Source organism: Aythya fuligula, chromosome 2 (assembly GCF_009819795.1).
Source record: "Aythya fuligula isolate bAytFul2 chromosome 2, bAytFul2.pri, whole genome shotgun sequence".
NCBI classification, from domain to species: Eukaryota; Metazoa; Chordata; class Aves; order Anseriformes; family Anatidae; genus Aythya; species Aythya fuligula.
In genome coordinates, this window is record NC_045560.1 from 66,305,006 (window position 1) to 66,445,527 (window position 140,522).

The following is a 140,522-nucleotide window of genomic DNA, read 5'->3' on the forward strand; positions in this document are numbered from 1 at the left end:
GCTGAAGGTCTGGGCCTAAGCAGATGTTTATGTTCAGTGGCGCTAAATCCAGTTGTAAGCAAGTTACTCATAGTACCTCAGGGCTAAATGATGGATCCAATGCTGTTCAGCATCTTCATTAATGATCTGGAAAATGCAGCAGAGCCTGCAGATGCTACAAAAATGAGAGGAGTGACTGACAGACCAGGTAAGTGTCCTGCCATTCAGAGGGATCTGGACAGGCTAGAGAAATGGGCAGAAAGGAAACTCATGATATTCTCCAAGAAAAAGAACAAAGTCATGCACCTGGGGAGGAACAACCCCATGTAGCATTACATGCTGGGAGCCCACTAGATGGAAAGAAGCTCTGCAATGAAAGCCCTTGGCATCCTGGTTGATATCAAGTTAACCACAAGATGTACCCTTTCATCAAAAGCGGCCATTATTATTCTGGGCTGCATTCAGGATAGCTTTGCTAGGAGATCAGGAGAGGTGATCCTTCCTCTCTATTCAGCTTTGGTGAAGCTACAGCTGAAGTACCATTCTGGGCTCCTCAGTACAGGAGATATACAGACTTGCTAGAGTGATTCTAGCACAGAGCCACAAAGATAATTAGGGGAGGTTGAGGTTCCCAGGTTGAGGAGAAGATGTCTCAGGCGGGTGGTTGTGGTCTTAGCAATGTGTATAAATACCTAATGAACAGAGTGAAGAGGGAGACAGATTCTTCTAATTTGTGCCCATTGACTGGACAATATATGATTGGGAGTGCAGTTATCCTGACAACCATGTCACAGGGGCATGTTAATGGCAATACTGAATCTAGGCCCAACTTCAAGCTTTCCTTCTGCAGTTCTGAAGGTGTTTCAAATACAACAAAAGTTACTTTCTGGGAGAGAAAAAAAAAAAAAAAAGGGAAAAAAAAAAAAAGAGGCAACCAGGCAACCTCTGGTCTTCCAGCTTTCTGGAAAAGGAAAGCTAGGCCTTAGGACCCTGACTCTCCCCTTTTCAGCCTGTGTGGTTTGTAGACTAAAGGGACATTGATTGAAGAAGGCGACTATGTTAAGGATATTGTATTCAGAGATATTTGGGGGAGTGGGTGTAAAGAAGAGCTTAAATACAATAACAAAACTTTCTATAATAGTGCAAATGTAAATTCTGAGATAAAATCATGTCACTTGGACAGTAAAACAAAGAGCAAAGATCTATGCAATCCCACAAGAGTCTGTGTCCACTCACCAACATTTAACATTATTTATGGGAGACGTTTTCATCTCTGTAGAAGGTTAATTCATGTAGCACTCATTCCCTTAAAAAAAAAAAAAAAAAAAAAAAAAAAAAAAAAAAAAAAAAAAAAGTAGTGATGTTTCTATTACATACAGTACCTCAGTTCTGGTTATGCATCAGATCAGGTTCCTATCCAATAGGTCGCCTACTCAGGCTTTATACAACTTGCATTGTGGAGTCACAGAAAGCATTTTGACTTGTAGAGAGAACACTGAATCCCAATTCCATAATTCAGATACTGCTTTTGTCCACACATTATCTTTGGCCTGAGTGCTTATTCTTGCAGCTTATTTTTTAGTGGTAAAAACAAAAACAACAACAACAAAAAAACTCCTGCCAGCTGTGTATATTTTACCAAAAACAAAAACCACTTTTGTGAACATATTTGTTATCAAAGTCTAGTTGGAAGTCAGTAACTAGTGGTATACTAGTCAATACTGAGTCCCAGTATTGACTGAGTCCTCTTCAACTTCTTCATTAGTAATCTGAATGATAGGACAGGCTCCTCCAGAACTTTGCAAGGTGACTGGGAGGAATGGCTAGTGCTCCATACTGCCATCTGGAGGGACATCCGATAGGCTGGAGAAATGGGCTGATGAGTCTCACGCACTTCAATGAAAAGTGCAAAGTCCTGCAACTGGGGAGGAACAACCCCAGGCTGATGGCCAACCCAGCTGGAAAACAGATTGGCAGAAAAGAACCTGGATGTCCTGGTGGACACCAAATTCAATACGAGTCAGCAAAGTGCTGCTGCTTGAAAAAACTGCAGGAGTAATCTGCACTGCATTAGCACATATTGATAGCTAGGTGAGGGAAGAGATCCTTCCCCTCTACTCAGTCCTGGTGAAGGTACACCTAGAGTACTTTCTCCTGTTCTAGGCTACCCAGTACAAGACATGGACCTACTGGAGAGAGTACAATGAAGGACCACAAAGATCATGAAACCACTGGAGCATCGCTTCTGTGAGGAAAGACTGAGAGACCCAGAGCTATTCAGCCAGGAGAAAAGGCGGCTGAAAGGAGAATTTTGCCAATGTATTTGAATACCTTAAGGGAGGGTAAAAACAGGATAGAACCAGGCTCTTTTTAGCAGTGCCCAGTGACAGGACAAGAGGCAATGGGCACAGACTGAAACATGGGAAGTTCCCTCTGAACACCAGGAGGCACTCGTACAGGTTGCCAAAAGAAGTTGTGGAGTCTCCCTCCTCTGATCTACTCAAAAGCAATCTGGACATAGTCCTGAACAAGCAGTTCTAGGTGTCCCTGGCTGGACCAGATGACTTCCAGAGGTCCCTTGCAACATATACCATCTTGTGATTTTGTGATAAGACTTAGGAATTTTTCTCAATAGAGCATGTAATGGGAGATCATGTAATTTCTCATGTCATTTCTGGCAGGGGTGCAGTTCGTGCCAGATCATGTAATTTCTCATATATATATATATATATAAACACAATACATATACATACATACATACATACACACACACACACACCACTGTAAACCTGATTAGATGTATTCAGTTATCCAAATGCTGAAGAGGCACTGCCAGGCATTTTATGATGTGTACTTGAAGAAAAGCTTGGCTAGTTTTTGTTTTGTTTTTTAAACGTACTCCTCTCAAGAATTAATTTTTATGAAAATGTGATAGAAATCATCTACTTGTAAAATGTGGTCCTATTGGCTTCAAAAGATGTTATTAGCTGAATTCATATTCTCCTTATTTTTTGCTATATTTTTAAATGACACAAGCCAGGAATCAGACTGGTGGCATAGGTTACTTCTAGTAACATAACAGTGAACAACAGATGGTGTTTGAAAGATAACAAATTATTAATAATTAAAAATAAAACATTTCTCACAAACCTGAATCTCCATTACTATTTAAAGCCTACCATACATTAACATTTGCATTTCATTTGACTTTCCAAAAACATCCCACAAATTGTTTTATATCAAATCTATTGTCTGAGTAAAACAACAACAACAAAGAAATCCTCCCCCACCAAACATGCCTTTTGGAACATGTTTACTATATACTCAAATACAATCATTTCCCTCAGAGATGAGAATATATTTATCACAAGTTACTGATATGACCTCTAACTGTTCTCCTCCCACCCATTCTAGCTGTTGTGATGCCAACTTTTTTTTGTCCAACACAATATATGCACTCTGTAGAAGTCAAAGAGCTTGCAGACCTTTTGAATTTTAACAGATAAATAGTGCTATTAGCCAGCAAACATTCTATGCTACCAAAACTTTTGACATCATGATGAATTACAAAAATAAGATATTTATACCAAAGAATTACTTAGGTAAGATACTTTGATAAATCAGATGAATATCTTATCAGTCTTAGCGTTTCCTTTCAGTATTAAGTTGAGACACCAGAAAAATGCACTGGCACTGTGTGTGACGAATATGCTGCAGATCTGCACTCAGAGAACCGTAGGTATCAAAACTTCGGCAATCAAGAGTTCACAAAATAACTGATGAAGACAGAAAAGGCTTTACAGACAACGTTGATTTTGAGAGTTCTGTTTTCTGACTCTCACTTTTTATTTCTAACCTTTAAGTAGAACATTGTTCCCTTGAATATTGTGCCAACCTGACTGGGGGAGGGGCAAAAAAGAATTGATTATGTCTTTGATTCAATTCAGATGGTAGTCCACAAATGACTCATGGCAACAGAAAGAGCATGCTACTAATCCATAAAGGGGAAAACGCCATCATAATTCCTTACACAAGCATCGTAACAAAAGTCCTTTAAGTTGTAATAAATTGAACATAACATTAAGTGTTATGTTCAAACAGAAAACACGTATCCCTAAGGAGCAGGATGGCAGAAGGGGTGGAAGAGCCATCTCAGAGGGAGATCAAGAGGGAATGGAAACAGTCCCAACCACAAACATCCTGGTTTGAGTGAACAAACCTTCCTAAATAACAACTTTATCAAGGCTTTGACTTCAGCTACCTGATAAATTTCCTCAGTGGCTCTCACAGTTGATTTTGATTACAACTGTATTTTGCATCATGAAATACACTTTTTAAAACAGCACAAAAATTCAGACCAGAAGCTCCTAGTATTTCAGACTTATGAAAGATGAGGAATCAAATTCTCACCATGTATATTTGCAAACAAAATGTGTTTTTGTATTAATATTTACAAACCATTTTAAATCTGTAGCATTTGTCCAGCTTGCAGATACCAGTGGTACAACCCCTCCAATGCATCAGTACTGAATTCTAAAGGTTTTACTTTAAAACTAGTGAAAAACCACTTCTCATCAGGTATTTTTTTCATCCAAGCAAATATTGAATTATGAGTATTATATTTTCTTCAGTTTTAAGACACAAGGGATCACAAAAACATCCACCTTTTTTAGATCCAGGGTAGAATTAATGTTGTGCTCATTTTCACGCAGCTGCAAGTATTGTTACTCTCATATCAAGTATTCTCTAGGGTAATGAAACATGAAACAAGAATTTTCAAATATGGGGAAACAGAAACCACTTCCACAGATTATTATGATTAGAAAATGGGAAATGTTAATAATTATCACAATTCATTCAGCTTCATCACTGCTGAAATAAACTTTAACATCCTCAAAGAGAAATATTTAAGACCTGAACAGAAACTGGTACATGATTCAAGGGGAAACATTTTGTGATTGTTGTCATGATGATCGCTGTTTAGTTTCTATAAAACACAAATTCCGTAACACATTACTTACTGTTTTTCAACCAAGATTCAGCATATATGGCAACTTCATACAGGAGTCCTCACATGAAAGAGGACAAAATTGAGGTTTCTGCCATGTACAAAAACTTTATGATAACATAATACAATTAAAAAACAATATTCATACATACATATATATATATATTTATATATATATAAAACATAAAACTGATCAGTTAGTAGTAGCATTTGAGGTTTCTGGAGACTGAAGAAATTCATAAGGATCGTGAACCATGTCTTGTTGTTCTCCAACACTCAGATGAGAAGGACTTCCTGAAGCAAATGGGGAAAAAAAAAATCTAAACCTTTAGAAGTACAGAAAAATGACATAAACAAATAGCATGGTTATTTAGTATGTTGCCTTCAGTCTTTTAAAGCAACACAGACATTTAGATGACACTTAAAAAGGGAGATTTTAAAAAGAAACCACAAGATTCTTTAGTAATTTAGATTCTTTTTGAAAAAGCAATTATTATTATTACTTTGAGTTGAAGAATTACACAAGATGTTATTTGGATATACTAAATTACATTGCATACTTGCTTAAAAGTGACACCAAATTGTTGTGTGTTACCCTATCATCTCATCATTACATTATTCAGTTGACAATGGAAGGCTATTGCAAAATCCTACCTGTGACTTGTTGCATGTAGATATGCCACAGTTATGTAAATTTATATTGTGTAATAAACATAACTGTATAACATATTCATTAGTATTTCCTAAGAGCATAAAATGCAAGGGCATATTGTCATCTGCCAGTCAGCATATTTCATATAGTGTGTTTATGTGGCTAGGTTTTGGTAGCTGTGCAAAAAAAGTGGTGCAAAAGCTGTAGGAGAAAGGAGTGAGAAAAATGTGAAAAAAAAACTATTCAGAAATCAAGATCTGTGAAGAAGCAGAGGGAGGAGGTGCTCCAGGCATTGGAGCAGAGATTCCTCTGTAGCCTAAGGAGATGATAATGGTGAACCAGACCCTCTGCAGGCCATGGAGGACCCAACAACACAGCAGGTGAATATGCCCTGAAGAAAGTTGCAGTCTGTGAAGATCCCACGGAAGAGCACCTTCCTGTCAGGAGCTGCAGCCCTGCCAGAAAACCTGCTCCAGCATGAAACTGCGGCCCATGGAGGATTCCTGGAAAAGACCCACACTGGAGCAGTTCTTGAAGAACCGCAGTCCATGAGAGGGACCCATGTCTGAGCAGTTTCTGAAAGACTATCTCATGGGAGGGACTCTGCACTGAAGACGGGTAAGAGAGTTGAGGAGAAAGGAGCATCAGAGTCATGGACTGACCACAGCCCCCATTCCCCATACCCCTACGCCGTTCTGCAGGGATGAGGAAAAACTGGTGGTGAAGCTGACCCTGAAGAAGAGGGAAAGGGAGGTTTCATTTTATTTCTCACTATTCTACTCTTTTATTAATTGGAAATAAATTAAATTACCCTTCCTCAATTGAGTCAACTGTTTCGCCTGTTATTGTAATTACTGAGTGATTTCCCTGTCCGTATCTTGACGAATGTGTTTCTTTCATCATAGTTTTCTCCTCATCCTGCTCAGGAAGGAGAAAGAGACAAGTTTGGTAGGTAGCTGGCAACCAGCCAAGGTTAAGCCACCACACTTCATAATTATTTCCATCATGCTTAGTATAAGTCTAAAATAAGTAACTACAACTAATGTGCTTAATTCTACAGACCAGAACTATGTCTTCTCAGTTGCCTTTGCCATGTGTATTAAAAAAAAAAAAAGAAAAAAGTTACCCTGCAGTCTGCACGCTTTATTTTATCAGAGTAGTTTCATGATAAAGACCTATGTAAATTAAAAGGCAAGTTTTAACTAGTTTAAATTATAATAGAAATACTGTAACTTCTATGACACAGTTAACTTTACCAAGATGATGCTGGTCTCTTTCAGAGGTATTGGAGAGAGAACTCAAATTGGATGAAGGCCGAGATCCCACTCTGTCAGCTTGAGCCTCATGAAGGTCCTGCAGCAGCTTAGTTGTTTCATCCAGGTGTAAAGGGTTATCATCATGGTCAAGTTCCTTCTTCACTTTCCCTAAGGGCCATCAGTTACCAACCAAAAACCTGTAATTAGCATACGTGGACTGACTCATGAATTACTAAGTCATTGTAAATAAATTCTAAAGTAAGCTAATGCAAGTGTTCTCCATTACACAAATACCTGAATATTGCATTTTCCTCTGTACTTCTAAAAGGCATCAGCTGCAGTTTTCAGTTTCAAGACATACATGTTGAAATGCTTTTGGAGATATTGGAGGGTGAAGGAAAGAACCACGGGAAATTGAAGTGATTCTTAGTATTTAAACAGCTCTAAGAGTTAAATTTGTCTTTGTGATCTGTTAAACTCCAGACAGGAAATAATAGATCTAGTATGCTCCAAAGGAAGGGAAGCCAGTACGATAACTTAAACATTTAACCTAAAATACAGTTAAAGTAGAACATGATTCAAGGAAGTGAAGAAATCCCCATCACAGAAAGTTTGAAGGATGGTATCTTCTCCAGTTGCACTCATTTTACAGGACGCCAAAGAAAACTATGATGAAGAAAACATGCTGTTCATCTGAAGACTTAAAAAATAAAGTCTCTCTTCTCTTTGGACTGTCTTCAACACAGACCTTGCCTAACATTGCAAGAATTATGTGAAATAGAATACGTCAATCTCTCTCCAGAAACTACTTACTCAAGAAGTTTAATTATTTTAATTATTTAAAGAAAGACTAAAGCAGCAGCTTTCAATGCAGCAGGAGATTCATAGCGAAATGGACACCACCAAACATTACCTATAAAACAGGTATTTATTTGTGTTTCTGAAGTGCAGTAGTATTAGTGTGTGACAATATAATCCGAGCTTATTATTGCTTTTCAAAGACTACTGCAGATCTGTAGCCTTTATCTTTCAATCCCCTTTCTTATGATTTGTAATAGGTAGTTTAACATCTTTCACATACTGCAAAAGTTATCTCTGATTACATTCTTGAAGACATTTGGCCACCTCAGTAGCTTGCAGAAATGGGAACATTATTTGTAGTAGCATTTAAAGTACGATGCCTATGCCATATGCGGATTTGACATCATATCCTAATACTTTATACAGTCACCTTATTTGAAGCTAAAGTCTTTCCAACACCTGGAGGGTTTTTTTGTTTGTTTGTTTGTTTGTGGACATTCCAAGTAGTGATATTTTGAGCCTTGTATATTTACTTACCTGTTTCTGAAGTTATTTCAAAAGACAGCATCTGAAGCAATAACCTTTCTGAGCCAAAGCTCCACATTAATTCCTAATACTTGGTTACTATGTACACATAAACCACAGGTAAAGCTATCAAAATGTGGAGGTACAAATACTTTGTTTCCTTCAGTGGTACAAGAAAAGTCACCTTTGCTAGCACATGAATGTCTCAAAGGAAAAACAGACTAAGGTTTCATTTATGTTGTACCAGCCCTAGGCTTTTAGCTACATTAACTGTAGATTTATTACTACTTTTAGAGCACTTTTTCTTCTTAGCAAATCCAGCTGTTATTTTGCCTAAATGGCACAACTAAACCATAACAGATGGCTTATATTTAATTACTTACCTAATGAACTTAACATGGAAATATCAAGAGATACATCTGAATATGGTTTCATAGAGAGAAAGTCCAAGTCAGAAGTGTTACCATCTCCAGCAGATTCTCCAACCTAATTAAAAAAACAAAACAAAACAAAAAAAAAACAAACAAACATGAAAAAGGCTAACAGTAATGATAAGTTTCATAACAACTAAGAGTTTAAGATTAATCCATACTCTCAGAAGCATGCACTATCAACACTTGAAACTGGAACTTCTATAACCATCTTGGCAAACTTTCACGTCACAAGCCAAATGTACCACCAGGACAGGCCCTGTCCAATGAATCACACCTCACAAAAGGTCCAGAAAGCAACCTCCAAGGCAGCTCAAATATCTTACATCTCAACATCAAGGACCGTTGAAACTAATATTATCAGATCATCTCAAACTGAATTTCTTGCCAAATTCATCCCTGTCCCACAAAAGAACACCGGGGGAACCACTCCCTCACAAACAACTCCCAGAACCCCTTTTCCCTCAATGCAACACTGGATGTACTGAAAATTTTATTAACTAATACAATCTGTAAGGTATGCCTCTCTATTCTAGACAGTATCAGCTGGAGCTGGACACTCCATGCTTTTGGATAATGAAACAGAGTCTGCATTTTGTTTCAACTGCAAGACTTCTATTTGCTATTACATGGCAAAAAGCAAGAGATCGAAGTAAGAAACTCATTAAGCTTCAAAATACATTTCAACAGAATTCTTCGAGGTTGCCTGGTCCAGCAGGAGGAATAGGACATGCAGGTATATATACAACCTGGTATTTCCTTTTTGTATTTCTAGAAAAGATAACATAGTAGTTTTATGAATTAACCTAGCCAGTCACCTTCTAGATAAATAAAAACCCTTCCATAAAACTTAAGTTTCACTAGTCCTTATAATGTAATCTATATCATTTAAATGTGAATTGCCACGGAATATGGTACATATCTTATGTTGTCACAAATAATTTGCAAGATAAAATTACAGAATCACAGAATTGTCTAGGTTGGAAGAGACCTCAAGATCATCGAGTCCAACCTCTGACCTAACACTAACAAGTCCTCCACTAAACCATATCCCGAAGTTCAACATCTAAACATCTTTTAAAGACCTCCAGGGATGGTGACTCCACTACTTCCCTGGGCAGCCTGTTCCAATGCCTAACTACCCTCTTGGTAAAGTTCTTCCTAATATCCGACCTAAAATACCCCTGGCACAACTTTAGCCTGTTCCCCCTCGTCCTGTCACCAGGCATGTGGAGAATAGACCAACCCCCACCTCACTACAGCCTCCTTTTATGTACTTATAGAGAGCTATTAGTACCACTGAAAATACATTAGCACCACTTAAAGAAATATTTATTGATTAGTAGCTGTTATAGCCTAGGATATGCTTTATTTTCCCCTACTTTCCAACTTACATTTTCAATAGATTGGGCAAAATTGATAAATACTGCTTTTTTTCCAGTTTAATGGCAGGTTGAATCTCAAACATTCATCATCAGCCGATCAACTATCTTTCAGATTCCTAAGTGATCTTTCTGACATTGGGATTTAGCTACGTGTACTGTGTTTGTTTAATTAACAAGGGAATAGAGAAAAATTGGACTAACACACTAACTAAAGTAAACAGTGTCAGATAATCCTTTTTAAGTACTGAACTTATTCTAGATACTGAAATTTTAAACCTCTACCTCAGAGCATGCACGTTCTTCCACTGAAGCACAATGAATGTACTCTGTACTCCCCATTTTCTACAAACCATTTTACCATGATCTGTTTGGAAGAATCTGGGCAGGTATTACGCAACTTGTGTTCTTCTTTTATGAGAACTGGCAGAACCTAAAAAAAAAAAAAAAAAAAACAAATCACTTTAGATCTTAGCATTTTACAGGTTATACTTATGTTTCCTAAGAATATTCCTAGCTTGTGTAATTGACTGGTTTACCACAATCAGATCCTAAAACAACACAGAACGCTGTCTTGTTTTGTGATGTTTGGATAGATCCACTAAAAGAAATTAATAAATAAAGATTAGCCCTTCTCTAATGGATGACCACACACATTCACGTGAACAATTTAGAACTAGCCAGGATTCTAACAGACCATTTTTTCTCACAATACAAAAAAGGGTCATAGAAGGGCTTGAATTGGAAGGGACCCTAAAGATCACCTAGTTCCAAGCCCCCTGCAGGAATGCCACCCACTAGATCAGGTTGCCCAGGGCCTCATCTAACCTGTTCTTGAATACCTCCAAGGATGGGGCATCCACAACTTCTATGGGCAACATGTTCCAGTGCCTTGGCACCCACTGAGTGAAATAAATGGAGTGTTATATTACACAGAATAGATGAACATTAAATAAATTTGAATGTTCACAGCCCAGACAATATCATGTTCTCTACTTCAAAGACCAAGACATTTTTTTCAATTAAAAAAAGGCATCAGTATAACTTACTTTAACTTCATCCAGTGGTTTTATCGGGATGTTTCGTCTCTGGAGAGAAACAGCAAGAATAACTTTTATTCAACATAAGACAAAAGCTTCTCTTTTGTACAACTTCAAGCATATTCAAATTTCTAGCTTTATTTTGTGTGAGAATCAAGTATTTCAAGTATCTGTAATGAAATTACAGCATAACTTTTATTGTTTTGACATATTTTAGTATTATGCATTTTAACCAATCCTTGAGTCCCCTTACGCTATTTCTTCTATCTGTTAACTTCATATTCAAGTGCAGCATTTTAGTCATTACTTCAGTAACTTCTGATTCCAGATCACTTAATACTGCGCTTTCAGAGATAGTCATTATATGTAGCAGCACAAAATACTCAAGCATAAAATACCATGGCATGTTGCTATTGAAACACATTTAATTGCACAAAACCTCCTCATTTTCACAACACAACTGGACAGTATTTCTTAGTGTGAAGAGCCACTGACCACTTGTTTGAACTTTCTTAACAGAAAATTTATTCTTTCAATATTCATACAACAAGGTAGCAAAAATGGTAAGGTGTGTGTTTTATTTTACAGCAAAGTTGCATACTTTGTATACACACATTTCCACAAGTAGAAGAATATTTAAAATATTATTTTAGAAGACTTTTTTTGAACTAATACTTTACATTTTTTTTCCTGCTAGGGAGGTTTCATATACAAACTTTTTTTCCAGTCTGTACTGAAAAAAAAATACCCAGAAAATGCTGATGGGTGTTCCGTATTTTTCATTATATTTTCTCCTTGTACCCCCAAATTAACCACCCTATCCTATATTCTAAGGTTACAAAGGTTTACCATAATTTTATTTTCACCATGTCAGGAAGTTTGAATATCTTCCACCTCTCCTCCCCTTCTCCATTCTTTACTTGTAGAATCAAAGTGTCATCATTTTAACCAGCAGGCATTTATTTCAAAATAAGAGTGGTTTTATGAGTGAAGATAAGATGAAACAAGATTCTGCAATTTCTTGTAGTTTATTTTGTCTTAGACTAGCATTCCTACTAACATCCCCAAATGCAAGTATTTCCACTGGTATTATACACGCATCTGAGAAAATTTCCTCTTCAGTTTTAGTATGGATCTTTACAGTAAAGTGCTTTTGGAAAAAAGCTAAAAGTTTTTATTTTAGACATACTATGCGAATTTAAAAGTTAGCACTGTTAGGTAATAGGTATCAGTACAGTGGTATTAATACATTCTCCAATACTTCAAATTATTAACCCTTCCACAAAGAACACATTTTGTATGTAAATGAAAAAAATAAATCCTTAAAACAACCTTTGCATTACAACTCAGAAGCAGAAACTTAAGTCATGACATTGTGTGACAGGCTGCACACAGCCTCAGTTTGTTGGTCTCCCCCCCAACACTATGCTGCCCTGCTCGCTCCCTTCTGCAGTCACCTGGTGAACCACACTGGAGAACTGATCTAGCTGAGGAAAAGGTAGAGGAAGATTACTTCTCTACTGATTAATTCAGTTAGTAATTTGGTTCACCACGTGGTTCTATGAACATCTGAGCCTGCACTGCTTAAATTGACACTGGAAAACAATGCCACTCAAAGAATATTAAAAAACAGATACAGGCCCATCCTTGTTTTCATGAACCCGTGACATTTCTGTGCATCAAGGACACACCTGCTTTAGCTGATAAACGGTTTTGGAATGATCTCCATTAGTGATCTGGTCCAGAAGATCATCTACTATTTTCTTGCTGTAATTTCCAGCATCCTTCACAAATTCTTGTAAGCTAGTAGGAATGGAGATACATCATTACAGAAAATGTTTACTTTCATAAAAGGTAACTTGTAAGTTTTTCCTCAACCTATGGTGCATTACACATACATTTTCCTTCTTCTTTTACTCAATCATGCTTCTTTAGAAAAGCAATTCAGGCATTCAAGTTTGTTTGTTGTTTTTTTTTAAACCCACTCAATACCAATAATATTTCAAGAGAAAATTTGCTAGTAATTATGAAAAACAAATTTAGATATTTATGTCCTTCCTTTAAAAAAGAAACAGCAACAGCAGCAAAAAATCTAAGAAAACAAAACAAACTTCAGATTAATTCTCTCCCTCCAAGGCTGACAATTTAATGAAAAGTGGCATTTTCCTTTTCAGGGAGCTCTGACTGTTTTGAAACTCCCCGGAGAGAAAAAAAAAAAATATGTAATTTGTTTTTAAAATTCATTGAAATCTACTACTTATATATCCAAAACCAGTTACTCCTGGGTATAAAGCAAATGGCCAAATAACTAGCAAGCAATAACATCCTGTGGTCAAAGACCCATAACAACAAGATCTGGAACAGTCTTAAAATAAATGTGCAAATTACAAAATAAGTAAAAAATACTAGATCACCCCCCCCCCCAAAAAAAAAAAAAAAAAAAGATAACAGCTAGAAGAGGAAGAGGATTTGGAGGCTCACAGATGACATTTAGTCCAAAATGCTTTTAGTCATAAAATTGCGCTGAAATGTTAGACATCTTAGTAAGGAAGTGTTTACCTTAAGGCACACTGTATCCCAGTTTCATCACCATATGCTGTGTATAGGAGTTCCATTTCGTCTGATTTCAAATCATGAAAAACAGAGTTGTTTTGCATGGAAAGGGCTGTACTAGCACTGGTAAGAAAGGTAACTAGACAGGTAGAAATAAGAGATGACAAATGATTAATGCAAGTATAAGAGATTACTTGAAAAGGAGATCATCTTTTTCCTGAAACGTACAGGAAAGTGTATTGCAGTGCTTTTTTCTTCCAACAGAAATCAACTGCAATATCCAAAGGAAACTCTACAAATAATTTTAACCAAATGAACAAATGCACGTATTACCACTAAAAAATAAAAAAGTTAACTGAGTCCCTCTCTTTCCCCTAATACCAGCAACCCCAATTTTACCCAATTTTATATTCCTGCACTTCAAAAGAGCAAAGTCACTGAAAAAATATTGAAGTTTTTCTTCAGCAATTTTTTTCAATCAAGATTTACCCAGGCAATTTAAAAAAACAACACTTGCATGGTTTATGTGACACTAGAGTGCTAAAAAAACAGTGAGTTAGGAACTATTAGAAATGTCAGTAGTGGAAAAAAATGCACATTTGAGTTGATCAGTGCTCTTGTTTGTGAAATTCTTGCCATATGATACAACAAAGCAAATGGCCAAAAGTTTCTTTCTCAGCTCTAAATGCTGTTGCTCAGGAAGAAAATATTTTCCTCCACAGAAAATGGTGTACCTTAATAAAAAAGCTTCTATCATACTTTCATTAATCAATAATCTCCTAAGTAAGTTATGTTTAAATATGCAAAAAAGTCATTATAATTAAAACTGCATTCCGCTGCAAATGGAATAATTATATATTATACAAATATCTGAGTGAACTTTTCCCTCAAAGACAGGTATAATCTGAAATTATCTTTTATCTAGGAATTGCTCAACTAAACCATCACAAAGTCAGAACATTCTTTGGAACTTACCTTTGTTTCTTCGTTCATCTTTAAAGCCCAGTGTAGTGAAGCCAGGTAATAATTTGCTTGACAGTGAACTCAGATCCACTGGGTGAGTCTCTTCCTCTAACAATTTGATTAAAAAGAAGATAATTTTTTATTATTTTTTTTAAATCTCATGTTTAAAACTTACTTATGGTGAACATTTAGCTGTTGCTATTTTAAAAAGTTGTAGTTACTGTAAAAGCAAAATTATCATTTAAGATTTATGTTTTTATTAAACATACATAAAATAATTTAGGTTCTCCATTTAAATTTCAGATACGTGCAAAATATGTTTTTATCTCCTACTTAACTAAGTAAGTCAGAGATCTTGTTATTTTACTTGTAAAGCATACAGCACCATCTGAAGTTCTTTTGCCAGCTGATTCATAAGCATCCTACATCCAGATTTTATGAAAGCAATAAAAACAACATACAAAATAAGAGCAACTATGAATCAGTAGTTTGCCTATAGAAACCAAAATAATATAAAAAACCTTGCTAACGTTACTACCACTATGGCTACAGCAATATTCTTTTTTCTAAGGTTCTGAGAACTGCTTAATTAAAATGGCTAAAATAATTTGAAATATGTTTTCATGATAAATAAATAAATAAAACAAAACCAACTAATTTGTATTTAGGACCCTTCCAGTTACTTTAAAATCTCACTGACTATGTTATGAAATCAAGCAGTAATTATACTCAGTTACTGAATAACAGAAAGCAAATTTATCACTAGAACCGTAGTAGGATAGAAAAAAAATAAACTACAATAAAAATTCATATTATAGTATTAGCTGTAAATTCAGTGTAACTACTATTAACTCTACAATCAAGAAAGACTATGGAACATAAAAACATCAGGAAGCAGTACAGTACTTTATAGTACACAATGAACATTTGCTCTCCAAAAATTACCATCACTACCTAAATTTTCAGTAGCATGATTTCAGAGGTATTAATCCCATTCATTTTATTTGTTCAGAAATTCGTGCATGATGGCAGCCAAAATGCTCAATTTCATTCCAGAACAATTTAATCCCAAATGAAAAAGAATGCAGACAGTAAAGGAAATACAGGTTTGCATCTCCTTATCAAAAAATCAACTGAAATGTGACTACCCAAAAGGGTTCATGCATTCCTGATACAGGTAAGATGTAAATCAATTCCAATCTCAAAATGTACAGAGAAAGGAGTACTAAAATCAACATGACATGTGGCAGCATGAGTACTATGCTATGTCATTCATTACAAACTTTGAAGACTTCTTTTTAGTTTTGAGCTCAAAATACAGAGAGGAAAGTGTAAGATAATATAAATAATTTGTGGTAGTAACACAAACAAAAAGCATAGAAAAGATTAAGGAACTACAGAAAAAATTAGCAAAACTTAATTAACTTAAAACAGAAATTAAACCAGTATTTTAGAACAGAAATGCATATACTGAATCATCTTTTTCCTGTTTTGAATCTGTGCATAGCACATTCGTGTACCAGTATAGTTCTTTCATTCACATTTTGTCTATTAAATGTTAATAGTCTAGCTACTTGGAGCAAAAGCCTGTCATGCAAGTTCTCTGTAAAGTTGTATCAACATATAATTGCTTATAAGGAGACATTATTTTACCTCACTATTAGCATCATTAAAACAGAGCATCTGAAAACCTGACAGGTAAAGAGAAACATCTCTTATTTAGTACCTCCAAAGTAAGCTGCTGGGGAAAACTGTTATGGGAGTACAAATTTACTAAAAACAAACAAACAAAAAAACAACAACAAAAGAAACAAACAAAAAACCAATTCATCTGTACTGCACAGGATCTGTACATACATTTAAGATTACAAAATCTACTACATCATTCAATATTAGAAAGGTTTGCTTAGAAGATTACAGCATTTACCTTCTGCTTCTGGATCAGATGAATTTACTACACTAAATAATAAAGTTCCATCTCCTCTTTTTTTTAGATAACCAATCTGTAAATACAACCACAAAGACATAGACGTGATCATTCAAAACAGCCCAAACTCAAAGGAGATGCCTGTTTACAGAGAAAATTTTAAGAAGCATTTTTAGCTGTATTCGGATCCTGTGAACTAGTGTTTTATGTGCAGTCTACTTTACTTCTTATTTTCTAATCTAGACTGAAATACTTCTTTATGCATCTCACCCGCAACTTTCTCTAATTAAAGAAGTACTATCATGACCACACTATCCAATTCCTAAAAAGGAAGAAGCGCTGTGACAGGCCTATCAGGGCACACATGTGATGGTAGGAAGACAGAAAGAGATCTAGCTGAAAGATGATAGAACACACTGACCCGTAAACATCACAGGTCAGTGAGATCACAGGTCTGTTTGTTGCCACATATGAGGCAACAAACTAAGCGTGAACCATGCAAAAAGTATTGTAACTTCTCAGTGAAGACAAAAAGAAATGTATATTCTACTTAAATATTTCCAATTAAGTTTAACAATATACCTCTGCTGTTGTTTTTTTTTTGTTTATTTTTATTTTTGCTTCCTCTAAAAAGCTGAAAACTCTGTCTGTACACAATGCCAAAGCTAATGAAGGAATTTAAGAAAAAAGAAGCAACAATGCTGGAGGTATGAACAAGAATAATACCTTCAAGTGACGGCAAAAGTTAACAACAGGTGAACTTCAAGTATGTGTCCGTGTTGCCTACTGCCGTCTGCAGTGTGTTGTCTAGCTGATCAACAGCCCAGATATAAAGAGCTGCATACCTTCCTTGAACAGCACTGGCTTGCTCTCTTCAAAGGTGACTGCTTCATGAAAGGCATTTTTGGTAATGGTAGCAAGTAGCAGAAGATTGACATTGCTGTGGGTTTTTTTTTTTTTTTTTTTTTTTTTTTTTAAAAAATATTTATTTATTTTTAACAAAGAAGAACCACTCTTACTTTAGAGGTTTCCAAATAGCCTTCAATCCTAGTGAGTCTTCTTCCTAGCTTCAGAAATACACCAAAGAAGCTAAACTTTCTCCCACTGTTCTATGATGCTTCTCTTCCTAATCCAGCTGAGCCTAAAGTGACTACAGTCAAGAGCCGTGGTTCAAGAAATACATTTAAGTTGGAAAACACATTACTATCACTAATGCTTCAATGCAAGTGTTTCTTCTACAACAGTAGTTAAAAGATCAGGTTGAAAATGCAGGATTTAGCAACATCCTGAATTTTTTTTTTTTTTTTTTGATCACAGTGGTCACTACTGTATGTGACAATGAGAAATCTGGTCAAAGTATAATGGTGTTAATAAGACTCCACATGATGCAATGGAGACAAGGTAACATATATATCTCAACACAGACATGTAGGGAATGCCTTCAGCATTCACTCCAAACCCTAGCAGGAAGTAACAAACAAAACCACACAGCTAAGAAAAATATAGAAAAAATAAGAAAAATATACAGATCGTGCTGAAGAAAATGTACTGAGCTTTTCCTATTAGTTCCTGGAATAGCATAAAAAAATCAAATACTTTGAATGGTAACAGCATCATGTCCAAGATGATCAAGCTTGTGGTAAGCACTGTCCAAAATTCCCACCCAGACAACCCACTGCTATTTCCTCCTGGTCACTGAAGGATGTCTGTATTTTGTAATCACACAAGAATGTGTGATAGTTGACAGCCACTACCGGTAAGTACAAGACTAGAAGAGGTTCCAGACTTCTCACTGAAAACAGCAAGTTCATACTTAAATACTTCTTAACTCTGTTAGGATCAGGGAGGAATCTTAATAAACCTTTAACCTATGCCAAAGTCTGTTCCTTCTGATGTTGCAGCATTAAGAGTGCCATGTTATTTTAATCACTTTCAATACTACAGGTTGCAATTAAGGAAACCAGATCAAAGGCTGACCAATGTTCACTGCTTTCTGCAGGTAAATTTTTAAAGACGTTCAAAGCATTATACAACTTGAGATCCATTTAGGACACCCTAAAATGGGCTTCAGTGGGAATTAAGTGATAGACAAATCACACGTGGCATACGTTACCCTTCCTAGATGCTACAGTCTCACCGCAGCACTAAAGCCTATTTTCCAAGATGCAACAATGCAATTAGGCACATCATGGAATTGTGAAGTTGGTCATGAAATAGACCTTGCTGTTGGGAAGATATCGATTGATCCTATCCCGAGCCTCATCTGCTGCATGTTCCACTAGTGCCAGGACGTGTTCTTCAGCAGTGCTGTCTGTCAGGCTGCACGCATTTCCCTCAGGTTCAAATATGCAACTAAAGAAAGAAAAGAGTAGTAGTTGTAGAAATTAAAAGATAAAACAAAGGGCTAAAATTCTGAGTTTGCTAAACAGATTAGTCCCACTCCATTCCCAGTGAGAGTCTACTTTAGCATTTCTGTAGAATTATAATCATACTACGAAACTGAAGTTTTTCAGCAGAAGCTAGCTTATTAACTGTTTCTATACCTTGATGGAAATAAAGGAAGAACTTCAAGACAGAAATTGGGATTATTTTTTTTTTTTATATTACTACAAGGTGAATGTTATATGCATCCCTGGTGTTCCACATAGACAAATATGCTATTACCACAAATGCCAAACAGAACGATGCAGGAAAGAAATTACGTGATGAGGGAATGGACAATCTGCAATTCTGTGGGGAAAATATACAAACAAACAAAAAAACCCCAACATACTGCAATTATGAGGATTATGTCATGTAGTTCCCAGAAAGAATAGGACATTGCTCCCAGTCAAACAGAGATTCCTTTTAACTCCTACGTTTGTCAATAACGACAATCTGTGTTCATATTCAGTCACACCATTCCTGTTTATCTTTTAGTAGATCACTCTTCATTACAGCACTAGACAATAAAACGTAACAAATAAGCACACCTCAAATGGAAAAGGACATAGTATCTTCACTATTACATAAAAATAGAGAAAGGCAATATTGCACGAGGGAATGCAAAAGTACCAGAAAGATGTGGCAGTCTTCATTAAATATATAAGTAAACCTCTGCACATCAAAATCTTTTAGGGTATTACGTAGAGATTACACACTAAGGGCCAAACACCTTAGGTACTAGGTAAGTGAATGTAGAGCACCTATACACAAGATCCATTTCCTTGTGCCGGGTTACCTTCTTCTATTTGCTTAGCTAAGATTTTTCTTTCTGTATAGAGATTCAGATCCAATACACAGAAAGCTTTGCTATTAAAGACGGTGAAAAGATCATAGGGTCATGAGAAAAATGTGTTAAAGCTTTTTGTTCCGTTGAAACTTAAGGAAATGGTGCATACAGCAGGAAACTCCTCGAAAACAGATACTTTCTATCACTCTACAGAATGCATAATGGACAAGAATTTTAAGTGAATGTTCAGCAGGTACACTGGACAAAATTTTCAAAAAAAGCTTAGATATTAAGATAATCAAGTCACTTTCTAAACTACAGCACAGAAGTCTAAACTAACACATTTTGAAAACATCGATTTCAGCTCTTTGAGCTGTGAATTGTGAAGGCAAAAATATCTCCTCTTATGTCTGATTCACTACCCAAAGTTCTTATTGTACATCAAAAAGAATATTTATCACACTGATGCCAAAATACAATTGGTTTAAAGGTCAAATTAATTAGCAGAGATATAGTTCAGAGTACTAAAATTACATAAACACTGAAAAGAACAGGAAAGTAAATTTATAGCAAAACTGATCCCAAAGAAACTGGAAAGCAGTATACAATTCAGTCATGTATTTCACATATTCTTGACTATGTGATTGCACATTAAGGTTGATTTTAAAGACAAAGCAGTACAGTGTTGCTTGGCAGTCTCAATTTCCTTTTCTGTTAGTTCTCTTTGAAGACAAGCACACAAAAAGTGGCAAAATACAAATGTACTTCTATAAGGTAGTTTACTGAAGAACTAATCAGAAAAGGAAACCTATTGTTCTGGGTATCATACAAACCAAATAATGGTATAAAAAAAAAAAAAAATCTGTAGGAGGTCCCATTTTACAGAAAGGTACATTCAATTAATTCCTGTATGTAATCTATTAAACACAATACGCTTTGATCATTGCCTGTTATACAGCAGCAGGTGTGTTTCTGTATGCTGACCTCAGAATAGCCCCAGAATTACTCAGTTTAAAAATATTTTGAGAGATACATATTACCGTCTCCTATTGCCACAAAATACTTTTATTCCCTCAGATATTAAATAGAATTACAAAAATGTTCTTGTTACACTAAACATGTAACTGTTTAGAACTCTAGAACTTCTTTTTAACAAAAATGTGAGAGCATCGAGTTGAAATAAGAAACTACTTTTTTTCCTCTGGATGTCTGAGAGAGACGACTGCAGGACATATCTCCATAATCAAATTATTTGTTACATAATTAGCAGTGCTCTGTTACAGTTTGTAGATTCCATCAACTGGAATTTAATTGACAAATTGAATAAAAATCAATCTCTAAAAGCTCTGCAATCTATCCTAGGACATCTACATAAGATGACATTCATCTGATGAACGGTAAGATGATAATTTCCTTCTAAATCAGGGTTTCTGGTACAATCTCCTCATAAAATAGAAAATAAAAACCTATTAAATTTGTCCAAAATTAGGTTTTAGCAGTAAAGACATGATTTTGTGACAAGGAGATACCTGTTGCTAGAAGACAGCTATTTACACTACCAATGTATTTTACAAAGAAGCTTAGTAAGATTTCACTGGGAAGAGGTTATCATCTGCTGTAGAAATAGTCTTCTGTACACCTGTATCCTGCCAGAAAAAAACTAAAATAAAATCATTTTTAAATAAAAATCATTTACTGATCTGGTCCACTTTCCCTCTCACAAAGCTACTGTTTAGATTTTGATACACACCAACACTTTTTTCTTTTTAAAATAAACACAGTGATTTTCCATCAAATTTGACATATACCACAAGATCAAATTAAAAAAAATCAAAGTTATGACAAAACATGAAAGATTTGTGTCTATGTTAAAAACCCTACTTATTTACTGCAGATGTAAAGAAGGATAAAATATTAATATATACACATTAACTGTAAGCTAGTGTTCAAAAGAATATGCAATAACTCTTTGAGTTGCTTGTTTCAAGTTGGAATATACAGGATTATTAAACTACCTCTAAGAAATAATAAATAAATTAAATTGCTCATTTATCCCATGGACCACAAGGAAAAAGGACACAAGGAATCTGTTCTCAATTCTTTGCTGCTGTCTGATACTACAAAAACTGCAACAAACCAGTAAGCATGCCCGTTAAAACCTTTACCTAATAACTTCTTTATTTTGCTTTTTAGATTTCTTGGTAGTCTCTACTTGTACAGGAACAACTTCAGGGACAGGTTCCTCAACTGATGCGTCTTCATCACCCAAAAGAGCTGCCTGCTGAGAAAAATCCATGTCCTGCATGAACGACATGCTGCGCTTCAAAGCTAACAGCCGTTCCTAGAATCAGAAAGGACAGAGCAGCAGGGACTTAACCTTTCCCTCATAGCCAAGATGCTATGATAATGGGATGGGATGGGAATGGCCATGGCCTTATTTTGTTCTTAATGCCTCGTTTCCAATGGTGATGCAACATGATTTGGTCATGGTAGCATGGCATCAGAATTTCTGCAGCCCAACTATCAAGAGGGAAACAAACAAAAACCCATGCATGTGCAAAGGCAGCTGCCTATTTTACACAATTCTTACCATAACAGACCTGCAACACAAACGTTCACACACACACACACACAAAAAGGAGCTCAGAAAAATAATTCAATTTTACAGACTAAAAACTGCATTTTAATAAAAAAAAAAATGCGTGGATTTGCACATGCAGATCTGTGAAATACCTGAAACCTCCCATACACCCACCACCTTTAAAAAAGAAAGGCAGAAATAAAACTTAAATAATATCTTATTTTCAAAGTTGAACCCATAAGCAATGTTTTATAGTTGGACTTGAGGCACTTCCACTGACGCTTGTGGAATAAGCTCCTACAGACTTCAGTGGTGCAGATGAGGCTGATAAATAAAGGTGTATTTATAATACAAATGCTGTCAAGCCTCTAAATATAGCAGCATAAATAGGTACTGCTATAATTAATGGCAGATGGATGAAATAACAACACTTATTAATTATGTTTTTTTTTTTTTTTTTTTTTTTTTTTAGAATGATTAATAAACCAACAACCCCGAAACAAAGTATTTCTGCTTTGTTTTTAATAGGTCTCTTACTTTGCTCATCATCTTAAAGCCTGTGTGTAGTATCTTCTTGGCTAGCTTGTAGTAAACAGTATCTGGTCTGTTGTACGTCATTGCATTATCACACATAAGTTTAAAATCTGCCTGTAGAATGCAAAAAGAAAAGCTGTTAAAATTTCAAACTCCTTTGTTAAATGACTGGAAGTTACCATTTCATCAAGGCAGCTCTGTCAAAAACTTTAACCACAATAACATTCTAGCACCAAAAGCAGAAGACTCATGGAAAGCCAAAAGGGAAGACTAAATTGTAAATGTTTTTCTCTTTTCCCTTACTCAGAATGCTCAGATTTGTCTGGAATTGTTTTTCTTTGTGTATAAACAACTTTTGCCTATACATCAAATGTAATGTTTCCTCCAAATAAATATGTATCAAACGGACAAAATGTAAAAGAACTACTATTTGTCAATTCACTCATAGGAAATCTAAGCCATGTTTTACTCACTTTGCTGGATTTTTCTAAGGAAGGAAAAAAAAAAAAAAAAGAAAAACAAGCCAATGTTCACAGCCAAGGCTATTATTTTCTAGAGTGGTATTGATGTAACAACACTGAAGGCAGCTGATGGAATTAAATGAACTGCTTAAATAAAACTTTCCTCCCAAGAGCTGACATCATGAAAAAAAATAAATAATCAAACTGTACTGTCTGTAAAACAACAATGCATTCAATAAAGTATTACAGCAATGCCGATACCCAACATCGCTAAGAGAAGTTGCCAATAACTCTGCCACACAAGTTCTGCCAAAACACCATTCCAAATGAAGTTACATGGAAAACTATATGCAAATACACAGCTGCTATTGTATCTAACACAAAATGCTTTAGTATCTCCAGTTTTCTTGCAGATGTTTAAATTACCATTTATTCAACCTAACCCAATTGAAAAAGAAAAAGAAAAAGAAATAGGAGAGAGAGAAGAAGAGAGAGAGAGAAGGATCAGCTACAGGTTCCTTAAAGCAACTTAATACTTTGTAATATTCTTACTCATGTTTACATCTAGAAGCATGAATTCTATGTAACTTCAGAATACGTACTTGGTTTCCGCCGTAATTTGCAGTAGACTGTAGTAGAATAGGAAACTAGGAAATAGAGAACTTCCACAGTGATAAATAAAACAACAAACCCAGTCTAATACAAAGAATATACTGAGTTCTGAACATATGCATGATAAAATAATTTAAGAAAGGCCTCTAAAGTTAATCTTCAATTTCTCCCTGAAGCATTCTGAAATAACTAAATCTCTACCAATTCACCTTGAATTCAGTGACTGATTTGTATTCGTTTGCTGCAATTTTTTCCTTCATAGTACCAAAATCCATGGGGTGCTTTATTATCATGGAATATCCAGGAGCAATAGCATCCGTGACTGGAAAAGCAAAAAAACCATGAGGATCTTTCCTAAAAGGGAAAAACAAAACAAAACACTTTTAGCTTTATATAAGCAAACAAAATGGCCCTTGTTTCTATACTATGTTAATGGCATAAAATGGGCAGTCTTTTTAAAAATGACTGAAAACACTCTCCCAAAACAGATAAATACTTGAAAAGGTCCCTGATGCAGGAGAAAATTTTGATTATGCATGTGCAGACTTTCTGAAAGAGATTCATCTAGTTCTTGAATTATGTAATTATTTCTTGTATGCCTTCTCTATTTACATTCCAAATGGGTCTTTTGGCTTCACTATGTGAAGAGGCTTCACCTCTTTCAATCTTCTTGTTCATAAGATCCTCTAAAAATAACTGCAGTGCTTACAGTTTTACGTTAGTTCTAAATTCAGCTTCTTGCTATATAATTAAAAAAAGCAAAATCAAAGATTTTTTTAAATTTTCTTTTCAAAATACGAGCTATAGGGTTAACATAAGAAAAAAAAACATGCAAACAATAAAATAAAAAGCTCTAAATCAGAAGATTATCAAGCAAGCAATATGTCAAAAACATATTTGCTCTGGCATCTGTCAGAGGACGTAGAATAAAACACAACTTCTTAAGAACAGTTCCATCTTTAAGCTATTACAATTCAGAACTGTTTTTTTTTATTCCCTAAATTCTGTCCTCAGTATTTACTAAATCTTCAGTTGCAACACACCCTACACCCAAAACATATCATGCTTAACCCCAGGCATTGCTGGTAACAATATTCAGCAACTAATCTTTAAAAATTAACAAGTCTGATGCAGTTGCAAGTTACCAAACATATTACAGCTACTACAGTCATTTAGGCATTATTTGCAAACAGAAAACCAAGATAAGTTTTAAAGTAACACGTATGTGCTAGGCACTGTCAATATAACTAGAGATACAATATACTTAGTACCTTTGAAGCTGGCGAAGGAAGTGTTCTAGTAATTGCTGGATTGGTGTGCTCTCATTTTCAGCTGCAGTTTGAGATGGAAACATGGATAAGTGCAATGAAATAGAGAATACAATAATAAAAAAAAAGCCAGACAAAATTGTAATTACAAGTGCAACTTGTTCTGGTTTAGAGATAAACGAGATACATCACATCAGATAATCTATTTATAAGCATACAGTAGTGATTTATTCATCTTTATTACTTAATCAGTTTTAAACATAATAAATTAAAAACTAGTAGATATTAAATTAGATGCAAAAATGCTAAGTCTATTTATTAGTTTTAAGAAATTTTATTAAGTGAACATAAGGTGTTACCTGTTTTTACAGAAAAGAAAAAAGAAAAAAGAAACTTTGCTGCTCAAGCAGTGCACTTGGGAAATCCACATTCTGATGTTTTACCAGTAAAATTTTAATAGCTCCTTTGCCATAACACCAATGCAATTAGCACATCTGAGATTCAGTCTAATATTTCAGTCAAAAAGAAGAGTGACACACAGATGCAGACTTTCAGGAAAGATAGGTATAGATTAAGATACTACCTAATGTACAGATTAAATGATAAATGCTACAAATGTTAGCTACCTGGTCCATGTATATGCTTAAGAGAGACTGGCTCTCTTGTGAAGTTTGAAAAATTAAAGAAGCATCCAGAAATCTAGAATTACAGCTCCAACTCTTCATCATGAAAATGGAGAAACATTTCCCTTCTTAACCAAAACAGCTAAGACAATTTATATGCTTTCACATATGTCTTTTTATGTCTTTTATATGCTTTTCACATATGTCTTTTTCCGAGCAGATGAAAAGAGAACCCTAGTTAACGTAGGTGGCAGCTTCTAGCCTGACAGCTTTTCAAGACTCGAGACTATCCAGAGACATAAAGCTTTGATCAGAAAGTATCAGTAACCCCTATCAGGGCACCTTTACATTTGATGGACAAACTCCTAATTTAATATTAGAAGTCATTATAAGTAGTCATAATTGTAATAGCCATAATTAAAAATTCCTCAACAAATGGCTTGACCTGTTAACGGGCAGTGTTTTCAAAATAATACATTCCTAGACATAACATTTACTACTAAGTTCCAATTCAAGGCAGATATGTACTAAGATCATGATATACCTGAACATTCTTTCTAAGAAAAAGCTTCCACTGAAAAGTGTTGAAAACCCGAAGGGATTAAACATGCAGAAATTACCATATGCAACTGATATAAATGTTGGCCAGTGATGAGACTTAAATAAAACTGGTATGGAGTTGTAGGGACTATGGTCTTTAGAGACATCCTATCACAACTTATCTGCCATACTTTTGATGAAAAAAGTAATACTCAAAACTTAAATACTTATATACTTACATACTATATTAATATACTTTGATGCTTAAAACTCCACACAGACTATAAAAAAAAAGACTGTAACAACAGCTAAACAGTCTACAAGATTTTTCTCTTGAACTGAGCAAAGCTTAATTTCAGACATTATGACCATTGCTCTGCAAACCCCAAGGAAATGCTAAGGGGGAGGAATTGTGGAACACAATGACACTTTATTCCACTTAAGTAACAGGAGCCTGAAACAGATGTCTTCAGCATGTTCAATCTATGAAAGCATACCTACTAAAATGCAGCAGCATCAAGAGGAATATTGATTTTTCAGACAGTGTTTTCAACATTCAGAAGTTTCTGTTAAGTCTCTAGAGTTCAGAAAATTCTCATGGAAATTTTACATGCTGGTACCTTGGCAAAGGCTTGATTACTCTGTCGGCATTTTTAAAAGCACTCAAGATGATTTAAGTTTTCACACTGCTCACCTGGCTGATTTCTGCATGCTCTTACAGGACGATCTGGAGGAGGTTCAACCTCCACTTTTTTTCCAGGATCAAAGTCATCAGTTTCTCCTTCAGTGTCACACTGTTCTTTCTCCCTTTTTCTCTTTTTCTCTTCCTAGTACAGAAGGAAGAAAACAGGTCTTAGAACATACTTGGAATGTGCTATTCTACACACAAGAAGATAAAGACAGTATTTTTTCATTTGGAATATTCAAGGTATATCTGACCCGTAGCATGTAATAATACTGTTTGAACAATAGCGTCACTTCCACTGCCTCTTGTCAATTTTTATTTCTCTGATTATGCAATAGTGTTTACCTTTTTCCTCTTTGTATTTAATGCACTACTGTTCTCTCATTAGTTCCTAAAAAGAATGTTAAATTCTGAAGCTATTTCCATGCAAAACTGCTTGTTAATACCCACATCAGAGAGTAAACAACGCTAATTGCTGATTCAGTAAAGAACAGTCTGCACATCTGTGCGTGTTTTGTTGCTTGATGCATTAAACAGGAATCAATAAAATAGGCAATAATTCAGTAACAGTACAAAAGAGCCAAAAGAAATGCTCTGGCAGGGGTGGCAATTGCTGATCTCTTCCTGAGCTTCAAAGCAAAGACATGCTCGAGTCATTCTTACAGTAACTACTCATGTTTGCAATAGAAAAGCATACTTTGATTAACCTTGTTTAGACTACAGTGTTATTACTGATCTACCATTAGTTTCTTTTGTATGCACCAGTAATGAAGTTCTGGAGAAAAGAAAAAAAACCAAACAACAAAGCAAACAAACAAAAAAAACACATACACACCAAAAACACACACCCGAGAAAAAGCACAATGCCCTTGCATTAAACATGGTTCTTTTGGTACATTTCAACTCCCAGACCTACACGTAACTGAAACATTTGAAAACATTTCTACAAGTTACGTTTTCCTCTCTCTGTGCTGTGTTCAAGAGCTTCTGAACAATCCTACAAAATACATCACCTTCAAGTAAACCGAGCCCAACAAATCAATTTGAAAAACACTTTTGCCATAAACAAACACAAAGGAGTACAGAAAAACTGTCAGATGAGAACACGATGACAGCATAGAACTCGGAAAGCAAAGAGGTCAAAGTACGATTAGTACACAAAATCAGTATTATTAAAACAAAACTGTAGTGTCAGTGCCTTCTTGCCAATTTCAGGCTCACTCCTCAACATGAATCGTGTCCTTAGACATCACTAAGGCGATCACAATTTCTACTAACAAAGCCCCAAAGCCACAAATGCAGAAGTTATTCTGAAGAAGAGATGGTAAGACTATTGTATTACAGTACTCAACAGAGCACATTTTAAAAAGCTGTTTTGAGTAAACATAAGTTTCAATGTCCAATATCTTGTAACGTCTTAGGGACAGAAGTTCATTCTGGATTTATTTGAAAGAACAAAAATACCCTCTTCAAAGGGTAGCAAAGCATGTTTCTGACCTGGGTGAAACATGAAACATCAGATTTAAGAACAGAAATAATTATATCTAGAGACAAAACAAATGGATAGGAGAAAAAGCAGTTGAATAATGTAAAATCTTGTTTCTTTTAACAAGTCATCACATAGATATTACTCTTCCAAATGGAAGACATGCACAAAGTCCCATACAGGGGTTTTCTACAGTTGTGAAGTGTGAACATTTTTTGATTTGCTCTTGGTTGAAGAAGTTTCCAAACAATGACCTTCCTACAATACCAATTAAAAAAAAAAAAAAAAAAAGAAAAAGAGAAGTGTTTCTGTACACTGAACCAGATTTTACATCTGATAAGCAAGCATGTCTGAATCCAGGTATATATGAATTCTAGAAGTAACACCTTACCTTTCTCTTTCTTCTTTCTTCATCATCAAGATGCTTTTCCTTTTCTTTCTCAGACTTTTTTTTCTTTTTTTTCTTCTTCTCTTTATGCCGTTCTCGCTCATGATCTGATCTGTCATCATAGTAACTAGAATCATGCCCTGACCCAGAAAGTTCAGTCACTTCACTGCCTCCAACTTTAAGTACCAGTTTTAAAGGTTTTTCCAAAGGCTTGTCCACGTAATCTAAAAAAAAAAAAAAAAAAAAAATCTTATTAGGGATGCTTCTTCTGGAAGTGCTGTTTACAAGAATCTGCTCTGGTTTGAAAAAGCATGCAATACGTTCAGAGATAAATGCAATTGCAAAGGCTAGTGAATCCACGTTAAGCAGCTGCTGTTCATACATTTAATATCCTGACTTCCAAAAACTCAGAAAATACAAGGAACTAGCTCCTTGGCTCTCCATAAAAATATCATAGATACAAGTGTAGTTCTGGCATCCTACTATAAGTGCAAGTGTTAGTGCTTGCAAAACACAAACTGTTTCGAAGCCACAACCAACAGTAACAGTAATTATTTCACTGATTTTTTTTCCTGACAACATTTGAACTGTTTGCTAGAAGCATTTCTTGTATCTGCTAAATGACTAATTTTTCAACACGTCCTCCCACGGAGTAGAACCTCAATTGCTGCACGAGATTCCCAAATACATCTAGAAATGTTCCTTGAGTTGCACAGCACGACAAACGCTTGTCAGAACAAGGTGAAAACTCGTATCACTCGAACACTGATATAGTAACGAAAATCCCTCAACAAGAGCCGTGCAAACCACGAAGACACCCGGGCTCAAACACACCGTGACACTTCACGCCAGTGTACCAGCGCCTGCTCTGTGTCCTCAGCTCGTCTCCCGAGCCGCCATCTGCTTCAGCCCTGTCTCTCCCGCCGAGGGGAGTCCCTGCTCTCAGGGAAACGCTCCACTCAGCACTGCCGTTCCTCCACGCCCAGCGGCTCACCCCCGGAGCGCTCGCCCACGCAAACGAAGGCTTCTCCGCTGCGACCCAGCCCACGAAGGGATGCCGAACCCTGCCGACAGCCACGGGGACAGAGACACGTCCTCGAGCACAAGGGGGCGCCCCCCTCTCTCGACCGCTCCCCCTCGCCCCCCCGAATTCTTACCGCTGTACGTGGTGGCAGAGGCCGAGCGCCATTCCGCCTTCTCCGCCTTGTGCTTCTTGTGCTTCTTTCCCATAGCAGAGCCGACCCCACCAACCGCAGGTTCCTTTCTGCCCGGAAGCACTCGAGGCGGAAGGGTTCTCCCCCTCCCCTTTCTGCGAAGGAAGATCCCGGTCAAGGGGAAGGAGGCGGAGCTCTTCTCGCTAGCCCGCCGTTTTGGAAAAAGGCGGTAGTGGTGGCCTGGCGTGTCGGGTTTTCTTCTTCTTTGAGTACGCTGCTCTGTTGCTCTTTGTGTGGCAGAAGCGCAGCCCTCGCAGCGGCCTGCTCACGGAGAGGCTAGAGAAGCTGCTTAGTCCCCTTGCTCCTCTTGCGACCTCGTATTCCCTGCCTGCAGGGCACCGTTTTCGGGGTCCCGCCTGACGTGAGGTGATTTCCTTTCCCCGCTTGTAACGCTAGCCAAGGGAGGAGCAGGAGCCTGCGCCCGCGACGTGTCTTATGTCCCCTGGCCGGTACCGGCATCTGCCGAAAGACGGAGGGAGGTGCTGGTGACTGTGGGTGCTGGGGGATGCGTGGTTGAGGCACGGTGTTCCTGTGCGAGGAAGGGCTGCTGGTGCCGCTGGTCATATAATGGTCACTAAAAGTCTGCTTTTTGTGCTTGTTGCTTTTCCTTAGGAGTGAGAAGGATGGACGAAACTGCTGGGGATCTGAAACAAGAGCTCCCAAACACGTGCGATAACATTCAAATACACGTGGAAGTTCATCAAAATTCAATCAGGTCTCTCTTGCCCTTTAGTCTCTGGCAACCTATAGTGAATTTTTAGTTTGAATCAGTAGTGGAAAAAGCCTGTGCACATAAAAACAGTAAAAGAAACATTGAAATGGAATGAACTATGTTGGAAAGGATCTCTGAAATTGTCTTTCCAGCTTACTGCTAAAGGCAGGGCCAATTAGATCAGATTATACAGGGACTTGGTTAATCATGTTTTGAGGTTACACAGTCTCTCTTGACATCTGGTCCAGTGTTTGACCCACCTCCCTCATGCTGGGAAGAATGTTTTCTTGTCTGATTAGAACTTTGCTTGCTGCAGCTTGTGTCTGTTGCCTTTTGTCATTGTGCTGTGCACCTACAAGAGTCTTGGTTTGTGTTCCCTTTACACAATCATGAGTTTCCCCACAGCTGAGATAGCTGGAGGTTGAACAAACCCGTTTCTCTCAGCTTTTCTTTGTGTATCGTGTGATAAAGTCTTACAGTTGTTTTGGTGGCCATCATTTGGACTTGCTCCAGAATATATCTCTTTTACGAGTAGACCCCAAAACTAGACGCTGTATCTAGATGCGGTCTCACAGACAGATGATGAGAAGGAAAGAATCTCTTCCCTTAATATTTAGTCTGCACTCTTGGTAGCACAACCTTTAAAATAAGGTTGGCCTTCTTTGTGGCAGGTGTTTACCACTGACTCACTACCAACTTGTTGCCCCCTAGTGCCTACATGTCTTTTGTGCAAAGCTGCTTTTCATCTCTTTAGCCTCTGTTCTGTACTGCTGTCTGGGTGATAGATACAGAGGCAGAATTTCACATATATTTTTGGTGAACTTCAAGAGGTTCGTGCCAAACCATTATGTCAGCCTGCAGAAGTCTCTATCTGAATGGCAGCCTTGATCTCTTGCATATTGATAGTCCTTCCTGCTCTGGTGTCACCCATAAACTTGTTTCAGCTGCATTCTATCCTGTTGTCCAGGGTGTTATCAAAGATGTGAAAACAGTGTTGGTCCTAATTCCCTCGCCCCCTTCCTGCCTCACATACTTACTTGCAGCTTCTCTTGGACTACTGATTGTTCCGAGCAGGACAGTCCAACCACCTTGTTATCCATTCATCCTCTCCTTATCTTACTAATTTGGCTATCAGGATACTATGGGTGAGTATGTTGAAGGCCTTGTAAAGATCAAGGTATACAATATCCACTATCATCAGGCTTGAAAAGACAAGATATTGCATTGAAGCTGCAAACTTAACATCCTTCTGGAATCTTAAGATGCTATGCCTTTTCCCTTAGTTTTACTGGAGTTCTTCATATAGCACCCAGAGTTGTCCTTAGAAGTGAAAGCATAACTGAGTTTCCAAGCTAACTAAGCTCAGTCTAGTAGCTTGGCTATGAGTTTCACTATTATTCCTAATGATACACAGTCAGTGTAACTGATTTCTGTTCTCGAAAGCTTTTAGTTTTGTCATTCCAGGTCCCTTGATATGATTGCAAGCAGATCAAATACTCTTCCCTTGCGTGTGCCTTTTAATGCAAAGGTATCAAGCTCGTTGCTTGTGCAAACAAACTGAATCTGATAATTTGTTTCTGTTATAGTGGTGGGTGTTTGTTTTTAAATGGAGGCTGTTTTCTGTGTAGGCTTAGTTTATTAAATAAACTAATAAATAAAGCATTGTGATATTAGTTGCCTTATAAATGTCAGTGTCATAAATAATGCTGTTTCTTTCTTATTAGCACGGCAAAGAAAGAAGATATCAGAATGAGTGTCCTAAAACTGTTGAACAGGCATAACATCGTGTTTGGTGATTACAAGTGGACAGAGTTTGATGATGGCTTCCTTAACAGCAATGTGCAGTCTGTGTCGATTGTGGATACAGAGCTGAAGCTAAAAGAAAGACAGGTATTTACAATCAAGAATGTACAGCCTTGTTCGTAGGTATATGAAATAGTAGGTAGACTTGTGATTGTCTAAGCAAGGTCATATTCCATAAGCAAGGTCTGTAGGAAGAATATCTTTTACTAGACCAACAGGTATAAATGGGAAAAAGTAGCTATGTTTTTTGGTTTACACCCCATAGTAGGAAGAAACAATAGGCTTCAAAGCTGAATGCCAGCTGAGTACTGTGAATTTATGTTCTAATTCACTTTGAAGTGAGAAATATCATAGAATTGTGGAATCATAGAATGTTTTGGGTCGTAAGCAGCCCTTAACGATCACCTGGTTCCAATCCTTCTGCCATGGGCAGGGACATCTTCTAGACCAGGCTTCTCAAAGACCTATCCAGCCTGACCTTTAATACTTCCCAGGCTGAAATATCCACAGCTTCCCTGGGCAACCTGTTTCAGTGCCTCACCACCCTCTGAGTAAAGAATTTCTTCTTAGTTTAAAGCTGTTATTCCTTGTCCTAACGCTACACCCCCTGATAAAGAATCCTTCTCTAGCTTTCCTATAAGACACTCTTAGGTACTGGAAGGCTGGAAGGCCATTATAAGGTCTCCCTGGAGCCTTCTCTTCTCCAGGCTGAACAAACCCAACATCTTCAGCCTGTCTTCATAGCAGAGGTGCTCCAGCCCTCATCATCCTTATGACCCTCTGGACTGTCTTGAACAAGTCCATGTCCTTATGGTGAACACAGTATGAACTCAGCTGAACACAGTAATATGATTTATTAAAAGTCTTTTTATATCTATTCTAGCCTATCGACTTGAGCAAAAGCAGTCTTTCCATTCACATTTTTCATCTGAATGAAGAAGGGCCAAGCTCTGAAAACCTGGAAGAAGATAATGAAGATATTGTTGCAGCTAACCACTGGGTGCTACCTGCAGGTACCCACCCATCTGATAATTCTGGAAGGTCCAGAGAAATTACAATGAAATAAAATCTTGGAAAGGCTAAAAGTGTTTATAGGGCTACCATTTAAAGGTATTATGTGTATCGGCTGTAGTAACTTTTTCCTTTGTGGGTGGAGCCAATAAATATGGCCTTTCTTTTTTTATGGTTTTGACTGAGCTACAGGTGGTTCCACAAAATGTCAATTCTGCAATATTTGTGGTTGGAAGTCACTGATCTTGTGAAATAAATCCTGAAAACATATAGTCAAAATCACAAGCATGCAAATCTTTAACCCTATGGGCAGCATTCCAAACTTTCATTTGTATACCTGCAAGAAACTCCTAATTTTAAATACTGGCTTTCCAAAGCCCACTACAGGCTTCCAGCCTCCAAGACAGTGATGCTCTTAATTTTTCAGACTTCAATGTCTGTACAAAAGCTTTACTGGAAACGCAACAGAACAGGCACAGGAATGGAAGTGACTTTGAACTTGATTCTTTCCAGGTGTCTGATTCTTTCATCTATTGCTTTTCTTTTTTTTCTTTTTTTTTTTTTCCCCTGTGAAAATTGATGTTTGAAGTAATTTTAGTGTGCTTTCTATGTGCCTGTATTGAAAACCATGTAGTCTGGGGAAAAAAACTGAGCTTTTAAACAAATAATACTATCTTGAATTTCTTTTGAGAACTTAATACAACTGTTCATAAAGTTACATACTATCAACCTATTGCAATGAAAATCACAAGTTTTTGTTTAGATATGTAGTTGATAGATATACTGTTGGTGCTACTGTCAGCAACTGTTATTGTGTTTTCAGTAAACTTGCAGATTATTTTTCTCTGTCCCTAAAGAAAATAATTTTCCTAGAGAGGGAAACGTGAAGCTTACTTCACATGTACGAAGTATGCTTTTCCCCTAGATAGGAACAAAGAAGCTGAAGAGATTTAGAGTCCTCGAAGTGTTTTCTGGAAAGAAGAATAAGGCCTTCCGCTGCAACAAAGCATGGCCTGCCTTTTAGTGCTGCCTAATGCTTGGGCAAGTTGCCTTCTGTATCCGGAAAGAGAAGTACAAGTGTAAGCTTGAGTTCGAGGAGTGATTCTGTGACATTTCTTGCTCCTTTTATGTTGTAGATAGCCAAAGTATTAAGAACGTTTCTCTTTGGGAAGAATTCTGTCTGGTACTTTGACATAATTCTCATATTATTGTGGTTTATAATTCATCACAGTCTTTTTTTTTTTTTGCTTTCTTCTGTTGTAAGGTAAGAAAACAAATGCTGCTGTAAGAAGAAAACAAATTTCTAGCTAATTGCTAGAAATGATTAATACCCCAAAATCACAACTAATTTTTTATACGTTATTCAACTATGTGCTTCTTTATTTTCTTCCTTTACATGCTCATGTAAAATACATAAATAAATAGCTGAGTATAACTTTGGGAGTAAAACCTTCTCCCAGCCCAACTTTTTGCAGCTCTTTAACTTGGGAAAATACAGCCAGCTACCTCTCCAGTTCAGGATGGAAATAAATATTTGAATAGACAAAATGAAATACTGATTTTTTTCTTTCTTGTCAAGGTTTTATAGAAAACTGATAGAAGGTTGAAGAAGAATAATTTCCACTCATGATTATTCAAGGAACTACAGTATTCAAGGAACTACAAGTTAAAGTTGTCTGTTAAAAAGTAGAGTTTGCTTTTTGAGAAAAATCATACATATATTTTTTTCCATATACTTTCGTTGTTCTCATAGCTCTGTTCTTGATCCTTAATTTTAGTTGAGAATAATTTGAAAACTGCTTTGCACTGCAATGATAGATTACAAGTTCTCGGATTGATTTACCTTAAACGGATGTGTAATGTATTGCTTCCACAGCTGAATTTCATGGCCTTTGGGAAAGTCTTATATATGACACTGAAGTAAAATCACATGTAAGTAGAAAATTAATAACAATTAAAATTGCTTGAGGAGAAATAAGAGTTTAAGTGTAGACTGTTTGAAGTTGTTACATCCTTTGGAAAAGTTATTTGGAAATAACAAACTTGAGAAAGATTTCTTATGTCTGCATATTACAGTTCTACATTATGAAGGGTAGTGTAGTGTTAGCCATTTTGCAAAGCTTTACATTGTTGTCAAAAATTTCTGTGTAATTTTTGGTACTTCCGTGCTTTTCTGATGTATCCTTAACAAAGGAAGATGGAACTGATGTTTTGAGACTAAATATCATATCTCAAGAGGTGTATGAGTAGGTATGACTGTGAAGTCTGCTTTGCAAAAAAAAAAATTCTCAGTTTCCATGTTAAAAGCTTCAGTGAAGGCCATTCCACAAATTAGAATTAACTTCTTCAGATATGTTAGCTTATTTAAAACAAAACAAAACAGTTAAAATCAGAAGTTTAACCTCTGGAGGTGTTGTTTTAGTAGCTACGTACAAATTCTTAGAATAATTTCACTTTTGCTTTAGACATGTTAAGCATCCTGCCTCAAAGAAAGTAATGAATGTTCTCTGTAATGGGAGTAGAAATTCACTTGATTATAATACTGCACGTTTTCAAAAGACTGATTAATCGTATGCTTTCCTAGAAGGGGAGAAGAAAATTGGTGGAAAAATTAACTCCAAAGAGGCCTAGAAAAACGTATGCAGCATTCTTTGAAATCGGTTCTGTATTGTGAAGGTCCTAAGAGATCTGTTGTATAACAGGTGTGAGTTTTTTAATGATAAGGAAATTTGGTGGCTTGGTATCACTAAAAGGGAATAGTGTTTCTCTCAGCTATATTATTGGTGCTTCCCTTCTATTGGCATTCTTGTTACCCTTGCAGTTAACTAATTGAGGAAACACAAACACAAAACGTCCAACTTATTGTGTGATGGGCTGATTGCCACCTGTTTTTGTCCCAGGAATTGGTTCAGTGCAACAAAACTGGCAGGTGCAGTTAGGTGGAGGAAAATGGGAGTTGGTCTGTGTGCTTCTGGCAGCAGCGAGCCGATTGGTTTAGTTGTAATGTGAATCTGCAGTGTTACCGTTCATACAAATGCACATTGAATGATTTGACGAGAGCAAGTGCACTCCCATTCGAGTGCTGGTAAGGGATCCAGAAGAAACAAAACTGTTCCGTGGGGTCATTTTCTAGCTTGAAGATTCTGTGCTTTCATTAGAGGTTGTGATGATAACTCCAAGAATTTGTAGAACTGTAACCTGAAATTAAATAATTGTGATGTGAGTAAAAGTCACAAGTGACTCAGTTGCTCTTATGACAGCATTTCATAAATTGTTTATTATGCCTATTTAAAAGAAAAAAAATGCTTCTGTGTCAAGTTTTTGGACACATGTAACTAATTTACTAGCTTGTTTATAACACCACAGATACACTATTTTCACTTAAAGCTTTATAATCATAAACTGTGTAACAAAACATTTTAGTGCTTGTTCATTTGTAAAGTAAACATCAATGAACATATCAGCGCTTGTCTGATTTATGGAACTGCTTTCCAAATCATCTGAGAAATGACAAGACTCTAGACTTACTGATGTAATAAATAACTGAGTAGAACACTGACTGTAAGGGTATGTTGGTAGAACAAGAAGTGCTAGCTTTCAATGACTAAAAATGGAACTAGTTAACTTCTACAGAAGTTGCTGTGATGAATTGTCACTTAAACTGTGGAACTGGCTGGTTATGGTTGGACTTTGCAGACTGAAATGATTCCTGTTAAGTTTTAAAATATTACATTGACAGATTGATGCTATTGGCAAATATGCTGAGTGAAGTTCAGGGTGTTTTTTTGTTGTTGTTTTGTTTTGTTTCTGCTCCTTAATTGTTCCATTCTGTGGCATGGGTTATTTCAGGAATACTATTTATTGTCTTATTTATGTTAAATGGAGCACAATACAGGTAATGATAATACAAAACAAAATGATATCAGGTGTTAGAGGTAATAATCAGTATTCATTCACACCTCAGGTTCATATTCATTTAATGGAAAGAGTTCTCTACTGGCTTACTCTAGATAATGAAGTAATTTTGTATTTAGAAATAAGCATTCAAGGAAGGTACATGCAACTTTGCTTTTTTGGAACCTACAAACCAATCTACACATTACTTACAGTAGCTGATACAAATGCTTCAATAGAAAGCAACTAAATTTGACAGCAAATGCTTTGTTTGATGGGTAGACTACAGCACACTAAACAGATGTGTACCTGTAATAAAAGTTAAACAGAAACCAGAGTCTGATTCTCTTACCCTCTGTGCTTGGGCAGCTCGTGAATTAAGTACACACTCGAAGTGGGAGAGTAGAAAATGAAAATAATTTAACTTCTATAAAAGCATTTAATTTATTCATGTAAAATCTCTAGACTCCATTTGTGCTCAGTAAATGCTATTCTTTTTCCCAAGGGCAAGGAGGAAATGAATTTCCAACCTTCGCAGAAGGAAACTGGGACTTGGTCTGAGAGATTTAAACTCAATGAATTTTTTGTTGTTTGGTTTTTGTTTTGTTTTTGTTTCTGTTTGAGTACATGATAGAGATAACTAGGAGACTGTCCATTTGTAATTGTATTTGCTGACCCATCTCTAATTTGTGTCTTTTTTCCCCCCCAACCCTGGTCTTCAATTAGTTACTTGATTATGTGACAACAACATTACTATTTTCTGACAGAAATGTTGACAGCAACCTGATATCATGGAACAGAGTTGTTTTGCTGCATGGTAAGAATTATCTGTCTTAAAACAAGTTGATTCATTGGCCATCTGTTTATATTTTCCTTCTGAAGAACTTGTATAGCAGTTCTTATGTTTAGCAAAATTATATACATGTTCTTGTGTTATAGCAGCTGTGCTTTTAGATGCATTATAATGCAGTACAAATTTAGAAGAAAAGTGATGTCATAATCAAATTAGTATTCACATCTACTAGGTTTTGCAGGAACTTTGTTGACACATTATAAATTTTATAGTTCATGTTTTTAATTTTCATTTTTAAGTGATACTACTGCTTTTGTATAAAGTGCAAAAAATGTTGTAGCTACTGAGCACATTAGGAACCAGTGTAGTTACAGTTCTTCCGCAATATTAAAATTCATTAATTATGGCTTTATTACAAATACTTTTGAGGAAACTGCAAAATTGATCCAAGTGTTCTGTTATTAACAGTATATTATATTGTCCAGTATAAAGGCAGTACCTTCACTTATTTCATTAGCACTATTTCACTTAAGTTGTAGTGTTCAATCACTCCTACTTTACTGTGGAAGTGATACCATAAATGAGATGGACATCAGCTGAATTCATTTTGTTGCATATTGCAGCATGTTATTGATTAATTGCAATTTTGTCATCCAGACTGGTATTCAAAAAACTAAAGGTCATAGTGGAAATGTTTGTTACGAGTGTATTTGTTTATGAGTGTATTTGTTGTGATTCTACTTAAGTTATAATATTTAACACATCTAGTTCAATGAACTATTTAAAATCAATATTTTCTTCCTTGGTTATTTATTAGTTTAGAAGATGCAGGATGTCTTTGTTTGGAAAGCTATTTATTTTAGACTGTTGACAATATATCTATTATAGATACATTTAATGTTGGTAATGGGCTCTTTATTGTGATCACAAAGAAGTTAATACTGGGAAACCTAAAATTCTTGTAGTGCAAAATACAACATTTATGATACAATGGTGTTACTGGCTTTGAATGGAAATACTGTCAACTGGTTGCTGTCATCCATTTGTTTAGCATCCACAAATCAATCTCCATACATTCATGTTCTGTTTAAATATGTTTGTCTGCTTGGAGAAATCTGTATGGCTCTTCTATAGGGCCTCAAGCTATATTCAAAAGGTTTGTCCTGTAGCACACTTCCTAAGATGCTCTGGGCTACCCCAGTATGTAGATTCTGGTAAAGTGAACAGCTGATCAAACTGGGCATAGTGGATTTCTGTTTTTGCATGTTAGAAGGGTATGTTTTAGGAAGTTTAAGCAAAGCACAGATTTTTTGAGAATGTTAACAAGCATAAGCCTTGCTAGGGTGAAACACTTTTCTCTTGTAGAATTTGATTATTTTAATTCTATGGTGTCTGTGTACAAGCTGTTATACGTATCATATACATAGCATGTTATACATAATCATAATTTACAACATAAAAATTAAAAGCTGACAACAGAGCACAGCTCTAAAATTGTAGTGAGTAAGCAAAGTTCTCAAAAGACCCTTATGTTCCCAATCCTGTCTCCTGTAATGCTGCAATTAGTGTTGTAATGAAATACAGTAATTAAAAAGATGTTAGGTGTCATTAATAATCTGTTGCAGATTCTGTGTAATATATTGTATGAATTTTATTTGAATTCAGGCCCTCCTGGAACTGGCAAGACCTCTCTCTGTAAAGCATTGGCTCAGAAGCTGACAATACGGTTGTCGTACAGGTGATCTTTTTGGAAATTCTTCACTTTAATTTATTGTTTTTAAATGTTATTTTTTAATAGCCCAAAGATGCTTAATACTTGATTTCAAGTAACTGGTGCCAAGTGCTAAGGTTCGTAGCTCTAGCTTGGCAATAAAATTAATCTGATATAAAAAAAAAAGACTAGCTATGGTGTTATAAATCCTTTTAAAATGTCTAATTATTTGAGCCAAGTTAGAAAAAACAAATTCAAGTGGCAGTATCATCATTTATTCATGCTAGTATTGTACATTTGTGAAGAATAAAGGATCACAGGTTATTATGCCTGCTATTTGAATCTTCACGATTAATAAAACTTGATTTTAATAGGTAGTGATTTTGGTGCCAGTTTGTTTTATACTTGAACTGTCTGAATGCCACAGTCAGCAGAAGTCAGTCTATATATCAGACAAGTAGAGGAGTTAACCGTAAGCTTCTTTGCAACGAATAGCTAAATAAAAATGCTTCACATGGTAAATAAGCTTCATGCTTTTATACATGCTCTTACTTGCTATACTAAACAAAATCTTCCAAGAATGATGCCAGTAACATGGAAACGGTTTCCTAAACTATATGGGAATAGCAACCAAAACCCTTCTAATGAAGGAATCCTGATAGCAGTTTAATGTGAAAAATTCTAGTGCGACATGTTTCTGGAAGTTATAATTAAAAACAAAACGGGTGTTATGTTTTTAGAACTAAGTAATTTAAACTACTAATTCACAAAATTCCAGGCTTGAAATGGAGAGAGTGAGACTTACGGAAGTTACTGATATCACTGACTTTTATTTACAATGCAACAGAATTGACGCTTCTTTTTGCCTTCCTAATTTAGGTATAAGTATGGACAGTTAATTGAGATAAACAGCCATAGCCTTTTCTCTAAATGGTTTTCTGAGGTAGGTATTGATTTAGCTTATTAAGTGGACTCTGTTTTATTATAAGCTACACTGTAATCTGTTGAGCTTGGTTCGTAAAATAGGTTTTTGCACCAGAAGTTATTCAGGATACTTAATGTGTTTGAAAACACTTAAATAGAAGCTATGATAGTGCCTTACTTAGAAGAACAATAATAAAAAGCCTACAGAGTTTTCCATTCTTAAATTTGGAAAGACTTGGAAAGTGATGTGGTATGGGATTAGTTAAACATATGTATATGGTCTCTTTCTAGAGTGGCAAGCTCGTAACCAAGATGTTCCAGAAGATTCAAGAGTTAATTGATGACAAAGATGCTCTTGTATTTGTACTAATCGATGAGGTATAATTCTAATAGTATTGACATACATTAAAACTTAGCAGAAAGTAAATTATGGGTAGGAAAGTGTGATAATTCTCGAAGTGTAATAAAATCATATTTAGGCTTTTTTTTTTTTTTCAAATAAGTTACATAATTTTGTGCAGAGGAGTAAATTTTAATCTAAACTGGCGGATTTGAGAGATTTGGGAAGGACACGATGTGATTTAACAGACAAATTCCAGTTGAAAATTAAGCAAAACCTTTTTTGGTGCCATTTATCTTGCTGCTGTGTCTTTATAAATTGAATATTGTTTTAAGCTTCTAAATAGCCTGGATTTGTATTAACGGTGCTCTTTCTAGAGTTGTGAAGTTCTAAAAAGAATTCATTTGATTTCAGTTAATTGTCTCATTTCTCTGAACGGTCTTGTACTTATGTATTAAATTGCTTATGTGTACTTTATTAGCTTTTTTGTGTTGGAGTTCCTATGGGGAAGCTTGTTTTAAATTTGATTTATTTGTTTTGTTCTTTTTATTTCCCAGAAATTAAATTGCTGAAAACTAATTTTTCATTTACTTAATTTACTGAAACAGACCTTGCTATCTGAACAGGGATTTCACTTATTACATTTTGCTTCCTTGACATTCTTTTCTCTCTTTCCCTAAATTCCTACTTAACAAAAGATTTTGAAGGCAAAATTTCAGATACTATTCTCAAGAACCTGGAGATGTATTGTATTATTTGCTTGCTGCCAGCATTCCAGATATGCAATGTTTTGTATGGGTGCTTTTTTTGTTTGTTTTGGTTTTGTAGGTGGAAAGCCTCACAGCAGCTCGCAGTGCCTTCAAGGCAGGCACAGAGCCTTCAGATGCTATTCGTGTGGTGAATGCTGTACTGACACAAATAGATCAGATTAAAAGGTAAATTTATGTTATTACAACAGCGAAAGGTAACTGACAACTTCATGATTCCTGCTAAATCTTAATTTCCAGTTAGAATACTAATCCTAATTGGTTAATGAAACAATTTGTTAATGGTGCTAATTATGAAAAGAAATTAGAGTAATCCACTAGAATATTTTGCATGTGAATAGGTGAACAAATGTGGATTTGATAATCTGCGGATAATATAATTCCATTAAAGCTGGGGAGAGATATAGCACAGATGGTCATAGTAACTGCTTCGGAGGGATAAGAATAAGATCAATGAAGAATGCATTCATCAGTAACAGCTCCTAGATGTTAGTCTCAAGCAGATGTGTACAGCATTTGGCTTAGAATCAATCACTAACAGTACTTGGTCCACTTCATGTGCTGGATTTAGTGCAGCACATCTCTTGTTTTTTTCCTGCCACTTCCTTTACTTCGTGGGCATACTTGGCTCTGTTTGCAGAAAGAAAGGTGCCCTGGTATTTTTTGCCCTGTCTTTCTGCTAATTAAAAGCAAGTGGCTTATTCAGCCATACAGTTCACAGGCTTCATCTAAATATAGCTGTGATTAAAATTTTTGTTTCGGTATTTGTTAGAGTGAGTTGAAGCTCATTCTAACGTCATACACAGTAGAATGTATCACGTTAGCCGTTAAACTAAATACTTTCTACTGAATTGAAATCAAGAACATATAGATAAGAGATTCAAATTTACAAGCCTTTGTTTTGTAAACCTATTCATGGCAGAAACTATACTGGTAGACTCTCTTCATAATAAATAGTTCTATCACTAATAGTTATATCACTTCTAAAGCAAGGTTAAAAACTATGGATGCTTGAGAAATAGCTGAAAGAAAGAGACAATGCATTGAAATAGATTAGTGACTGACTTGAGACCATTGTATCATTTAATGTAATTGCTAGCTGACAAAAGTGATGTGACTGCTTATTGCATGAGATGGCTTGAGTTGTAAGAAGGATGGCATCAATTTGCCAGTGCCAAGAGGAGATAATTATTGAGCATGTAACCTAAAAATCTGCTTTTATCTTGAAGGTATCCCAATGTAGTTATCCTGACTACTTCAAATATTACGGAGAAAATTGACATGGCCTTTGTAGACAGGGCTGACATAAAGCAATATATTGGCCCTCCATCCACTGCAGCAATATTCAGAATATATCTTTCTTGCTTGGAAGAGCTGATGAAGGTAATATTTTGAAAGCAGAACTGTAAAACATCATATTTTAATAAAGTTAATATATGCATCAACCTTCCTAAATAACAAAACCACAAAAAAATGATTCCTTCTCTGTATTACCACTCTTATTGTAGAATTTAATTATGAATGTATTTTTAAGTAAAAAAAAAAAATAAATAAAAAAACAACAGTGTGTAATTTTGTTTTCTAGTGTCAAATAATATACCCTAGACAGCAGCTCTTGACGCTCAGAGAGTTAGAGATGATTGGCTTCGTAGAAAATAATGTGTCAAGGTTAAGCCTTCTACTAAAAGAAATCTCAAGGTAATATTTTTTGAAATTCTGCTTGATATATATATAAAGGAGTTGTGGAATTATATCTCAAAATAATTGAATTAGATAATAGCTAGATTTCTGAAACATCTCAGTTGTGTTTTATTTATTTATTTATTAATATTGTTGGGGTTAGAAAAAAACTTCCAGCAGACAATAAGTGGAAGCAATCAGGATTGGCAAACATTTTTTGGCCTCAAACCTGGCTTGACTTAGTGCTGCTTCTGGTTTCTGCTCTACTCTTTAAAGTTCTTTAAATTGCTGCCTGAATTAATGAGATTCCTGAGGTTTTGGTGGATATTGTGATTTGTAATGCAGTTTATTGGAAATAGCCTTGGCCTTATTTCCTGCCAAGAAAGTGTCTTGGAATACCTCGCAATCCAGTAGGCAGCAAGATTTAAGTGGTCAGAAAAAAAAGGGAATGAAGTGTAAGCAGAGAGTGTTACAGTTATCTGAGTATGCTAGTAAAGGAAATGTTTTCTCTGCAGCATAGCAATTCTTGAAACAATAAAACTATATTCACAATATTGAGCAATATTTTTTTCCAAAGTGCTGGTCTCTATGGACCAAGTAAAATAACATTCAAGACAAAATTTGTTTTTGTTCTTCCCCTTTCCATTCCTGAAGTATGTGTAATTTCTACTTAAACTGGGTTCTACATACACAGAGGGGTGCTAGGAGGAGAGAGACTGAGTCTTATATCAAGTAGGTGAAGTAGAATGTGTATGTAAATTGTGGGAATCAATGGACTGCATTAGCAGTGAGGTCCAACCTTTAAAATAAATTTATCAAGTCCTTCCGAGTGTGTATGGAAGGTTATATCTATACTATACGCTTTCAGTGTAGATATTCCCCCCCATATTCATGAGATACATCATGCTTTTCCTATCACTGTGATGTAAGCTTTAGGCAGGCAAATAAAGGATATTTCTCTATCCTTGTTTGCTTCTTTGTACCATGTGGCCTCCCACACATTTGTCTGTTCATGTCCAGCTTCTGCTAAAAAACCTGCAACTGAGCTCCTTATTACTAGGTATTTTGATTTGAGTTAATTTAGAGGAACTTATGGGGCAAGCACAAATAAAGGAAATTTCATCTTTTAAGAGTAGATATGTAGCATTTAAGCAGTGCTTGTGTTTGTTTTATTACAGAAGAAGTGAAGGTCTTAGTGGCCGTGTCCTGAGAAAACTTCCTTTCCTAGCACATGCACTTTATATTCAAGTAAGTCTATTCTACTCTGTATATCTTGTTTTGGGTTTGATTTGGAGGCAGGTGGGAAGACATTTGGACACTAGTGTGAAGTGAAAGATTGGTCCTAAAACATTTTGCTAATCTAAAGGACACTATTTCTACCAAGTTCTAGAATGAAACAGTCTGTGCAGCCCATAATTTAAAAGGAGATCAAAGAAGACTGATTTCACAACTGATATGTTGTGATAGAACACTGATATTTCTTCTCTGAGGCTTTGTTGCTAAAATAAAACCTTGTCTTCATAAATAATGCATATTTGTTCAAACATTAGAGGTAAATCCACAGTAATATTGATTGACTCAGGACTTTGCATAGCTTGACTTTGACTGTAGAATGCTAGCTGGTTTAAAACAAAACTTCAGGTTTTTATTTTTTTAAATTTTGAGCATTTTGTACCATGGAAGTCAAATAGTTCCCTTTCAAATGCTGTGCTTTGTATGTAAATTTTTATGCATGTCTATTGCTGTGGTGGGTCTAACAGAATGTTTTTTGTTGTTTTTTTTTTTTGTTTGTTTGTTTTCCAGTCCCCCAGTGTTACAATGAAAACATTTCTTCAGGCTCTTTCACTTGTAGTAGACAAGCAATTCGAAGAAAGAAGGAAACTTACAGACTCTGTGTGATAGTTTAGTGTTCTATACTTTTCTGCATTATTACCTTTGAAAAGTACGTACTTATTGCAAAGAAACAGTGCAGTTGTTACGCATATGTAAAACAGATTGTCAACACCTTAAAAAAACTGGAATGCCTAATCTAGTTTTTCAAAACATTCATTAATAAACAATTTTTACAGCACACTTTGCTCTTTCATTTCAAATGCAGTGAGACAATCGGAAGCTGACTTTCAGGAAGAGTTTTTATGTTACTTGCAGTTATTAAAAGTGAGCAGAATTTCGTTTCTCATTTCTTAACTTTCTGTGCATGCATCAGTTCTTTTATTTCCAGTTTATTTCAAATTCTAAAAGAATAGAAATTCAGTGTTTGATGTGTGCACTAATGCACTGATAATTACTACTGAAATAATAATGAAACTAGAAAAAACCTGAAGTGCTCACTTGGTAGTCCAGCCCTTTTATACTGACGTGTTTTTACCCTGAAACTTAATATATCAAGTGTTTTTTGTTTGTTTGTTTGTTTGTTTTTGTTTTGTTTTTAATTATTATTATTTATACCGGCTTCAGAAGTTTAAGCTCAAGAGATCATTTAACTGGATTTTTACAATACTGCTTTTTTGTGTTGCTGCAAATAGACCATCACTCACTGAAAGGCAACTAAAATGTGTAACAAAGTTTCTTCTAAATGAATGAAGGTTCTTTTTTGTTTGCTTGGTTTGTTTGTTTTTTTTAAAATGTAGATATGACATCAAAGTTATTCAAAGATCGAAGCTGAAATTTCTAAGTGATGAAGTATCCTTTATTGTCAGCGCTGGATGCACGGGGGATCCTTCCACCTAACGTGCATGCCCGAAGTAACAAACTATCTCATATTTATACAGCAAAACAATGAATATTCTATTAACGCCTATGCATATTCATTACCCAAACCCACTTACTCTCGCTTCATACGCTAATTAGCTTATCAGTCCTTGCTTACACAAAGCCTCCCAAGAAAAAGGGTCTTCGGGATGTGGGCAGTGGTCTTTGGGAGGAAGACCATAAGTCTTCCTCATGATGTACTTTTCACCTTTTGCTAAAGAATGCCAAGTTGGCTGAAGTTATCTCAAGTTTCAGCCTAACTGAGGGTCAACAGATAACGGGATGTTTCAATTAACAAGATGCTTCAGCAAGAAGGTCGACAGATAACAAGATGTAGTATATTTTGTTCTCATTAATTTTTAAGCACAAGATTTATTCTATCCTAAAGTAAGTTTATACAATATCAAAAGTTACAAATTGTCTATGGGGTAGTAAATAGTTTGTAGTGGGAAAAAAAAGTATCTAGTCTCTAAAGGGCCAGAGACAACTTTTATGTTGTAATTACATATCATATATAATACTGAGTACAAAACTGACAATTCTTCATTTTCTTTTACTATTACAAGCATTTCATCTTCAGTCAGTTGAAAGAATGAAATGGAAGGGAGTTTCCAGAGTAGTAGCTGAATTTCCCTTAAACAAAGATAAAATAGTGAGCTTTAAGTACATGTTATGCAGTTAATGCACACCTCCTAACCATTAGTATTAGAAATATTCTAATGATGCTATGTTTCCTTACTTTTATATCTTTTAAAGTCAATGTTACAGTATACTTTTATAAGATGAAAGATTTGGTCATGAGCTATTTTCATTGAGTTTTCAGTGCATCAAGAATCTTATGTTCTTCTGACTTGGTATCAGTTTAGTGGTGATATTGGTGGTAGGGGGAGGGCTGAACCAGATGATCTTGGAGGTCTTTCCAAACCTTAATGATTATGATTCTATGATCCTATATAGAGAGCTTGCTTCTAAATCTTAAAGACACTAGATGGCAAGCATGAATCCTTAAGTTTTAGCAGTCATCTAAATGCTGACTGAAACTCTTAAAAGCCAAAATGAGCAAGAGTTGGCTGCAGTGAAAATATCATATTTAAAGTGGTAATTTTAATGTATTGTAACAACTTAAATCTTTAGACTTAGCCTTAGAGAAAGGGATATTATGGTGATGCAGTGGAAACTCAGTAACCGAAGTTATTAAGCAGGTATTCTTTATTAGGGTGCTGGGGGTGGGAGAGGGGAATCGTTATGCCTAACACACACACCAAGGGTTACTGGCAGTGTGCTTATATTAGTAGGACAAATTTCCTGTAAGTCTCTTGCATATTCATAAGGTCTCAGAAGTATCATTAACATAGGTTCTCACCCCTATTTGCATGCATACTGGAGTTTTTGGGTGGTCTTCCAGCATACTCTGGTGTTTTTTTTGTTGAAGGCCAGAAGTCTTCCTCACTGCTAATCTTCTGACCTTCCCTGTCTTTGACAGACTTCAGCAGTCAAGCCAATTCTTGCTGGTTCCATTATCTATGCATATAGTCTTTTACTCCCTTATCTTTGGAGTCATCCTGTCCTTGTGGTTAACATACAATTACAGTAGCTAAGACCTACAGAATCAACATCCTTTATCTTGTTCCCTGTCTCAATGGGTTATAGAATGTTTCAAAAAATGCCTATAGAAGCACTGTAATTACAGAATTTTGATGAAAATAAGTTGTTGCAGAACTTCATTCAAAGTTGAAAAAGTTTACCCAACATGGCAGAAGTTACTTGGTATGGAAGTTCAAGCATCTCATTCACAGGGAGGTAGGTCTTGAAAAATCTGAGATCTATGTCACTGTAAGTTTATGTGATGAAAAACAAGGTTGCCTATGACTTACACCATGCGTGCCTTTAAGGTGTGGTGAGGGAGGGCTGGGAAACTGTCAGAAGTGCACCAACAGTGTCCAGTGTGGGAATAGAAATGTTGTTTTTGCAGTTACATTGTTTAGAAGGAAGGAATGTGGTACTGAGATATGCTTACAGTGATAAGAAAGCTTAGCAGGTGACCTTGTAAAATGCAGACAACCAGACTCCTTAGGACAAGTAGGTGAAAATTATGGTGTCAAGTCAGATAAGTGAAGAAACATTACCACTTCAAGCAGTAAAAATGTCAAAAGATATTTGAAATTTAACAGGCCGGCGACTGAAGGCCATGCATTGTTTGTGAAGCATCAGATAGATCGTGAACCTGGATTACCCACTCAGTGGGGAAACAGGGGAGGGTCCTGTCATCAAAAGGTATATAAACTGTGTTTTGGAGCTAGTAGATGCGCTCTCTCCTGCTTGCGGGGTGCCCGCCATTGCAATTGCGAATAAGTTAATACTTCACTGAGATCCTCGCCTGAGCCTAAATTATTGGCTACGGAGTGTTTCTCACATCCATGGACCCAAATATTGGCCAAAATATGCCTGGGGCCGGGCTGGTGGCAGCAACCACAATTATTGTTAATAAATTATTGTATTATTTTTCAAAGCCTCTGTCTGCAGTCATTGGTGTAGCATCATATGGAGGGGGCTGAATGCAGTCCACTGGCGCTCCACAATTTGGTTTGGGGATGTCAGCTGCAGCTGGGAGAGGACAGAAGGATGGGGAATGGCTGCAGGGAGTGGGTGCCTGAGGGAGACTTGGGGATTGTTATAAATGAAGATACAACTCAATATGAATTTAGTATTGTTCATAAAAAGCAAGTAAACAGTGCTGGGTGTGCAGGGAGTCTATGCTCTACCAACACACACACACTAACATCGAACTTTCTAAATATACAGAACATTGCTTTTACATATTAAACCAGAGTATGTCTATACATATGTACAATCAGAAAAGGTAAATATGGCAAAGTTTTCCAAATTCTGGCAAGTGTTTAACAAACAATCCTTTAAGTCTACTACTATTAATGTCCATGACTGGGGGAGCATAGTTGGAGTTGGGAATTCTGGTTGAAGTGCTCCCATATCTTCCATGGCTTCATTAATTTTTCTCAGATCATATAACAGTCTCCATTTTCCATTCCTTTTCTTGATTACAAACACTGGAGAGTTCCAGGGCTAGTCGTGGGAACAATATGCCTCACTTCAGGCTGTTAAGCAACTCAGCCTTCAGGCCTTATGTATCCCGTTCTTCCCAGATCAAAGAAAAGCATATCCATCTCCTTTTCAAGGCCAATAGGACCTGGGTCAAAAGGCACATCCAGGTCACCAGGGGGCATAAAAGCAAAGGTCTGCGATGGCAGTAGCGGCGTGAGGGCCAATGGTGTAGCAGAAGGATCAGTGGATGAACCCGCAGCTCCCTCACTATCTGGCAAGCCACATATTTCTGACTGTGGTCCCACATGGCTTTTTAAGGCCTCAGAGACTGCTGGCCAGGTGCCAAGCAATCCCACCGCAACCTTGTTTTTAGTTGCAGAGTCCTACAGCTTGACCTCAATTTGGTCCCATAAACTGTCCGATTGTTAATGAGGAGAATAAGCTGTAAGGTTACCAGGACAGTCTTTGTTCCTAAGGACGTATGATTCCCCATAATGCACAACTGCTTACCAGCGAGGGGCAGTTGTGTGCACAGGTCCGCTTCTCTCAGCTTGAGCTTCTCTCCAGCTCCGGTGCGCCTGTTTCCGGTGACTTTCTGTACGAGCTTCTCTGAGCAGTTTGCTGAGTTTGGCCGAACCTATCTTCATGAGGCGATCAGTGTGCCTGTTTCCATCCTGGTCTCTGTTCTGCTAGCCTGTTCCTTTTCATTCCTTCTTTCAGCTTCTTTATTGATGACATAACTTCATTATATTGTGTTGCCTTTTTATCTTGAGGACAGGTTCCCCTCTTATACCCTTCACCCCATAGCAGTCCTTTTCAAAAACAAGTTTTTGTTATAAGTGAGGTCTCAACTCAATCTGAATTTTGTAATATTTATAAAACAAATATTTCTAAAAGGTATAAAAGCTATAAAAGGTATTAAAGGCAAGTAAACAGCGCTGGGTGAGCGGGGAGTCTATGCTCCACCAACACGCACACACAAACATCAAACATTCTAAATATACAGAACATTGCTTTACATACTAAACCAGAGTATGCCTATACATATGTACAATCAGGAAAGGTAACAAACAATCCTTTAAGTTCCACGACTTACTAAACTCGAGTACACCTATACATATGTACGATCAGAAAAGGTAACAAATAATCCTTTAAGTGCCATGACTTAACAGCCTCCACTTTCCATTCCTTTTCTTGATTACATACAAGTCTCCATTTTCCATTCCTTTTGAACAATATGTCTCGCTTTAAGTTGTCAAGCAACTCGGTCTTTGGGCCTTACATATCCCGTTCTTCCTGGATCGAAGAAAAGCATATCCATCTCCTTTTCAAGGCCAGTAGGCCTGGGTCAAAAGGCACGTTCAGGTCAGCAGGGGGCGGAACAGCAAAAGCCTTCGATGGCTGTAGCAGCAGAGGGGCCCCTGGCGTAGAAGTCGGATCAGTAAAGGAGCCCGCAGCTCCCTCACTATCTGGCAAGCCACACATTTGTGATTGTGGCTCCACGTGGCTCTTTAAGGCCTCAGAGATTTCTTGCCAGGTGCCAAGCAATCCCACTGCAACCTTGTCGTTTTTAGTTGCAGAGTCCCACACCTTGACCTCAGTTTGGTTCCGTATTTCAGGCTCATAAACTGTCCGATTGTTAAGAAGGAGAATGAGCTGTAAGGTTATCAGGACAGTCTTTGTTACTAAGGACGTATGATTCCCCATAATGCGCAACTGCTTACCAGCGAGAGGCAGTTGTGTGCACAGGTCTGCTTCTCTCAGCTTGAGCTTCTCTCCAGCTCCAGTGCGCCCATTTCCAGTGACTTTCTGTACGAGCTTCTGATTCAAAGATCGAAGCCGAAATTCCTTTAAGTGGTATATTCTTTATTGCAGCGCTGGATGCATGGGGGATCTCTCCACCTATCGTGCATACCCAAAGCAGAAAGCAGTCTTGAATTTATACAATCTATCAATATTCTACAAGTGCCTATACATATTCATTACCTATATACATATATATACATATGCATGTATATAATGAATATATACATATTCATTACCTATCCCCTCACTTCTCATGCTAATTAGCCTTTTGGCACCTTGCGCCTGCGTAGAGCCTCCCAAGAATTGTGGGCAGGGGTCTTTGGGAGGAAGACCCCAAGTCTTCCTCACAGTGTTCTTTTCACCTTTGGCCAGGAATCTGCTGAGTTGGCATGTTTCTTAATTGCAAGAGCTGGTTGTTGCTAATTCTTCCGTTTGTTGTATCTTTATAATGAATTCCAATGTCCAGTTTTGAGATTTATAGTCCTTACGTTTGTGTCGTGGTTTAACCTGGCCAGCAGCTAAATACCACGCAGCTGTTCGCTCCCCCTCCCCCTCCCTCTCTGGGACGGGGGAGAGAAATGGAAAGTGAAGTCCGTGAGTTGAGATAAAGACAGTTTAATAAGACAGGAAAATAATAATAATAATAATAATAATAATAATAATAATAATAATAATAATAATAATAATAATAATAATAATAATACAATGATGATAATAGTACTACTACTAATAATATGTACAAACAAGTGATGCACAATGCAATTGCTCACCACCCGCTGACCGATGCCCAGCTTAACCCCGAGCAGTCTGGCCCCCCCTCCCCCGGCTAGCCACCCCTATATATTGTTTAGCATGACGTCAGATGGTATGGAATACCCCTTTGGCTAGTTCGGGTCACCTGTCCTGGGTCTGTCCCCTCCCAGCTCTTACTGCACCCCCAGCCTGCCTGTTGGCAGGACAGAGCAAAAGTCTGAGGTGTCCTTGGCTTGGTATAAGCACTGCTCTGCAACAATTAAAACATCGGGGTGTTATCAGCACTCTTCTCATCCTAAGCCAAAACACAGCATTCCACCAGCTACTAGGAAGAAAATTCTGTTCTAACTGAAACCAGGACAATTTGTTTCTCTGTCCGTCTGCTGCTTCCTTATCATGAGTTCCAGTGTCTTGTTTTGAGATATACAGTCCTTGTCTGGGGATTGTCCTTGCCTCCCCAATACCTCCTTAATCACTTCTCTGAGTGGTTTGCTGAGTTTGGCCGAACTTATCCTCATGAGGCGATCAATGTGCCTGTTCCCGTCCTGATCTCCATTCTGCCAGCCTGTTCCTCTTCACTCCTTTTTCCTGCTTCTTTATTGATATAACTTCATCGTGTTGCCTTTTTTTTTCTTTTTCTTTTTCGTTTTCTTTTTCTTTTTTTTTTTTTTTTTCTTCTCCTTTCTTGAGGGCAGGCTCCCCTCTTATACCCTTCTCTCCATAGCAGTTCTTTTCAAAACAACTTTTCATTGGTCAAACAACTTTGAATGTAACAACAGCAGCAAACACACAGAAACATCCATGCCTTAACAGCTGGAGAACAAGAGAACCATCTGGAGAACAAGAAACCCCAGACTGCATGAAGTATCCTGAATCACCCTTTGTTCCCTCTAAACTCTTTTATATTCCTGATGGCCTCGTCGTTAAGAGTCTAATGTTATCTCAGCCATGGGGCTTTCCAACCCCCGTGGCCACATTCCCAAATCTCCCCCTTCTTTATTAATATCAACCATTTTCTCGACATGAATTACCACTCCATATATAAAATTTTCATTGGTCAAACAACTTTGCATATAACAGCAACAGCAAACACCCAGAAACTTCCATGCCTTAATGGCTGGAGAACAAGCAACCCGAGACTTCATGGCATCTCCTGAATCACCCTTTGCTCCCTCTAAACTCTTTTACATTCCTGATGGCCTCATCATTAAGAGCTTGATGTTATCATCAACCATGGGGCTTGCCAACCCCCATGGCCACACTCCCACATCTCCCTATTCTTTATTAATATCAACCATCTTCTTGACATGAATTATTATGGCGTATATCACATGCACAATAGGTAGCAGAAGGTTTTCCTTTACCTGTCTTATTTACTGAAATCCTTTTGGCTTCCTTTCACATGTTCATTAGCCTATCTTATCTACTAAAATTCTTTCAGCCTCCTCTCAGAACTCTGACAAGCTTATTGCCATGTCCACTTCCCCGGGGAGCTTGTCCCAGTGCCCGACTACCCTCTCAGTGAAGAACCTTTTCCTAATAATCAGTCTGAGCATGGACAGGAGTGACCATACTTCATGTAAACACTCTTGACCATGCTAGGTTGTTCCAGATCATTTAGCAGCCATAAAAGGAGATTCTCTCTCTCCCTCTCTCAAAAAAAAAAACAAAAAACAAAACAAAAACAAACAAACAAACAACAACAACAACAACAAAAAAACACCAGTGAAGGAAATAATATATCTATTAGATAACTATTTTTGTGATACTTAATGAGTTTTATGCTGCAGTGGTTTTAATGATGCTATCAACATCCAGGCTAAAGTCCAGCTAGAGAAGTCTTTCCATGCACAACAGGCATTGGTGTTAGAGATTATATTGCTTTCTTAACAAGATGCACAGTTTTTGCTGTTACAGGACTAGTCCTAACTCGGGACATGCTGTGCCACAACTGTTTTACATGTATAAAGAATAACCAGGAAATTGCTGTGGGCTGTGGCACACACAAGGAGGAACAAAAAGTCTTGTCGTGCAAAGTGCAACTGTGTGTGGATCATAGACAACTGCTTACACAGTAACATAAACCAAGAGGTCTTGGTGCCTTAGTACACTTTCAGACGGTTTGCAAGGGTTAGGGTTCGGGTTCGGGTTAGGGTTAGGGCTGTTAGGGTTAGGGCTGTTAGAGTTTGTGTCAGGGTTAGGGCTATTAGGGTTAGGGTTAAGGTTAGTGTTTAGAACCATTAGGGTTATAGTTTAGAGCCATTAGGGTTAGGGTCTTTAGGATTTGGGTTATTGTTATGGCCACTGTTGTTAGGGTTTATAGCCATTATGGTTATGGTTATGGTTATGGTTATGGTTATGGTTATGGTTATGGTTATGGTTATGGTTATGGTTAGGGTTAGGGTTAGGGTTAGGTTTAGGGTTAGGCCTAGGTTTAGGCTTAGGTTTAGGCTTAGTGATAATGATACAGGTTATGTTAACCATTCAGGCCTTTATGAGATGGAGTAGCAGAGGAAAAGAATAGGAAAATAATAGGTAAGAAACATTAGAGAGCCTTGATGTGAAGAGATTTTTCAGCATTAGGCCAACTAGAAGCAAAACAATTAAATATATTGTTTTTGCTATCGTCTGTATTGCATTTTCCTTTATTGATTATGTGCATAAGATTCCAGTAAAAGTTCTTTTAATGCTATTACTCTGAAGTACCTGATTTCTCTGGGAAAAATTTCTTGACCTCATAAATAAAATAGGGTACACACAAGTTCATCAGGAGTATTGCTATGTTAGTTTAGTTTGAAGATATTATTGTAAAGTCGAACAAGCACCCCAAACATCCTGAAACAGTCCCACTGATAGAAGCTGCAGCATGGATATCTTCAGGAAACTGCACCTATGCTGCAAACCTTTGCCCTCATAGTTGCAATAACCAGAGTCATCATTTATGACCGGTGTCCTTTCGCTGACGGAAGCCTCTAGTGTGGGGCACCAGAAAAATACCAGGAAAAGCAACTGTTTCTGTGGGTGTGGGTGGGATGGGGTAACATGGGGCATCCTCACGGGACAGGTTGAGCAGGGGCATCCCCTGACAGTATCCATAACTGGCATCCCTAGTGCCCTGACATGTGGTCTAATTTGCTGGTCCAGAGGAGGATAAAACACATTCAAAACAGGAACAATATCAATTTACCAGCTGAGGTTGTACCAGTGGCAGGTGCATGGTACCACTACAGCGAACGCAGTGCTTGCTGCTGGGAGTTCAATCCAGGTGCAGATCTTTGGTAAAATGTAGTAACATCTACCCCAGGCGTGGCACAGTGTTTTCAGGAGCCAGGAGATGCCCTCAGGAAAGCAAGTGCTGGGGGTTATCAGCACAAGCCCCAAGTGCTGTGGGTGTCAGCACAACCTCCTTCAAGCTCAGGCTCAGAGGGCTTGTGCTGAGGGCTGTTGCGAAGCACGGACGAAAGCACGACAGACACCAGCAGAGTCAGATCATGCTTCACCATTTTATTGCCCGAATCGCCCAACTTTTATAGTGAATTTTACAGGGGTGGACAGTGTTTCACACAAGATTATTGGTCAAAAGCACTCAGACAAACCGTTAAGAAAATAACACCACCTGCAAGAAAAGAGCCCCCCTTTTGATTAGAAGTTAGGAAAACAACCCCCTTTGTGCTTAACGGCCACGTAGACCTAGTCCTTGAGGCCAGCTGCTGATAACAATATTATCTGAGTTCCTTAATTGGGTGATGTGGGAGTCATTGCAATGGGAGCTTCTCACAGTTACTCTGGCAGCTTGGTTTGCTCAGCTACAGCAGGCCCTGAGATTTCTAAGGCCTACCCCTGGTTGCTTAAAGCAAGCTTAGATCGAACAATTATGCCAATTCCCAACAGAGGGCCATCCTTTCCATGCATTGCATGCATCTCTGTCGTGAGATCTGCCGTGTCAAGAGTGATTTGTGGAGTGATCCGTTACTCACTGTCCCAAAAGAAATGACAAAAGAAATGTTTTCCCTTGGAAATGTCCAAACACTGATGCTTTTCTACAACTGCAATAGAAGGGGTGTAGAAGCTGGGTAGAAAAAGCTTTACACATCATTACACACTGCCTTGCAGTACTTCACGAGCACCTCCACCCAGACCACCCTGTTCTGTGCTGAAGCACCTGTATCATGCTATATGCCTAATAGCATCCATGCCCAAGTGCCTGCACACTCAGATATACAAAATTGCCTCCCAAAATAGGACCACACTCTCTAGTTTCTATTCCTTCCATGCTTATGCAGAATCAGGAAATGCCATAATTTTCTGACTCAGATGCTTGTTGGCAATGTGTGTACATGGCAGGGATGCAGCTTTGGGAAGTTACTTTGCTCTTCACAGAAGGAAAACACCCCAGTGAACATGGGAGAAAGCTTACAAGCTGCCAAGTTTCGTTTCTACAGCTGAGTTTAAAAACCCAAGTTTCGATTTCTGTCTTGTGACGATGTTGACAAAACACGCCCATGGCGGGCAAATAGACGTCACCACGGCTGTTTGTTGTGAGAGTGTTTCAACCAGAGACCCTCCGGAGCTGAAAAGCAGGGTTTCTGTCTTTTTGCAGCAGAACTAGGGGGAGGGGGGGCTAGCCCTCTATGCTTTCTGAAGCAAAATGTCCCCATGATAACAACCAGAGGGAGGTTGGGGGTTAAGGGAAATGCTGGCTGCTTTGGTGACCATCAATCAGTTGTCTCTCCCAACATTTGTATTCCTCTGACTCGTGCAAACGCCATTGCCTGGGCAAAAGCTGCAAAACCCTACCAGTGGGCTTGGTGTTAGGTCGGTCAATAAGCAATGCTGGGGAACATGCAGTTTTCCCACCCCATACCCATGCAGCTCTAAAACAGCAACTGTGGCTGTAGTGTTATTTAAGGAGTTGTGACACTTGGTTACACAGGAAAGTGAATTATTGACTGATCTCTGGTGAGGCTGCACCTTGAGTACTGTGCTCAGTGTGGCCGTTGCCGGCCACCCCCCACAGGTGAGAAATACAAGAGGTGAGAATACAAGAGGTGAGAATACAAGAGGTGTGAGGAGTGGCTGGGGGACCTGGGGCTGTTCGGTCTGGAGGGGAGACAGGCTGAGGGCAGAGCTCCCTGCTCTCCACAGCTGCCTCACAGGAAGCTGCAGCCAGGAGCAGCGTGTCGCTCTCCGTGCTCAGATGACAAGCGACTGGACACGAGGTGACAGCCCCGGGCTGCACCAGGGGGGCTGGGCTGGGTGTCAGGAAGGATTTCCTCACAGAGAGAGCGGCCACCCTTGGAAGCGGCAGCACGAGGGGGAGGCCTGGACTCCGCTCGGCCTGCGCTGGGTGACGCTACAGGGCGGGGTCGCGGGCGGAGCCATTGCGTTTAGAAGCAGGCGGTGGAGCGCTGTTACGCCGCGGGGGTATTGCGGGCACGGTGCCGTACGGCGGTGCCCGAGCAGTGGAAGGGAGCTGGGATGAGCTGCTCCCCTCGCCCTGCAAAGCAGGGTTGCCGCCAGGTTTCTGTGTTGGAAAAGGGGGCTGGGCGTGCTGCCGAAGGAAGAAGAGCTTTCTCAGCTGCTGCGTTTATCGCCTGATTCGCGGGAGATGAGCTTCAGGTTGGTAGAATGGGTTTAGCTCGCCTGGGAAGGGGCTTTGCGTTTTCAGGGAAAACGTGCAAAAAGCAGTGTTTCTTACCGCTCTTCATACCTGCGTGCAACAAAACTTGGCAAGCGGTGGCTGCAGTCTGTGCATGAGCTTGGAAACATTGGTGTTAGGAGATTTTTTTTTTTTAATTCTCTATTCCAGATGTCACGTCATCCTGAGCTAATCTATACAAAGCAAATACTGAGACTGCTTGTTCCCTTTGCTTTCTTATAAGGTCACTGCTGTTTGATGACAGGAGCCTTGCCAGGATGAGTAAACAGTTGCAGCAGTGTAAATATGTATCCTGGGGTGCATCAAGCACGGCATCGCTAGTAGGTCAAGGGAGGTGATTGTCCCGCTCTACTCTGCGCTGGTGCGGCCTCACCTCGAGTACTGTGTGCAGTTCTGGGCACCACAGTATAAAAAGGACATGAAACTGTTGGAAAGTGTCCAGAGGAGGGCTACGAAGATGGTGAAAGGCCTTGAGGGGAAGACATACGAGGAACGGCTGAGGTCACTGGGCCTGTTCAGTCTGGAAAAGAGGAGGCTGAGGGGGGACCTCATCACAGTCTACAACTTCCTCGTAAGGGGGTGTCAAGAGGCAAGAGACCTTTTCTCCATTAACACTAGTGACAGGACCCGCGGGAACAGGGTTAAGCTGAGGCAGGGGAAATTTAGGCTGGACGTCAGGAGGGGGTTCTTCACAGAGAGGGTGGTTGCACACTGGAACAGGCTCCCCAGGGAAGTGGTCACTGCACCGAGCCTGTCTGAATTTAAGAAGAGATTGGACTGTGAACTTAGGCACATGGTCTGAACTTTTGGGTAGACCTGTGCGGTGTCAAGAGTTGGACTTGATGATCCTTAAGGGTCCCTTCCAACTCAGGATATTCTATGATTCTATGAAATACATCTTGCTGGGATAGGGGTTAGGGTTTGGACTGCTCAACTAGATGAGGGATTTCAAGACCGTTGTTGGTTCAGGTGATAGGAAGTAGGATTAACAGTTTCTGCTGTTTTGTGAGGGGTTTGTGGTGGTGACTTTTATTTTTTATAAACTAGTAATGGCACTTTCTAGATAGAATCTTGAATGTGTTTTCTTCGCATCACTTTTTCTCCCCACAAAATGGGAGATGCCAGTCCTTCTTACGTTTAAAGAAGCGGTGCTGTTTTGTAAGTACACTTATGTTTACACAATGTTTTTCTTGAAAATATAACTCCATACTTGCTTTAACCATTGTTTCCCTGAGGTGTACCTTCTTACTGATATGTTCCAAAGAGGGGAAGGTAATTTGAAACTGAAAGAAACAGCTTGTTTATTTTCCCTTAGCAAAACAGGATATGCTGGGGAGCAAGGCCAAACCTGTTGCCAGTGAAAGAAGTGGAGCAGCCTTCAAGGAAAGCAAATCCCCATGTGCTGGGTGTGACTTCAGCCTGCAAGGGAAAGAGGAAGGATGTTAAGAGATAGTACGTTAAATCCAGGATGGTGTATCATGGCCTTTTCTCAGGACCTGTGACACTGAATGGATTAGTGATGCATTGAGGTCTTGCCTATAAACAGGGAGCTGTGATTCTCCATCTTTCGGTAGTGTTATTTTTTCTTGTAGCTTTTCCAGAGAAAACAATAAAAAAAAACCTGTAACAATCCAGTCTTTCAGGTTTCTATTGCACAGCTCATGGGTGTAAAGCTATGGTTTCACAGCGAGCGCTCAGGGTCTAAAGCAGGTACCATGCTGCTGTTCTGGCATGTGCGCACTGCTCTCCTTCCCTGGGATGGGATCTGGGAAGTTTGTCTTGTTCTTGTGACGTGCTTATGATTTCCATTGCCTTGCCATGTTGCTTCCTGGCCTTAGCACCTCTTCTGCAGGCAAAGTGACCACAGATCCATCCTCTGGAGGATTTATTGGTAATGTTTTAGTGGCATCCTTGTCTTGAGGTTTTTCTTGGATTGCTGCAAGCTGACAGGGCTGACCCAGCGCTACTGACTGGACTTGGGTCCCACTTCTGTTATCTTGTTACTGGTCATCCTCTGAAGAGGAACTGGGCTGCTAGGCGGGGTCAGCTACATGTGTGCTTGGTGTGTGAGGGGTTGGGGATATCAGGCAGCTGGGCGTAGTTATGAGTAATAATTGCTTTATAATAGCTTGCTTAAATAGAAACCAGTGCATGGTGGTTATCTAGAGAAGGAGGACCTGAGGAGGTCATTTAGGCCAACCCTGCCCAGAGAAGGACCCTTGGTCACAGCAGGAGTTTCCCTGTGCTTGTATTACACTTGCTCCACTTGTTTCACCCAGACTGTACATCTCCTTATCTGCCTTGTACATACCAGGATATGATTAGCTCAGGAGCCTCAATGCTCTGTTAATATCTTGAATGGTATGTGGGGAGTGTGTGCTGAATGTCAATTAGGATGTCTTGTTTCTGACCACGCCTGTGCCCTGCAGCCAGCGCTTTACTACTGTGCTGGTTTCCAGGAGAAAGCTCAGCTTGAGCACAGTCAGATGTTTCATCTTTTCAGCTGCCTTGTGTGTTTCTAGTAAGCAAAACCACAGAGGTGAGAAGTCTTACAGCTGACTTTTCAACCACAGGTGCAGCACTTGGGTGTGGGATTTGATGTGAAATTGGGTCCCTGAGCAAGATGTGTTTTGTCCCATGGTATGCCCTGGCTTGGTGTAGGGCTCAGTACTGTGTTGTGCTCGTGGCTGCTGGAAGGATGGAAAGGTAGTAGGATTCCTCCAGAACTGATGGTGATCAGTTCTGGAGAAACCCTACTGGGTAGGGTTTCCTTGGGTAAAGGTAATGAGTCACAAGTTTTTGTTGTTCTTTTGCAGGACAGAATGAGGAAGCGCTTTGCTTTCTTATTGATAGGCTTTTGGTTTGTGGATGACCAGCTTCTCCAAGGTGAGCTGATGTATGCTGCAAGAGTTTAAAACAGTCTTTGTGAGACATATTAACGTATTTGGATATTCACAAACATCAGTATGACTTCTCCAGACCAAACAGATACTTGAGGATGGCAATGCTAAAAATCTCAACTTCTTTCCCTCCCTCTGCATGAGGTCTCTTAACATGTCAAGTTATGGCTGGTCAGCACTAACCCATTCATACTGATTGCAGAAATTGTATTTCTTTTATCAGCCATTCTTTCAAGGCCTCTTCTCAAAGCACAGGCAGTTTCAAGATGTTTTTTTGTGCATTACTTCTGCATCTGATGAAAAATGGAAGATCCTGTAAGAAGTATATTCTTTTTTTCTGCTTTTCACTGTTGGATTTATGCCTGTATATGTTCACGGGAGACTTCTGTAAATATGGATTTGGTAGCTGCTGTTGTCAGAAAGGTTAATAAAACTGGCAAGCAGGCAGAGCATAGACTTCTCAAGGTACGGCCTTCTCACCCTTTGTTTTTCTTCTTTTTTGGGGGGGGCCTGCCGTGACATTTGCATGCATCTATACCAGGACATAGTGTATGTGTCATCCTTTATCTGGGTAATGGACACTTGGACATAGAGTGTCAGTAGTGGGCATGTGGCAGTAAAGCGTGACATGGCGATGCCTTCATGGTGGCACTGTGCTCTCACAGCCAGCCTGCTCTTGTCAGGTAATAGCTAATGCGAGCCCCAAGGCCTGTTGAGAAAACATGAATAAACTGAATGCTTATCACATATATCTAGCTTGTTTGCTTTACTGCTGGGCTTTTTTCCCCTCTGTTTTCCTCCCTGCCTGTTGGTAGTGTCTGCCTGTTAGGTTAGGGTGGAAAGAGTAAGAATCATTTATTCCTCTGCATTACTAAAAGAGGAATGCACAGTCTTTAGAAGTTGGGTTTCCTAGAAAAGGAAGGATGCTCTTTTTAACCACTACTTTAATTCAGATGCAGAACTCCCCAGATAGTATTATTTCACTTTTTGCTTCCATTAAGGAAAGCTACTGTTCCTCAAGAATAAAACTGTTATTCTACCATTGGGTAATGCCACAGGATTGAAGCCAGGCTTTTGTTGTTGATACTGAAAGCTAAGCTGTAAGGCTATGTAACAACCCTAGCTCTTTCTCTGGGAACAAGCAGTTGTCCTGGGTCTAGTTGGGATTTGTAGCAACTGCATGGTGCTGTTTTAGATTTGTGACCAAAACAATTCTGATAATAAACTGTTGTTTTAGCTTTTGCTGAGCGGTGTTTGCAGAGCCTCAAGGCCGTCTCTGTTTCTCGCTCTGCCCCTTCCCAGCCAATAGACCGGAGGTGTGCAAGAATTCGGGAGGGGACACAAGCAGGCAGGTGATCTGAAAAAGATACCATGCCATACCACATCAGGCTCAGCAGTAAAAAGGGAGAGGAGGGGGCTTACAGAGGCTTTATGTAGTTTCTCTATTAAAGTACATTAACTGGACACAGATGAAACAAACAGTCTGCACAGGTTTGCTCTCAGTTTTATGAAGTTTTCAGTATTGTCAACTTCAGATGTTCAGAAAGCACGAGCTTGCCTCTTGGGATCGATGATTGGTGTACAGAGCAGTGTTTTTCAAAAATGACGTGTTAGAGGACGCACGGCCGAAAGCATGACAGACACCAGCAGAGTCAGATCATGCTCCATTTTATTGCCTGAATAGCCTAACTTTTATAGTGAACTTAACAGGGGCGGACAGTGTTTCACACAAGATTATTGGTCAAAAGCACTCAGACAAACAACTACAAGAAAACAACCCCACGTGCAAGAAAACAACCCCCTTGTGATTAGCAGTCACATAGACCTTGTCCTTGAAGCCAGCTGCTGGTAATATTTTTCTGAAACAATATTTTTCTGAATTCCTCAATTGGGCGATGTGGGAATCATTGTTGTGGGAACTTCTCATAGTTACTCTGGTAGCTTGGTTTGCTCAGCTACAGCAGGCCATGAGATTTTCTAAGGCCTACTCCTGGTTGCTTAAGGCAAGCTCAGATCAAACAATTGTTCCACAGACTCATGTCCATGCCCAGTATGCCAATTCCCAACAGACATGGGATTGTGGGCAGTCTCTATTTGGGTTTTCAAGCTTATCAGCTGAATTTTGCCCACTGGCAACATTTTGTGGTTTAACCCAGCAGGCAGCAAAACATGACAGGCATTTACTATCCCCCCCCCCCCCCCCCAACACACACACTCCAGGAATGAGGGGAAGGAAAAAAAAATAAACAAAGCAAATGATGCTCAGTCAGCAGGTAGTAAAAAAACTACACTGATGCCCAGTCATTCCCTGAGCAGTGGCAGCCACCCCCTAGTTTTACTGCTGAGCACAGCAATGTAGTATGGTGTGGGACATACCTGTGGGCAGTGTGTGCCAGCTGTCCTGGTTGCATCCCTGCCTGGTGTACCCCTAGCCTCCTCACTGGCAGGACAACACCAGAAACTGAAACTCCTTGCTCTGTGCACTGTTCTGCAGCAACTGCGAGACTGTTGTGTTATCAGTGTTCTCATCCTAAATCCAGAAAACATCACCAGACCAGTTACTGGGAAGACAATTAATTTTATCCCAGCCAAAACCAGGACATAGCAATATGAACTAGAATAGAGTGTTTCTGACTTAACTGCATAATCTTGTGTTGTAATTCTTCAGGTATAAATGGATGTGCTTCATTTTGCTGCCAGAGTTGTGCTGGTGGCTTCAGAAGCTGTAAAAATAAGTCAACAAAGTAGATAATCTTGTCTGATTTTTTTCAAAATATGTTATTCATGTGTGTTCACATACACACACAAAATATATGTATCTGTTATATTCAGATGGACTTGTGGTCTGGGCAGTTGACCTTGTACCAACTGAAGGCAGAGTAATAGGTCGTGTTTTTTAATGCTGGCCACATTCAACAGATTTTAATGTAATAGGTCTTACTTAGTATACTGGTTTGGGATTAAAAATGTTTATGCTGCAGGAAGATGTTAGGCAACAGAAAGTCATGCTGTGCTAATCAGTACAGTGATTCTTTTGGATAATTAATTTAGATGTCAGACTTGCACACCTGTATATCTCTTGGGTCTGCAAAATTAGATGTAGTTGCTAAAGCCTACAGCAGATATCCTGGTTATTTAAATGACCTTTGGCTTCAGGTTTTTGCTGGCAAACTAATGTTGGAAAAGCACAGGAATTTGTGATCTGCTGGAAATCCTGCTGCTCTACATGGGAGGGGCTGGGGGGAATTTGACCTCCTGAATCAAAACATGGAGCTCAGACCCAAAATATCTCATCGCATGAAGCCTTTAAAAGGCCTTTTAAAATGTGTGTTTGCAACTGGGGGTCTTTTTGCTGTATTGTAGGGGAAAGAATCCTTTAAACTTCCTTTGGATACCTTTTTATTTTTAATTGTTCTTTAAGTGGACGATAAAGAAAAGCAAGATAAATATAATTCTAGGTTTAAAAAAAAAAACAAACAACAAACCTTACCCTAAGGAGGAGCATAACTTTTCTTGAAAGAACAGGGTTGAAATTCAACTATCATTTAAAAAAAAAAAAAAAAAAAAAAGGGGGGGCGGGCGAGGTCCCAGATGACTGGAGACTTGCTAATGTGATGCCCATCTATAAGAAGGGTTGTAAAGAGTACCCAGGGAACTACAGACCTGTCAGCCTAACCTTGGTTTCAGGAAAGGTGGTGGAGCAGGTTGCCTTTAATACAATCATGCAGTGTGTATGGGACAACTGGGGGATCAGGCTCAGTCAGCATGGGTTCATGGAAGGCAAGTCCTGACTGACCAACCTCATCTCCTATGACTGGGTGACCTGCCTGGTAGATGAGGGAAAGCCTGTTGACATAGTCTACCTAGACTTCAGCAAGGCCTTTGGCACAGTCTCCCACAGTATTCTCCTGGAGAAACTGGCAGCCGATGGGTTGGACAGGTACATGCTTTGCTGGATCGACGGGCCAAGAAAGTGGTGGTAAACAGTGACATCCAGCTGATGACCAGTCACCAGTGGTGTTCCCCAGGCCTTGGTGTTGGGGCCCATTCTCTTTAATGTATTAATTGATGACTAGGATGAGGGAATTGAGTGCACCCTCAGTAAGTTTGCAGATGACACCAAATTGGGGGGAAATGTTGATATACAGGAGGGTAGGAAGGCCCTGCAGACGGACCTGGACAGGATGGGTTGATGAGCAGAGGCCAATGGGATGAGGTTCAACATGGTTAAGTGCCAGGTCCTGCACTTTGGCCGCAACAATCCCATGCAGTGCTACAGGCTTGAGGCAGAGTGGTTCAAAAGCTGTGTAGAGGAAAAGGATCTGGGAGTGTTGGTTGATGCTCACCTGAATGTGAACTGGCAGTGTGCCCAGGTGGCCAAGAAGGCCAACAGCATCCTGGCTTGTATCAGGAATAGTGTAGCCAGCTGGAGCAGGGAGGTGATCGTCCCCCTGTACTCTGGTGAGGCAACACTTCAGGTACTGTATTCAGTTTGGGCCCCTCAGTACAACAAGTACATCGAGGCTCTGGAGTATGTCCAGAGAGGGGCTATGAAGTTGGTGAAGGGCCTGGAACACAAGTCCTGTGAGGAGCGGCTGAAGTAACTTGGGTTGTTTCATCTGGAGAAAAGGAGGCCCAAAGGGGACCTTATTACTCCCTACAGCTACCTGAAAGGAAGGTGTGGGGAGCTGGGGGTTGGCCTCTTCTTGCAGGTAACTAGTGATAGGACTAGAGGGAGTGGCCTCAAGGTGTGCTAGGGGAGGTTTAGGTTAGAAATTGGGAGACGTTTCTTCTCCAAAAGAACTAGTCAAGCATTGGAATGGGTTGTCCGGGGGAGTGGGGGCATACCTGCGGGCATTCAAGGAAAGGTTGGACCTGGTGCTTAGGGACATGGTTTAGAGGGTGATAGTGGTAGTATGGTGATGGTTGGACCAGATGATTTTCAAACCTCTTCTGACCGTTATGCTGCTATGCCTACATGATGAGACCCTTGGGTAATTTAATTTTTTTGGTACTATTCTTGGTGAAAATCATTTATTTAGCCTTCTGATCATAAAAAGTTGAAAGCTGAAAAAAATTAGCAGAATAGAAGATAGAACCATCTTTTAGCATTTGCTTTTTATTCTTTGCACTGTTACTCTTTATTTTCCTGTTCTCCTCAATGACGTTCATACCATGCAATGTAAAAAAGACACTTATGCTATGAGTACACTCAACTTGCTGTCTCAATAAGTAGTATTTTTAAACTAGGTATTGCATGTGCATTGCTCAATGAGGTGATTATTTGATTTGTGTATTTAATTTTCCTCAGTTCTTCCTGCTTCCTTGGAAATTTAGTAAGGTGATGTTTGCATTGCGGACATCATCACAGAGTATTTATTTCTTTAAATAGCAAGATCTAACTTCTGACTGACCTTTTTCCTGAAGCAATCTTGATTTGAGCTTTGGCACAGCACCTGGTTCTTCTGCTGTTGCCTCTTCAGAGGTGTGTGCTGCTTTTCCCCTATGTGTAGTGCATTTCATCCAGCTGAGCAGATGTGCAGATGAGGCAGTGTCATCCACAGAATGCCTCTTAATACCTCTGTTAACAATACAGTAGTGATTTGCAATGCTTCAGGTTCTTCTTGAGGTATGGGTGACCCATTCGGTGCTAAAAACTGAAGCTGATTGATACAGCGGTGTACTAAGGGTTAAGAAGGTTACTCAAGGGCATAGAGTGGTAACCAGCAGAATTAGAGGGAGTGGGAACCAATAAGAAGTTGCTGGGCTCGGACAGTCCCTGCAACTGTGGCAGGGAAAGGGGAGGTGGAGTGTGGGGCAGGGCCATGCAATGACACAAGTGCCCTGGTCCTCAGCTGTGGGTGGGCTGCCTTCATGGGACCCGCCTCAAGTAATGATGACACCTGGACCACAACAACAGCAGAGCACCACTCCAGTGGCCTCGCCGAATATATCACAGTGGACTACCTCACCGCCAAAACCCAAGGAAGCGCTAGTTTGGATGTCTCCACAGTAGAGGACTGCATCCTTTGGGACACTCAGGTGTGCAAAGTAATGCTGAATATTACGGGACCAATAGGTAAAGGATATAGCATGCTCCTGTGGGGACTGTCAAGTACCACCTTAATAGGACTTTTTGTACTGCCTGGAGTTATTGATGTTGATTATGAAGGGGTCATACAAGCCATGGCATGGACTCCCTTGCCACCGGTGCTTGTGCCAAAGGGTACCAAAATCGACCAGTTAATATTTAAAGCAACTGTTCCCTAAGCAGAACAGTGCAAGCAATGTGATGGGGGCTTTGGGTCAACAGGGGTCTCAACCATTGCCACTAAAAGACCTATATTGACAGTAATGCTACATTACCTGACTGCCAACCCCCCCCCCAAATGCCCCAGTCATGGTGTTAATGGATACAGGGGCAGATGTAACAGTAATAGCCCTAAAGGACTGGCCCACTGGATGGTCATTGGATTCAACCCCAAAAGGCCTTAATGGGGGTGGGTAGTGTTTCCAAAACTTACCAGAGTAAATATATGCTTGGCATACCATGTTCAGCCATATGCTGTCCCAATACCTGTCAGCCTCCTGGGAAGAGATGTGATGGGGCAGGGCAATTTTACCCTGAGCTTTCCAGAAAATTTTCAATAGCAGCCGTTGACGAGTGACCACTCATGAAACTCACCTGGAAAACTGAGAAGCCAGTGTGGGTGGATCAATGGCCGCTTTCAGCAGAAGAGGTCACTGCACTCCAAGAACTTATTAGAGAGCAATTGGAATTCGGACATATCACCCACACAACTAGTCCTTGGAACTCACCACTATTTGTGATCAAAGAGAGAAGTGGGAAATGGAGACTGCTCTGTGACCTGTGCCAGATAAACAACGTCATGGAAGACGTTGGAGCTCTCCAGCCCGGATTGCCTTCACCTACTATGCTCCCTTGAAATTGGAATATACTAATTATTGACTTGAAGGATTGTTTTTTTACTATACCACTTCACTCTGAAGATGCTGCCTGATTTGCCTTTTCAGTCCTGAAAATGAACATGAGTGAACCCATGGACAGATATCATTGGACTGTACTACCCCAAGGGATGAAAAATTCCCCAACTATATGCCAGACATACATTGCAGAAGCTTTGAGCCCTGTGCGAAGGCAATTCCCTCACGTGTACATTTATCACTGTATGGATGATACATTGCTCTCTGGCCCATCCGAGAGCTTAGTGTGAGAAGTGCTGCCTGTTCTACAGCAGAAGTTGCAACAAAGAAGTTTACAAATCGTGCCAGAAAAAATCCAGATGGAGGTGCCTTGGAAATATTTAGGCTGGAAGATATTACAACAGAGTATTAAACCCCAAAATGTAGCCATCACAGTGAAAATCCACATGCTGAATGATGTCCAGAAGCTTATAGGAAATACAGATCAATTATATAATCAAACCTTAGCACCATTGTTTGAACTTTTGAAGGGGGACATGGACACTAATGTGCCCTGAAAGATGACTAATGCGGCCAGAGTGGCTTTAAGCAACGTTGAGGAAAATTTTCAGCCCAACAATGCCAACCACGTGCGGAAAATTTACCCATTCAGTTCTACATATACAACCAGAATCCACAACCTTTAGCTATCATTGTGCAATGGGATCCTGCTGCAGTGAATCCACTATTGTTACTAGAATGGGTGTTCTTACCTCATCAACCTACTAAGACATTCACAACTTATATTGAAATGTTTGCAGCCTTAATTAAGAAGGGCAGAGAATGTACTGTAGAGATAGCTGGAGAGGAACCAAAAAGCATTGTTATTCTGATAGTTAAGGACTACCTCAACTGGTGCCTCCAGAATAGCATTGAGCTGCAAGCAGCCCTTTCGGGTTTTGATGGTCAATTAGATATGCACCTCCCATCTCATAAAATGTTCACCTTTTATAACAATGTACAACTCGAGGTTAAACCCCTGTATAGATGGCACCCTGTCCGAGGACAAACTGTATTCACTGATGGGTTGGGGCGAATGGAAAAGCTGTAGGTACATGGGAACAAGGGAACCAGTGGAATCACATAATAGAAAACATTCAAGGCTCCCCACAAATAGTAGAATTACATGCACTAATATTGGCATTTAAAAAATGGCATCGGCTCCCAGTGAATATTGTGTCAGATTCACAACATGTGGTGGGAGTGTTAAAATGAATTAATCTCAAATTAGGAACATTCAGAATGAAGTATTATTTGCAGCATTCAAGGAAATGCTATTCCTTGTTGAGCAATGTACCCATCCATACTGCATAATTCATATTAGGAATCACACCATTTTACCGGGCGTAAGGGGAATGCCTGAGCCGACCAGCTAGCTAATGTAGCATTGCAAGTCCTAGTACCAAATACACTATCTCAGGCTTATTTGTCACATCAATTCTTTCACCAGACAGCAAAAGTATTGTGCAGACAATTTGCCATCCCTATAGGAAAGGCAAAACTCATAGTCCAAACCTGCCCAGATTGTCAACAGCAGACAGGCCCACTGACTACCGTGAATCCTAGGGGCCTCTCTTCCCTATAGATTTGGCAAACTGACATTAATCACATTCCTGAATTCAGAAGGTTAAAATATGTTCACGTATCCATAGACACCTCTTCACATACAATCTGGCAACGGCAGGCGAGACTGGCTGTCATGTCCAGGCACATTTTTGTGCAGCCTTTGCTGCCCTTGGCATCCCAAAAGAAATAAAAACAGATAATGGACCTGCATATGTCAGCTACTCTACAACGGTGTTTTTCCACACTTGGGGTATCATGCACAAGACAGGCATCCCATACTCACCCACAGGACAAGCCATAGTAGAACGAGTCCACAGCACAATAAAGGACCTGCTAGCAAAACAAAAATGGGGAGACTCAAGAGACACCACAGAATAAGTTAGCTAAAGTAATCTATGTTTCAACATGAAGATGTACCACCCCTTATCAAGCATTTTAAAACAATGGAATCAGAACTAACATCAGTTAAAACATGAAAGGTGATGGTTATGATGCGAAACTTGGATAGCGGGGGGGGGAAGAACCATACCACCTAATAACTTGGGGTTAAGGGTATGCTTGCATCTCTACAGGACAGGGATCGTGATGGGTGCCGGCCCGTGGCGTGTGGCCTTGGTTGAGATCACTGCCCTCCTTCACCTCTGCAGTTTTGGTGCCGCTTGGGTCTCAATCCAGCTCAGATGAAACATTTGGGTCACCCTTGCCAACATGATGGGACAGGACCACACATGTCTCTCGATGGCCAGCGCAGACAATCTGTTCATGCATGACCTGCTTGGTTGGGATTCTGTTGAGGGATTTTTGAAACAGCAAAAATCTCATGGCCTGCTGTAGCTGAGCAAACCAAGCTACCAGAGCAACTATGAGAAGTTCCCATGACAGTGTTCCCACATCGCCCAATTGAGGAATTCAGAAAAATATTGTTACCAGTAGCTGGCTTCAAGGACAAGGTCTATGTGACTGCTAATCACAAGGGGGTTGTTTTCTTGCAGGTGGGTTTGTTTTCTTGTAGTTGTTTGTCTGAGTGCTTTTGACCAATAATCTTGTGTGAAACACTGTCCGCCCCTGTTAAGTTCACTATAAAAGTTAGGCTATTCGGGCAATAAAATGGAGCATGATCTGACTCTGCTGGTGTCTGTCGTGCTTTCGGCCATGCTTCCTGCAACATATGGTGCCCGAACAGGCTGAGGTCGGGACATCGGAGCGGCGCCGGGAGACCTGAGGCATGCGGCAAGCCTACCACCGCCTGGAGAGAGCACTGACTGACGCTGCAGGGCTACGGCCAACTACGAGAGACAAGGACAGACCTGACGGATGCCGGAACACCTGAGAGACGTTGAAACACTCTATGCACCGACCTGAACAAAGGAATCGCGGAGGGACGCGGAAAAAGGACTTGCAGAGAGACGCGGGAAAAGGAATCGCGGAGAGACGCGGGAAATGGAGCCGCGGAAAACGTGGGAAATTGAAGTAATCGTGTGAAATTGAAGTAATCGCGGTGTGATGCGGGACATCCGAGATCGAGTTGCTACGGGAGACCAGAGGCGTCAGTGGACAACGGCAGCCGACCCTCGCTATGTGGCGAGTTGGCACAGAGCAGAGGGACGGACATCAGGACCCTGCAGCCTGTCTGACGTAACCATGGAAGCAGCGGCGGCTGTGCTGCTTCTCTCTGGCATTCTTTTTATAAGAGGTTTATCTTGCAATGCAAAAAAGACTATTCGTCCCCAGATCGGTGTTATAACTATGTTTCTGAATAACATTCCGTGGGGTTGCCACATTCTACGGATTACTAATGATGATTTAGCTCTATTGCGGGGCAGGAGTGCAGAGACGCAGATTACACTGCCAAATGACCACTGGCAGGCTCTTTCACAAACCGCTTCTAAGGTTGCAGCCGGCACTGCCTGCAGCCGTATAGCAGACGTTACACTCTCTTTCCTAACTAGTAATCATGTGTCTCATCCATTTGTAGTGAATGGTCAGTGGCAAAAAGAAAAGGGGGAGAGTAAGGGGCAACAAAGACAGAAACGGTACCAGGAGGATGCCACTGACACTAACAGTACGGGTAATAGGAGTAGTATAAGTGACACAGGTGCGGGGCAGCAGCGGGCGCTGCCGCGCTGCGGGGCACTCTGCCTGCTGCTTGCCCTCACCTGCCTGTGCACTGCTGCCGACGGTGCTAGAGCAAAATGTGAAGACTGCTCAGATGGCAGTGATGAGAGTGCTTGTGTGAAGAAGACGTGTGCTGAATCTGACTTTGTGTGCAACAGTGGTCAGTGTGTGCCAAACAGATGGCAGTGTGATGGGGATCCGGACTGTGAAGATGGGTCTGATGAAAGTGCTGAGCTGTGTCATACGAGACCATGCTGGGTAAATGAAATCAGCTGTGGTCCTCAGTCAACCCAGTGTATCCCAGTGTCCTGGAAATGTGATGGTGAAAAAGACTGTGACAGAGATCCTGACTGCAAGGATGGAAGTGATGAAATTAACTGCCCTTCTCAGACCTGCAGGCCAGACCAGTTCAGATGTGAAGATGGGAACTGTGTCCATGGGAGTAGGCAGCGCAGTGGTATGAGAGACTGTCTGGATGGCACTGATGAAGCAAACTGTAACAGTGTTATTCAGTGCTCTGGACCTGGCAAATTCAAGTGCAAAAGTGGAGAATGCATAGGTATCAATAAAGTGTGTAACCAGCAGAGAGACTGCAAGGACTGGGGTGATGAGCCCCTGAAGGAATGCATCATAAATGAATGTGACTGTCCAGCTGGGTTTGAGTTTGTAGACAAGAGAAACTGTGGAGATATTAATGAATGTCAAAACCCTGGTATCTGTAGTCAAATCTGTATCAACCTGAAAGGTGGCTACAAATGTGAATGTAGCAGTGGCTATCAGATGAATCCTGCTACAGGAACCTGGAAAGGGCCATATGGGTATAGAAATACAAATAACACCTGTGATTACAATGACGCTGCTAAGCATGGTTTAGGGGTTTATGGCACGGCTTTTGGCTGTGCTTCCTGCAACAGGATTCTGTTACCAGATAAATTACAAACAAACAAAGCTTGTAGCTTTGGTCAACAGTAAAAAAATGAATGAGTTGTCTCATAAGCTAACAACAAGCTCACTGGGACTAGAGTTCTGGATAAAGGGATTAGGAATAACCGGGTGGCTAGCGGAGTTTGTAAAAGGTGTGATTATTTTGCTTATCATGTTTGTTGCAGTTATACTAGTTATACCATGCCTGTTGCACTGTTTGAAAAAAAATGATTAATCACTCGTTGTGCACAATTTGGCTTGTAGAAACAAAAAAGGGGGAATTATGGGTGACCTGTTCGGTGATAAACTGGAGCTGATTGATATGGCGGTGCACTAAGGGTTAAGAAGAAGGTTACTCAAGGGCATAGAGTGGTAACCAGGCAGAATGAGAGGGAGTGGGAACCAATAAGAAGAAGTTGCTAGGCTCGGATGGGTGTATAGAGGGCTACACGTGATCAAAAGGAATGCACCAATCAGAAGTCTGTAACGATGCGTGCTAGACACATGCAGCACGTGTAGCTGGGTCGGAAGCTATATAATATCTGGATTGGAACAATAAAAGGTCTCCAGGTCTCGACTATCCTGGATTCTGTGTCCTCATTCGCTTCATTGAGAAGTGCTGTAGAGAAAATGTCAGTATTATTTTTTGGTTTGTCTACAGGCTCGTATATTAAGACACGTATAGTTTGGTGTACATGAAGAGATTTTACAGGTTCTGTTAGTGGGTTACAGATTGATACTGGTTTTGTTCTGCACCTGTTAGTACTTGGATAATAAATAAACCTGTGCATTCCTTCTTGGGGATTTAATCTTACTTGCTAATACTGAGATTTGTGAGATTAATAGAGCCATTCAAAGGTAATGGAAGTGGCGTTTAAACATAAAATCCAGTTGTGACGAATGATTCTATTCAAGGCCTTAGCATTCTATTTTATCACCTGTTTTCTTGATGTTTTCTCCACATACATGTAGCTACTTTTCCATTTGTATTTGTTTACCCAGCTACTGGAAAATGTGATTACTTTTATGAGGAGCATTACAATTTTAATTATGAAATGTTTTTCTCAGTCAGTTGCAGTTGATGCCTGTTCTGACCTTTAATTTCTCCAGGTTCTATTAATAACTTTTTAAAATTCGATTGAAGGTCTTCATGCACTATTAATACACTTACATTGTAGTAATCAAGTTTCAAAGCAGTCTTGTATGGACTGGATTATTAAATGTCTAGGCAGAGAGGCCAGACAAAGGAAAACTCATAAAGATAAATAAAAAGTAAATAACTTATATAGCTTCATATGTTTCTGAAATATATGAACTCTATCTCAGATTCTTCCTCCAGCATTTAATGTATATTTACACACGTAAATAATTTTGAATCTTAATTTTAAAAAGAGTGCAAGACTTAAACAAAAAAAAAAAAGTAAAATGTGTTCCAGTGATATATTTGGTTGCCCGACGTTGATTAAAAAATAGCTGGGAAGTTGGTATCAACAGCAAAGATGAGGTTAGCACATGAGTTGCATTTTATTATTCCAACTGCAACAAAAAGTTGTTTTTTTGTCCTCCTTTTCAAATATGCAATTCCTAAGGCAAGAGTTTAAATAGATTTTGGGAACAGAAGTGTCTCAAATCAATGCTGTTTGATTTTATTTTTTTTCTCTTTCACAATTAGCATGGATGCCATGCAATATGCACAGTTTATGAAAAAAGCTGGGAACGAGGATTTTAAAAATGGAAGTTACTCTTTGGCCATCAGAAAGTATGATCAAGCTCTGCGTACGCTTATTCAGATAAGGCAATGGATCCTGTAAGTACTCTTTGATTACCAGATGTGAACCATTGGGTACAGTACTACAATTAACTGAAAACCGTTTCTTTCCCTGACACTTGACGTTCTTGTATTTTTTGTCACACTCTTTGGTATTGCAGTTTTATAATTAAAGAGGAATTGTTTTTGATGTGTATGTGGGAGATAAGTTAGCAATATCTGAATGCTTTTATATAAATGTTAATTATAAATGAATATAATTAAAACTCAAATTAATTTTCCATGTCCTTGGTGGTTTGTGTTAAATTACTTCTGTTTGAAGCTGATATTGTGGATTGATGTTGCTGTGGTTCTACCAGGTACTGGTCATGTCCATGGGTCATGAATTATTTTTAAAACAATTAATGCAGGTTACTTTTTTATTTGGACTTTCTTAGTATTCTAAGATCTGTTCAAACTTTTTAGCCAAAGAGTTGTTTGGATGTTTCTTTCCAAATGGTAAGTGCTTGTTGTCATCAGTAAACATCGGTTGCTAACATTATTAGTGGTTAAATAACTGCGTATTGTTAACTATTAAATATTCATTGCTGCCATGTATTAGCACTGATGTTTATCCTATTTAACACCAGCCAGTTTGACTCTTTGCCCTTAGACTCAGGGTGGTAAAACACAGCCTAGAGCGTATGGGGGGAGTGGGACCAAGCAAGGACAGAGCTTAGGAAGCCATCTCCACTTTCCAAGAAGCAATAACTTGTCTTCTCACACCGTTTGCTTCTGGGCTTCTCTTTGCCATAGGTTGCTTTGGCTGGATTTACTCATGTGCGGGAGTGTGCTCTGAACATGTCTGGTGAAGTTGAAACAACTTTTTTGAGTGCATGTTAGTAGATAAGAATAATGTGGAGGATTCAGCACCATGCTACATACTGTTTAAGTTCAGGCAAGATAGGCTTCTCAGGCTTCCCAGTACCCTGTGGTCTGTAGTTCCGTAAGTTTTGGGCAGCTGTTTCCAGAAACTCTCTCGCATTCAAATGCATGTACTTTAGTATATTCTGTTCTCCAAAATACATTTATTTTGTTAACTGGCATAAATGTAAATAGTTCTGTTAACTTCATCAGCTTCTGATACAGTAAAATAGCTTTTGTATTTTGGTGGATCTAACTGTATTTAGCATTTGTTCTACCTTTCGTATGTCTGCTTTCTCCTATTCTTGGCCACAAACCTAACAGAGTATCTAGGTATATCTAGATGGTCTAAGCTGTCTCTAAATCCTTCTAGAAACATAGAATATACCGTGTTGGAAGGTATGCACGTGGATCATTGAGTTCAGCTCATACTGTGGTATTTCAGTGCGTTGGTCTTCTGCTTCAAAAGGGACCAGGATATCGCTTAAATATCATTTAGAATGTCACTAAGATTTTATAGCTGATGTTCAAATGATCTTTACTTGCTACAGCTGTTTTTTCTCTCCAATTTTGTTAGGTGGGTGATGGTTTTATTTCTTGTTGCTATCTGTAAAGTGTCTTGCATCCTTTTTTAATTGAATAAGCAGTTATGCTGGTAACGTATTTTCAGGTGTTCTGAGGACATAGCTGTGTTATACTGCAACAAATCAACTGCCTTGTACAATCTCGGTAAATGGAGAGAAGCAATGTTTTCAGCTTTTGAGAGCTTACGCTGGAATCCAGAGTATGTTAAGGTATTCAGATGTTTAAGCTGTCTGTTTTTGCCTGCCTTACATTTTAAAACAAGTGTCAGTATCTGCTTCTTGCTTTGTTTTTAAGATGTGCTAAGCAAATACAGCGTAAAATCATAGAATCAGTGTGTGGCTCTGCCACGTGAACATCAGAATTATTAATGTAGTAGTACTTCTAATAAAATGAAGCAGCTCTCTTTTGCTTGCTGTTTCTTTCTGGATCCCAACAAAGAAGTCCATAATTGCTAATAGTATATCTTCTCATCTTTTAGTTATTTTCTGATTTTTCTATTACTCTAGTTATCTAGGTATAGTAAATAATATTTATCTAGATATAATAGATAATATGTATCATTTTTTGTAGTATTTGCAATGACATCAATAGCAGAGTGTGAATTACAAGGGATTTGATTGCATTTTTTGGATATATTTGAGAAGCTGTGAAAATAGTAGTGCATGCCATTTTATAGCGTAATTATTGAATTATTATTCAATATTGAATAATTGAATTTAGAAGAAAATGATAATTATCATTTTCTTCTAAATGTTCTTGATCTAATGTAATCAAGATCTGAGTATTTTCCTAACAGTGGTGTGGTTTTCTTTTTCTTTCTTTTTCTTTTTTTTTTTTTTCTTTTTTTTTTTCCCCTCAGGCTTATTACAGAGCTGGCCACTCATTGATCATGTTGTCAAACTCTTTTGAGGCAATTTCTATGTTTCATAAGGGTTTGATACTTCTGAATGCTTCTGTAGATCAATCTCAGGTTGCTGATTTTATAGCAGGAATATTCACAAGTGTCAACGGTAAGCTCTGGTTAAAACCTTAATTTTAGAGCCTAAAACTTTAATCTAAGAGCCTTTCAGTAGTGATGGGGACAACACAAGTCCTTTGTAGAGCATCCTTGTTGATCATTTAATTGGCCCTCAGCACCACAGGTCTGCTTGGAAATTATGAATATGTTGAGTAGCTTAATTAAAAGGATGGAATAAACTTGTTACATTTGCATACAGCAAATATCAGTGATTCCAAATCACTGTGCAGGGAAATGTGTTAACTTGCATGAAGACATCAGTTGTAGAGCAGTTAGAAAAGGTTAAAATTCAGAGCCAGGGAGCCAAAGCTGGGTATACGGAGCTCCAGATCTCTAAGGCTTTAGTGAATTTTTTGTTCATTTAGTTTTTCTGCAAACCACTCTGCTTTTCCTTTTAGCTAAGTAGATGTGAAAATAATTAGAAGATACTCAGCTTAAATTTAAGCTCATAGTGTAGTGTATTCCTGTGGGGGACTGTCCCTCAGCTAATAAAGGACACCAATGGGAAGACAGAATTTGACCTTTCTCTGCCATTATGTGCTTTTTTTCAAGTAATGTTTGCTGTATGTCTCCCTTCTCTCCTCAGTTTCTTCTTGTTTGCTTTTTTTGTTTGGTTTGCAAGCTTTGTTTGATGGGACCTGGAGGTGTGCCAAAAGGTTTTGTGTTGTGCCTGTGCTGCCCCATCTGAACTCAGCCCCATATTAAGGATGTTGATTAGCTTAGCAGCATCTACTAGTGGCAATATCACCATGAAGTTTACAATGTTGTGGAACTTAGGGGTGTTTCTTGAGGGCAGGCTTTATTTTTTTTCTGTGTTTAATGAAGACCAGCTGCTGGTAACAAGGCACCATTTCAGTTGAGTGGCCAAGGCATGTAGTGTTAAATAAGTCAGATTTGTGTTCCCTATTGACATTCTTCTGGGCATTAATCAGTACTAAAACTGCCCATGTGCAGTGAACTAATTTAGTTGTAGACAGCAACTTTAAAAGCTCTGTGTATATTAAAAACTTCCCATAAATGCTTCTTCTTGCAGATGAACGAGTCTTTCCACCAACTTTTCACCCTGCATATGATTATATTTTCAGTGCAAGGTTTAATGCACTGATTTGGCAAGCAGTGATGGAAAAGTTGGCCCAGAAAGGAAAGTGGCGGGTAAGTCTGTCCCTGTGAAAACAGGTGTTATGTATTGCTGTGTAATAGGCACTCGTTTGGTACCTGTTCAGGGTAAGGTTGTGTTACTTTTAAATTCAAAAGAAAAAAAAAGTATTTCCTCATTCAAATACTTGATTTTTAGACTTCAGAAATACTCCTAGTGCTAAATAACTCCTGAAAATAATTTCTCAAAAGGATAAATTAACCAAGGGTCCTGCTCGTCTCTTGCTGTTGTCTATGTAATTGTGCTATCTAGGGGTGTTTATTCTTGAAAGACATTAAGGGGAGAAATATGTGTTTATTAGTGGTGTCCTTTTGTTCTGTGTGGCTAGATGGATTTTTGAAGCTGTCTGTGAAAGACCTACAAATAGAGGAGCATCTCAGTGGAAGTATACGGTTGTTAAAGCCAGAGAAAATCAGAAGGATAATTTATTTTATTCCTATTATCTTGTATTGACTGTCTCAAGAGGATGTAGCCAGTCTCTTTTTAGTTGTGCCTAGTGAGGGGATGAGAGGCAAGGGGCACAAATTGAAGCACGGGAGATTCTGGCTCAATATGAGAGGGTATTTCTTCAATGTGGGGGTGACAGAGCACTGGCACAAGTTGCCCAGAGAGGTTGCGGAGTCTCCTTCTCTAGAGGTATTCAAAACCTGCCTGGATGCTATCCTGTGCAATGTGTTCTAGATGATCCTTCAGAGGTCCCTTCCAACTTTGACCATTATGTATGTCTGTATGAAAAATGGATCATCATCACAATTATGAGGTGTTGGTGAGGTGCTGTCAGGGGGCTGCTGGGCTCCTGTGATGAGACAAGGCTGGGGCAGTTCTGTGCCAGACACAGTCAGTTCTAGCCGACTCTGTCTGACTGCAGACAGGACACAGCAGGGGCCAGCAGCCACGGCTGGGCATGTTGGGGAAACTTAACTAAGAAATGGCAAAATGTTGCATGGCCATTTCTTGCTTTCTGTTCAGGAGGTTGGTATAGACGGGGAGTCTCATCCCCATGAACGTTAAAGGTCATTTGCCAAACCAAATCACAGCATAGAATTATAGAATCATAGAATATTCCAAATTGTCAGGACCCACAAGGATCATCAAGTTCAGCTCCTGACTCTTTGCACGACCACCCCAAAATCAAACCTTATATCTGAGAGCATTGTCCAAATGTTTCTCGAACTCCCAACAGGCTCAGAGCTGTGACTGCTTCCCTGGGGAGCCTGTTCCAATGCCCAACCACCTCTTGGTGCAGAACCTTTTCCTAACACCTCTCCTGTCCCAGCTCCATGCTGTCCCCTTGGGTCCTGTTGCTGTCCCCAGAGAGCAGAGCTCAGCGCTGTCCCCTCTGCTCCCATCATGAGGGAGCTGCAGGCTGCCATGAGGCCTCCCCTCAGTCTGGTCTTCTCCAAGCTGAACAATCCAATTGACTTAAGCTGCTCCTCATACATCTTGCCCTCTAGACCCTTCACTATCTTTGTAGCCCTTCTTTGGACACTCTCTATAGTTTTATGCTTTTCTTACATTGTGGTGCCCAAAACTGCACACAGTACTTGAGCTGAGGCCGCACCAGCACGGATCAGAGTGGGACAGTCACTTCCTTCAACCAGCTAGTGGTGCTGTACTTCGTGTACCCCAAGAGATTATGCACTGGCAATCAAAAGTGTCAACACTGACTCATATTCAACTTGCTGTTGACCAAAACCCTCCGATCCCTTTCCATGGGGCTGCTCTCAAGCTTCTTGTCCCCCAAATAGAAAGGGTTCCCCCATCACAGGTGCAGAGTTCAGCACTTGTTAAACTTCCAATTGTTGGTAATTGCCCAGTCCTCTAACTTGTGAAGATCTCTCTGCAAGGCCTCTCTGCCTTCAAGGAAGTCAGCAGCTCCTTTTACTTTAGTATCATCTACAAGCTTACTTAGCATGCATTTAGTACTGCATGCCGATCACTGATTAAAACATTGAAGAGAATTGGCCCTAAAATGGAGCCTTAGGGAACCCCACTAATGACTGGCTACTGACCTGATGTAACCCATTTACTATAACCCTTTGAGCCAAACCTGTCAGCCAGTTGTTCATCATATTATTTTATTATCTAGCTGTATGCTGGACGTTTTGTCCAGAGACAGTATCGAAAGCTTTGCTGAAATCCAAAAAGATTACATCAACTTCCCGTGGTCAACTAGATGGGTAAGCTTGTCATAAAAGGAAATTAATCTAGTTAAATGGAACTTTTCTGTCATGAGCCCATGTTGTCTATGACCAGTGACCTCGTTGTCCTTCAGATGTTTTCCAGTAACTCCCAGATTAATCTTTTCCTTAATTTGACCAGGCACTGAAGTGAGTCTGACATGCCTGTAATTACCAAGATCAACTTTCTCACCCTTCTTGAAAAGGGTCTTTACTGGAAGTGTACTGGAGAGACTTCTAGGATCTAACCTTTCTATGTAGTTTCTATTTCTGATTAAATTTTCATTGATCATAGCTTCCCACAGACTACTATATTGTTTTAATATGTATATTACATTAAGTAATGTGTATTACATTCATTCATTTGATAATGTATTGCTCAATGTCCCTTTCCATTTATCTTAAAAAACAAATAATCTGAAATGTTGTTAGTCCTTGTTTTGCTCTCCTATGACATCCAGTGAGGCAGTGGAAAATAGAGTTTCTAAATGTGCTTATAAGATCACATTTTTTTTCTAGTCTTTTTTATTATTGTTGTCCAAGAAGAAAGAATTACCCACCAATCTCAGAGTCAACCAGTTATCACTGAAAAATCTCTTAGAGGTAACGTATCATCCTTTTTTTCTTGTTTCTTCTTTCTTTAGAGTAAAAGATTTTCCATCTTGTGGGCAAGGCTTGTAAAACAGAAGAAAGGAAAATAAAATGGAAACTAATATATGGACTTCATTATATTAAATCATCTCTTTTGTCTGTTTTCATTTGATCATTAAAAAAAATCCTTAATTTGTATAGCTTCTCTAGGTAATTTAAAATTTCATTTAATTAATCACAAGACATCTTCCTCTCAAATACAGCAAGCTATTCATGTCAGACCTGGAACCTGACACTACATTTAAAGTAGAAAAAGTGTTTAACATCTGTTAAGTTGGTTTGTTTTCCAACCAGGATAGCTCCCAGTATTCCTGGGATAGAGTATTACCATGCTTTGCCAGCCTGCCTCTGGCCCACTTTGTGATGCTGAGTATAATTATGGGAGATTGAGCTTGGTACTGTTGGAATTTTCTCTTCTTTTGGTGCCGCAGATTTTTGGTACACTGCTTAGATGCAGGCAGCAACTGCTGAACTGTCTTGCTGAAGGCTTTGACACTTCCCAGATGATTTAGGGAACCTGGGCAAGACAGAAACAAGTCCTCATAGACCAAGTAGACTTGTAATGCATTTTGCTGAGGTGACGACATCTGCAGTGGAATTCCATCTTTCTTGCTTTTCTTTATGTTGTGATTCCTCTTGTTCTGTGATGTTTGGGAACCTCCAAAGCTTTCTGTTTTTATGGAGGGAGGAAGGGGTAGTGTTGAAAGAAAACCTTCCAGCTGTTAGAAACTGCCATGCTTATGTGTCTTTTAACTGTTGCTGCTGGCTGGCTGTGCTTGCCTTGTGTGTGTGCAGGAGCAGATGGCATCTGTAGCAGTAAAATGCACAAATGGAGAAATTGTCTGAATGCTGTTTTTTGAGCACCCCCTCGTGTCTAGATCCTTCTGGTATATTGTCTCAATTCCCCTCTGAGCTTCCTCTGCCTACCTCCAGAGCTCCTGTATCGCAGCCCCCCTTGCTTGTAGACTATGCTTCATGTTCATTAAGTCCTTGCTGAAACACTCTTTTTTTTTTTGGTTCAGCTGCCTTCATCTCAGTCTGTGCTCTTGATCTTGGTGTATAAATTCTCCTGTAAAATCTATAGTTCTATCAGATCACCTTCTAGGGATGTATTTGGCCTAAAATCTGTCTCTAAAGGCTTAACACCTTTTCTTTATGTGAGCAAACATATTATCATTGCTGTCTTAATGATCTTAATGTCTAGGTGCTTCCTGAGCTGTATGAGAGAGCAGTGCCTTGTCCCGTTTGCCATCCATGGTGCTCCTGACCTGTACATGGAGATGTTACCTGAATTCCCTATACCTCCTTCTCTCAGACAATTGCTCCCTTTTTCCAGTTTCACGTATTTCTTCAGTCTTTTCTTGCTTTAGGGTAACTGTCTTCATAAGCTGCGTCATCTGAGCTAAGAAAGTGCAATTCCTAGTTACAACAACAGGTACAGTGAGATGCAGTAATATTCAATAGCTGTATAAGGCAGAAAGTTACTCTCAACTGCACTGAAGAAATACAGAAATAGGTATTATAAAATAGACTTCAGTTTCAGTGCTTTTCAGAGCATGACGAGATTCTTTTAAAACTCATGAACATGTCATAGGAGAAACATACTTATTTTGAGCTTCTACTGGAACTGTACATACGTAATAAATGTTTGATTTTTTACAACGGATATGGTATGGTTGTTACTCTTCCGCCTATTCCTGTCTTTAAAAAAACATGGAAATATGATTTAAAAAAACACTGTCTTCTGGATATGTAAAACAATGTGTTGTTATTCTCTTAATCAGACTTTTGAGTCATATGGATGTGATGGGAAGATGCAAGACGTAGCAGAATTAGTCAAATGGCTAATTTCCATTGGAGCAAAAGTTGAAACCATTGGAGTTTATCCTCTTCATGCTGTTATCAGACTATGTATCAAAGCAAGTAAGTTGCATCCACTGTTAAAGTCAAGTGTTGTCTTCAGAGAAGTGACAGGTTTTTGTTGTTGTTGTTGTTGTTTTTTAAATAAATCTAATGAGATCAGATCATATTGGTATGACCTTGCATGTATCAATGAAACACATTCTTAAAACGTTTTAAACTCCTCTTGATCATCTGTGCTTAATAGTGATACAAATTTAATATGGATGTTCTCTTTTGTGTTTTGGATCGTAAGAGTGCTTGATATGGGTCTTCCAGAACCTAAATGTGTCAGCTTTGATGGAAATACAGTATTTCTTCTTGCCACCTCAGTGTGGAGCAACAGTTTCTCTATGTGCTAAGGTCATGAGTCTTCCTGAGTGGCACATGCTGCGAGTCAGTGAGAGTGGAGCATCATGTCTCCCATAGTGCAGCTGGCTGTTACCATGATTTCTTTTATGTATTCTTGTCTCTTACAATGCTTGAGAAAAGGTTTCATACAGGTGCATCTTCCCACTTTACAGTGGGGGGGAGGTGTAAAAAACAAACAAAAAAATCTAATTCTATCTGTCTACTATTTATAAAAAAAAAAAAAAATCTTGATTATTTTAGGAAGGAACCATATTTTTAGGTGGTTATTGACTCAGAAGCCAGACTTGAGGGATACAATAAACCAGCAAGACAGAGACGGATGCACCCTCCTGCATATTGTGGCATCTTCCAGTGAATACTCCCGGAAACACAGTAAATACGTTCTTTTTATTCCTATTAGTGATATATATTGATATATATATATATATATATATATATATATATATATATATATATATATATATATATATATATATTTTTTTTTTTGTATTGGTGTGTTTGTTTTCATATGGAAAAGTGATGAACAGAAGAAAACTTCAGACCGTAGTGTTTACTATTTCGTGCTAGGGAAGAAAACGAGACAGCCCTGTTGTCTAGATACAGACTTTTATAGTAGTAACCGATGATTAACCATTTCAGCAATTCCCTTCTAAAGCTGTATACCTGATTTGGTGACCACTTGCTTTGCTCCTTGATTTGACTCGTTTTGATTTTTCCCATAAGTATGCCTTAGTTTTTAGTTACCTTTTAAATCTTGATGTGCCTGTAAAATCATATGAGGCCTTTTGGAAACCTGTCCTGAGTGTTGGTTCTTGGTGTTTGTTTTTTTTTTGTTGTTGTTGTTTGTTTGTTTTTTGTTTGTTTTGTTTTGTTTTTAGCTAGGTGAAACTTTAATGTCTAATTAGCAGTGCACATTATCAGAGGTGCAAAATGAAATGCTTTTTTGTTCACATTTTCTGTGATACTACTTCTAACTTAGCCTGGCTTTTTTCCTTGTATTTCTTACTCTGTTGTCCTGGTTTCAGTTAGAGCAGAATTTTCTTCCTAGTAGCTGGTGGAATGCTGTGTTTTGGCTTGGGATGAGAAGAGTGCTGATAACACCCCGATGTTTTAATTGTTGCAGAGCAGTGCTTATACCAAGCCAAGGACATCTCAGCCTTTTGCTCTGTCCTGCCAACAGGCAGGCTGGGGGTGCAGTAAGAGCTGGGAGGGGACAGACCCAGGACATCTGTACACTAGGTTGGCAAGAGGAAACAAGCATCAGAACCAAGATAACTCCATGCTTCGCAGTCACTGAATGCAATGAAATTCTGGTGGTTCTCTTTATAGCATGAATGAGGTGCACACAGCCTATATCTAATTAATTACCTTTTCTAGAAAGGAGCCACACTTCTATCACAGCAGTTCCATCTGTTGCTATAAGACTCCTGTGTTTCCAGAAGAAACCATATATATATATTTATAGATACATAAAAAACAAACAAACAACAACAATTAAAAAAACCCACTTGCATCCCTCCACTTACAAAAAATAACCCCTAAAGTAGCTTGAATGGTCTGGCTTAGACACACAAAGCACAACAGTTGTGTTAGCTTGCATTACTCTTATCCAGGTCTTGCCTTCAGCACATATAACAGACTATGTGTTGTGGTGCTGTGCCTGGGGGAAATGTAGTGGTCTAACACTTCTTTGTGCAGCATTGCTCAGCATTCTCCTGCATGACTTGGTATTTTGGTGTTCCTGTGCTCCTTCAGCTGTTCTGCTGGCATGGCTTATAGCAAATGAGCAGCTCTTTGAGATGAGTACAGGCAACTGCTTGCAGAGCTGTGAAGCGCCCCTGGTAGTGCAGTGTGACACAGTAAGAGAACATGTCATCTTCCAGAATATTAAATACTGTGTCAAGACCTTAAATCACTGTTATATGTACTGTATATATGTTTTATCTGTAATCAGTTTCAAAACAAGTATAGTAATTTCCATTGAAAACAATGGTACCTGCCTGGTCAAAGTGGAAAGCTTTGTTTCAAGGCTTTATTACCACAAAAATGTGTTTCATGCTGCATAGGAAAGAGAATCAGTACCTAGCTATATATATTCAAACATGAATATGTAAGAGACTTTGTTTTGTTAAGTTATCTTATAACCAATAGAAAATCCTCCTTATTTATTTATTTATTTATATACCAAGCAGTTTGCCTAGAGACTGGAGAACAGGACTGGGGCATAAAGGGAGGAGATGTATTCCACCTGCTGCCTCTGGCCAGTGATATGCTCTTGAGGGATCAAGTTGCTTTGTTTTTGTTCCCTTTTCCCAACTTACACTAATGAAGATAGGGTTTCGATTTTTTTTTTAACAGCTCTTTGGTTTCTTCTTGGGACAATACCTAGCAATACTTTTGGGGTTAATACCTACATAACATTCTTATGACACTGGAAAAAATAAGATAACTATTTTTTAAATAAAATTATGCTGGAACTATGTCATGGTCTTTAAAACAAACAAAGAACCCGAACAATGGGAGTTACTCTTCTAATGCTTTTCCTTTTAATATTTTAGGTCAAACAGAAGATGTGCTCATGCTCCTGAGCTTTGGGGTTGATCCTACCATTCCAGATGCACGGTCAAGATACGTCATAGATATCTTGAAAAAGAATAAAAACTTTAATGCTGTCAAAGCAGTCAGAGATCACACTGAGAAACACACTTCTTCCTCTGTGGAATTGGAAGGTACTGCATGGACTCTGTACTTTTCCTGTTTTTAAATTATGTGTTTTAGGTACAAAATTGTTTCATTTGTAATTGGTAATATCAGGTGGGTTTTATGTAACCCTCTGTATGAGTCATCACACTAAGTCAATGGTGAACACTTTGTCCTTGTCTGAAGGTGTCTGCTGTCCAGCTATGTTCTTTACTTACCATCCACTCATGTAATAAGTAACTAACTACCAGTTGTATCAAGTATCTATAAGCTGCTGGTGTTTTTTTTCCCTTAGCACAAGGCTCCACCTCCCTCTCCCCCCATGGCTAAGTGCCAGGTCCTGCGCTTTGATCACAGCAACCTCATGCAATGCTGCAGGCTTGGGGCGGTGCAGAGGAAAAGTATCTGGGGGTGCTGAACATGAGCTGGCAGTGCCAGGAGGCCAAGAAGACCAGTTGCATCCTGGCTTGTTTCTGGAATAGTGGAGCCAGCAGGACCAGAGAGGTGATCGTCCCCCTTTCTCACTATAAGAAGAGCATCGAGGCCCCGGAATGTATCCAGAGAAGAGCTATGAAGCTAGTGAAGGGCCTGGAACACAAGTCCTGAGAGGAACCTCTGAGGGAATGGGGGTTGTTTAGTCTGGAGACGAGGAGGCTCAGGGGGGAGACCTTATTGCTCTCTACAACTACCTGAAAGGAAGATGTGGGGAGCTGGGGTTGGCTTCTTCTCGCAGGTAACTAATAATAGGACTAGAGGGAATGGCTTCAAGTTGCACCAGGGGAGGAAATTGTCCTGGTTCTGTCCCCTCCCAGCTGCTGCACCCCCAGCCTGCCTGCTGGCAGGACAGTGGGAGAAGCTGAAAGTCCTTGACTTGGTGTAAGCACTGGTCTGCAACAACTAAAACATCAGTGTGGTGTCAACGTTATTCTTGTCCTAAATCCCAGACATAGCACCATACCAGCTACTAAGAGGAAAATTAACTCTATCCTAGCTGAAACCAGGACAGAAATGACGTTGGAAATTCTGAGACACATCTTCTCAGAAAGAGTAGTCATTGGAACAGGCTGCCCAGGGAGATGGTGGCATCACCATACCTGGAGGTGTTCAAGGAATGGTTGGACATGGTGCTTAGGGACATGGCTTAGTGGGTGATATTGGTGGTAGGGGAATGGGGGATGGTAAGGTGGTTGGACCTCCCAGATGATCTTGGAGGTCTTCTGCAACTTTGATGATTCTGTGATTCTGATAGAAACTTCATCTTTTTGATGCTTTTTCCGTTTTGACCTTTTGACCTTCACCTTAGTTTTTGGCAAATGAAACACTTGGTAAAAGTATTCATAATATATTTTAAAATGCTGACCAAAAAGAGAAGCCCTGAAATGATGAACATGTGTGAAAAAATGCTGACCTGTTTTGAGAACAAAATAGCGTTTTAGTGAAAGCTCGTTGTTCACAAAGTTTTAGCCCTCTTTGATCAGTGTGGGTGATACACAGCTAAAACTCCTCTATTACTTAAAAAATTTCAATCTCTTTGAATGGTAAGGGAAAAACTAAAGCTAAGAGAACCTCCAATAATAAAACAGAGGAGCTGTAATTTAGTTACACTATTGAAGTTTGGACAAACTTCAAAGTATTTTTAAAATATATTGATATTTCTAGGCAGTTTTTGAAAGACTTGTTGTCATACAGAAAGATACGAATCTTAATTTTCCCAGTGGTAACATGAAATTTCATCAGCTGGGGTACTAAACTGGTTTCTAGTCTGCTCTGTTATAAAAGCCTGTCAGTTCTGAAAAGGACTCACTTGTCTATGTAACTTTCCATTTTGGAAACTAATGTATGATTGCCTAAACTAATGAATGATTGCCAAAAATCGCAGGTATTTTCTTTTCCATGCCAATCAATTAGAATGAGAAGGCATTCAAATTGTAAGACCCCTGTGTCAAGGTATCAAGACTGACTAACCCTTATATGATTTATTCTATGCCTTAACAAATAGAGTACGTCTGACTTGCCTAAACTGCAGTATGGTCAGAGAGATTGCTAGTTGAGATGGGAGATGAGGAACTCCTTACCCAAAGGATGAAGGGTCCCTGCAGAAAGAAGGTGCTTTCTTAGCAGTATGGCAATATAGCTTGGTTGCTACTTACAACTCTAAAAGAGACTGTATTTGTGCAACAGACATTTCCAGCAGAGGTCCAGTTCTAGGAGGCTGTTTGGAGAAGCACTTGTGAGCATCCATGTGAGAACTGACTTGCCAGTTAGACAAGATGTTCCTGCAGGAGTTTCAGGTTCAGAAACAGGAGGCAGGTCCTGCAGCTGACCTTGATAAGTCCTGGTTTAGACTTCAGTTTAAAACAAGGTCTGTAAGTCCCAAGCAAGATGTTTGTTCATCTTGAAACCATTTCTTCAGTATAACCTTTCAGGGATGGCTTGGTGCCTGATCTTTTTTTCCCTGGCAGTAGCCAACCAGAGCTTTAAAGTAATATCTGTATTAGCAGGACTACTGTGTTAGCCCAAAGCGTAACCTTTTCAAACTAGAACTTCCTCCTATCGTACAGATGTCAAGTGGAGCAAAAGACTGCACAGGCAGGTCAAACTTGTCTAAAAGCAAAGCTTTTAGACCATCTCTCTGGTTTCCAGTAGGCTTATGTGCAAAACACACTTGAAAGCACTGGATTTCATTGCACTTGAACCTTCAGGAGCCTGGCAAGCAGATCCCCACAGTTCTTGTTTCTTTACTGTAGACGTCTCTTGTCCTTTTCCTGGAGAAGGTCCTAGCGTAGTGGTTCTCAGGAAGTTTGCATTGCTGCTGCTGCTGTGGTGGTAACTGCTTTAGTTGGTGTTCTGGGTAGCTCTGCATGTCTTTTGTGGTCAATTTACTTTCTGCAGTGCACAACTCCCAGGAGCTTTGTAGGTCTTAAAGCAAAGCAAGAGGCTGGAGAATGAAGTGCTGCTTTACACCAGGGGTTAATCCTGGTTGCTAAAAAGATGACCAGCCCTGTTTATTTTTTTGCTCTAAGGCGTAAAGCTACTGTTTTGTTTGATCTTTGATGTACTTACATTCCTCAGAGATTTTAGGAAAGTCAAACCAAGTCTTAGTTTTCATTTAAGAGGACTATTATTATTAAGATGTGTGTTAAAATCTGCCATTGTCCATTACCTAAGTATCTCAGTATCTCTTAAACTTATAGCTGTCATTCTGCTGTGTGTTCGTGTGTTGTTGTTGTTTTGTTGTTTGTTTTTCGAGTATTAAGTGGGCAAATTATTTTTGGGCCTTTTCTTAAATGCCAGCAAGGATTCAGACAAATTCAGGACATCTGATCAAAATTGTATGCTGGAAAGCCACTGTTTTTAGTCACTTTAAAAAGTCTTGCCACTGTGAGGCAGCAATGTCTTGCCTGCATGCAGGTCAACTTAGGAACTATTGCAATTTTCAGCCTGAGGTACTAATGTAAAGAGTTTTTGAGTGTATCAAATATGCTTTGGGATATGAAGTATAATAATGTATTACAGTCCTCTGCTAAACACATGACATCAAGGAACCATGTTTTCAATTTCTGTAATGTTTTTCAGAAGAAGATAAAAGCAGAGCTGTAGTTGACTCCTTCCTGGATGCTCTTGAACAGTTCGTCAAGTTCTGCAGTTGTGAAAATGGGATACATAACACAAATGTATTGAAGAAAGATGAGGTTCAGGGATTTCTGAAACTGCTTTCTTCTGTGAAAGGTACAGTGAGTTCCCATTTCTCCCCTTCTTTCATTGTTGTGAAAAATGTATTTGATGCTAATGTGCAGGTTCTGTTGTTATTCTTCCTTCACTTCCCTGTTTATGCAACTGATGTTACTGGAACAATATGCATTTCCTTATTTTTACTGTTGTGTTTCACATTTAAAACCCACCAGAATATGCACAAAAAAAATGAGTATCATGAATCAAAGTGTTCAAACTTACTTGTCTGTTAGCAACAAGACAAAAGGATGCGAGTGTAGAATTTTGCTATTGTGTGCTTTGAATTTAATGAGCTCATCATCTGAAATTTGTTTACATGGATATGTATTTTGTCAGGTTTTGACCAAGTTATGTTGCCTTGACTGTCTTGCAGAAATCCCTGAAGGAGCGGTTTGCAACATCTCCCAAGCCTGTGCTAACAACTTTATAAAACAGTTGTTGAAGAAGCAAATGTGGCATGAAGTTTTGCTGTTGCTAACAGGGAAAGCCAGTGGGGAAGAGACCTTAGATGGAGGACTCTTCAAAAACTGCAGTCTTCCAGACGTTGACATTGGCAGCGTTATCCAGCAGTGTGATGGATTGGATGAGCAAATACACCTCATAAGATGCTTGATCGAAAATGGAGGTGAAAAGCTGCAATACTAATGTCTTAAAAGATATTTTGTTATGCATGTTTGAAGCAACATAGTTTCAGAACTACAAAGGCATAGTTTTGTGGCTCTGTATAATTGTTAAGCTGTTTTCCAAGTGAAATTTGGCTGCCAGAGTTGGATTTGGAAGTAAAAAGGCCAAGGATTATTGTTGGTCATTTTTCTTGTAGTTCTCTTGGGTTTTAATTTCCCTGTTTTAAGCCACAATATTATCCTGGTAGAAACTGTGAGCCACAGTCTTTGGGTTCAGTCCATTGTCATGTCACAAGTAATTGGCTACTTCAGTGATTTAGGGGACATGACCAGATAACTTTTTTTGTAGTCAGTGTGGCCATCGTTTTTCTTGTTTTGCATGAGGCTTATTTCTAGGATTACTCTGCCCTCTTTCACTTCAACTTCATGCTAGCCATAAATTGCAGGCATACATTCCTGCTTACAGCCTTGTGAGTGGCTGAAGTTGCAAAGAAGCTCTTTGTTTGATTATTGGAAGATCAAAGGTTTGAAGACTTTCGTAGACAAAAGCTCTTTAACAGACACACATAAAAGGTTGATGTTAAAAAAAAAAAAAAAAAAAAAAAAAAGCCTGCTCTGCAATCAGTATGTATCTTCTGATTAGCATGTTCTGTAGTTTGAAGATCTGTTGTATCAGATTTAACCCCTGATATTTTCATGTCCTTCATACCAGCTCTGCCAGATGGGATTGGAGCCAACTCTGAAATACCATTGCAAATATGCCTGGAAAAGAATTATTTTGAACTGGTGTATTTGCTGTTGATTAAGGGTGCAGATCCTAAGAACATCTCCATTGCACAAGGAGATACTCCCTTGCATGCTGCAGTTTACATTTATATTGATAAAAAAGGTAAGGCTTTTGTGTGCCTGGGTCTAGGGCACACAAATGTCTCGAGCAGATTTGCATCATTCTTTTTTTCACAGCAACTGTTGAAGACATCCTATTTCTTCCCTCTCTAGTCCACTGCCACTTTCACTGCTTTTTTTTTTTTGATGTGATAGTAGAGGCAGCAGACCAGGCTGTTTGGCCATGTCTCAGCCCTCAAACTTTGCAGACCAGAGGATATGCAGCAGTCTTTATTAATCTGATGTTCTACATTTTGTTTGCTGGGGCTGGGGCTATGAGGAAAGTTAATGGCAGCTCAGGTGACTAGTGGGATTCAGACAGCTGTAATGTCTCCATCACTTACTGTTTTTTTTTGTGACTGTATTCTTGTTTACTTGAGCTGATTTTGAAAAGACAATTCTTTGAAACCCTGTAAAATTTGTTGTAGGTGAGAATGATGTAAATATGAAGGATCTAGGATATAAAGGCAGGTTGATGGCAGCAGACCTTGAAGGAAATCTGACAGTGATATCTGAAATTCTGTCCCCTGTTTTTTCAGTTGTAATTCAAGCAAAGTTTTGTTCAGAAGAGTGAGTGGCAGAACTGTAGGGCTTACATGTAAATGTAAGAAATTCAGAGCGACTGTCAAATCAGTCAGGTTTGATTTTTCCCAAAGTCAGGTTTGATTTTTCTTTAAGTTAAGAAAAAAGGCATTTTAAAATTTAAAACACTATTTATTCACTTTTAAACACATTTCATTTAAATAGCTTCAGAGAGATTGAAAACGTAGGTACTGCCAACTATAAATTTTAAATCAGAAGAGTTAGAAGGCTAAACGTGGTATCTTTTAATTTTTTTTTACTGTGCAGAGTTGAGGTGAAATTCCTCTAGTGATTTTGAGTCACTAATTTTATTAGGAAAGAAATGTTTCACACGTATTATCAGGATGAAATAACTTATATTATCTGGATGATAATCAGAAAGCTGTAGAATTCTTTATTTTTTTTATTCAGGGAGTTATTGGACTAATTCTATCCTGTAGGAAATTGCTCTGGGACCCTCAGATATCAGGAAATAGTTGGGATTTGCCACAGGTTAGTTTAGTAACTCTAAGCTATCTGCTTCAGATTCCTTCAGGGTAGCATATTAAAGTGAACCAGATGACCCCAGAGCAGTACACAGAGCTTCCGCTTGTCTACATGACCACAGCCACCAGCTTTTGGTAACTGATGCTGGAAGATGAATGAATGTCTGCACCTGTATGTTAGAATAAGGAATTAAATTGACTGATGCTACAGGAGCAGTTGCAACACTAGAGATTTTTACAGCTTTGCTGCCACTGTATTGTTTTTCCTGAATATTGAAAAAGCTGTTTTGAGATATTTCAACCAAGTACGTTTTACAAACATATAATGTAGAATTTGTATTTTGAAAGCAAATTGATTTTTGTTTAGTAACTGTAGTAAATAAAAAAGGTATTAAAATTTGTTGGACTACAAAGCAGCATTGTAAAGCAACTGTTTTTTTTTTGTCGTTTCCAGATGGCATTGGTTTAAACATTCTGAACTATCTGCTTGATCTCTTTGCTTCAAGACCTTCTGACTTTCCATATCTTAATCCAAACATACAAGATAAGAATGGGGATACAGTGATGCATGTTATTTTTCAGAGAGGATTTTTAAAGCAGACAAAGAAAATAATGGATTCATTGGCAAAATTTTATATTAACTTCAATATAAAAAACAAACTAGGAAGAGATGTGAGGCACAGAATTAAAAAAAATGACCCACTGCTACTTGCTTGGAAAACTGCTGTATCAGAGAAGAAGTACCGGCAGAATATAGCAGGACAGTCAGTTAAAACAGCTAAGTCTGCTCCAGTCTCTGACATATCACAGACGAAGAGCTCAGGATGTTCTTCATCTGGGTCATTATTAAAAGCACCATCTGGAAACACAACACATAACGATGTGAAAACCTCTTGTTCTGTAAAGACAAAAAATGATCAGTTGGTGAAGCAGGAAATGGAAAAAATAAAGAACCCCTTAACTCTGCAGGAAAGTCTAGTGCAGGAAATCAGAGCTTTAATTCAGCAATTAAAATTAGGTGACACACTGAGAAACAATAATTCTCTGTTACAAAAGCCATTTTCAGCCCAGACTACTATGGAAGAGGGAAAAAAGGAATCATTGCAACCTTGTGGAAATGTGATTAATCCTGAAGGAAAAGGGGATGACTGGAAGGAAAAGAAGGAAACACAAGAATTTAGTATGGACCTCTCTAATGGAGAGAAGGAAGAACCAGAGGACGAGGAAGGAGATATTCTGGATATAGAGGCACATGTGCAAGAGTTTGATAACATGACCTGGGAAATAGAGTGCACTCCTGAAACGTTGAAGACGTTGAGCAGCAAAGCTATACCTCCTTATCTGAAAACTAAAACTATAATGACAATTAAGCATCTTGGCAATGGGGAATGGACTAAGGTTCTTCAGAAGCCACTGAAACATTTGAAAGCTGATATCCAGCTCTATGAAGCCAAATTGGGCAAAGGTGCAAGAATGCTATGGGAACTTGCGATTGACTTTTCTCCTCGTTGCAGTGAGAGTGCAGAAAAGATTATGGAGACAGAACAGACAAAAGGTCTTCCAGAAAAATCAGGAAGAGTTTACACAGAAATTATCAGAATTTGGGCCATTGTTCTTGACCACTGCAAGCTGAAACGTGTCTTAGATAACATATGTATATCCTACAATCGGGGTTTATCCTGCATCTTAAGGAAGAAGCTCAAGGGCATCAATAAAGTACATCAGAGCTACAACATCACAGTAAAAAAGCGTGTTCCGCGTTGTTACATTGAAGATCTGGAAGCAGAAAAATCAAAAGAACATACTTTCCCTGAGTATTTCCCTCCAGCCAGTGCTGCAGAAATGGAATACAATATAATGAAATTCCACAGCTTCAGTGCTAACATGGCACTTAACATTATAAACGATGTACATTTTGCTGTTGAATACCCATTCCGAGTGGGGGAATTGGAGCATGCAGTGATTAACCTCAATCCAAAGCCCATAGAACCAATCATTTTAATTGGGCGAAGTGGGACAGGGAAGACAACTTGCTGCTTGTATAGGCTTTGGAAGAAATTCTATTTGTACTGGGAAAGATCCACCATGGCAAATAGTCCTCTGCTGGCAAGGCAAACTTGGCGGCAGAAGCAGTGCAGTGAAGCTGAAAAAGTGAGGTTAGGGAAGGAAGAGCATGGAGAAAAACAAGACAGTGATGATTCCAGTGAGGAGCAGGTGAGTGATGTGCAAGGCAGTGAGGATGAAAAGGTTCCTGTGGACACAACTGGTGGAGAAACAAATCTATGTGATGACCATGAAGACCATGCGTGTAGTGCAGAAACACTGAACAGCCTGGAGCACCTGCACCAGATCTTTGTGACAAAAAATCCTGTCTTGTGCCAGGAAGTTCAGAAGAATTTCATTGAACTTAGCAAGTCATCTAAGATAACCAGTCATTTCAGGCCTCTGGAACCAAGTGTTCATAGGCTACAAGATATTAAAGATGAAAATTTCCCACTGTTTGTCACCTCCAAGCAGTTGTTGCTGTTACTGGATGCATCCATGCCTGACCCGTTTTTTCCAAGGAATGAAGATGGAAGCCTTAAAAGAACCATTGTTGGTTGGAGTCCCCAGGAAGAGTTGGTGGTGCCAAATTGGCAAGATGAGAATGAAGAAGGTAATGCTGAAGTGGAACATGGTGATGAGGAAGGAGCTGCAGATGCACACTCTAGGGAAAGTGACCCTCGTACTTTTGTGACTTATGATGTATTTGCAAATGAAATATGGCCAAAAATGGTGAAAGGTAAAAGCTTGTACAATCCTGCACTGGTTTGGAAAGAAATAAAATCATTTCTGAAAGGTTCTTTTGAGGCGCTGAATTGCACTGGGGGTAAGCTCACTGAGGAGGGGTACAAAAAGCTAGGTCTGAAGAGATCGCCAAACTTCACAGAAGACAGGAGTGAAATCTATCACCTCTTCCATCTTTACCAGCAAATAAGGTCTCAGAGAAGCTACTTTGATGAAGAAGACTTGCTATATAATTTATCTCAAAGACTGTCAAAGCTCAGTGAGCTGCCATGGTCCATCCATGAGTTTTATGGTGATGAGATTCAGGATTTCACCCAAGCTGAGCTAGTGCTGTTAATGAAATGCATCAATGATCCTAATGCCATGTTTCTAACAGGTGACACTGCCCAGAGCATAATGAAAGGAGTTGCTTTTCGTTTTAGTGATCTGAGGTCACTGTTCCATTATGCAAGCAAGAACTCCATAGACAAGAAGCAGCGTGTTAGAAAACCAAAAAGGATATATCAGTTGTACCAGAACTACAGGTCCCATTCAGGTAGAGTAACAAATTTATTATCTCAACCTGTGCTTTTCAGATGTCACAAATTATTGAAGTTTTCTACTGGCTAATTCAAAGCATCTTTAAGCGGGCTTTTTTTTTAGATGATCAGCTTTTTGTGACATCTCAACAGGAAAACCAAAAATGAACACTTGAAAAATAGTAACTTCTCAAACACTCATGCTTACTGCATGTTTTGTCTATATTTGACTTAAATGAAAACGTAACAGAAAGTAATCATGCATGCTTTTTTGGCTCCATCCTCAAGTTGCTAGATTTTGCAGGATTGAGCTACTTCTGTTTTTCATATTAGTTTTGTTTATGACCTTCATTTTATGAGGACACTGCTAAGTATTTGTAGCATGTTTTAGATCTTTGCAGGCCTAAGTAGAAACAAGGTGGACCTTACAGCTTCCTTTTTCTCTGACTAGTAGTTTTTGTCATATTTCTTGATTTTCAAAAATCTAACAGTCTTTTTAGTGTGTTTGCAAGTGAGTATGAGGCAGCCTGACTGAAGTTTAAAATCTATATTCTGCTTGTTGTAGGTATTCTCCGTCTAGCATCTGGAGTGGTTGATTTGCTTCAGTGCTATTTCCCAGAATCTTTTGATCGGCTTCCAAAGGACTGTGGTCTCTTTGATGGACCCAAACCTACAGTGTTGGAGTCCTGCAGTTTTAGTGACCTAGCAATTCTGCTGAGGGGCAATAAAAGGAAAACACAACCTATTGAATTTGGAGCACATCAGGTTTGGTTTTCTTAGGTATACAGCTTTTCGCAGATTCTTCTAGCTCTGTTGCTAATTAAATAATCACTTTAAAAGACATTATGGACAGTCCATATAAGCCCTTTTATATTACTGATAAATTATGCTTTTTAAACTTTGAAACCTTCGTTGTGTTGGTTTCTATTTCTTTCTTTCTTAATGCATGCTCTTCCTGCTCTTAATTGCATCAGATGATTTTTTTTGGTCCAATTCTTATCTAACTCCAAATTTTCATACACCAGATCTGCATCTGTCCCATTGTACCATGCATTTGTCAGTCTTCTAGGGGCAGCTTTGTGTAGTGTGCTGAAGTGTGTGTTAAATCCTGTCTGGTTTTGAGAAACCTCTTGCTTTATCTTGACATATTTATGTTTTCTGCCTGTGGCTGTTACTTTTTTGCTTTCTAACACATCCTTTTATTAATATATTTTATGATAGGTAATATTAGTTGCAAACGAAACAGCAAAGGAGAAAATACCAAAGGAACTCAGTTTAGCACTTGCACTGACAGTTTATGAAGCCAAGGGCTTGGAATTCGATGACGTACTCCTTTACAACTTTTTCACAGACTCAGAGGTATTTAATTCTTATCCATATTCTACATTTTTTTCCTTAATGTGTTGATTTTACATGTAATCTAATTGTCTTTCCCGCTGGAAAAGGATTCAGTTTCCTCTTAAGGCAGGTGGCTTCATCACAGTAAAAAATATAGTTCATAGGTTTATGAAGTGAGAATCTGTCTTCCCTTAGTGCTACATTTTCCTTCAGATTGTCTCTTGCCAATTCAGGGAGAGCCTTGGGGTTCACAGAACAGCAGGTGTGCATGCATACTTCTGCCACATATCTAGACTATTCTGTTAGCTTGCAACATGTCCCTCCTGGTCTCTGTTCAGGTCGGAGAAATAAGTGTGACAGTCCACCATTCTTGCATACTTTTTACCTTATACTGGGGTGCTGGGTCCTGAAAAAATCAGTTTAGACCCCCCGCTTTGCATGACCACTGTGTTCACAGTGCAGTTTTTTTAGTGTGTTAACAGACTTGAAATCATTTGCCAGCCCCAGATAAGTTGAAACGGTTTTTTTTTTTTTAATTAAAAGCTTAGTAAAACAACTATGTTTAGAAGCAAGTAGTGTGTGCATGTGTGTGATGACGGAAGCATGCTCTATAGCCATACACAGCTTAATTCCAGAAAACTCACTCTGGTCTATCTCAGGAGTTGTTAGGAAACTTGGAAGAGTCTCAGAGTCTATGACAGAGACCATCTTCCCTAGTATGACCTTGAATGAAGAAGGCTTTCCTTCCTGGAGGTGTTGTCACTTTTATCTATTCCCTTTTCCCCCTTTGTAGTTCTCCAGGTAGCTCAGACCCTGCCCCTCCGGAGGTTGAGGTAGCTCTGGAACTGGTGGGGATCGTAGAATCATAGAATATCCTGAGTTGGAAGGGACCAACAAGGACTGAGTTCAACTCCTGCTTCCCCGCAGGAGCACCCAAAAATCAAAACGTATGTCTGAGAGAGCGGTCAGTCAGGGGGAATACAGTCCTCAAGGCTTCTCACAAAGAGCTGTCAGGCACAGCAGCTCCAGTGTTGCTGGATCATCACTGACCCATCCTGGCCAGGTAATAGGCAGTATCCTTACTGAGCATGCCTACAGAGACTTGTACACTCCCACAACTGCCTTGTTGGGTAACTTCACATTTAGTGTGAACATCTCTTGCAGGTGCCCTCTGCCTCTAGCCCTCAAAACAGTGTCTCAGATGCGGTTTTCAGCAACTGAAAACCACAGTTGTATAAAAGAAAACTAGAGGAAATTGCTGGTGGCTTTTCATAGAGGCTAGTAGACACAATGAGGTGAGGGGACAAGGAAGGTGCTTGCAGTAAGTGACACTGAATGTGGCTTACTGTGATTCAGGCACAGTGCAATACTGGTTGTCATGATAGATTTCTCAAAGTTGACGTGTTTTTGGTGATGCGAGCTGTGCTCAGAAAAACAATGAACTAATAGCAGAATACAGCGTTGAGTGTGCTGAGTATTTTAACTTAGCTAGGCTAATATATGCCAAGCCTGGAGAAATACTTTCATATAAATCTTCCATCCTCGTGTGAGTCATGAGTTAACGAGTTGATTTGAGGAGTCAAACAAGCAGGCAAGGAAGACGCTCACACTGAAGTTTTCTGGTTTGAGGAGGAGAATCTCTGAACTGTTGTAAAGACAGCATACGTAGCTTTTTGTAATTCACTTGATTTGGTCTTTATTGGGTTTGAAATGAGGTTTAGCATGAGTCTTGTTTTAAGAGGCAAATTTCAACGAAGAAACTAAAAAGAAAAAATGCCAAATCCTTAAAATCCAGCAAACCATTGATCAAATTGATCATTTTGTAATCCATAACAGGCTTAGGAACATTTTGATGATTTATTGCAATCAGAACTGCAAAATATACTTTGCAAGTTTTCTGTATTTTTTCTCACAAAGAAGACTAACTTATATCGGGTTGCTTGAGTCTCTGAACTACAGGGGTAAACAAAAGCTTATTTAGCCACAATAAGAGTATTTTTCAGTCTCTGGCACAAACTTGGCACTTTGTAATCATTTTTCCATAAAATGTCTGAAAGGGAATAAAATTAGCATAACAATTTAAAATGTACTTAGAATTTTCTGTGTTGTTAGTTTTGTGGGGGGTCAGAAACCTTCAGAAAGGTGTGATTAGGAGCTGATGCTCGTTGCATGGCTTGAGAGTGTGCAACACAGATCTGCTACCACACTGAAACATTTAAGCATGTTTGTGCACATTTAGAGATATTACTCACAGATAGATATGCTGGAGTCCAATTCAGTATGACCAGTCTCTTTTATCCCACACAAATATTTTTTTGGTCATTTCTGGGCCTTCTTATAAGTAGCAGTGTGTGTTGGTCAGTTATACTCTACCCCCTGGCTCAGACCAGCACTAGTGACCACTGCTGTTGCACAGTGAGCTTAATAAATTCATCATGTAACTGATGAGCTCTCTTGCCGGTTTACAGTCGTGGTGAGAAATAGGCCTGTGTGTCATACTGATAGATCCACCTCCACAGCTTCAACCCCTTTGTTTTGTTTATGGGCTCCACCCTATCATCATTTACATGAACACTAGTGATGATTTGTTTGCCAAAGATAAAGTCCCAGATGTACCTCTTCTTAATTTGTTCTGTGTTTTCAGCCTGATGGCCACCTGGTACAGACTTGTATCTCAAAAGTTATGAAGTTAGCCTTCTTGATGGCAGTTGATGGTCTTTCTTTAGGTTCTTCCCTGAGATCATTAATTTGTCTTGCTTGTCTCCTTTAAGCCATTTTTAAGCTGGGGCTGTGTTTGTCGGTCACAACCTATGTATGACCTTGTCTTTTGCATATATGGGCAGTAGTGATTACTGTATACAAGTAACCTAATTCTTTTAACATTTTAGGCTGGCAAAGAATGGAAGATCATTTCTTCTTATGTTCCGGATTCAGAAATGCAAGTAGGAAGCAAATTGCTAATTGAAGTGCCTTTAGAGGATGCTACTGGTTTGCAAAAGAGACCTTCTCCTTTTAATGTAAAAATGTACAAGGTGAGTTTTTCATAACATGGTGAATAGGAATCTACTCCTAGAAATAGAGAAATTTCTTCAAGAAATACTTTCATCCTGTATTTACATGTTTATTGAGGTTGTTTTATCTTTTCAGCAGTTTAAATATTTTTTTGAAAGATCTTTTTTGTGAATGTAATTTGTTAAGAAACGAAGTCAACTCATTAGACTTTTAGGTATTTTTACCATAGTTAAACACTGGCAAGCTGGTTTGCTATTTATTATTATTTTAGTCTGGTTTCAGATCACTGTCATCCCCTTAAAATTAAGGAAACTTTTTAGGATCAATTAAGTCAGATATTTTCAGAATTGTAATGTAAAAAAAAAAAAGTGATTGCATGTGCAAGTGATTCAAAACAAGACGGACAGTCAGACCTACTGCTGCCAGGTTTGCTGTAGCAGTAGTTTGCAAATTATCTGGACAATTGCTTATGTAGTTTAAAAATCACATATTTAATATTTAGACTTGCTTAAAGATACATTTTTTGTTATTCACTGTATATATTCGCTGTTTCCTTAAAACTGCAAAGTGTGTCACTTTCTAATAATTTAACTCATCTGGTATTTATTCTACTTTATTTTGATTTTTTTGTTCTTGTTCTGCTTCAGATGCTGAATGGAGAACTGAAGCAATTGTATACTGCCATTACAAGAGCCAGGGTCAATCTTTGGATATTTGACGAAAATAGTGAAAAACGGGCTCCAGCTTTTAAGTACTTCATCAAAAGGGGACTTGTTCAGGTTGTCAAAACAGATGAAAATAAAGGTAAAGGCATCATAAAACTTCCTTAAAAGACTCTGAAACAGGACAACCTACTGAATGCTGTCTTGATTTCAGGCTGTGTAATAAAGAATGTTAAGCTCTTTGGTCCTTCTAACAGTATGCATCGATAACACGCTTACAAATTTCCACTTGTTTCAGTGGGTTTTATTTGTTTGGGCTCTGAAGATTAATTGTATATATTAATAAATAAATTCATTGCTAATTCATTGATTTTTTTTTTCTGCACAGTAATAAAGATGGTTCTTGGCATACCATGCCAGCTGAAGGGGGTTTAATCAAATAAGAGGACTTGGTTTCTAGAAAGACAGTGGATTTACTCAAAAGTTTTGTCCAAAAAATAAACACTGTTTTTAGAGGCCTTTCAAAACTAGACCTAACTTGTTTATTTCCAGTGCTGGTTGGGAGGTATAAGATGTACTCACAGTTACCATTACTGGTGTGAGCACAAACCATACAGAATTTGGAATATTAGGAGATATCAATGCTTAACTTCTGTCCATAGCAGGTGGTTACTGTTTTCTATCTATTCTAACATAAAATGATTTCCTCCACTGTCCTAGACTTCGATGACAGCATGTTTGCTAAAACTTCATCCCCAGAAGAATGGATTGCACAGGGAGACTACTATGCTAAACATCAGTTCTGGGAGGTAGGAGCATGTGATAGCATATGCTGAAATAAGGATTCTTGCCTATTTTGAAACTTTCTTATTTTCTTTACTTCTATAACATTGTCTGTAAATCTTTACTGGCTCTGTAGCAAGCTTTTCTATTATTTTTGTATTTTGTGGCTTATAGTTCTGTAGGTGTCTACAGACAACCTGGAAACAACTTGGAAAAAGTGGGGAGAGCAAGGCTATTGTCTGTAATCCTAAATTCACAACCCAGAAATTTGCAGTCCTGTGAGGGAGAAAAAGTTTTAATATGTACAGATCAAAGATGACTGGGAAAAACAGTTATTAGCAACAATATGAATTGACTGGAACTTGTGAATTTAAACCACATTCTTGACAGTACCATTACACATTACCATAGGCATTTATTTGAAATATATTGACTTGGGTGACGATCTCAGAGCCTTCTGTGGTTTTTTGGTCGGTAATTAGGGATGGATACAAAACACTTACTAAGGAACAGCATGTAAGACCAAGGGAGTTTGCTACATTAAGAATTATGGACAATGTGTAGCAAAATTATGTTTAATTCCCTTATTACTTAAAGAACATTGATACTTTACACACTTTTATTTGCTGACTTCGTAGCTTATGCAGTCCAAATTTGGCATGATAGCTAATGGAGTGGAAGCAAATAAAATTTTTGGATACTATTTTTGATAGCAAAAGGAAAGATTCCTTTTTTGATGTAAGCAGCACATTTTTTTTCTATGGAAAATATTTATAAGAAGGCAAAGATTAATGAGTTGCCACTATACAGACAGTCTTTTTCTCTCCTTGGGGGGGATGGGAGGGAAAGCAGTTTTCTATGTGGACAGAAAGTGGTTTAGATAATAAGCACACAATTGAAAAAAAAAAAAACCCTGAAATGTAGTAGCTATATTATCTGCTGTTCTGTTTTCTTCATAATCTGATCTTTGCGTATCATTGCTATATAAAAAGAAATAATCTGGGGAATTTTGCTGCTGTAAGAGTGGCTTGCAATATGGGTTTTCCAAACAGAAGTATGAAATTAATTGATACAATAAAGAAATACAGTGTGGCAAAATGAGGAAGATGATAATTAAGCAGTGGTTGCTTGAAACCTGGCTAACTTTCAGTGATTCTCTTTAATGTATTACAGAAGGGGCATGGTAAGCTAAAAACATGAATAAATTTTCCACGTTCTCTGATTTAACCTTGCATGCATTGGTTTTCCTAGCTTTTATTAATACTGTTACATGGCAGGTGTGCCTAGTGACTTACCAGTTAGCACACATGCAACGTGCATTTTGGATAATGGTCCAAACCACTATTTGTGCCATCAGCCTACCAGGTATTTTGTTTTTATCACTTCATAAAACATTTTAATTAAAACTCTAATTATGATATAGCCACATGTGGACTGACTTCATAGCTTTTCCTTTTGTCCTAAAAACATTCCGCAACCTTTTTCCTTTTCCTTCTTCTAGGCACTCTGCCAGTCTTTGTTTTCTGTTACAGTGACTGTAAAATTAAGTGTTGCGTATATGTGATAAGCCATGAGTTGGATGCACGTGTGTGAATGCTGTGTATGATCTCACCCAGGTGGCAGCCAAATGTTACCAAAAGGGAGGAGCATTGGAGAAGTCAAAGCTGGCCCTGGCACATGATGCTGTTCTCAAAGTGCACTTGAAGAAAAGCAGCCCCAGGTAAGTATAAATGCATGTGAGTGGGTGTCATTCTAAGTTGCCACCTCATGGGTGCGTGGGGGGAAGATACCCAGGGAAAAGATGTCCTGTGGTTATGTCAGCTCTCTGGTTATGTCAGAGAGATGCAACATGATTTGCTTTAACTCAGGAGGCTTTTTTTCTTGGATATAGATAGGATAGCATATGCCATCAGTAGTGCTCAACTCCAGTTAATCCCACTGCTTATTTGCTTTACCTCCTCAGTTTAAGTGTGAAGAACATATGATGTTAGATTGGTTATATGGTTAGATTCAGTGACAGGTCCTGTAATTTTTAAATATAATTTAAAATGACTGTAACTAACTTATTTTTTTACTTTCTACAGGGAAAAGCAGATGGAATATATGACATTGGCAAAAACTTATTTGGAGTGTGGAGAACCAAAGCTATCACTAAAATGCCTGCTTCAGTCGAAGGAGTTCCGACTTTGTGCAGAACTGTGTAAAAAGTTAGGAAAGGTATTAAATCCTTACCCTATCCTCTCCTTATCCCTTTTCATTTTGCTACAGATCTTTTCCCTCCGATTTGGCGCTTGTACATGTTTATAGAATTTGTAAAGGTGATCTCTTTCAGAACTCATAAGATAATAGCATCTTTCTGTGGCATGGTAGTAGAACCAAAACAGCTCTTTAAGCTGGGCCATTCAAGAGAAACATGTTCAAGACGGAAGCATTTCATAGAACAGCTGTAATAGCAATGAATCGGAGGATGATGCAATTATATAGTCTAAGTTTATTTCTTTGGCTTTCCTCAAATGTCACCAGTCATTTCTGCTTTGCAGTTGAAAGCCGATTATGGATTGATTCACGAAACTTTACCTGCTACTTCATTCATATAATACTCTGATATTGTAGCTACACTGATTACAGCCACCTAAATGAAACCCTGAAACTTGCAAGGGTTAAGCAATGTACTCACAAAAATTTTCTAAGCTTGTGAGGGTATTTAAATCTTTCTGTCTGCAGTGCATTTCCACCAAAAGACGAAGTGTAATATAAAGTAATTTTTCCAAAATATTTGAGATGCAAGATGAAGGTTCCCTTTCTGCAGATAGAACTGTTTTAATTTAATACTGTTTAATTTTGAGCAATTTGCAAGTCAACAGAAGCATGTGTGGTGTTTTTTTTAATAGCAGGCAGAGGATAGCAAGTACTTCGGAAATCCTGTAATACATTTAATTTTATGTTCTAGTTTTTCCAACACAATTATTTTGAAGGCTTTTTTTCAAATCTGTTCAGTTTTAATAATGGTTACTTTAAGTATTTGATTACGTTAAAAACTTAGAGTACATTTTATTAGAGTGTGCTTTTGTATAAAACACCTACATGATGGAATTACTAAATTTATTCTATTTGTGTAGTTTTGGATGTTTCGAGTACTTCAGTTTCCTTATTGACTTCTGCATTGCAGATGAAAGAAGCTGCAGTATACTATCAGAAAATCCAGTGCTACAAAGAAGCATCTGAATGTTATGAACAAATTGAGGAGTTTGGTCTGGCAATTAAGATGTATTGTCAGGAGGAGCTCTATGAAGAAGCAGCAAAGGCAGTTGAAAGGTACCTTTCAAGACTGCATTGAAAATAATTCTCTATCTTCTGTCTTCAACTTCGGCATAATGCAGCTGGCTTTCCTTAAAATTTTAATAAGAGTTTTGGCTGGTGATTTGGTTTCATATGAAGTTAAATTAACTTTGTCTGAATTCTCACTGGGGTCCTGATAACATGGGCAAAGCATTCCACTATAGTCACTGCTTGAGCAGTGACTAGCTTCATTTTCCTAGCCTAGTAGGAAAACTACACTATTTTTCCAATTCTGTATTACTAGTCATGCACATTTTTTTGGCCAGTCCTTTTTTTAAGTATATCAAAATGTTTAACAGAAATTAAATACTACTTTTCTAATACTTCAGGGACTTAGTCACTTTGTCGCTGACTTCTGCAGGTGTATAACCATTAGATATGTGGTATGTAATACAGTAGTCATTGTGGCAATTGAACTATTTGCTTCTCAAAATCTTTTAACTTAGAGCAAAGAATAGTAAATGACCAACTCATACTGCCTCTCTAAGATGAATCTCGGTTGCAGTCTCTGGGATGAGCTTTACCGTACCAACTCTGCCATGGTCACTCAGGACAATTAAGAACCATTTCACACTGTTCGTGATAAACTGATTTTATTAGTATCTTTTTGACAGAACTTTGCATCTGGCAGCATCCTTGTGACCTCATTGGAACACTCTTATGCAAACAGTTCATTAATTGGCCACACCTTTCATTACAAATAATTTGATGACATTTTACTAATATATACACTAGTTAGACTTTCAGCAAGGCCTACAATAAGTACACACATTCACTGAGATTCTTTGTGATGTATATTTAATAATTCCTATGCTATGGCAACTTTTTTTAGAGGACTAAAGCTAGTTTAATATGTAGAGATAGTTTGGTCCAAAACTTCAAGCATTAAACTCACCTTACCAACTAATGATTTTTTAAAATCATCCTCCCCAAATCATTTATGCAAATTTATCAGTAAAGGTACTAAAATCTGCACTCCCATCACTATCATCAGAAAATAGTAATGATAGGCTTATAACAATTTACTCACCCATGAGGAAAAAATTAATCATTCTCAGCAAGCAGGAGAGAACCCGTTTGAAAGACTGTCTTAGGGTGTATCTTAATAATTTGGCTTCAGACAGAAATAATTAATTGCTGAGTGCTTTAAAGTGTATGTTTTGAAAGATGCAGCTAGGTACTCTGTACAGGCACTGGGTAGGTAGCAAAGTGTATGTAGAGACATACAACAGAATTGAAACAGTTCTCTAAACTGACTGGTTTATGTAAGTTTTACAGGGTATTATCTATATTGGCCTGTGGAGAATTTATTGATATTCTGTTTTATTTAATTCTGGCTTCTATTCATACAAAGAACAACTCAACATTGAAGCTTACTTTAACAAATGGAAGATTATCACTGGCAAAATGTGGTTAAAATAATTGGAAGTAGTGTTATGACATCATGGATAAAGATTTACTAATGCTGTAAACCTTGCAATCTTGGTCATACCAGAAATTTTAATGATCTTGTTTCAGGCATCTTTATGTTGTAACTAAATTCTTTTTGTAGGTCTTTTAGGATGATGTGATTGTTTTTTGCTTGACAGGCATGGTGCTTGAAATAGTTGGCCTTTTAAAAAACAAGGGCTTCTTGGGACAGCTATTTGTTTCATGTTTGGGGGACTTAACAAAAAAAAAAAAAATAGTTATTTCGTGTCTAACCTAGGTTAATCATTCTAGGTTCATCATCCATGGTAGTAAATTGATGTATGTTTTATTTCAGATATGAAGAGATCTTAAATACAAGAGGACAAATGGTTTCCAAACTTCCATGTACAGCAAACCAGCTGTATTTGGAAGCAGCTGCAAAGTACCTAAGTATGAACAAAACTGAGGAAATGATGCGGGTCCTCTCAAAACTTGATATAGAGGATCAGCTTGAGTTTCTGAAATCTCGTGGATGCTTGCGCCAAACAGCAGACTTACTGAAAAGAGAAGGTCGGCAGGAAGAAGCTGCAAAGCTAATGAAACAACACGGGTTTGCTCGGGAAGCAGCCAACCTCACAACTATAAAAGAGTTCCGTGCATCTTGCTTGCTTGCTGCAGCCCGTGCTGATATGACTCACTGTTCGGAATTGGACATGGCAGACAGAGAGGGCATGCTAAGAGAAGCCCTTGAGCTTTGTGAAGAAACTAAGCAGAAGTCTGGCGTTGCTGAAGCTGTATTTTTGCAGGGAGCTCTGAAGGGAGACTTTGCAAAGCTGAGCAGCGCATACTGTCAGTTTCTATCTCTGAATCATTCTGCTGGTGCAGTTGAAGTTCTCTTTGTGTTATCTCGCTGCAATGCTCCAAGCCAGGACATCCTCTTTAAGGCAACACGTGGCTTAATAGCTCTTCTAGGTCTGGTTAAAAGTTTGAAGAAAGCAGCCACCAATGCAGAGAAAGATATGGTGAAATCATGCTTCGCCTATTTTGGGATTGTTCCAACAGGTGACAGTTGTTGCCAGGTGTCTCAAAATGAAGGCGAACCCATCCTAAAGTTTTTGTCAGACAAGTCAAGTCTAAAAGAGAGGAAGACAAAAGGTAATTTCTCAGTAAGCACAGAGGATGTAAAATCAGCTTTGAAGCAGCACTTGCTAAGCAGGTTGTGTTCTATCATCCGTGAGTTACGGAAGAAGCATTACCCTGGTATTTGTAGCAAGTTCATTGTTGGCTTGAACTGTGAAGATGAAACCTGTGAGGATTTACATAAGCCCTTGTTGCGCCATGAAGCAAGGACAGTATTTCAATGTAAAATGCATCTGGCAGCAATAAATGGACTGCTTTTGGAAGCCACACGCACTTTCCCTGAAGAGCTACTGAGTCAGTGCAAAAGCTTTGACTTTTTGACTCCTGACAAATATGCATCATGTAAAGCCCTCCTAGAAATGTTTTTTCCTAATCATTTTCATTTGAGAATACTGTCAGAGAACCCAAAGGCATGCAAAGAAATACTGGTGTTCAGTAACATTGTTTCCAAACCCTGTAGAGCAGTGTTGAATGAGTACATTACATTTAAATTTCAAAATGAAGATGCTAGGGCAAGAAGAGAGTCAAGTGACTTGTGGTTAAGTGCCATGAAGGTTTTTCTCTTATCTTCAGGATATCCTGAAGAATTTGAGAAACTTCTTTTTGAGGAAGAGGATGATTATAACAGAGAGCTAAACCTTGCTTTGTCAAAGGCAAAGGACTCCCCAAAGTGCAAACATCACAGAGGAGAGATCAAAGGAATAGATGGCAGACATGGAATGTTGCTACCTGACAAAAATACAGAAAATACAGGAACACACTTGTGTTTCATTAGACTTCTTGAAAATTCATTTGAGCAATTTTATGTTCATAAGAACCCAGAAAACTGTAAAAGACTGTTTTTCCGTTTTATGAATGTCCTGGTCAAGAAATGCACAAGATTCCTGATTCCAAGCATAGGAAATACGGTGATGATGTTGGAGTTCCAGTACATTCTCTGTTGTGCTGTCCTGATGCGTCTCAACAAGAATGTTACTCTGTGCTTTCCAAAGAGTTACATTGCTCTTATTCATTACTGGGATTTTTTGTTCAGAAGCAAGGACTATAACAAAGAATTTACAGAGACATTTTCCATTATACAAGAGTATAGACCAAAGGACATATATACAGCTGAACAGGATTTCAGATTTCATCTCTGTTATCTAGCAAAAATTTTATGTGGAGTTCATGGGAGGTTCCGTGTCATTCTGGATGCTTTTGAGGATCCTGAGTGCATAACTTCAGGGGAAGCTGAGCGAACTATAGTGCTGTGCTTAGTGATGATACTGAATGCTGACCAGGTGCAGAATTCTACGTGTAAATATCTCTTATACCAACACTTCCCTGAAATAAAGGCAATGCTGAAATCAATGAGAAAAGACTTTCCCTCTAAAGTGCCTAAAAGATTGCTAAAAGTAGTGGAACAAGTGGCTGATGCTACACATGTAAGAGAAATTGCTGTAGGCCTGCAAGAGCTTCTGACAGAGCGAGATGCAGAGTACTTAGTTGATTGCCGATGGAAGTGGGACTCTGTGTACGCTCAGGGGCATCCACCCACACGAGGTATTCTGTATGAAACTGTAAACCTTGACAGGTTTATAACCTCTTTGGATAAGACAGAATATGCTGATGAGATAGAAAAGGAACTTGAAAGCAATCAGTGCTTAGATGACCAAAAGGATCCCCTGGAAGTGATTGCACTCAGCAAGCAACAGAAGCAAGAGCAGAAAGCATCTGCTCAGCGCCAGCTGCACCGTGTTTTCCATTTTGTGTCTATGTACATGAAGTGGAAAAGGAAGGCCTGCTCCAAAGCTGAGCCTGTTGCCATGGGAAGAGAGAATTTTCTATCAGCAGTCTTCAGAAAAGCAGATATTGACCAAACCCAGTGTGACCTCTGTGGAGTCAGATTTATCCAGAGTGCTGAGAACTACTTCAGCCAAACAGAAAACATGGAAGCAGATGCTCCTGAAGGTGTGACACCAACAGACATCAGTGGGGAAGAAAAGTTGCAGGTGGAGAGAAATGCAGTTACCGTGGCCAGTGAAGCTTATATAGAGCACAGAAACACGGATGAACACAAAAATAATAACACTGCCTACAGAAACTATGCTGACTTTTTCAGAAGAGAAATAGATCCAAAAATACAAGATGGACTTGAAATAGTAGAGGCCATTACAGAAAAGGCTTGCACCCAAGAACATCTAGCATATAAAGAAGGCCCCAAATTACACCAGAGAAAAATAAAAGAGAATATTAAGATGATTTCAGATGCGGTAGAGGAAATCTATGAGAGAAAAGCCTGGGCTGAAGGTAGGATTTATCAGTTTTCTTTTAAACAATTTAATATGCCATCTGTGGCCAGCCTTCTAGACAAAGCTCCATTCAAAAATCTTCATGTGGTAGAAAGAAATAAGAAAGTGCTATGTCAGGTAGCTGAGGGGGAAAGGTACTGAGACAGTAAGAAAATATTTAAAAGGAAAAACTAGTGTTACGAAGTCCAGTAAGTTATGGTACTTAGCAAATACATATATTGTATTTATTTATCATTATTTTGATATATGATTTCTTTCTCACATGCTGAAAGCATTATTGTATGATAATTTTTTCAAGTGAAATTGAATCACTGAATGAGTAGCCTAGGAGCAGAATTGTTTAGGGTGCTTGCTGTGGGAAAGTGACATCTTAAATCAAAATATTGTTACTGGCTTTAGTTGTAGAAATCCACCAACCCTGTCAAGTTGTCACGTTGCCCGTGATGGCTGACAGTAATGAAAAACTGGAGTATTTAATATTCTTCAGCTCTGATCAGTGCAATACATTACGTTTGTAATTGACCATTAAGTTGTGGTCTTCACATTAACGTTCAAGCTTTCTCTTTGCTCCTAATGGACAGGGTTTTTTATATGAATAAAGTTTTCTTATTACTTAGTTAGGTTTCTGCTCAGTGAACCATGGCAGTTCACTGGTATAATGGATGATATAATGGATGTAGTAGATTGAATTGAGTAATAGTTGATTTCTTTATGACAATTCTTTGAATGTTGCCTTGTTTTTCCACTCAGTAGAAGTATATTTACAGAAATGATTTGCCATTGAGACTAGTTTTCCCTCATTTTATAAAGAGTGCTTTTCATGTCCTTAATGGTGCTGTTGAAAAAGGATTGCAACATCTTGGGTCCTTGTGTTTCTTTGACATGTGGAATTTCAGAAGGATAATGAAAGCCAGGAATTTTAATTCCCCAAAAAGGGACAGTATGACAGGAGAAGCTCATCTCTCCATCCTTATAGTGCTATTAATGTTGATTATTTTGGGGAGTGCCATGCATCTTTATGCATGGTAGTGAATTTTTTCTGTACATGAAATCACTGGAAACCGGGACTTCTAGCTTTGCATCAGCATCATGCATGTCTCTGTGTCACCATGTTTGGCTGTCAATCTCTCAGCTAGTGTTCCTACAGAATGCTAACTTTGCTTCATTTCAGCTGAAGAAATAATAACCAAACGTGCCAACAAATTGTTTGCTGTAATTGATGAGGCTCATAAATGGCTGAAGAAAATGGATTTGCATAGGATTAAGGAAGGTAAGTTTTCAAATTACACAGACTTCTGTGCCCCCTAGAGGTCACTGTTTGGTAATGGTCTCTTAGCATCACTTTAATCTCTGGGTCAGCGGTGTTGTGGATGTTCACTACCCTCTAGGCAACAAGAAACTTCACAGGTGAACTCTGCAAAGACACGAGTTATCTGGACTTCCCTCAGCAGCTCTTTATAAAAGAGTAGGAGACTTACATCTGGCTCCAGGGTGGCCCAAATGGAGCAAGCCCCCTCTCCTGGCACACAGTGGATCTGAGTGTGCACGAAGTATGTGCGTGTGTGTGTGCATACAGAGGTACATGTACCTATGGTTCAGGTGCTGTCTTCAGGATAGAAACTTGGCCAGGGAACAGAAGAGAAGCTATCTTCATCTTTCCTAGTAAGTTAGTGCTGTTCCCCAACTATGCTGCAAGAGCGCATTTATTGGCAGTTAACACTGTGGTCCCAAGTTCTTGAAAATCAGCTTCCTAATAAAACTAACTTGCTTTATAAGATTTATCTGGAGGAGAAATAATAATAATAATAATAAAAAAACTACATGCTGTTGGATTTCTTTTTTTTTTTTTTTTTTTAGTCATTTCACTTTTGGTGTAAAACAAAGCAACATACTTGGGTGGCAATCTATTACATTCTTTGAGGACAAGTTTAAAACTTCATTTTGCCCTCCAGTATATTTAAGGTTTAGCACATATTTAAGTGGTATAGAATTGCAAAAATTGCATAAAAAGTGTTAACACCTTTCTATTCCAAGAAAGATGTAGTTAAGACTGCATGGGAGTGCTCTCACAGTCTTACAAGTAACTGTATGCTCTTTCCCTCTTCTGAAGTCAATTAGCAAATGTATTGTGTGCTGAAATTGAACCTTGAGAGAGGAAGACATTCTTAAAAAAAAAAAAAAATCAAAAACCATGACAATAGAAACAGATGTTCAATGTAACAAGGGCAATGTAATGTAGCAAGGGGCTTAGGAGTCACTCCTTTCTAGCAGTGTTCCTAATAATGTTAATTAATGATACACATAATGTTTCTTAAACATGATTATACACATATGAAGATATTACACTGAAATATAAAATTGTAGTGATGTAGCTTGTTCTGCTGTTAAGAGAACAAGATGTCACGTTTTCCAATTTGGCATTAATTTCTTGTTTTTTTATACAGACTTTGTACATGATAGAGACTTGGAAGATGAAGTAGAAGATGAAAGAATGGCTTTTGAAGAACTTGCCTGGAAAAAAATATCAAGAAAAAAAGGAAGATATGGGAAATTGTAATTAGAAATAATATGCAGGTAGCTCTTCTATCCTCTAGCTGTCTAATTTTAGAATAAAATTCTACAATTATTAAGAAGAATAAGGGGATAGGGTCAAATAGGAAAAGGGTGAAGAAAAAGAGGAACTTACGCTATTGTTTTTCATCACTTGTATTGTGTCAGAATAATTACCAGTCTTGTGATGGTGTAATTGATAAAACCTATGACAGGACAAACTTCCTTTCAAACTACGTGGTATCTTGAAAGTAATCAAAAGCCAAAGAAACAAGCAAGTAGGAAGAGTAATTCTGTTTATGCCTTATCTCAGGGATATTTTTCTCTCCGGTCTTCATTTTCTTTTTCCCTGTTAATTTACATTGTCATTCTTCTGAGCTGGAATACTCAGAAAAATAAGAACACAGTTTCTCTGATTTTAAGAGGTTTTAATTGGTGTTTTTAAATTACCATTGTAAACCTACTCTCTCCTGAGTCAGCAACTTTTTGAGTCATCGGGGAGGTACTTGGAGTATCTCTTTATATTTCTGTAGACAAGAAAAGTCATTTCTAAACACACAAGTGTTTTTTTGACAATGTACATACTTATAATTAGATAGGTATGAAAATTATGGGCTTTCTTCTATTTGATAAAGTTTTGATATAAGCTGTTACCTGTACAGATTGAAATATAGATAATCTTTCTTTAAAGAGTATTATACATTGTGTTTTATAGATTTTAATTGATGAAAGCCTTTTTGTAATGTATAATAACACTTTATAAAATTTGTAAGATGTTTAAACTAATGTGACTTTTTGTCTTATTTTGAATGTTTTTATGAAAGCCACAGGTGACTGACTACATGAGTAGGGTTACAAGTTGGGCCAGAGTACCAGTTCATACTGGCACTATTTTACTTCTGGGACTTCAGTATCTCCAGCATACCCTAGTCTTGTTTAGCAACGTAGTTAGTGTACTATTTACTTGTTGAAATAGTTTGCCTTGAAAAGGGAACTGCTTTGTATACATAACAAACTGTTATAATAATTACCTTTTGCCAAAAGCTTAGTAACATGTTAGTATGCTCAATGGTTTGGAAGTGGGACACTTTCTATGGATAAAAATGAAATTCTGCTGCATAACACAGCAACGTGGGCAGCAGTAATGGTTATATATTGCATTGTAATTGCTGTTGTCTGCCAGAAGACTCTTTACTCAGTGCTGCTTATTAAAGAAGTCTTGTTGCTTAAGCAAGCACCTATAAAACAATTTAAAAATATACATTGATAAAATGCAGTGCTAGTCACTTGCATTGCATAAAAATCAAGGATTAGGAAAGTTAGAGCATTGATGTACCTTAACTGGTTATATTTTCTATAATGATATGTATTTTGCATTTGAAATTACTCCTGGAAACGTTTCTGAGAAATTCCTTGACTTGAGTATTTGAGCATTCCCGGAGCGGGGAATCGAGGTGGGCAGAGCTTTTTTGCCGCATCGAAGCCACTCAAAGCAGCCGCAGGAACCACCAAACCTGGCAGCCCTCTCGTGGGAGGCTGACGAGTAGGCGGAGCCAGCAGCGCCCCCTCCCAGGCCGTTCAAAAGCTGCCCCTGGGGAGCGCGGTGACCAGGATGGGCAAACAGGGCGAGGCATGGCGGTTTGTGCAGACAGGGTGCCCGTAGGCAGGGCAGAGTGTTCCGCCCTACTCACAAGAACAACCAGCCGCCTACCTATAGGTAAACCACCATGGTCATCACTAAGCAGACGGCTCTTTTTAGAAAGTCTGTGGCCACCCAGACTGAGTGCCAGCTCAAAAATGCGGCACTTCAGGTCTCTGGATGCACAGAGTGCCTGAACTTGTTGCTCCCCTCTGAGGGCAGCAGAGACACTGTGTGTGAGAGTTGTGAGCAGGTGGATGACCTGGTCAGCCTGGTGGCAGAGCTCAAGGTGGAGGTGGAGAGGTTGAGGGCTATCAGGGAGTGTGAACAAGAGATAGACCTGTGGAGCAACTCCCTGCAAGGCCTGAAGGAAAGGCACCAGGGTGAGACACCCCACACAGTGGCGGAGCCCCTGTCCCTGTCAAGCAGAGGGAAGGGACCTAGGAAATGAGGAGGAATGGAAGCAGGTCCCTACTCAACATAACAGGCAATGCCCCTTCCTACCGGTCCTGCCTCCCCAGATGCCCTTACACAACAGGTTGGAGGTCCTGGAGCTTGAGAGACCAGTAGCTGAGGAGGAGGGAGAAAGTCTACCCAGGAGGATGCCTAGGGCAAGGAAGTCGACTCCACGCCTCAGGACTGCCTCCACGAAGACAGAAGGAAGGGTGATTGTTGTAGGCGACTCCCTTCTCAGGGGAACAGAGGGCCCTATTTGTTGACCTGACCCTACCCATAGGGCAGTCTGCTGCCTCCCTTGGGCCAGGACCAGGGACATTGCCAGAAAACTTCCTAACCTGGTTCACCCCTCTGACTACTATCCTATTTTTAACAGTCCAGGCTGGCAGAGATGATAGTGAAGACAGAAGCCTGAAGACCATCAAACGGGACTTTAGGGGACTGGGATTATTAGTAGATGGAGCAGGAGTACAGGTCATGTTTTCCTCCATCCCTACAGTGGCAGGGAGGGGTGCACAGAGGATCTGGAAAGGCCACCTAATAAACAGGTGGCTCAGAGGCTGGTGCCAACACAGGAATTATTTTATTTTTTTTTTTTGACCACAGGATGCTTTACTCAGTACCCAGCCTGCTAACTGCAGATGGGTCCCACCTGTCTCAAAGGGGAAAACAGACACCAGCCCAGGAGCTGGCAGGGCTCTCATTGACAGGGCTCTCATTGACAGGGCTTTAAACTAGGTAGGAAGGGGGGTGGGGAGGGAATAAGGCTTGTTAGAGGTGTGCCAGGGAGACCAATGTCAGGGCCGGGGGAGAAAGCAATTGCCCAGCTGAAGTGCATCTACACCAATGCATGCAGCATGGGCAACAAACAGGAGGAGCTGAAAGCCATTGTGCAGCAGGCTAGCTATGACCGGGTTGCCATCACTGAAATGTGATAAATGTGATGGGACTGCTCCCATGACTGGAGTGCTGCAATGGCTGGCTATAGGCTCTTCAGAAGGGACAGGCAGCACAGAAGGGGTGGTGTGTGGCTCTCTATACTACAGAGTGTTTTGATGTTGTGGAACTTGAGGCTGAGACTGGGGATGATAAGGCTGATTCCCTATGGGTTAGGATCAGCGGGAAGGCCAACAAGGCAAGCGTCCTGGTGGGGGGCTGTTACAGACTACCAAACCAGGATGAGGAATTCTACAGGCAGCCAGCAAAAGTTGCGAAATCGTCGGTTCTTGTCCGTGTGGGGGACTTCAACTTCCCGGACATATCCTGGACATGCAATACAGCTCAGAGGAAGCAGTCTAGGAGGTTTCTGGAGAGCGTGGAAGATAGTTTCCTGATGCAGCTGGTTAGTGAGCCTCCCAGGGGAGGTGCCCTGCTGGACCTTCTGTTCACAAACAGAGAAGGACTGGTGGGAGATGTGGTGGTTGGGAGCTGTCTTGGGCAGAGTGACTACAAAATGGTAGAGTTCTCTATTTTTGGCAAAGTCAGTGGGGGGATCAGTAAAACCGCTGTCTTAGACTTCCGGAGGGCAGACATTGAGCTGTTCAGGACACTGGTTGGCAGAGTCTCTTGGGAGGCACTTCTGAAGGGCAAAGGAGTCTGGGAAGGCTGGGCCCTCCTCAAGAAGGAAATGTTAATGGCTCAGGAGCGGTCTGTCCCCACGTGCCCAAAGACAAGCTGGCGTGGAAGAAGACTGGCCTGGCTGAATGGAGAGCTGTGGCTAGAGCTTAGGGAAAAAAAGAAAAAAGAGGGTTTATGATCTTTGGAAAAGAGGGTGGGCCACTCAGAAAGATTATAAGGATGTTGTAGGGACGTGTAGGGACAAAATTAGAAAGGCCAAAGCTCATCTGGAGCTCAATCTGACTACTGCTGTTAAAGACAACAGAAAATGTTTTTATAAATACATTAAGACAAAAAGGACGAGAAAGGAGAATCTCCATCCTTTACTGGATGCGGGACGGAACTTAGTGACGAGAGATGAGGTAAAGGCTGAGGTGCTTAATGCCTTCTTTGCCTCAGTCGTTAGCAGCAAGACCAGTTGTTCTCTAGATACCCAGTACCCTGAGCTGGTGGAAGGGTATGGGGAGCAGGATGTGGCCCTCCCAATCAATGAGGAAATGTTTGGTGACCTGTTGCAGTACTTGGATGTACGCAAGTCAATGGAGCCGGATCGGATCTACCCAAGGGTGCTGAGAGAACTGGCAGAAGAACTGGCCAAGCCACTTCCCATCATTTATCGACAGTCCTGGCTATCAGGGAAGGTCCCAGTCGACTGGCGACTAGCAAACGTGACACCCATCTACAAGAAGGGCCGGAGGGTAGACCTGGGAAACTATAGGCCTGTTAAGTTTGACCTCAGTGCCAGGGAAGCTCATGGAACAGATTATCTTGAGTGCTATCACGCGGCACTTGCAGAGCAACCAGGTGATCAGGCCATGTCAGCATGGGTTTATGAAAGGCAGGTCCTGCTTGACGAACCTGATCTCCTTCCATGACAAGGTGGCGTGCTTAGTGGATGAGGGAAAGGCTGTGGATGTGGTCTACCTTGACTTCAGTAAGGCTTTTGACACCATTTCCCACAGCATTCTCCTCGAGAAACTGACTGCTCGTGGGTTGGGCTGGCATCGTATGCTTCATTGGGTTAGAAACTGTCTGGGTAGCCAGGCCCAAAGAGTCGTGGTGAATAGAGTTAAATCCAGTTGGAGGCCGGTGGAGTCCCCCAGGGCTCAGTACTAGGGCCAGTTCTCTTTAATATCTTCATTGATGATCTGGATGAGGGGATCGAGTGCACCCTCAGTATGTTTGTAGATGACACCAAGTTAGGTGTGTGTCGATCTGCTTGAGGGAAGGAAGGCTCTGTAGGAGGATCTGGATAGGCTGGACCGATGGGCTGAGGCCAACTGAATGAAGTTCAACAAGGCCAAGTGCTGGGTCCTGCACCAGGGGCACAACAACCCCAAGCAGCGCTACAGGAAAGCTGTCTGGCAGAGAAGGACTTGGGAGTATTGATTGATAGTCAGCTGAATATAAGTCAGCAGTGTGCTCAGGTGGCTATGAAGGCCAACAGCATCCTGGCTTGCATAAGAAACAGTGTGGCCAGCAGGGCTAGGGAAGAGTACTTGGCTCTGGTGAGGCTGCACCCTGAGTATTGTGTTCAGTTTTGGGCCCCATGCTACAAGAAGGACATCAAGGTGCTTGAGTGAGTCCAGAGAAGGGCAATAAAGCTGGTGAGGGGTCTGGAGAACAAGCCTTATGAGGTGTGGCTGAAGGAGGTGGGATTGTTCAGCCTGGAGAGGAGGAGTCTCAGGGGTGACCTTATGGCACTCTATGGATACCTTAAAGGAGGCTGTAGCGAGGTGGGGGTTGGTCTATTCTCCACATGCAGGGTGACAGGACAAGGGGGATCGGGCTAAAGTTGCGCCAGGGGTATTTTAGGTAGGATATTAGGAAGAACTTCTTTACTGAAAGGGTTGTTAGGCATTGGAATAGGCTGCCCAGGGAAGTGGTTGAGTCACCATCCCTGGAGGTCTTTAAAAGACGTTTAGATGTAGAGCTTAGTGATATGGTTTAGTGGAGGACTTGTTAGTGTTGTTAGGTCAGAGGTTGGACTAGGTGATCTTGGAGGTCTCTTCCAACCTGGATGGTTCTATGATTCTGCTTGCCTTCTCCATTCATAGAATATTTGATTAATTCACTTTTCCTTGGTGCACAGACCTGTGATCCTAGGCGTGGTTTGACAGAAACCACTGCTGGCCAAGGTTAATGGCAATTTAAATTTCTGGCTAACAGTTTTAGAGCTATATTAAGCACGGTTTGAGCGATGTTCAAGCAGAGATGAGAAATTCATTTACATTTCCAGTCTATTATCAGTGCTGTTAGCTGCCTCTCTGGTGATATTATGCCTAAATAAACACAGACTTTCATTTTCCATGGCAGTCTCTTCAGGTAGTAACAATCTGTGTGCTTTAATTCTTTTTGAGCATTTAATTAGCATAAAGGACATTGCCCAGATACACCATTGGTTTTTCATTTATTTAAAAATCCTTCTCACCCCTAGTAGAAACTACAGTGTTCTGGCACCAGCTAATGCCTTTGACTCAAAGGGACTTGAGAGCTATGACATGTGCCGTGGTACATGCAAGATGCATGTTGCACTGAAACCCTTGGAACTGAGTGGTGGATGCAGGCTGTCAAGGTGATCCACCCACCTCTGCCTGTCTAAACCTTTGTTGAGCTGAAAAGAACTTAGAGAAGGCTTCAGAAGCATGGAAACTGACTTAAAATCTCTCCCTGGTGATTCAAAAGTGACATCTAAACAAGAAAGAAGGAAAAACCATTTACAGTAGTGGGAAGATGGTGGCAGGGTCTAAAATATGATAATTCTCCAAATTCCAAGCTCCTCATGAAGAAATAAAATCTCTTGTTTGAACCTTATATTAATACAGCAGGATGTGTGGTAAGTGATGGCCACTTTACCCCTTCTTCCTGTATTCCTCTTAAAAGCATTGTTGTGTAATATTCCACAGTTTTATTCCAAAACACTTCCCTAATAATTAGTTGTTGTGAACTCCAACTCAGCAAGATATTTAAGCAATTGCTATGTTTTAAGTATTTGTTTTCATTCCCAAGGGGAAATCTTTTCCCTTCATGCTCTCTGAGAACATGGGAAGGAGAATATTGTCTTATCACAGCGTAAATAAAACTAAAGGTTTTCCTGCTAGCAGTCCGTGTGAAGTTATTTGCTTAAAACTGATTATGAATGCCCTCCTCCTTACAGAGAAGGGGACCACAGCCATTGCTGCTGAGCTTCTGCCTTGGTTCTTGGAGCATTCAGTTTTCATGGGAAAACTTCACACCCACACTGAATTGTATCCAGGTCTCGCTGTGTATTACATTATGGCAACTCTGTCATTCAGGCTTTCATTTAACATGTAAAGAAGAAATAATATTGGCAAAGCACAAGGCAACACCCATGCCCTTCACTTGTTTATCTTGGTGTAGCTGATGTCATCAGTCTTCCCTAACGCCAATGAAGAAAAAATACAGATAGTTGGAAATTTACTAATTCAGCAGGTATCACTGAGTACTGGTGGTCTGCATGTAAAAAAGGAGGAGAAAAAAAAGTGTATCTTTTATAAAAGGGAGGTTAGCATGGAGTGGGAATTCCTCCTCGCTTGCCCAGGTAGTGGGAGAGTTTGCATGTTTCATTTTGTGGTTTTTGTAACTACATTTTTAGACTGAGATTTGCGAGCTTACGAATATTCAAACTCCACGTGAAACACTTCAAGACAGATGCTTTAAGTTAAACACCAGTCAAAGAGTTGAATTTTCAGATTAATAGGCATCACAAACAAGTACTCTGTGAAAATGAGACCATTTATTTCAGTTTCTGGCCTGCGAACTTCTGATACTGGTTTTAGCCTGTCCTCTGAGTGTGCTATGTGTATGTGCATAGGGGGTGTCCATACATGTCTTCTTTGCTATATTGATCCTGTCTTGTTGCAAGAGGATCATTGGTAGTATCTTTGAAGTCTGTTAGGATTGTTCTGTGCTTCTGAATCTGTGGAAACTATCTTGGAATGAGGTTGGTAGAAGACCAAGTCTAAATGACCTATGGACCATCTTAGTAGTAGTCTGCACAGAGCTTCGTGGTTTAAATAAAGGTACAATTGTTAGTGATTTAAATAACGTAAATATTTCAGACACTTCTCATTAGATCTTGTAGAAGTAAATCCTTGTAATTCCCTTTTGTGAAGGGGTGAATTCAGCTTCTCTGTGAAGCTATGTCATTCTAGTTCAGTACTGTGTTCCTCTCTGTGAATTAGTCATTGTAGAATTTGCTTGTCCTGTGCTAGAAATGCTTTATGAAATCACATGATGAAGGTTTTTGTTTGTTTGTTTGTTTTTTAAAAAAAGTTTAATAAAAATTGGCTGCTTCCCTAGAAATAGACAGGTTAGAGCATAACATTTTAAGGAGACCTGCTACTGACTTGCCTTGTCAGCTTAAATAATGCTGAGCTTTGAAATATTCCAATATTATTAGTGATGTTCCACTCAGTGAGTATCTGCATAGTTTGGAGCACTTTACATGCACTATACAGCCTTTTTCTCAGGAATTTTACATTTCCAGTAGTCTTGGGCAGGATTCCCAAAAAGAAAGGAGCCCTTGAATGTGGAGTTGCCTAAAAGAATATTGGCCAATTGCTAGTCTCACCCATTTTCTTCTAAAGTCCTGTCCCTTCCCCCAGTCAATCTGCTCCTTCACAGGATTGAGCCTGAAGTGACATTACCTTCAAGGCAAGGAGTGCTGTTTCACAGGTCATAGCCATGGTGACTCCCATTCCAGGGTTCAGTATGTATGGATATTAATATTGTGTATGCAACTCCATCAGTTTTTAGAACAGTGAGGTTTTAGGGTAACTGGTGCTATGCAATTTTTTTTTTTTTTTTAAGTAATGCTGTAAGTTAGCTGTGCTGTTATGTTTATTAGAACCATGTTTATCAGGCAGGTATAAAACATTTAAGTCTTTGTTTTAATGAATCGTGGAACTGTTTTCCATGGTTTATATATAAAATCATGTTCAAGGTTCCTTAAAAATTCACTTTGAGCAGTTAACAAGTAGCTCTTGGCTGGATACCTGCATAAAGAGCAGAAGAATCAATCAAACTGAAGTGAATAAGTAATGAGAAAGAACAAACAAACAAACAGAAAAAAACGCCACCAACAAAAAACACCTGTAAGCTTCCCGCTGCTCTGCTTGTCTCTGTAAATAATATGCCTGGACAACTCTCACTGTTTCTTGACCCGTCACTGTGAATGTGTTTGTTCAATTTGATGCTGTTCAGACAAGATTAAACACCAGCTAATAGGAAGGAATTCCCCAATATGTCACAGTTTCTCACCAGTCTTTATTTTGGCTGGAGGAGTGAGTCACTCATGTTTTAAAAAAAGGAATAAACTTTTAGTACAATGAACTGTACCTGTGAGGCGGGGCATTCATAGCTCTGCAGCAGTCTCATTACAGTGGGGAAGAAAAGACATTGTTTTGTGAAGTATTTTTGTATGGGGGATTCAAACTAGCTCACTTCTTTCTTACTGTGCTGTGCATCTGGGTGAAGAGCGAGAAGCTTGCTTCTTTCCCCCCCCCTGCTCTAAGGCCATATGTCTTTGCTCTTCACCTCATCTTGCCCATCTGTATTTCCGGTTCCGAAATTATCTTTATCCATTTTTGCTAGATATCTTCTTGAAAACCCTGTGGTTTGTGAGTAATCAAGATACTGATGATGAATCTTCAGTAAGTAGTGTTTTGGGGGACCTGGATTGGCCAAGCCCCTACAGCCAGGAGCTATAACTCTTGAGCAGCTGTCAGGATTGACTTAAGTTTGTCCAAGGCTGGGGCCGCCAGTTGGCTGGCCACAATTCCCCAACTGGCAAGTATTTCCTTCTGGGTGAAAGGAGACTTAAATATGAACTGTAATCACCTGGTAATAGTGTCTCTGTCTTTTATTGGCATTGGTGGTACATCTGCTTTTCTGGTTGAAGCCTTTTTATAGGAATTGCTAAAGCACAATCTGAAGAAATTGTATCCTTGGGAAAGAAAGGACAGAATCTTTCCTAGGCCAAAGCTATAGGCTTCTATCTCCATATTTCTGCTAACCAAAACTGGGCCGAGATAAAAAATGCCACTTCTTGTCTGACACTTATCTTCCAGCAGTATCCATTTTATAGTCGTTCTGCTAAAATTGCTAAAGAGTAAGCAATAAGTATGGAATAAAATTTATTTAGATCAATAGACAGACCACTATACATGTATGGGAAGGATGATTCCTGTGGACAATCAAACTCAGAAAAGTCCCAAATTGTATCTGAGGTCTACTTTCTTTCAAAGAAGCAGGAAATCTCAAGCACTTCCCTCCAGGAGCCAAATATTAAAGAAAAATACCGTTTTGTCATGAGATGGAGGATTAAACCTCACTATTTGGAAGTAGTGAGGCATATGACTGAATTGGACTGTTTGTGACAGGGAAAAGAAAAAGCAAAATAGTCTTTATTGTCAGATAGGCTCTGTTCCTTTCCATTCCCGAGAGGTAAGGTGGAGATGATTGGCAGTGAATGCCATGTGGGATGTTAAAGCAGCTTTTAAGTCAGCACCTAATTGAATGTCTTTAGAAGTCTCTTCTTACACAGGGTGTTCACTAAGAAGTGATGTCATACTCCAAAACGAAGCACCTGGGCAGTGGGTGTGCGTGGAGGAGAGAGTAGGATCATGCTGCAAGAAGCACTCATATTTTTAGCCAGACAGCACTTCTGCAGCAAATAAAATCTCTCTCTCCAACAGATGGAGGAGAGGTGAGTGGGAGGGAAGTTTGGAAGTGCACTGTGTGATTTCAGTTTGCTTGCTGCTTTGGCTGCAAGGGAGGATGCAGGAAATACCGGTCAATAAAAGGATGGATTTAAAAGTGCAGCAGCATCAAGGAGGTAGATGCAACTCTCTCTAATTATGGAGCCGCTTTCACTTGGGATTGTCAAAATGTTTTGTGAACATTAGGCAGCGGAGCTTTATGATATCCCACTGGGCATGTGTTTATCATTATTATTTAGAAATGGAGAGATCCGGGAATAGTGAGTATGTGATGAGCTTTAGGTGCACAAGAATATTGATTTGTAGGGGTGGACCTCATGTCACCAGATCCTTCTGCTACCAGTACAGCTGTACTTCTGCTACCAGTACTCACTCCCTGTACGTGTTGTTCAGAGTCAGACAAGCTGCCTGGCATTAACATGGGCGATTCTATATGTGCCTGACCCAGCCTTCGCCTGGAATACGCTGTCACTCACTTTCCTTGTGAGGCTTAATTTACCTGTCACTTTCATTAGAACTGATGACTTTAAAGTGTTCTTAAAAAAATGAATTATCTTCTCTGAGAATGGCAGGGAAAGAATTGCTAAGTGAGAGCATCTGTGCCATTACCACTTGCAAAATCTTAATTTTTCACTCTTGAAATTTGGGAGTTTGGGGGGGGAACATCTCAGGTAATTTGTTGCAATATAAACTAATTTAGCTTTCCAAAAGGTTGGGCACTGAGAAGGTAGTTGGTCAGTGGAACAGGCTCCCCAGGAAAGTAGTCATGCACTGAGCCTATCTGAGATCAGTAAGTGTTTGGACAATGCTTTCAGACATAGGATTTGATTTTGGGGTGGTCCTATGTAGAGCCAGGAGCTGGATTCAGTGATCCTTGTGGGTCCCTTCCAACTCAGGATGGGCTATGATTCTATTATCTCCTCTAAAAAAGGGCTGCTGTTTCAAAGATGTAAGGTCAAAATCATGGTTATATGAAGTATTTGGGTGAAATGTTTAAACATGATCTTGGAAAGTTCTGCAAGTTCTGCTGTCCATGCACTGGAAGTAACCATGTGTGTATACTTGTACCTAGGATGAACTCTTCCAGATACTTTAATCTTATTTATACTTTAATCTTATTTATACTTGTGGAAAAGTGCAATATGGCTGGCAAAATTCAGATGAATTTCACCAGTATAAATAGAAAACAAGCAAAACCAGAGTCAGATTCTCCATGTGTTAATGCAGAGCAGTCAGGCCCCAGCATACAAACTGAGGCGGGCTTTCTGAACTACTCTGATCCACTTGTTCTGTCAGAAATTAAAAAAAAAAATCTTGACATTTTGTCTGAATGTTGATAGTGTTGAACTGCTGGTGAAGACCATGGGGCAAGGTACCTTCACTTTCTTTCTGAGCTTCTAGAAGGGTTATGTTACTGCGGCTAGGAGGGTGGGTCCCTGCACACGAGGGTTTCTTAAGCTGAGCTCCTGAAATACGAGATTTTTGTGGCTGCTTGTGAGGTAATTACTTCTGTCTCACAAGGGCTCAATGTTCTGGTTGCTTGATTAAGTATCCAAACAGGCTCCAGGGTTTGTGCTTTCTGTGTGATCTCAGGCAAATCAGTCCTGTTTGTTCCTGCCTTGCTAAACTGGGGTACCAAAATACATCCTGCAAATGTCTGGCGTTCATCATCTTACTATTTTTATAATGGCAAACTATTTGCGTCTTAAATGCTGATTCGTAAAGCAAGGTATTTAATTGAAGATGAAAGGGAAATGACCCTGCATCTTTTCCAACTTATTTGTCATTTTGTCCCTCTTTGGGGATCTCCGTCCTACTTTCTATCATGCATATTTGTCTTAGCTGACTGATATGAAGAGATAAAGAGCCTTGAGCAAAAACACTTTTATTAACAAAGATAGAAAACTTTTTTTTCCCCTCAGTTTATAAGAAAAAAAAATCTTTAGCAGAATGAAAAAACATTAACTGAATCATTTCCAGACTGACTCCAGGAATAGATTAACAAATGAACTAAAATGCAAGTTTGATGGTTTAGTTTTCTACTCCAGTGAGAGAAGGCAGACTGAAAAAATTGTGGCTTCAGAAAGACATACAACTCGCCCCCTTGCCATGAATATTTTCTACTAGAATGCATTTACAACTTATGACCTGAATATTGACATGAAAATGTATATTGCAGATTAGATTTATTTACAAAATTCTTGTAAATTACACCTAAAAAAAGGTCTGCATTTGTTGTCAGTCATAAAAGCCCAGTTGATGAAATAGGTGAAATCGCCTTTAGTAATTTTCTGCATAGAATTGGCTTCAGTAATAGATTATAATTGCACTAGAACAGGCTGCCCAGAGAAGCTGGATGCCCCGTCAAATGTTCAAGGAAGTGTTCAAGGCCAGGCTGGATAGGGCTTTGACCAACCTGGTCTGGTGGGGGGTGCCCCTTCCCATGGCAGGGGGTTGGAACTGGGTAATCTTTAAGGTCCCTTCCAACCCAAGCCATTCTATGATTCTATGATATATCAGCACTCTTACTTTTTGCTGCATCTAAACTAAACAGTATAGTGACCACTAGAACTTGACAAATCGATTGGAAGTTGAAACCTGGATGAAGAAAATTAAAAATCTAATAACAAAACCTAGAAAATGATGAGTTAACCTCTTCTGCTTCTAGATATATTGAAGAGCACATGGCCAGAAACAATTCCTTATTCAAATAGTTTTAACTTCAAAATAGAATTTGATAAATGTTTGGTATTCATAGTATTGCATGTAATTATATTTGATTAAAGCATATCAAGTTTTTGTCTTTTACATAATTGTCTTTTACATAATTGAAATCTCCATTCAAATTAGCTTAACTCAAATAATGAATAAGAAAGTATCCCCTTAGAAATTAAAAGCATTATCTGCCTTTTTCTAACAGAACAGTCTAAAAATTAAGATACCTAATTATACATTCTTCTAGTTACCAACGAAAAAGTACCAGGTTTAGTAAAAATGCCTCATTTACTTTCAAAATAGCATGTCTTGATTACTAAAAGTGAGAATCAATCTTCAGAAAAATAACTAAGTGTAACAAATATGAGATAAGAATAAAGCCACATTTTGAATCAGGATCTGTTCTTTGCTGAAAAATGTTAAAAATAGCATTTGCAATCTTACCCATATGTTACCTTTCTATCTGAGCTCCTGTATGCTTTGTGTGCATTTGATGATAACTACGTTGTTGAATTTATTTTTGTTTTCTCTCTGATATCAATTGACTAATGTAGGATTAATAGGTGACCTCAAATGTTGTGGTGACCTCAAACATGCTTCTTTCTCTCTTTTCTATTTAATGAAAGCACACTAAAGCTAATGTGTCCGGTGAATATGAAATAGTAAGTGCATGGTTCCACAGTGAAATACAAAATCCTCTGTTCAGAAGTAATGCAATTCAAATAGAGAGTAAGACACTTAAGGATGTGATCCAGTGCAGCCACTACACTGACTTATGAGACTAGCTAAAACACATACAGCTGCCTCAAGCAAGGTACATGGAAATACTGGAGAGAAGGATGAGCACCTGGCAGTGTTGCCTAGTCTACGTGGTAGATCCATCTCTCTAAAGCTTTGTCCTGAGGACAACACCAAAATGGTGGGAGCATCTGGACACAAAAGGGTGAGCAGTCAGCCTCTTCCTCACCCCAAATATTCACACATCTCCCACCTTGACACCATGACAGAAAGCTGAGCTAGAGACAAGTTTCCCTCCTGAACCTGGCTCTTCAATGCAGAGTCTTCAAGAGATTTACTGGGTGAGAAAGGGAGGGGATACAGGAAACAGGACCTTGCAGCCTAGCACTGGGGTCACTTTGTGATGAAGCCTGCACATTTCTCTTGATGATTCTGCACTTAGCAGCCATCAGAAAATAAGCAGGTGCTGAGAGCATTTAAAGGGGGCTAAGGAGAGGGGGATATGCTCAAGAACATGATTTTGGTTCAGTGAACTTAAGCCTCATTTCTCTGCCTTTCATTTCTTGCTGATACCTAGCTCTTGGTTGCTCCTCTGAGAGACTGGGAGCAAACGAACAAGCACAGCTTTTTTTCTCAGTAGATGAATACTAATTGTTTCCCTTTGGACTTATGCCTTGTTAATTAAATATATATATATATATTTGTAGTGAATAAACACAACGTTAAGTCATGTGCAATCATCCCTAGCCTACTGGAGTTTTTAACAGCACCTACTCATTGATTTTATAACAGCTTCAGCTTTTCTTTAAATTCTCATCTCAGAAAGTGGCCACAGGGAAACCTACGCTCCAACAGATTTTATTTTGAAAGATTTCTTATGGAAAACCATCAGCATTTACCCTGGTGTGATTCTAAATTGTTCTTCAGTGGAGCACTCACTGAATACTCAAAACTGCTCAGGTGGTAATGCCGTCTGCAGATATTTTCTATGCCCTTGCAATGCATGTGCATTTATTACTGCAACACTGAAATTTTATTAAAACTTTTTAAATGTCTAAAATAAATGAGTTCTCATTCCTGCCTTTAAAACACTGCTTAAAACATAAAGCAAGAATTTGTTCACATGATGATGTTCTTTGCCTTATCAGTGTGCTGGAGAGGCAGTTTTTTGTTAGCGTCTTGATTTTCAAGTGCAATTTGCCCTCACTACGGGACTTGAAGCACTGAGTAGAGTGCAATAATGGTTGTAGCCTCCATAAATTTTCCCAGGGAAAGGGCAGAGGAAGAGCTAGCCTGAACTCTTTTTGGAACATAATGTTAAAGTCAGTTCTGTACAGACTGGATTAATTTCCTCAGCTCTGTTTCTTGGGAATTTGTCACACACTGTATGCTATTGGCATATGGCCACGGCATGTGTTCTCACATGTATGACCTATGCATTTTATACTGTCAGTATTTAAAAATATATGAAACTCCAGACAGCCTCCATCAATTACTTTAAGTGGGTAGAATTTATACAGGGAAATGTTTTCTCTTTAGAGAGCATTATCTCTAGATTTATCCGTAATATGAGCAAAGTTATCCGTAAAGGCATCTCATCTGGTTTCAAGAAACCAAGGAGTTTTTACATCTTTAATTAAGGGCTGACTCACTCCTTTGTTCCTCTTTGATGGTGAAACTCAACAAACAGACAATTATAATTACATCCTGATACAAAGATGGTGTTTTGAATCAAATCTTTAGTTTCACACAAAGGTCTAAGGTACACCATGCTTCAGTACCAGCTTCACATAAGGGAAATGCATTCTTTGATAGACTTATGGTTAGCTTTAGTGCAGGTACAGGAGGATAAAGCACCAGCTAAGAACTCTGCTCCTGTTTTCATTCTAAACTTCACTCCTTTCTGGACAAAAACCATCCAACAGATGACATATTTGTATGTTAAGTAAATTAAAAACGGATAGTTGGTGAGATGGGGGACTTTTCATTCAGATTAGTTCACAGATACCATGAATAGGGCTTTACTGGTGATGTGAATAAATTGCCTGGGTAGGAAAATGCAGTCCCCAGGCTCCCAAGCTGCAGGCAAATGCTCCACCATGAGCCCATTCCTAACAAGTGTAGAGGGATTAGAAACAAGTTGCTTACTTTGAACTGTTTGTCTTCTGCTTCCTAATGTGAGTGAGATTTGTGGATCATTTAGGCTAATTAAAAGTATCATTTATTGCAGGGGAAATTTTTGAAGTGAATTTAAATTTTGGGGAGTGGCTTAGCATGTTTTCCAGGCCACTCCCCAAAATTTAAATTCACTTCAAAAATGTAGTTCCAAGAAGTCACTTCCATAAACTCCTCCTGTCTGCGCTTGCACAGTGTCTCCTGGAGGTGGTTGCCAGGGGTCGTGGGGATGAAGGCTGATAACTCTTCTTCATCACAACTAATTGACCTCCTGTCTTAGTGCAGACTCAGCTGCTCCTTGGCTCTTGTACAAACCACAGGGTCAGTCTCAGCCGGTTCTTGAGACAGGTTCCCTGTTTTTATCAGGTACCATCCTTTATGATGGGCCCCAAGACTTCTTGTTTCAGTTAATTTGCACAGTAGTAAGCAAATTAGGCAACGTCTATTTTGAATACAATAATCTAGGTATTCATTAGTCAGCATCCTGTCCACTAAGATTCTCTTAAATCCCTTTCTCAGAATATCTTAGGCCAGATTTCAACAAGACATCTCTGAGATAGCGGCAGCTCAGGTCTGACTGAGCTGGGAAAGGGGACATGCAACTCTGCCAGTACCATTGGATGTCTAGCATACGTGGGTAGGAACAGGGAAAGGAGATTGTTTCCCTTTCCCATTCATAGAGCTTATTACTGTGTCTGAAGGACACAAAGCACAGGAAAGGCTGTACAATGTGCGGTCCTCTTGGCTGAATAGCCATTGTTTAGGAGACCCCTCAACTTTTTTTTTCTCCACTTTCTTTTACTGCACTACAAGGAGAAGGACAACAAAACAGAGAGAAAAAAAAAAAAAAAAAAAAGTAATGCTGCCATGTGGCTGTGTGCTAAAACACAGCCTCCATCAAAATTCTGATAAAGCACTTATCAGGCTGCTCTGGCCTTTCAGATCTTTCTCCTTCACATGGATATGGGTGACTTGGTAACTGTATAGAAGTACTTGCAGTACTTCAGCTCTGTCCTCTGGGATTGAGCAAAGTTCAGTAAAGCCAGTGGAAAACCACATACTTTCTCATGACTTTTCACCTTATCTTGTGTACATTTCTTGCAATCTTGTTTTGAAAGGCTAAGTCAGGAAAGCAATGAAATTAATGCAGAAAGAGCTCAAAAGCTTGTAAATAATGTACTACTGCATATTGGCACAGGAAGCAAAGCATTTTACTGGTTGTTCTAAAACTGGCAGAGGGTCTGTGTTGTGGGGTGGCCCCTATCTTAAAACCAGTGAAATTTAAGCAAGTTGTTCTGTGAGCAGTAAGACTAAGCAGCATAGTTTCCCTAGGAATTGTCTTTTGCCTCCAGTCTTTCGTCTCCCCACTTAAGCTTTCCTCCAATTCAACTAACACTGGGCTCCACTGTGTGCTGTTGGTGCTAGCCCTGAAAAACAGGAACAGAGGTAATGTGAAGCTACCCAAGGGTGATTACCCATGTTCAACCAGCTATTGGTTGTCAGCAGTTGCATTAAGTGAAGAGCAGCTACATCCTAGCTGTTTTTCCCTCATAAGCGAAAATAATTTGGCATGTGGTGTACTATCCAGATTTAAGTTTTCACAAAATATATATTTCAGTTATATTTTAAATATCTACTCTCTCGTCATTTTTAATAGAAATTAGCCAGTGGCTTCAAAATTATTGGATTAGGAGAGGGAAAATGCAAAATAAGATGGGTAGAGAAACTGTCCTGGTTTCAGTTAGAACAGAATGAATTTTCTTCCTAGTAGCTGGTGGAATGCTGTGTTTTGGCTTAGGATGAGAAGAGTGCTGATAACACCCCGATGTTTTAATTGTTGCAGAGCAGTGCTTATACCAAGCCAAGGACACCTCAGACTTTTGCTCTGTCCTGCCAACAGGCAGGCTGGGGGTGCAGTAAGAGCTGGGAGGGGACAGACCCAGGACAGGTGACCCGAACTAGCCAAAGGGGTATTCCATACCATCTGACGTCATGCTAAACAATATATAGGGGTGGCTAGCCGGGGGAGGGGGGGCCGGACTGCTCGTGGTTAAGCTGGGCATCGGTCAGCGGGTGGTGAGCAATTGCATTGTGCATCACTTGTTTGTACATATTATTAGTAGTAGTACTATTATCATCATTGTATTATTATTATTATTATTATTATTATTATTATTATTATTTTCCTGTCTTATTAAACTGTCTGTATCTCAACTCACGGGCTTCACTTTCCATTTCTCTCCCCCGTCCCAGAGAGGGAGGGGGGAGGGTGAGCGAACGGCTGCGTGGTGTTTAGCTGCCAGCCGGGTTAAACCACGACAGTCTTTTTTGCTCAGGTTACACTCTTTTCCATACATTCTAATTAGTCACCTATAGTAGTCATGGTAGTGGTAACATACAGTATTATATAGCAATTAACATGGTACAATTCAGTTCATGGGCTATTCTCACCCAGTATTAAATCTCCTTGAGGTACACACCGGACCTCTCCGTTCTTTTGCATCACCCACCAAGTGTATCCAGGTCCCTGAGCGAAAACAATTCCACGAATGGGTTTGCCTTTTCCTGAGGCAGGAGTAGCCCAGACTGTTTTACCCAGCATATTTTTTACATGCACTACAGGAACTTTATCCCCATCTACAGTACGTAACAGGTTTGATTGGGCAGGCCCAGCTCGGTTGGCAGATCCCCTAGTATTGACTAACCAGGTGGCCTTTGCCAAATGCGTATCCCAGTTTTTGAATGTCCCAGCGCCCATTGCTTTCAATGTAGTCTTTAACAGTCCATTGTATCGTTCAACTTTCCCGGAGGCTGGTGCATGATAGGGGATGTGATACACCCACTCAATACCATGTTCTTTGGCCCAAGTGTCTATAAGGTTGTTTCGGAAATGAGTTCCATTGTCTGACTCTATTCTTTCTGGGGTACCATGTCGCCATAGGACTTGCTTTTCAGAAAGCTTCTCCACAGTGTTCTCTTTTGGTCGGTGGACACTGGTTGGTTCAGGTGGGGATGAAGATAGAGTCTCTTTAAGTTGGTGGAACTCTTCAGAAAGTTTCTCCACAGCAGAGACGCAGGCCTGTAAGGAAGAGGAGAGACTTTCTTCGTACTGCCGGAGTTGTTTAGCCACTTCATCCACTGTGGGTTCCTCATTCTCTTTCCAGGCCATTATTGCCAATGAGCTGGCATATGATGATGGTGCACTCCGTACAAACTTCCGCCACATGGGTCGCGTACACCTGACTTCATCTGGATCTTTGGATGTTTGTCTGAGGTCTGGATCCTCATAAATCACTTCCCGTACGGCTAATTCCCTCAGATACTGGATTCCCTTCTCCATAGTGGTCCACTTGCCTGGTAGACATAAAAGTTCTTCTTTGAAGGGATACCTTTCCCTCACAGCTGAGAGGAGATGCCTCCAGAGGCTGTGAGATTGTGCTCCATCTGCAATTGCTTTGTCAATGCCTGCATCTCTAGCAAGGGATCCCAGTCGCTTGGCTTCCCTGCCATCTAATTGTTGAGCATGACATAAATGGAATGGAATAAGGGGTGGATAGATGTCCTGGTTTCAGTTAGAACAGAATGAATTTTCTTCCTAGTAGCTGGTGGAATGCTGTGTTTTGGCTTAGGATGAGAAGAGTGCTGATAACACCCCGATGTTTTAATTGTTGCAGAGCAGTGCTTATACCAAGCCAAGGACACCTCAGACTTTTGCTCTGTCCTGCCAACAGGCAGGCTGGGGGTGCAGTAAGAGCTGGGAGGGGACAGACCCAGGACAGGTGACCCGAACTAGCCAAAGGGGTATTCCATACCATCTGACGTCATGCTAAACAATATATAGGGGTGGCTAGCCGGGGGAGGGGGGGCCGGACTGCTCGTGGTTAAGCTGGGCATCGGTCAGCGGGTGGTGAGCAATTGCATTGTGCATCACTTGTTTGTACATATTATTAGTAGTAGTACTATTATCATCATTGTATTATTATTATTATTATTATTATTATTATTATTATTATTATTATTATTATTATTATTATTATTATTATTATTATTATTATTATTATTATTATTATTATTATTATTATTTTGTCTTATTAAACTGTCTGTATCTCAACTCACGGGCTTCACTTTCCATTTCTCTCCCCCGTCCCAGAGAGGGAGGGGGGAGGGTGAGCGAACGGCTGCGTGGTGTTTAGCTGCCAGCCGGGTTAAACCACGACAGAAACTCATATTCGCAGAAGTCTTTCCTCCTTGGGAAGTCAGGCTTGGCACAGTTAATGTTGGTAACCATGTATTTGTCTGCTCATTCTTAAATCTCTAAGGCTGGTATTTTTCAGGTACTCTTTCTCACTCAAGAAGGCTGAACATTTTCTTGATGGTAATACGAATTGTCATATAACTGTATCTGAGGCTTCAAAAAGTTATTGTTATATTGTGAGATTCATTTAAAAAAAAAAAAAAAAAAAAAAAAGTGCTGCCAGAACAGGTTCTCCTATTCTGGAAAACTCTTGCTTGTTGTCTTGTCCATCAGAATCCAGTATGAACAGCAAATTCTAACCAGAGCTTCGAGAAGATATGGAGTGGTACCAGTCATCCTGTGTATGTAGAAAAGCAACAGCTGGTGACCAGTTTTAGACATCTTCCCCTAAATATTCAAGGATATTTTGTAATGTAATATTATGATTTATCCTTCAGTAATTCCAAAAGGTTCTAGCTGAAAGTGGAGCCTGAAGGTAATATTTCTAGTATCTATGTGCAGTGGCAGATAACCCTGTCCCCAGTTCCCCTTTCCCAAAAAATATCCTAATTGCTAATTAGGCAGAGTGGAAGAAGAAAGGCAGGTGCCACAAATTGGGACAGCTTGCATTTGGCTCCAGAGCAGATCAGTGTCTGAGCTAAGAATAGAACTCAGTCTCCTGCCTCTCCATGATCTCTTTCCTGGACTCACCTGCTACTCTGTAAGGTCCTTGGAAAATGTTGCATTTTTAATATGGTTTTATAAAACTCAAAAGTTTAAGGAAACATTATAAATACTCAATAAACTTAGCAGACTGCATGAAACACTTGAAATACACTGTGTATTGGAGGTGGCTGAGCAGCATTCATTCACTTTTGTGCAATATTGTTAAAATTTTTGAAAAAGAATGTAACTTGATTTCAAGGGTTCAGCTCCATCACATCGTTGCCAGATATGTCATGCTGTTGCGACCTCTCATGAGAATAATATTCCTGTTAAGTATATTTGTGTTTACACTACCTTTAGCATAAATGTATGAACACTGCGCATTTACCACACACAGCCTTGCCTTGTGGATACAATTATTTTCCCAACTCATTATTTTCTTAATATGCTTTCCTCTCCTCTCTTGTAGGACTTTCCTTTCTTTGTTACTGCATTATGATGATAAAGAATTGAATAATTAGGATTGCAAGGGAGTCTTTTGGGGGTTAGGGTAGTACAAGTAAAATAAAGTGACATGCTCTGAACTCTCTTTTGCTGAGTACAATACCACAGGTTGCTGCAGGAGTTTTGTAGTTCTGTATGGAGTTCTGCTCTACACATTTTCTATACATTTATAGCTCTCATGAGAAAAGAGCAGGCTGGTCCCATAAACTATCATCCCAGATGGGTTGCCCAGTCTCACGTGTCCATGAGACCATCAGCTGTGCAGACTTATCCCATGAATTCTCCTTGGCAAGCGGTGGCAAAGTGATGAATCTCTGTGTGCCTGAGCTCCCTCTGTGCTGCCTGTGCTTCTTATGGAAAGGCTGAGAAGGCTGGCAAGAACTCCCCAATGGTCAGCACTGCAAAAACATGGGTAAGTGACAAATCCTGTCCTGGGGAAGAGAGAGAAAAGGCATGTTGCAAACAAGCAGAAAGTAATGGTGATGGTGCCTTGTTTGCTGTCTGAATCTTAAGTGCAGTGACTGTATTCAAGAATGAGGAGGAAAATACAGATTGCTTATCCATCTTTCCTAAGAATCATAAGCATTATTAATTAGCCTGGATCTTTCCCAAAAGACCATTTTCAAGCGTTCTTCATGAAAGCACAGAAAATTAGATGTTACTTATGCAAAAGACCATATTTAATCCCCAATTTAATATTTTTGGGAGGTCCCATTGAAACATGGGATCAGAAATTAGAGAGTAATTGATTAAGAATGAATATGTAGGCAACACTCAATGCTTAATATGTGCTGCATTTGCGATGTGCCTGTGCTGCGCTTAAGCCTCCAGATAACAGGAGCCCGTGGGACCATGAGAACCAGATTGAACCAACCTTATGGTTTGGACTGTGATCAAGGGCTCAGAGATAAGGAGGACTGTTCACAAAAGGACAAGATAAAAAATGTCAAACATGCAAGGCCTCGAGATAACAGGAGCCCCTCAGACCCAGAGAACCGGACCAAACCAATCTTATGGCCCAGATTGTGACCAAGGCCTCAGAGAGCATGTGCAAGGAGGCAAGGTGAAAAGTTCGACCCTGATGAAGACATCTTACTTCATCCTCACGACCCTCAGCGCCCACCACCAGAAGGCACCGTGCAAGCACAGACAGGAGGATTTTATGGAAATGACTTATTTGAGCTAATTTTAATACCAACCAGGACAGGTTATGAATATGTATAGGCATACTGGGAAACCTCATGCATATGTAAATCTTTACTGCATATAACCAAAGCAAGTTGCCGTGTTAGGGGTGCACGACTTTGGTGGGACTACCCCCCATGCCTCCCAGTGCTGAATAAACATACCTGCTTTACAATCTTACTGATTGTGGAGTCAGCTTTCCATGAATCACCATCAGATCAAATTTGCAGCTTTCAAATTCTTCCTTTTCACACCAACTGTGAGCAAGGGCACTGTGATGTGACAAGTCCTTTTTTAAAAAGATAAGCTTTAATTTGAGCAAGAATTATCTTAGTGAAGACCTACAGCTATGTTACACAAGACAGTATCTTGGTGGATCTTTTCCTTTTGCATCTATGAAGATGTCAGGTGGCCATGTTTCCCAAAGATACACCAGATGCTCGCCAATCTGAGTCCAGTCCACCTAGTCCAGTAAACAGAAATACTTTTCATGTTTCAGCCTTTTCATCCAAAAAGGAAGTGAGGAGTTGAATTTCTCATCATGCCCAGCTGCTGAATGTAGGGAGAGTAACATTCTGCTATCAAGGTGCCTAAAGAGGTGCCCAGAAAATCAGTGATGCCTCTCTTGCCTTCCAAGTAGCAGCTGCTTTGCTCTGGCAGTGCTCAGAAGTTTGGCATCTTCATCAGCACTGATTTGCGTTAGATTAAATAACCTTGAGGTGAAAGACTGTGTCATGCTGGCACTGTAACTTCTAGTTTACTGATTGGTTTCCCCCATCCATCTCCTATTTTCCCGGTCCATTTTCCTATTTCCATTTCCACAGTAAGAATATAAAGATGATTACTAACTACAAACTAGATGCTTCCAAACGCTATAAATTGTGTAATTTAGAAATGTATCAGTACAGTGTCTTCTGCTATTTGCAGCTAAATCCTCTTGCCTGAGCCATTAGTGGCAATGAAAATCAATGTCTCTCATAAGCTAAGGTCCCTATTCAATTTAAATGAGGCCATGAGATAAACAGATACGTAGCAAGTAGAGGTATTCATAACGGGGAGAGTGTTCACAACTTCTGAGGAAGGAAGGGAGCATATTTTTAAAGATATGTTGTCAACAAGGGAATTTGGCTTCTTAAGAATTTGCAAGGAGATATGTGTGCACATAGGTGTCTAAGTACCTTTGAAAATCTAGGGTAATTTCAAGAAATGCACCCAGCATCAAATATCTGTAACAATAATGGTAGATATTGAGGCACAGAAAGTCAGGCAGTTTGAGTTCTGTTTCCATGTCTGCCTGTGACTTGCTAAGTGACCCTCAGGACCCTCCTGGCACACCCAGTGCTGTTTGCTTACCTCTATTCATTTAATAAATTGTAAACTTTGATTATAGTCCTATTTTGAAGACTGAGCCATGTATAACAATTGAGGGCTCATCCGGGATGTCTTTGGTTCCTGAATTCTGATTTGATCTAGGAGAGGTGCCCGACCATTTGGTGGCTCCTGTTCGAGTTGGGTCGGGACTAATGCCATCTTGAACCTGAATAAAGGTAAGCAAAGATTTTGATTTTTTTTATTAGCTCCCTTGCTGGCTGCAGCACTGTATTTTGCCCGTAATTCTGCACACGAAGATCCAAACGAAGACGACGGAGTCAAAAATATTTAAGGCGTATACCATTCGGTTGGGTGGGATTCGGTTGCCTGTATGTATAAGAGTGTGACTGAGACAGAACTTAGTTCCGAAGCGAGTGTGGAGGTCTTCTAACCACGATTCCAATCTCCTGCGAGGGACTTGGCTGGTGAAGGACCAAAGTGATTCCTATAGGATTCGTGGGTGGGTGATAGGTCCTAAACCCCCTGCAAGACACTCTTACTAAGGTAACCAAGGGCTGTGGGAATTGCCATAGTAAAATTCATAGATGGATCAGACAGAATTGAAGACCAAGGACCAGAAGAAAGGGAGCAAATTACCAGAAAGTCCATTAGGAATAATGATTAGAAACTGGAACAATAGGGGGCCCAAAAAATGAAAGAGTAAAGTAAAAATGTCCAAATATGGATAGAATGGCCAAAAGAACCCTTAAGACCCCATGTATTTTGGCCGATATTTGGGTCCACGGAGGACTGGGTCTGTCAGGCTTTGAACATTAACGTTAACAGTAGAATACCCGTGGATCCGGAAGAGAGCAAGTATGCTGCAGCTGAAACATGGAATTAGAAATTAGAGAGCGATTGATTAAGAATGTATATGTGCTACATTTGCGATGTACTGTGCCTGTCCTGCGCTTAGACCTCCAGATAACAGGAGCCCCTCGGACCCCAAGAACCAGATCAAAATAACCTCATGGTTTGGACTTTAACCAAGGGCTCAGAGATAAGGAGGACTGTTCACAAAGGGACAGGTTATGCATATGTATAGATGTATTGGGAAACTTCATGCATATGTAAATCTTTACTGGATATAACCAAAGCAAGTTGCCACGTTAGGCGTGCACGGCTTTGGTGGGACTAACCTCGGCACCTGGCGAGCAATCTCTGAGGCCTTAAAGAGCCACGTGGGACCATAGTCAGAAACATGTGGTTTGCCAGACAGTGAGGGAGCTGCGGGCTCCTTTACTGATCCGACTGCTATGCCATCGGACCCCCTACCCCTACTGCCATCGAAGGCTTTTGCTGTTACACCCCCTGGTGACCTGAATGTGCCTTTTGACCCAGGCCCTATTGGCCTTGAAAAGGAGATGGATATGCTTTTCTTTGATCTGGGAAGAACGGGACACATAAGGCCCGAAAACTGAGTTGCTCGAGAACTTAAAGGGAGAGATATTGTTCAAAAGGAATGGAAAATGGAGACCGTTGTTTGTAATCAGGAAAATGGAGACTGTTAAGTCATGGAACTTAGAGGATTGTTTGTTACCTTTTCTGATTGTATAACTTAAAGGATTGTTTATTACCTTTCCTGATTGTACGTATGTATAGGCATACTCGGGTTTAGTATGTAAAGCAAAGTTCTATATATTTAGAATGTTTGATGTTCGTGTTTGTGTGTTGGTGGAGCGTAGACTCCCCGCACACCCAGCGCTGTTTACTTGCCTTTTATACCTTTTATAAGTATAAATATTACTAAATTCAGATTGAGTTGAGACTTCATTTATAACAGCATGCACAAACACATTGGGGTACAAAGGCGTTAAGTGATCATTTTTCTAGAACAATTTGGTTGCATTGGGTTTTTTGAAATAGCAAAGCAAATTAGACAATGTTGCTTAACTTATGAGAAGATAAATAAGAAAGTGTTTCGACAAGCAGCCATGGGAGGGAGAAAAAACAGCTTATAGGCCTTTTGAGAAAGTACAAGTTGATTTCACTGAATTGCCCATAGTAGGGAGGATAAAATATCTATTGGTAATAGTAGATCATTTAACACAATGGGTAGAAGCTTATCCTGTAGCACGAGCTACGGCACAAATGGTGGTAAAAATTCTATTAGAACAGCTGATAACCTAATATGGGATAATCCAGTACATTGATTCTGATCAGGGCACACACTTTACTTCTAAAATAATAAAATTATTATGTCAATCATTAGGTATTCAGTGGGAATACCATACTCCGTGGCACCCACAAAGCTCAGGGAAAGTAGAAAGACTGAATCAAACAATAAAACAACAATTGGCTAAATTACTGATCGAGACACAAACGTCCTGGACGAAATGCTTACTGGCACTTTTTACTTGGCACTTTTAAACATAAAAACTAAACCACACAGTGAGACTGGATTATTGCCATATGAAATGTTATATGGTATGCCTTATTCTCAAGGGATGACTCTAGGGAACAATGTAGTTGAGGATTGTAGCATCCAGGAATATATAATTACTATTGGAAGGAGATTACAAGAGCTAAGAGAAATTGGAATGATGGCTCAAACACCACCTTTAGGATTTGCTATTCAAAACATACAACCAGGAGACAAGGTCTTAATAAAAACCTGGAGGAAAGAATCATTGAACCCCCGATGGGAGGGACCGTACATTGTTTTACTTACTACTGAAACAGCTGTGAGAACAGCAGAAAGGGGTTGGACCCATGCATCCAGAATAAAAGGACCTGTAACTACCGAAACTTGGAGGGTTGAGTCCACTCCTGGGGAACTGAAACTAAAGCTAAAGAAGAACTAATATTCTGGCAACGAGGTTCTGCATGAATTAAGGATGCCAAATAAAGGGGACAAGCCTGAAGGGAGGAAAGGGAGAAGGCAAGACCGGTGCAGGACCCTCCACTGCGGTTTGTATGGTCTACCGAGGGAGGCAACCCCTATGGGTATTGACTGCCGAGTGAGAGGGCCTCGACCAGATTTCTCCCACATTAAGGTCAGGTTGTCCTGAGAAAATAACATAAGAACCTTTTTTTTTTTTTTTTTTTTTTTTAAACCTATATAAAATTATGATTTGTTTTCCAGGAGCTGGATCACCCTGACAGGCTGAACAGTAACACAAGCCCGAATCGACCCTGAAAGCGGGCCCAACCCCTTGATTGAAGGCGTTTGCCTATTATGATCCAGCTATGTGGGCAGAAGACAGATCCTGGGGCTATAGGACCCTGAGATATATATGCTTAATAGAATAATTAGGTTACAAGCTGTAATAGAAATAGTTGTAAATAAAACCGGAGATGCACTTGGATTAATTGCAAAGCAAAATACCAAGATGAGGACTGCTTTGTATCAAAATTGCTTAGCTTTGGATTATTTACTAGCACAAGAAGAAGTCTGTGGAAATTTTAACTTTAGTAATTGCTGTTTAGAGATTGATAATGAGGGTTTTTCTTCCTAGTAGCTGGTAGAATGCTATGTTTTGGCTTAGGATAAAAAGAGTGCTGATAACATGCTGATGTTTTAATAGTTGCAGAGCAGTGCCAACACCAAACCATGGGCATTTCAGCTTCTCACTCTGTCCTGCCAGCGGGCAGGCTGGGGGGTGCAAGAGCTGGAAGGAGTGCCGGACTGCTCAGGGTTAGGCTGGGCATTGGTCAGCGGGTGGTGAGCAATTGCATTGTGCACATTATTATTAGTAGTACTATTATCATCATTACTGTCATTATTATTATTGGTATTATTATTTTATTGTCTTTATCTCTACTCACAGGCTTCACTTTCCTGTTTCTGTCTCCCATCCCAGAGGGGGAGGGAGGGAGGGGGGCGAGCAGCTGTGTGATGTTTAGCTGCCAGCTGGGTTAAACGACAACAGAAAGAAAAGCTGTAAATGAACTTGTAAAAAGAAATGAAGAAAATTGCACACGTCCCAGTTCAAATTTGGAATGGAATCGATCTAAGAGGATTATGGGAAGGGGCTTTATGGGTGGTGATTGGTTTGCTAAAATAATGGTGGTTGTACTGGGGATATGTAAAGGATTGTTAATAATTCCATATTTAATACCTTGTATTACCAGACTAATACACTCAGTTATACAAGGAATGCAAATATCTGCGGTACCTGTTGACCCAGAACCAGGGAAAGTGAAAACCCATTCCCTGATGATAATAAAAACAAAGATCCAAAATTGGTATCAATTGGTATCAATTCGGCAAGTATTGACTTGATTAGAAAGGAAAACACGAATCAACAGCATGAAAAAGGAGATGGGTGATTGTGAAATATGTTCATGTGATTCGTGTCAGTATGGAACAATGCTAGGGCTGCATGGTATGATGAATGTGACCTTCTGTCTTACATACCCTTGTATAAGCACAAGTCTAAGAAAAACAGAGTGGTTAATGTATATAGTTCTTGTATCTTGCAAAGGAATGTTTTAGCAATTCGTGTCAATAGAGAGCTTGAAGGGAAATGTATTTGTAGATTTTTCCTTGAAGTCTCTGATATCTGGGGGGGGGGGGGGAGGGTCAGAATAACTGCTATTACGACTATTGCATGGGACACTAAGCAAGTCTCCGATATCTGGCCAGATTAAGAAGGGGAAAGCTGAGGGACAACTAAAAGACAAAGCTTGCAGGGGATGCTGCACAAGTCTCTGACATATAGCCAAGTAGGACAAAGGAGAAGGACAAGAGGGAGGAAGACTATGAGCCTTCAGCACGGGACCCCCAGAGGGACCACTGAAGACTGACAGGCATGATCCAGTAGGAGGGTTTGGATTCCGGAAACTAATTATAATAACCCTGTTTTTTTTCGAAGTAGTAATGAATATGTATTAT

At 39.5% G+C, this 140,522-nt stretch overlaps 3 protein-coding genes across 9 annotated transcripts; 2 read left to right on the top strand and 1 right to left on the bottom strand.

Moving 5' to 3' along the window:
• Positions 1-3,072: 3,072 nt before the first annotated feature.
• Positions 3,073-30,181, bottom strand: BRD9 (bromodomain containing 9). Of its 3 annotated transcripts, none has more exons than XM_032181439.1 (17): positions 30,064-30,181; positions 28,910-29,130; positions 27,042-27,174; positions 25,188-25,248; positions 24,126-24,270; positions 22,847-22,957; positions 21,894-22,006; positions 18,737-18,869; positions 16,518-16,593; positions 14,603-14,698; positions 13,634-13,766; positions 12,766-12,877; positions 11,084-11,122; positions 10,396-10,467; positions 8,605-8,707; positions 6,896-7,063; positions 3,073-5,281 (listed from the first exon to the last, which is right to left on the bottom strand). In XM_032181439.1, exons 1-17 carry the CDS (start codon positions 30,134-30,136, stop codon positions 5,181-5,183), a joined length of 1,890 nt encoding a protein of 629 aa, XP_032037330.1. In that variant the 5' UTR covers positions 30,137-30,181; the 3' UTR covers positions 3,073-5,180. The 3 variants fall into 3 exon arrangements, with proteins under 3 accessions (XP_032037330.1, XP_032037329.1, XP_032037328.1); XM_032181438.1 differs by having other exon boundaries at positions 21,894-22,009; XM_032181437.1 differs by having other exon boundaries at positions 21,894-22,069.
• Positions 30,182-30,245: 64 nt separating this feature from the next.
• TRIP13 (thyroid hormone receptor interactor 13) lies at positions 30,246-45,826 on the top strand. Of its 2 annotated transcripts, XM_032182720.1 has the most exons (14): positions 30,246-30,486; positions 30,733-30,835; positions 32,557-32,722; positions 33,519-33,648; positions 35,523-35,578; positions 38,267-38,357; positions 39,999-40,071; positions 40,924-40,987; positions 41,260-41,346; positions 42,137-42,243; positions 43,305-43,458; positions 43,661-43,773; positions 44,934-45,003; positions 45,559-45,826. In XM_032182720.1, exons 2-14 carry the CDS (start codon positions 30,744-30,746, stop codon positions 45,652-45,654), a joined length of 1,299 nt encoding a protein of 432 aa, XP_032038611.1. In that variant the 5' UTR covers positions 30,246-30,486; positions 30,733-30,743; the 3' UTR covers positions 45,655-45,826. The 2 variants fall into 2 exon arrangements, with proteins under 2 accessions (XP_032038611.1, XP_032038612.1); XM_032182721.1 differs by lacking the exons at positions 30,246-30,486; positions 30,733-30,835 and adding an exon at positions 32,090-32,360.
• Positions 45,827-57,579: 11,753 nt separating this feature from the next.
• On the top strand, positions 57,580-112,293 carry TRANK1 (tetratricopeptide repeat and ankyrin repeat containing 1). 4 transcript variants are annotated; one of them, XM_032182461.1, is made up of 24 exons: positions 57,580-57,744; positions 73,946-74,080; positions 75,615-75,738; positions 76,389-76,539; positions 77,581-77,699; positions 80,403-80,486; positions 82,319-82,457; positions 83,046-83,177; positions 85,364-85,534; positions 89,082-89,234; positions 89,611-89,862; positions 90,573-90,749; positions 92,267-95,134; positions 95,683-95,882; positions 96,339-96,476; positions 99,344-99,487; positions 100,115-100,271; positions 100,850-100,938; positions 102,529-102,632; positions 102,997-103,129; positions 104,082-104,227; positions 106,017-109,090; positions 110,264-110,362; positions 111,537-112,293. In XM_032182461.1, the coding sequence occupies exons 1-24, from the start codon at positions 57,734-57,736 to the stop codon at positions 111,647-111,649; spliced, it is 8,913 nt and encodes a 2,970-aa protein (XP_032038352.1). In that variant the 5' UTR covers positions 57,580-57,733; the 3' UTR covers positions 111,650-112,293. The 4 variants fall into 4 exon arrangements, with proteins under 4 accessions (XP_032038352.1, XP_032038353.1, XP_032038355.1 ...); XM_032182462.1 differs by having other exon boundaries at positions 89,085-89,234; XM_032182463.1 differs by lacking the exon at positions 57,580-57,744 and adding an exon at positions 60,612-60,670.
• Positions 112,294-140,522: the final 28,229 nt, after the last annotated feature.

Bases quoted from the DNA above. Each gene is read 5' to 3' on its own strand.
- BRD9 (XM_032181437.1), bottom strand. From the start codon at position 30,136: ATGGGAAAGAAGCACAAGAAGCACAAGGCGGAGAAGGCGGAATGGCGC. The intron at 29,131-30,063 runs GTAAGAATTCGG...TTTTTTTTTTAG, and splicing joins CTCTGCCACCACGTACAGCG to ATTACGTGGACAAGCCTTTG. The intron at 24,271-25,187 runs GTACTAAGTATA...TTTCCCTTTTAG, and splicing joins TTCCTTCGCCAGCTTCAAAG to GAAAGATCCTCATGGTTTTT.
- TRIP13 (XM_032182720.1), top strand. From the start codon at position 30,744: ATGGACGAAACTGCTGGGGATCTGAAACAAGAGCTCCCAAACACGTGC. The intron at 40,072-40,923 runs GTGATCTTTTTG...TTCCTAATTTAG, and splicing joins ACAATACGGTTGTCGTACAG to GTATAAGTATGGACAGTTAA. The intron at 45,004-45,558 runs GTAAGTCTATTC...TTTGTTTTCCAG, and splicing joins CACATGCACTTTATATTCAA to TCCCCCAGTGTTACAATGAA.
- TRANK1 (XM_032182461.1), top strand. The intron at 82,458-83,045 runs GTAAGTTGCATC...TGATTATTTTAG, and splicing joins CAGACTATGTATCAAAGCAA to GAAGGAACCATATTTTTAGG. The intron at 89,235-89,610 runs GTACAGTGAGTT...ACTGTCTTGCAG, and splicing joins ACTGCTTTCTTCTGTGAAAG to AAATCCCTGAAGGAGCGGTT.